The following is a 121,896-nucleotide window of genomic DNA, read 5'->3' on the forward strand; positions in this document are numbered from 1 at the left end:
AGCAGCCCCGTCATTGCATAAGCGGGTTCACCGGAGTTCAGGCAGCGCTGCTCCGGTTAGCTGCTTTACGGCCCCGCTGTATCGTGAGAAATTCCCACGGTACAGCAGTGCCGTAAAGGAGGTCTCCGGAGCTGCGCTGACTAAATGCACTCCGGTGACCTCAGTCAGTGGCTCCCGCTGCCGGGAGCGGACGTGTTCCCGGCAGTGTGAGCTTACAGCAGCCATGCACTGCTGTCACCATCTCCAGATGTGACAGCTGTGCATGGGAGATCAGCGCAGGAACGTGGACAGGTAACTATTTTTTTTTTTTAGTAAACTAAGAATTAAATAAAATGGTGTGTTTTATTTCAAATAAATTATTTTTTTCTGGGTGTAGTGTGTTTTTTCTTTTTAACACTTTGTAGGTTAGTAATGGGGGTGTCTTATAGACGCCCATCATTACTAACCTGGGCTTCATGGCAGCTGGCGCTGACATGAACCCCAGCCCTATTACCCCCTGCCACCACACCAGGGCAGCGTGGAAGAGCGAGGCTAAGTGCCAGAATTGGCGCATCATATGGATGCACCATTTCTGGGGCGGCTGACGGCTGGTGTTTCAAGCCTGGGAGGGGGCCAATATTCATGGCACCCTTCCTGGGCTATTAATATCAGCCCCCAGCTGTCTGCCTAGCCTTTGCTAGCTATTAAAATAGGGGGGACCCCACGTCATTTTTTGGGGGGGTCCCCCATTTTAATAGCTAGTAAAGGCTAGGTATTCAGCTGGGGGCTGATATTAGTAGTCTGGGAAGCTCCGTGGGTATTACCCCCTTCCCAGGCTTCAAACATCTGCCCCAGCCGTCTGCTTAACCTCCGCTAGAGACTAAAATTATGGGGGATCCCACGCAAATTTTTTTTTAAAATAAATCCTTTATTTTAACACTAAATGACATTTGAGGAGTTAATAAAGATGCAGTCCCTAAATTATTATTTATTTTTTAATTAATTTTTCCCAAAAATTTTGACGTGGGCTTTGCCATATTTTTGTATGCCAGCCAGGTACAGCATCCAGCTTCTATGAACGCGCCATTTTCCGGGGTGGCTGCGGACTGCAATTTGCAGCAGGGGGGGGCCCAGAAAGCTTGGGTCTCCCTGCACTGCAAATTCCATCCCCCAGCTGCCTAGTTGTACCTGGCTGGACACAAAAATAGGGAGAAGCCCCACGTATTTTTTTTTTTAATTATTTCATGAAATTCATGAAATAATAAAGAAAAAAAGGGCTTCCCTATATTGTTGTGTCCGGCCAGGTACAAATAGGCATCTGGTGGTTGGGGGCAGCCCGTTCCTGCCTGCTGTACCTGGCTGGACACAAATATAATACGAAGCCCCACATCAATTTTTTTTTAATTATTTCAGGAAATTCATGAAATAATTAAAAAAAAATTGATGTGGGGCTTCGCCCTATATTTGTGTCCAGCCAGGTACAGCAGGCAGGAACGGGCTGCCCCCAACCACCAGCTGCCTATTTGTACCTGGCCGGACACAACAATATAGGGAAGCCCTTTTTTTCTTAATTATTTCATGAATTTCATGAAATAATTTTAAAAAAAAAATACGTGGGGCTTCGCCCTATTTTTGTGTCCAGCCAGGTACAACTAGGCAGCTGGGGGCTGGAATCCGCAGCGCAGGGAGGCCCAAGCTTTCTGGGCCCCACCCGCTGCAAATTGCAGTCCGCAGCCGCCCCGGAAAATGGTGCGTTCATAGAAGCGCCATCTTCTGGCGCTGTACCCAACTCATCCAGGGCCCTGGTGCGGTGGCTCACTGGGTAATAAAGGGGTTAAGGCCAGCTTGGCATTATCAGCTGGCCCTAAGCCCGAAATTCATGGGGTCACGCCAATATTAGACATGACCACCATGAATTTCTAGTAAAGTATTTAAAAAAAACACAACACCCAGAATAAAGTCCTTTAATTGAAATAAAGACACAATTCTTTATTGTTCTAAATTAAACCATACTTACCGTCACGCCCATTCCAGCTGAAGCCAACGATCTCCTGCAATAAAAGTAAAATAATAAAGCAACCTCATCCTTACCTTTCCATGGTTCCCACGATGGCTCCAGCTCTGCTACATCGAGATGACAGGCTGGACCGCAGCAGAACGCTGCCATCCAGCCTGTCATCCCGCGGACACTGAGAAGCACAGGAACGCTTCCGCTCCTCAGCGTCTCTCTGTGACGGCATCCAGATGAGCCGACAATGAACTCGGCTCACCTCATGCACGTCACTGACAGCGTGGGAGAATTCTCACGCTGAAGCGCTGAGTGCAGGAGAATTCTCCCACGCTGTCAGTGACGTGCATGAGGTGAGCCGAGTTCATTGTCGGCTCATCTGGATGCCGTCACAGAAAGACGCTGAGGAGCGGAAGCATTCCTGCGCTTCTCAGTGTCCGCGGGATGACAGGCTGGATGGCAGCGTTCTGCTGCGGTCCAGCCTGTCATCTCGATGTAGCAGAGCTGGAGCCGTCGTGGGAACCATGGAAAGGTAAGGATGAGGTTGCTTTATTATTTTACTTTTATTGCAGGAGATCGTTGGCTTCAGCTGGAATGGGCGTGACGGTAAGTATGGTTTAATTTAGAACAATAAAGAATTGTGTCTTTATTTCAATTAAAGGACTTTTCTGGTCAATCATTCTTCCAAAGGTCCCAAACAGTCAGAAGAGGTCTTTATCAGAGAAACTAACCTTACCCCAGTCCTCTTCAGTCCAAACCTTGTAGTCCTGTAGAATGTCAGTCTGTCCTTGATGTTTTTCTTGCAGAGCAGTAGCTTCTCTGCTGCACTTCTTGGCATCAGGCCAGTTCCCAAAAATCTTTTACCTCGCTGTGCGTGCAGATGCACTGACACCTACTTGCTGCCATTCCTGAGCAAGCTCCGCACTGGTGTTTACCCAATCCCATAGCTGAATCCTCTTTAGGAGACAGTCCTGAGACTTGTTAAATATTCTTGGGTGACCTGAATCCTTCTTCATGGCAATTGAACCTCTTTCTTTGAAGTTCTTAATCATCCGATAAATGGTTGATTTAGGGGCAATCTTAAAATCAGCAATGACCTTGCCTATAAAGCCCTTTTAATGCAAAGGAATGAAGGCTCCACATAATTTTCATGACACGTTATGACTTTGCAAATTTTGCAGTTCATCTCAGCATTCTTTCTAACAATGTTTATAACAATCTAGAGTTAATGCAATTGTCTCTATAAAAACTGAAGCAACGAATTTGAAAACCAATGTGAAAACCAAAATTTATGTCTCAAAGTAATTGTTGATCAGTCCTGCACATCCATTGGCTTAGAGAAATTTTATCCCATTTCTCCCTACAAATCACCTTCAACTCTGTTATGTTGGTGGGTTTTATGCCATGACCTGCTCGATTCAGGTCCTTTCAAAACAAGTCCTAAAGTAGATAAAAAGTACCAAATCAAAAGTGGAGTCAAAAATATGAGACTTGGTAATTTTTTATTGAGGAAAATGATCCAATATAACATGTGGAAAAATGTAAAAAGGATGTAGACCTTTAAAATTAGCAGAAAATTTGAGTTTGGTGTTATTCATCAATGGAACAACAATCAGATGTGAGTGGAGGGTGACCTGTTTTCTTTAAAGAACAAGGAAGTATCAAAGTCTGATCTTTACTACACAGAGATTTCAGCTCTAGATTAAGCCTTTTTCAAGCAGTTACCAAGTGCCCAAATACTTGTACAATCTTAATTAACAATCAAGTATAAAACACAATATAGAATAAAATTCCTCCCCCTCTCTCAGGCAGGGACACCGACGTGCTCACCGCCTCGACCGGCCAGCTATGTCCTCTGATCCAGCTCCCCGCTCCCGAGTCCCAGGACCTGCGCACGCCATGCAGGTCCTCCGACAACGCTCTTAGGGCGCATGTGCGTGCATGTCACCGCCTCTTAAAGGGGTAGCGCACTCCTGTTGTGTTCCCAACAAAAAGCTAAGAGGCACTAAAGTATTTAAGGCACCACTCCCTGTAGGGAGGTGTCTATGCAACATCTGTGTTTAGTTAGTCTGCAACCTGCTAAGCCATTGTCAGGTCCCTGCTCCAGTTTTGTCATTCTGTACCTGCCCAGCCTGAACCTGAAACCGCTTTGTCAGTCACTGAACTTGAAAACACCTTGTCAGTCCCTGAACCTGCACTTAAACCTGAAACTGCTCTGTCTGGACCTGACCCTGAAACCGCTCTGTCGGTCTCAGAACCTGAATCTGAAGTTATCCTGTTGGTTCCTGAACCTGAACTCTTGAACCTGAATCCATACTGTCTGAACCTGAACCTGTTTCTCATGAACCTGAATCCGTCCTGTCTGTTTCTGAACCTGAATAACTGAACCAGAACCCATCTAGTCTGAACCTGCAAAAGTGTCCATCCTGACCAGTGTTTCAGGATCCACACTGTCTGAACCTGCACCAGTTTCCGTCATGTCAAGTGTTCCAGGATCTGCATTGTCTGATCATGCACCAGTGCCCAGTCGGTCAAGTGTTCCAGAATCCGCACTGTCTGAACCAGCATCAGTATCCGGTTCTTCCTTGGACTCTTGAGTCCGTACCTGCATTCCTAACCCCTGGGGTCAGCTGCTGCAGTACCGGGAACGACCCTGGAGTAGTACCTGGCGACTACCTGCAGCTCAAGCCTAACTCCACCATCAAGTGCTCTAGTGAAAACCAGGTAGCCGCCTAGCCACGACCCTCCAGGGTAAGCCCGGTCCTTGGCGCAGTGGGTCCACAACCCACCAGCATGATAATAGTGAAATTACTGTATTGCATATTAATTATGCTGTGGCCTCAGTACACCTAGCTTGAACTTTGTTACTGTAGATAATTGATCAATAATAATGTTTTATGTGATATTTTTGCATATAAGGAATGTAGGTTTTTTTTCACACAATAGATTAATATCACTGTACTAGATGGTGGCCCGATTCTAACGCATCGGGTATTCTAGCATTTGTCTCCCGACCCTCCTTTATAATGCCCCATGTAGGAAGTCACATCCCCCGTATATAATACCCCATGCAGGATGTCACATCCCCCGCATATAATGCCCCATGCAGGAAGTCACATCCCCTGTATATAATACCCCATGCAGGAAGTCACATCCCCCGTATATAATGCCCCATGCAAGATGTCACCTCTCCCCCATATAATGCCCCATGTAGGATGTGACCTCTCCCCCCATATAATGCCCCATGCAGGATGTGACCTCTCCCCCATATAATGTCCCATGCAGGATGTCACCTCTCCCCCATATAATGCCCCATGCAGGATGTGACCTCTCCCCCCATATAATGCCCCATGCAGGATGTCACCTCTCCCCCATATAATGCCCCATGTAGGATGTCAACTCTCCCCCCCATATAATGCCCCATGCAGGAAGTCATATCCCCTGTATATCCATCCCCCCATAGTGCCCCATGCAGGTCCCCTATGGCCCCATACAAAAAAAAAAAAAAATCCAATACTCACCTCCCTTCTCAGCTGCTTCTCTGGACTCCAGCGTAGCCGGCATGTTGACGCTGTGCGCTGTGACCGGTCAGGAGAGAGCGCGGTGTAAAGACGTCACCGCGCCCTCTGACCTGAGACGTCACAGAGCATCAGCGGAAGACTCAGGAGCTGCTGCGGAGGCATGGGGAGGGGTAAGTATGACGCCGGTGCCGGGGTCCTGATCGAGCGGGGGGAGGGATGGGAGGAGAGGGGAGGGACGGGAGGAGAGGAGAGGGGAGGGGAGAGGAGGGGAGGGGTAAGTATGACGCTGGGTGCCAGGGTCCTGATCGAGCGGGGGGAGGGATGGGAGGACAAGGGAGGGGAGAGGAGAGGAGAGGAGGGGAGAGGAGGGGAGGGGTAAGTATGACGCCGGGTGCCGGGGTCCTGATCGAGCGGGGGGAGGGATGGGAGGAGAGGGGAGGGACGGGAGGAGAGGAGAGGGGAGGGGAGAGGAGGGGAGGGGTAAGTATGACGCTGGGTGCCGGGGTCTGGATCGAGCGGGGGGAGGGATGGGAGGAGAGGGGAGAGGAGAGGAGAGGAGGGGAGAGGAGGGGAGGGGCGTCACACTTGTCCTCGGGAGATAAGCGGCCGTAGCCGCTGATCTCCCGATGATAGCCGCATGTAGGTCAGCGGCGACTGCGGTCGGGGGACTTATGCTGCGAGTAGCCAGCTGCATCTCCCGGCTGCATCGCCGCTGACCTCCGTGCCGCACATGAGCCGCTAACGGCCGCCATGTTTTTCTGAAATGCCGCATCGCTGATTGGCCGCGGCCGGACCAATCAGCGACCCGGGATTTCCAGGACAGACAGACAGACAGACAGACAGAAAGACAGACAGACAGATAGACAGACAGACAGACGGGATAAGACAATTATATAGTAGATAGATACTCACATTTGGTCTGTATTTTATGGCATTTGTATTTTTTCTTTTACTTCATATTGTATTTTATACTATACTTCCTAAATAAGATTGCACATGTTTACAACTGTATTTGGGCACATAGTAACTGCTTTAGGAAAGCTCATTGTAGAGCTGAAACTTCACACGCTATGTGGGGCTGGGAATAAATCTTTTTTTTTTATTTATTTATAGTTAAACGCCCTGGTTCTGTAGTCCTTCTGTTTTGTTAGATTTCTTCTCTAGGAGTTGTTCTACCCTTCTAGCAATATGCACAGGGCATTCCGTTTTTTGCTGTGTTAAGAAGAGTGTGGTATTCATTTGATATATAGACTATACAGTTTATACAATATATATGATGGGTCAATTTGATGGACCCAGTCTAGAGGCCATGTCAGGAATCTGTGGTCTCTTGATTGGAGCTTTGAAGACTACTTCCTGCCTATCAGCATCTGCAGCTTTTATTTAATTAGTCAGACTGGCGTAATTTTACATATGTGTCATATCGCGCCAAGCAAGCCAATCCAAAAAGAGCAGTTCTTAGGGCTCTTATCTAGCAGTTACAGATTAATGATGTGACCAATGGACCGATTGGCACCACCTCTAATATACATCATATTATACACAGTGTGCACAATTATTAGGCAATTATTATTTTGACCATATCATCATTTTATGCAATTTTTTTAACTCCAAGTTGTATAACCTTGAATACTTATTGGATGAATCAGATCAGGTGATGTTTGTGTGTCACCCTGGCCTGGATGCCACAAGTGTAATTAAAGCTGTGTCTGAGAGCAAGGGGGAGGTTCTCTAGTCAGGGGAACATTAGCATGCAATGCCTCCTGTCTCAGGCCAGTAGGGGGAGCAGGCTGCCCCTATAAAAGCTGGTACTGGGGGCAGGGTTAGAGAGAACTTGATGGCCTGTCTCAGGACTGAGACTTGTCCCAGAGCAGAGCAGGGACAGACAGTTGCACTGCACCTAAGAGGAAGTGTGGCAGGAGGAGAGCCGCAAGCCAGAGACAAGAGGTGAAGAGAGCCTGTCTTGGCAGATAAGAGACTGACTTTACCAGACTTTGGTGTCTGAGGCTGAGAGGATTCTACATCCTCCAGCAGATAACCAGTTCGCAAGGGACTGTATATTCCTTGGCCTAAGAAGCCTGGAGGCCCTGCCACAACCGAAGGGACCAGTAAAGCCGTACAAGGCTGGGAGCAGAAAGAAACCCACGTCGCAGGCCATACAGGCGAGAATACACGGAAAGCTCGGAAACATGGGCTGTTACTCTATAAGGAGGAGATAGCCAGAAGGAGCACAGAAAGCACGGTAGGCCTACACCCTCACCCTGACCAGGGCCAATTTCCCCGTTGCTCTCAGACATCCAGGTCCCCTCCTAGCTGGGACTGTTTATGGGTCAGTTTACCTGTTTCAGTAAAGACCCTGGACTGCAACCTATTGTCTGTGTGCTCCTTCGCGCCTCCAGCACTACCGGTACTGGGACTCTCACCACCATCACTCCCACCATCCACTACACTGCCCTGGGGCCGCACTCTTCCCGTGGGGAGTCACACCATCCCAGCTGCACATATCATCAGCCCCAGCGGTCTGCCTTGCAGCGGCGGTTCCTAATGACCGCAAATCCACGGGTGGCGTAGTCGGACATTATCAGCAGAACGTAGCAGACTACCATTGGCCTGACCACCCTGAGCCACGGAACCGGGTCGCCACTACTACCCCCATCATCTCCCTATTGCCCGGATCCGAGTGCCCCACGGCCCAGGGGGCGAGTCAGCTTTGGCGTAGTCGGCAGGATCTCGTGCCCGCAACCACCGGGTACTGCGTGCCTGAAAAAGACTTTTGTAACTTACCTGTGGCAAAGTTTCCCGCTGTCCGGAGTCGTTTCCCGTCATCCGGAGCCGATTCCCGCCATCAGACGCCATTTTGGACCGTTTCCCGCCGTCTTCTGCCGTCTTCCCGCCATCCGCAGCTGTTTCCCGCCATCAGACGCCATCTTCAGGACGCCGCGCGGGAAGAAGAGGGGCGTGGACGTCAAAACCGCGCAAGATCTGAAGCTCCGCCCCACGCACCGACGCTGCGCAAGGTCCTGGAAGGGAGAGAGAGCGACGCTGACGTCATCAGGACGCGACGCCAGGTCCTCGTCCATAGCAGCAGCAGCGGAGCCGCGGCCTACAGAAGAGGATCGTCGGAAGGTAGGCCACGCTTGACTAGGGGGGAAGGAAGATGTCGGACACAGAGGCCCCCACTATCACCAGCGCAGCTGCAGCAGCGGTGATGCCCTTTTCCCTGCCCTACATCCCTGGAGCGGCCTGGCTGCCCAAGTACTCAGGGGAGCCCCATGCCCTAACTGACTTTAAGGAAAGGCTGTACAGTTTGTTCCAGGTTTACCCCCTGACAGAGGAACAGAAGGTCAGCATACTAGCAGGGCAGTTAACTGGCGCAGCCCAAAGGGAGGTAAAATCATGGCCCACTGAGGAGAAAAGGACTGTGAAGGGTATTCTGGACCAGCTGCGGGGTACCTTTGACACACGTACCTCCGCTGAGATTAAAATGAGGTTCTATGGATGTAAGCAGCGGGCGCAGGACAGCATCACAGACTATGCCCTAAATCTGCAGGAAGCCTTGAGGGCTATTCAACAAACTGACCCTGGCAGTGTGCAGGAAACGGATTAGCTGCTAACAGAACAATTCATAGAAGGTCTGCTGTCTAGCGCCCACAGGGCCCAACTGCGCCTCAGGTTCTTTCAGAACCCCGACCTGACCTTTGCCCAATTTAAGGATAGGGCCTTAAGGGTGCTCCGTGAATCTGCAACCAGTGGCGCTATAAACCCCCGGCGCCCTGCTCTCACCTACCACCAGGAGGCGGCGCCCTCCTCTATGGACCCCGTGGGGGCTGATGCACAGGCCCTGAACCAAGCCCCGTCGAAAGATCTGCACCACCAAGTCCAGGAGCTGACCAGGAGCGTCGCGGCGTTGACCAGGTCCGTCCAGGCGTTGCAAGTGGACCCGTCAAGACCCATCGAGCTGGCTTCAAGTCCGGAGGATGTCCCGTGGCGTCGACAGAGGAGGATCCCGTCGTTCCGAGGGAGGCCCACAGACCGCTACGCAGAGGATGGGCAGCCCATTTGCCGTCGATGCAACCAGCCCGGACACATTTCCAGGTACTGTAATTTAAACGGGTCCAACCTGGGGCAGAGGGCCAATCCCCAGGCATAAGATCACCGGGCCCTTATAATTGGCGTGATAAGTACGTTGGGGGGCGCCCGGTTTTACCCGTGGTGCTGGACGGTATCCCCATGAGCGCCTTGCTGGATACTGGGTCGCAAGTAACCACTATCCCTTATGTACTTTTTAAGCAGTATTGGACTGATGCTGATATCACACGGTATCTAGACAGTAACTTGAGCATCATCGCCAGTAATGGCTTACCCGTGCCGCAGATGGGGTTCAAGGAGATGACCATTAAAATTGGTAAAGTTGAACTGCCGGCACAGGGAGTAATTATTGTGGACATTGACCGTCGTGAAAGTCACCCTAAAATAACTGTGGGTACTAATGTAATTGAAAATTGTCTTTCAGAGGTAATTGTAATTCTACAACAGGTGGCGGTGAATGCTAGTTCCAGCCAACAGAGAGTCCTCAACAAGGAGATAAAAGCCCTGATGAGACGGCAGCAGGTAGAACTGTCTGGTGGTGAGATCGGTAGCGTAAGACTGAGTGACCCATTCCCCATTTCCATGCCTCCCAAAAGTGAAATGATGATCTGGTGTCGGACTGCAATTGGTTTGAGAGGTAGAGACTACCAAGCCATGGTAGAACCCGTGTACTCAGACAGCAGGCCCACCATTTTTACAGCCCGGGGGGTGGTTGATGTCCGTCATGGGAGGGTGCCCGTCCGCATCCTCAACATTGGGGAGAGGGAAGTACACTTACCCAGGTACGCTACACTCGCCAAACTGTTTGTCGTCGAACACAAAGCTATCAGGGCCATGGAACCCTTGCCTCCATCTCCACAGGTGGAGGGTAATGGCTCCCAGAAACAAAAGGAGGACTGGTGCCAGAAACTCCACGTGGGTGCTGACTCCACTCCCCTGCACCAAAAACAAGGAGTCTACCGGTTGGTACAGGAGTACGAGAGAGTCTTTAGTAAGCACCCGCTAGACTTCGGCAGAGTAAAAGGGATAGAACACCACATCCCCACAGGGAGCCACCCACCAATAAAAGAGAGACACAGACCTGTACCCCCTGCACATTATCAGAACGCCAAGGGCATGCTAAGAGAAATGAAGGAAGCTGGGGTCATTAGAGACAGCTGTAGCCCCTGGGCAGCCCCCTTGGTTCTGGTGAAAAAGAAGGACGGCACCATGAGAATGTGCTTGGACTATAGACAAATCAACCGTATCACCCACAAAGACGCATATCCTCTGCCTAGAATAGAGGAGTCTTTAGCCGCACTAAAATCAGCTAACTTCTTTTCTACTTTGGACCTTACTAGCGGGTACTGGCAGGTTCCTGTGGCAGAGGCTGACAAGGAGAAGACCGCCTTCACCACCCCGGTGGGACTGAGTGAGTTCAACTGTATGCCCTTCGGGCTCTGCAACGCACCAGGGACCTTCCAGAGGCTGATGGAATGCTGTCTAGGGCACCGAAACTTCGAGACGGTCCTCCTTTACCTGGACGACGTGATCGTCTATTCAAAAACCTACGAGGACCATCTAAAGCACCTGGCCGAGGTGTTCGAAGCCCTGGCAGGCTATGGCCTGAAGGTGAAACCATCGAAGTGTCACCTGCTGAAACCAAAGGTCCAGTACCTAGGGCACGTGGTAAGTGCGGAAGGAGTAGCCCCCGACCCTGAAAAGGTCACCGCAATCAAGAGCTGGCCAAGCCCCTCGAACATCAAAGAGGTGAGACAGTTTCTCGGGTTGGTAGGCTACTACCGAAGGTTCATCCCCAGGTTCACTAAGATGGCAGCTCCTATGCAGGACCTCCTGATAGGACAGTCGAAGTCCAGAAGTCAAAAGCCACCCTTCAAGTGGGATAAACCGGAAGAGGAGTCCTTCCGCCAGCTAAAGATGGCCCTCACGGGGGATGAGATCCTGGCCTACCCTGATAATGGCCAGCCTTTCATTCTCCACACAGACGCCAGTAATGTGGGACTGGGAGCCGTACTGTCCCAAAACCAACAGGGCAGAGAGTGGGTGATCGCATACGCCAGTCGGAAGCTGAGGCCCACCGAGAGGAACCCGGAGAATTACAGCTCCTTCAAGCTTGAATTCTTGGCGGTGGTATGGGCCGTGACGGAACGCTTCAAGCATTACCTGGCCTTCGCGAAGTTCACCGTGTACACGGACAACAACCCGTTGACACACCTGGACAATGCAAGACTGGGTGCCCTGGAACAGCGGTAGATGGCCCGTCTCTCCAACTATGACTTCGTGATCAAGTACCGGGCAGGCAAAACCAATGCCAACGCGGACGCCCTATCAAGAATGCCTCACTTACCTGAGGGTGACGAAGACCCAGAAGAGCTGGAGGAGGTAGAACTCCCCGCGTTTCACCGGTATGGAGCCGCTCAACACTCTCACCGCGTGAAGGAGGAGGATCTAACAACTGTGATGATCAATCCCCTACCTCACCACAGCTGGGCCGAGACCCAAGATAGTGACCCTGCAGTCCACCTTGTGAAAGATCTGCTGACCCGGGAAGACGCCCGCCTAGACCCGGATGCCCCAGAGGAAGCCAAGCAGCTATGGAAAGAGAAGAGCAAGCTGTTCCTCTACGAAGGCAAGTTGTGCAGAAGGATTTGTCAGGGTAAAAAAGAATATATATTTCTCTACTTTTATACTTTTATACTTTTATACGCTTTGCTTATGTACTAACCACCATTTTGTGTCTTATAACAATAAGCTTTCCTTGCTACGTGTTACTCAGATCGAAACTTATGCTAAGATGGCGCCGGTATCAGCCAAGCACCTGTTTCAGAGAAATGAAACCAAAACATCAACTGACTGTTGTCTGCCCAGAGACTGAGTTAAGGAGATGTGGACCAATCAGGAGTGGCCAGATACTAGACATTTATGGCTTACCCCGCCCCGAACAATCCATTTATGGCTTACCCCGCCCCGAACAACCCCTTTCCCCTCCCCATTACGTAGTGTATTTAAGTTTGTGCATGCGGAAATAAAGACGGAACATTGCTGAGATCGTGGCTTGCCAGTAGCCTTCTGAGCATGCTCTGAGTTTGAACCAGCTTGTTGTCTGACTCATTCTTTGAATGGTTGACCCATGCTCATAGCCTTAATTTGGAGTGACTGGAGGACGAGTGGAATGTCGCTACGACCCCGACAAATGGCGCCCAACGTGGGGCGTGGCTAGCGGTACGCCGCCCTCCCGGACCCATATTGCTGACTTCCCTGGTGGTGACCGCGGCGGCTGAATTTGAGGCCTGATCAACCTCCATCGAACACGGTAAGTCGAGATGTATTTTATATGTCTCACTTGCCTGTGTGTCAGCCGCAGCGGTTCCTGTGGGATTATCAGTTTGGATCTGGGTGGGTGACCGGTTGAGTGGTGAGACCTCAGGCGTCCCGCGCCACGTCCCGTACCAGCAACTGTGAGACCGAGTGACGTCGCATGCCTGCGCGTGCTCGTGTGAACACCACCTCCTCCTCCCCCGGTCACTGTTCTTTTCTTAGATAGCTGCCTCCCGTGACTGATAGTCGATTCCAAGCCATCCCTAGATTGTAGTGTAAGTGAGAAAGAATCTGTGATGAATTGAGGAGTGCTCTTCGTCTACCACAGAGACTGCTGTAAAGTCAAGGTTAGGAAAGGAGATAGATTGAGGTGTCTCTCTATCTCATCAGTGTATTGAGGAGTGCTCTACACTGACGGGTGGTGACCTGTAATCAGGGTGCCGTGGTGAGTCGCACTGTAAAGTCGCCATTCAAGGTTAGGGAAGGAGATAGATTGAGGTGTCTCTCTATCTCATCAGTGTATTGAGGTGTGCTCTACACTGACGGGTGGCGACCTGTGGACTGCATCAGTGATCTGAGTCGCGACAGATCATTGCATTCTATAAGAAAATGTTGCGTATGTTCAAATTTGAAAGACCTGGCATGTTGCCGGATGGTGCTGTGGGAGTTATCCAGCTACTAGAGTCACGGGAAGGCAAGGAGGCTGTTAAGAATGTTAGGAATCTGTATTAAATGATAAGACTACCCAGTACGGGCAGACTTCAGCCTTCAGTGTAGAAGGAATGCGTTATACAAAATAAGGGAAGTTGAGTGATGAAGGACACCTGCACCAGGCTCAGACACATCTTAGAGTAGATGGTGCAGGGGGGACAGAGAATGCCGAGCCTTTGTTCAGATATATGAAAGCTGCAGAATGTGATTTGTTATGTGACCCTAAATTGGCCGTAACCCCGTTGATGCCTGTCACTACACCGAGCCCTCAGCCACCACCCTATAATGGCGCCGACGCTAAATCATCAGAAGGATGGACGTGTCGTATGTGCGAAGAGCAGAACCCGCCCTGGGCGAAGTTCTGCTGTGTCTGTGGGGCGGGCCGCCCATGGCACGATGCCCAGCCTGCCTCCAAGAACAATCCCACTCCCACTCCAACTCCTCCCTCCAACGGCCATCTTACTACACCTTGTACTTGTTGTGGGAGGCCCGGGAAACCCCAATCCGGCCTATATCCACAACTAGATCCGTCCGGTGCTTATTACCAGCCGCCAGCACGGGTGGAAAAGCCCGCAGTCCCAGAGCACCCATCTGAAACTATTGTGATACCCTCTGCTCCAGTCCACGATGCTGAGGCACTGCCTCTGTTCCCCATGGGGGTCGCCCATAACCCTGGGGATATCCTCCTCAACTCCCCAGAATTTCAGGCCAGACTGCTCTCGCTCCGCCAACATACTGTTACTCAAGACGATACGGAGCCAGATGAGGGATGGGCTCAAGATACTCCAGCGCCCCCCCCTTTACCCCATACGTCTCCTATGGCATCCTCCACCCCACATTCATTACCCATACTCCGGCCCTTGCTCCAAGCAACTGCTGAAAGAGCACCACCCCCCAGCCCCTCAGAAGTCTGGGACCCCTGCCGCTCCCGGAATCTAGTAGACCCATCAGGACGCCCTGTCACTCTGTCAATAGGCTATGGTGACATCCTTACACATCGGGTGGGGGCCATAGTCAACCCTGCAAACATCCGTATGAGCCATGCTGGAGGATTGGCTCGTAAAATTGCCCTTGCTGCTGGTTCTACTCTGGCTGCAGAATGCCAGACTCACTTAGCCAAAAACGGAGAGCTTTCAAAAGGCCATGGATTCCACAAAAGCAGGATCCCTTAGTACGTATGAATCCGGCCTAGAATACATGAAACAGTTAAAAGCCTGGGCTCAGAATCGCTTGTCAGATCAAGCTGGGTCTGTACAAGATGTTCAACAAGACCCTGATGAATCTGTGGAAAGATATGCTGCAAGACTCAGCATGCATTTTGAGGATCTCGGATACAGTCCTCACGTCAAGACCAGGCCGTCCTGTTGGTTCAGGCCCTAGTAGATGGCCTACAAGACGCTCTCAGAGATGAGGTTCTGAGGGTATGCCCCGAGATCCGTTCTTCTTCTTTTAACGACTCGGTGGACATTGTCAAAGCTTTCCAAAAAGCCATGCTAAAAATGGAAAAGGATACTAAGCCAAAGAAGAAAGCCGCTCCTGCCATGGTATATCAAGCTCAAGAAAGCTACCCACCCCCCGGCAACCAACATGGAATCAAGTGGGTAATGGTTAAAGGCACAGGTGATGATACTCCTCCCACATATAGAAAACAAGACAGAAGAAATGACAAGGGGCCACCTAGAGACAAGAGACAATCTCGTGATTCTGAAGGACGCATACTGTGTTGGGAATGTGGTAGCCCTAATCACCTTCTCAGAGACTGTCCAACCCTGCCACTTTGCTTCCACCTTCTAGGGGGGAAGACGAACAGGGTGAAGGTCCATTGGTGGAACCTCATGATTGTATAAAAATTTTGCAGGAAGAGACTTCTGCTCCAGAGAATATGGTGGCACATCCGTTCGCACACCCTGCCTTGCACCTATGGACTGATGGATCCCGTTTCGCAGACCCTCAAGGGAAGTTCCACACGGGATATGCTGTCACAACAGACCTAACAGTCCTCAAGGCTGAAGCTCTACCACCATACATGTCTGCACAAGAAGCTGAACTTGTAGCTCTCACAGAAGCCTGCCACCTGGCAGCTGGAACAACGGCGAACATATATACCGATTCTAGGTATGGACATGGAATTTGCAATGATTTTGGACTCTTGTGGAAGTCTAGAGGATTCATCACAGCTGCAGGTACACCAGTGAAACATGCCTCATGGATTAAGGCCCTAATGAAGGCCCTGGAACTACCCATTCAGGTTGCTGTTATCAAGGTCAAGGCTCATGGAAGACTAGATTCCAGGGAAGCCAGGGGCAACCGCCTAGTTGACCAAGCAGCCAAGACTGCAGCAGTGGAGAATGTGTCATCAAAGTGGCAGGAAAAGGAAGAAGAGATGGGGGAGACCCTGCAAACCGTAGCTGTGGCGCTCACTAGAGCAAGGGCCAAAGAACAGCCGGCGGAAGACCATACAAGTCCAGCGGAGACACGAGTGGAATCCAGGGGGGTCAGGATGCCTGAAGAAAAATTGTGTGAAGAACAAAGGAAGACCCCCACTGAAGAAGTCAAGCAATGGAAAGCGGCGGGAGCCGTGCTGGCAGGTCGCAAAGATTTAAAGGTCGACTCAACTCTTTACCAAGTGGACGGAAAACCTTGCTTGCCTAGGCGCATGTACTCAGCCGTGGCAGCATGGGCTCACGGGCCTACACACAGAGGAAAGAATCAAGCCTTGGCATGTATCAAGAAACTGTACTTTGCACCCGGAATCTCTTCCACTGTGACTGCATACTCAAAATCTTGCTCTGTCTGCGCTACCTGCAACCCAACGTGTGCGGCACGGGTCCCTCTCCAACACCTGGCTAAACCAGACTATCCTTGGCAAAGAATACAAGTCGACCATATCCAAATGCCTAAAGCAGGAAAATATGAGTACGTTTTGGTAGCCGTGGATATGTTCTCAGCCTGGCCCGAGGCCTACCCGCTTGTCAACATGACTGCTAAAGTCACAGCCAAGAAACTGATCACTGAAGTTGCCTGCAGATTTGGAGTTCCCCAAGTCATAGAATCGGATCAAGGACCAGCTTTCACAGCAAATATCTACAAAGAACTTTGGAACATGTTGGGAACAGATTTGAGCCTCCACACTCCATACCATCCTGCCAGTTCAGGCAAAGTGGAAAGGATGAATTCCACACTCGAGACCCAGCTCTTGAAAATGACCCAAGATCATCCCCTCCCCTGGCCCGACCTACTCCCTATAGTATTGTATCATATCAGACACACCCCACAAGCTAAACATGGGCTAACTCCCTATGAAATTTTGTTCGGGACCCCACCTAAAATAGGAGAAATTAGGCCCCAAGAGTTGTCTGAAACACATGATAGAGTAGTAAAATTTGTGATTGCTCTGTCTAAAGAATTGACTAACACCCGCTCTACAGTATCTGCTTCTCTCCCAGAATCCACAGGTGATGCGGTACATGATTTCACCCCAGGCGACCTGGTGTACGTAAAGAAGTTTATCCGGAGAGACTGTCTCCAACCCAGATTTGAGGGCCCCTACACTGTGATCCTGACTACTCCTACAGCTCTGAAGCTTGAGGGCAAGAGCACCTGGATTCACGCCTCCCACTGCAAGAGAGACAAAGCGAGCCTATAAAAGATGACTACCTTCTTCTATATCCTTTCCATATGCTTACTGTCTGTCCAAGGGTGGACAGCTACCACATTTTGGGTAGATACTCACGCAAAAATCCAGACGTATCGATTCGATTACTGTGACATAGTGAATTGCGCAGGAATGACATGGTATGCTGCATAGTCCCCTCATACAGGAAAGCTATAAACAATGCTGTTCCAACCTCCGGGACCTTTTTTGAATCAAGAAACCACATCTCTGTTACATGATGATACCAGTAAGGAAGATATGGAGAAATACACTCCTTTGAACAATGCTGTTCCAACCTCCCCATGACAGAGTTCAATTGAGAGATCTAGTTTAGGGTCAGTTGGGAGAACTCCATGTGTCATTTAGGGTAGGGCTCAATTGTTTGGGGGCGTCCCATAAGGGGGCAGCTTCTAAGATGATTGGGTGAAGAAATCCACCTCCCCTCTCCCCACACATGGACAGTCTCAAAGGCCCCGAAGCAAGGGAAAGCTTAGTGTTTAGGGGGGAATGTCAGGGTAAAAAAGAATATATATTTCTCTACTTTTATACTTTTATACGCTTTGCTTATGTACTAACCACCATTTTGTGTCTTATAACAATAAGCTTTCCTTGCTACGTGTTACTCAGATCGAAACTTATGCTAAGATGGCGCCGGTATCAGCCAAGCACCTGTTTCAGAGAAATGAAACCAAAACATCAACTGACTGTTGTCTGCCCAGAGACTGAGTTAAGGAGATGTGGACCAATCAGGAGTGGCCAGATACTAGACATTTATGGCTTACCCCGCCCCGAACAATCCATTTATGGCTTACCCCGCCCCGAACAACCCCTTTCCCCTCCCCATTACGTAGTGTATTTAAGTTTGTGCATGCGGAAATAAAGACGGAACATTGCTGAGATCGTGGCTTGCCAGTAGCCTTCTGAGCATGCTCTGAGTTTGAACCAGCTTGTTGTCTGACTCATTCTTTGAATGGTTGACCCATGCTCATAGCCTTAATTTGGAGTGACTGGAGGACGAGTGGAATGTCGCTACGACCCTGACAGATTGTCAACCACCGGACGCACGAGCTGACCTGGCAAGTCGTGGTCCCAAGGCGGGATGCAGCTATGGTCCTGGGGGCTTACCATGACAGAGCGGGGCACTTCGGTTGGAAGAAACTGGAGTTCCTGCTAAGAGGAAGGTTCTTTTGGGTCGGCATGAGAGGAGCTGTAGAAAAATGGTGCAGAGACTGTGGCCCTTGTCACCTGAGGAGCCAGAAGACACCCTTGAGGCCCATCGTCACCACGCAACCTCTTGAGCTGGTAGCTCTGGACCATGTCAAATTGGTTCCAAGCCGGTCCGGATACATCTACTCCCTGACAATCGTGGCCACTATTCCCGTTTTCTCGTGGTGGTCCTGGTAAAAGACTTGACAGCCCAAACAGCGGCCAGAGCCTTCCAGCAATATTTCTGCCATCCACACGGGTATCCGGAACAGGTCCTGACAGACCAGGGTCCAGCGTTCGGGCTGAAATCTTCCAGGAGTTCTGCAACCTCTATGGCTGTAAGAAGATTCGTACAACGCCTTACCACCCCCAAACCAACGGGATGTGTGAGAAGATGAACAATATAGTCATTGATCTCCTGAAGACGTTGCCCCTGGAGGAACGCAGCCTGTGGCCAGAAAAACTGCCGGACCTGATAGACCTATACAACAATATCCCGGTGAATGCTACAAACTGCACGCCGGCTTACCTGATGCGAGCTAGACCAGGTAAGCTGCCCGTAGACCTGGAGATGGGAGTCCTAATACCTGAGGACACCTCCCCGGATGTGGACTGGGATACGAAAAGGCAACTGCAGTACAAGAAGGTACAGGAGAGTGTGGAGAAGAGCCTGGCCCAGGTGAGAGAGAGGCAAGAAAAACTCTTCAACCAACACGCCCCTGCTGGTCCCCTAGAACCTGGTGAGCAAGTCCTGAAGCGGAAGAGAAGGCTACATAAGTTGGACGACCAGTGGGAAAGGGAACCCTACACCGTACTGCAGTCTGACCACGACAACCCAAAGGTGTGCGTAATCACCAAGGACGGAGGAGAAACCACTAGTGTCGTCTCCAGAGACCACCTCAAAAGGTGCCCCGAGCAACTCCGTAGTGCAGAAGAGGATCAGAGTGACCTTGAACCCACAGAGGACAAGGAAGAAATGATCAGTACCGTTCTCGAAGAGTTCCCTCAGTCCTGGACTCGCATAAATGATGCCATAGTGGTACCCGTCCTGCATTTCCTGCAACCGGCACAGCAACAACCAACACCAGAGCAGGAAGGTGAAGAGGAGCAAGCGGTTCCAGAAGCAGAAGAGCCTGTACCAGCAGCCCAGGAGAGTCAACCCTCTGCTGACATTGAGCCTGCCATGCCTGCGGTAAGCCAAAGGACCCGCAGACAGCTGCCTGCCCTACCTGTACACCCAGCTGGTAGCTGCACCCCTAACGCTAGTGGGGAAAGCCAAGTCAGTCCACCACCAGACAGTGGGCTACATAGGTCAACCAGGAGCACAAAGGGACAGATACCCGCTCGCTGGAGAATATAGAGTGCACTAAAATTGTAAATAACCCTGTTGCCAAATGTTGAAATGTTTGCCAAGTTACATGCTTGTTTGGTAATTCTGTGTTTCAGTTTCTTGCAGTTACCGTAAGGACTCACAGGTTATGGACTTTTTATAACCGGGACCTTGTATGGACTGCGTTCGGAGCCTAACCAAGGAATGAACTAAGACTGTAAAGGACTTGGGGTAGGACAGACCCCCACCTGGTTAAGGCTCCCCGTTGTGCTGGTGATATGGACACCCGGTCACAGGCCACACTGTGACCTTAAGAACTCAATTTGTGCGTCGTCTGTCTATTAATGTTTTATGGTTATGCATATTGTCTTTGTTTACTGTTTAGTCCCGGAGTACTAAATTTCACTAGGGGGGAATGTGTCACCCTGGCCTGGATGCCACAAGTGTAATTAAAGCTGTGTCTGAGAGCAAGGGGGAGGTTCTCTATTCAGGGGAACATTAGCATGCAATGCCTCCTGTCTCAGGCCAGTAGGGGGAGCAGGCTGCCCCTATAAAAGCTGGTACTGGGGGCAGGGTTAGAGAGAACTTGATGGCCTGTCTCAGGACTGAGACTTGTCCCAGAGCAGAGCAGGGACAGACAGTTGCACTGCACCTAAGAGGAAGTGTGGCAGGAGGAGAGCCGCAAGCCAGAGACAAGAGGCGAAGAGAGCCTGTCTTGGCAGATAAGAGACTGACTTTACCAGACTTTGGTGTCTGAGGCTGAGAGGATTCTACATCCTCCAGCAGATAACCAGTTCGCAAGGGACTGTATATTCCTTGGCCTAAGAAGCCTGGAGGCCCTGCCACAACCGAAGGGACCAGTAAAGCCGTACAAGGCTGGGAGCAGAAAGGAACCCACGTCGCAGGCCATACAGGCGAGAATACACGGAAAGCTCGGAAACGTGGGCTGTTACTCTATAAGGAGGAGATAGCCAGAAGGAGCACAGAAAGCACGGTAGGCCTACACCCTCACCCTGACCAGGGCCAATTTCCCCGTTGCTCTCAGACATCCAGGTCCCCTCCTAGCTGGGACTGTTTATGGGTCAGTTTACCTGTTTCAGTAAAGACCCTGGACTGCAACCTATTGTCTGTGTGCTCCTTCGCGCCTCCAGCACTACCGGTACGGGGACTCTCACCACCATCACTCCCACCATCCACTACACTGCCCTGGGGCCGCACTCTTCCCGTGGGGAGTCACACCATCCCAGCTGCACATATCATCAGCCCCAGTGGTCTGCCTTGCAGCGGCGGTTCCTAATGACCGCAAATCCACGGGTGGCGTAGTCGGACATTATCAGCAGAACGTAGCAGACTACCATTGGCCTGACCACCCTGAGCCACGGAACCGGGTCGCCACTACTACCCCCATCATCTCCCTATTGCCCGGATCCGAGTGCCCCACGGCCCAGGGGGCGAGTCATTTGTGTAATGAGGAGGCTGCGGCCTGAGAATACAACGCACTTTATCAGGGTGTGCAGAATTATGAGGGAGCTCGTTTTCCTCAAGCAAAATGGACCAAAAAGAGAGTTAACTGGCTCTAAAACATAATAACTTATTACAAGCCTTACAGACGGATGCCGCACTCTTAAAATTGCTAAGATGTTAAGGAGTGATCACAGAACCATTAAAAGTTTTGTAGCAAATAATCAACAGGGTCTCAAAAAATGTGTTGAGAAAAAAGGCGCCCATTAACTGTCAAAGATTTGAGAAGAACCAAACATAAAATGACCAGGAAGCCATTATCCTCCAGTACAGTCATATCCCAGAACTTCAACCTCTATGGAGTGTTCAGAAGTAGAAGATGCTCAATGCTCAACGACACGGCCAAGGTAGGGAAAGCTGAAACCCGACCACCACTGAACAAGACACAGAAGTTGAAACATCAAGATTGGTCCAAGAAATATCTGAAGACAGATTTTGCAAAGGTTTTATGGACTGTTTGATAAGAGTAACTCTTGCCGGACCAGATATTTGGACCCGTGGATGTAACAATAATGGGCACAGACCTCCACTTTGACTCAGATGCAGGCACGGCCTGGCAATCTGCCAAGGAAGGCAGATACCTGGTGGGCCGGCGGCTCTGAACTGCAAAGTGGGCTGCTGGCCCTTTAAAACTTTTAAATAAAGCCACTGTGTGCCCGTGCTGGCAAGGGCCGCCTGTGTACACACGGGGCCGGCGCCTGGCTGGGTACTGGGGCCAGTGTCCTGCTGTGAGCGGCTTCCGGTGTGCGCGGCCATGTTCCTGAAGCTGTGATCTACAGGAAAATGGCCGCCAGAGCCGACGCCTGCGCTCTGCCACGCAGGCGGCCATTTTCCTGTAGATGACAGCTCTGGCACCAGGCCACCAGCCCCTCAATGCCAGGCCCCCGGCCCCGCAGCATCTCACCTTTTCTGCTGCAGCCGCCGGGTTCCTGAGGAAGGGAACCGAGGGCCCTGCTTCCTGCTTCACCACCACTGCAACTCCCCGCTGCTGGTGTACCGGCTTCTCGCATCCAGGGTCCACAGCATTCATGCACCTCCGCCAGCTTCCTGAAGGACACTGCCTCCTGTGACCCCTGCTCTACCGCCCTCAGGTAAGATACCTATTCAGATTATAAGATGGACCCCCATCTTATAAAAAAAATTTTTTCCTATTTTCCACCCCAAAATTTGGGGTGTGTCTTATAGTCCAAAAAATACGGTATTCAGCAGTTGCGGTGTCTCCTATATGATATATATGTGAGTCTCCTATGTGCATAATATAGTTTATAGTGTAATGCAGTCTTAATATAATGTATAAGGTAGAGTTGTGTATATATAGTATATATTGTAGAGATGTTTATATAGTATGATTACATGTATATAGTATGGAATCCACACTCTATACACTGCCATATCTCTACACTGTATAGTATATACACCGCTCTACTCTATATTTCTTAACACAGTATATAGTGTGGAGCTGTGTATGTCGTGTATACTTCTGTCCTGTATACATGGTGTAAATGTCAGTATCTGCTCTAATTCCGTGTGTGTGTATGTGTATGTGTGTGTATATGTGTATGTGTATGTGTGTGTGTATGTGTATGTATATATGTATGTATGTATAAGCAGCACTCCGATTAATTGTGGAAACAGTGGAGGACTCTTCTTTATTAGCTCTTGTGGCCACGTTTCGGATCCATAACAGAACATTTCTCTGCTGTAATGGAACCGAAACATGGCTACAAGGAATAATAAAGAGTCCTCCACTTTTCTCTCATTTAATTGGTGTGATACTTCTATTCTTTTTATAAATCCCTTTGTTTTAAGGGTATGTGTCCTGAAAGCATTTCACCCTCTGCTTAAGATTTGGTAGTGCTCAGTTATTACACATCTTAGAGCTGATGTCACCACCCGGCGCACCCGGGCAAGTGCCGGTGCCCTGGACAAATGGGGGGTCCATTAGCCGTCGGGGACTTGGCACACTGTGGGGCTCATGAGTCATACTCCCCCACCCCCCGCGTCATACTTTCAACTGTTTCGGTAAGACGCTGAGGAGACCAGAGCAGCGGTGAATGGGGTGAGGTGAGTATTTTATTTTTTTATTTTTTTTTTATGTATGGAGTATTATATGGGGCCCATTACACTGTATAGAGCAATATATGGTGCCCATTATACTGTATTGAGCACTATGTGGGTCCATTATACCGTATGGAGCATTATGTGGGTCTGTTATACTGTATGGAGGGATATGTGCTGCCCATAATACTGTATGGAGGACTATGTGCTTCCCCTAATACTGAATGGAGGATTATGTGGTGCCCATAATCTTGTATGGAGGACTATGTGGGGCCATTATTCTGTATGGAGGACTATGTGGGGCCCATTATACTGTATGGAGGACTATGTGGGGCCCATTATACTGTATGGAGGACTATGTGGGCACATAATACTGTATGGAGGACTATGTGGGGTCCATAATACTGTATGGAGTACTATGTGGGGCCCATTATACTGTATGGAGGACTATGTGGGGTCCATTATTCTGTATGGAGGACTATGTGGGGCTCATAATACTGTATGGAGGACTATGTGGTGCCCATAATCTTGTATGGAGGACTATGTGGGGCCATTATTCTGCATGGAGGACTATGTGGGGCCCATTATACTGTATGGAGGACTATGTGGGGCCCATTATACTGTATGGAGGACTATGTGAGGCCCATTATACTGTATGGAGGACTATGTGGGGCTCATTATACTGTATGGAGGACTATGTGGGGCCCATAATACTGTATGGAAGACTATGTGGGGCCCATTATACTGTATGGAGGACTATGTGAGGCCCATTATACTGTATGGAGGATTATATGAGGCCCATTATACTGTATGGAGGACTATACTGTCCAGTCCTGAATGATAAGTCTGCAGTCATTCTGTGTGACTGCAGACTTTTGAGCCCCCCCAGGACATACACTGTGTTCTGTGAGGATTCTGAGCTGTTGTAGAATTTACAATAGATATCACTCATGTAATGTAAGAAGAGAGTGAAATCTTTGGCCTTGTATGATACCTAGATTTCTTATCTGTGCATCATATAAAGGTATCTATTATTTTCATCCAGAAAAGTGAGACGATTTTCTTCTCACTTGTCATCCATGTGCAGTCAGTTTTCTTTTTTTCTCAGCAGCTATTAATCTTTTACACGACCATTTACAGTTTCCCACATTACAGAATTGTAATGTATCTGTACATATTGGATGCTATACTGTGGCATCCGTTTTTTTTTCACACCCATAGACTTGAATGGGTGAGTCTCATCCAATTTCAGAGTCAAATCGCAGCAAGATACGATTTTTTTTTCTCACACCGAATCAGTATGAGAAAAAAAAATGTTTCTCTCTCTATGGCCTCATCGCAGAACATCGGTCAGTGTGCGATCTGATAAAACAGTGGATAGCACACGCCTCATTTATACGCTTGTTTGCAAGAGCCCTTGGCGGCATTGGACTTCTGCATTGTCATTATTGGTTTATTATTTTCTACATATAAAAATAAATCATGAAAAACCTGTTTAAATGGGCTATTCCAAGTTTGGAACTTATCCCCTATCTCCGACGATCCTGAGAAACGGAGCTCTGAAGAGCAACATGAAAATGGAGCTGTGGTCGGTCATACGCACTGCGGCGCCATTCACATGTGACTCTTCAAATAAGTCCTTTAATAAAATAGTGAGGGGCACGACAACGTAAAAGCAAAATTCACTGATCAGGGCACGGAGGTGTTATAGTATGTGGGCTGGGTTTGTGTGGCAGGGCTGCTTTTTTGTCTCAGTCTGGCCCTGCTCAGATGCCAGCAAGGTGGAGGTGGGGTACAGCTGGTATTACTAAAGATGAGCTAGTTGAACTTTTTCAGGTTGAAGGTGGACTCGCAAACAACTCTCAAAATTACTGGCAGTTCTTAAAAGACACTTTCTTCAAGCAGTGGTACAGGAAGAAGTCTGCATCCTTCAAGAAAGTCATGATTTTTACGTAGGACAATGCTCCATCACAGCATCAAAGTCTCCACTGCTTAGCTTTCTTTCTCTGTTTTTTTGGTGTTGTTCCAACACACAAAGAAAATAAATGTGTATAACAAAACATGTGTAATTGCAATAATTTTCTAGGAAAAATACTTCATTTTCTGGAGCAATTTCAAGGGTACCAACACTTTCGGCCATGACTGTATATACACAGATGTGTGTGTGTTTTTTATAATTGAATGTGATAATGTACATATTCAAACCTATAGCTATATGTTTGCATTCATACAGTGGTGGCCAAAAGTATTGGCACCCCTGTAATTCTGTCAGATAATACTCAGTTTCTTCTTGAAAATGATTGCAATCACAAATTCTTTGGTATTATTATCTTCATTTAATTTGTCTTCAATGAAAAAACACAAAAAGAATTGTCCTAAAGCCAAATTGGATATAATTCCACAACAAACCTAAAAAAGGGGGTGGACAAAAGTATTGGCACTGTTTGAAAAATCATGTAATGCTTCTCTAATTCGTGTAATTAACAGCGCCTGTAACTTACCTGTGGCACCTAACAGGTGTTGGCAATAACTAAATCACACTTGCAGCCAGTTAACATGGATTAAAGTTGACTCAACCTCTGTCCTGTGTCCTTGTGTGTACCACATTGAGCATGGAGAAAAGAAAGAAGACCAGAGAACTGTCTGAGGACTTGAGAAACCAAATTGTGAGGAAGCATGAGCAATCTCAAGGCTACAAGTCCATCTCCAAAGACCTGAATGTTCCTGTGTCTTCCGTGCGCAGTGTTATCAAGAAGTTTAAAGCCCATGGCACTGTGGCTAACCTCCCTAGATGTGGACGGAAAAGAAAAATTGACGAGAGATTTCAACGCAAGATTGTACGGATGGTGGATAAAGAACCTCGACTAACATCCAAACAAGTTCAAGCAGCCCTGCAGTCCGAGGGTACAACAGTGTCAACCCGTACTATCCGTTGGCGTCTGAATGAAAAGGGACTGTATGGTAGGATAACCAGGAAGACCCCACTTCTTACTCCGAGACATAAAAAAGCCAGGCTGGAGTTTGCCAAAACTTACCTGAGAAAGCCTAAAACGTTTTGGAAGAATGTTCTCTGGTCAGATGAGACAAAAGTAGAGCTTTTTGGGAAAAAGCATCAACATAGAGTGTACAGGAAAAAAAAAAGAGGCATTCAAAGAAAAGAACACGGTCCCTACAGTCAAACATGGCAGAGGTTCCCTGATGTTTTGGGGTTGCTTTGCTGTCTCTGGCACTGGACTGCTTGACTGTGTGCATGGCATTATGAAGTCTGAAGACTACCAACAAATTTTGCAGCATAATGTAGGGCCCAGTGTGAGAAAGCTGGGTCTCCCTCAGAGGTCATGGGTCTTCCAGCTGGGCAATGACCCAAAACACACTTCCAAAAGCACTATAAAATGGTTTGAGAGAAAGCACTGGAGACTTCTAAGGTGGCCAGCAATGAGTCCAGACCTGAATCCCATAGAACACCTGTGGAGAGATCTCAAAATAGCAGTTTGGAGAAGGCACCCTTCAAATATCAGGGACCTGGAGCAGTTTGCCAAAGAAGAATGGTCTACAATTCCAGCAGAGCATTGTAAGAAACTCATTGATGGTGACCGGAAGCGGTTGTTCGCAGTTATTTTGGCTAAAGGTTGTGCAACCAAGTGTTAGGCTGAGGGTGCCAATACTTTTGTCTGGCCCATTTTTGGAGTTTTGTATGAAATGATCAATGATTTGATTTTTGCTTCATTCTCTTTTGTGTTTTTTCCTTGCAAGCAAATTAAATGAAGATAATAAGACCAAAGAATTTGTGATTGCAATCATTTTCAGGAAGAAACTGAGTATTATCTGACAGAATTGCAGGGGTGCCAATACTTTTGGCCACCACTGTATGTATAGAATACATTTGGATTATTTGTAGAAGGAAAAAAAGGAAGAGAAACCTTTACTTTAACATATGAATTTAAGAGGCTATAGTATTATGTGAAAGCTTTTTGAACCACATTATTGGGCTTTTTTATAAAAATACATTTGATCACAGAAAAGAGATGAAATGACTATATTTATAATATTTTGTTTTTTTCCATATGCTACTGTCTTGTCACAGATTTCACTTGTACGATGATGCTGTGTGTGCTGCAACCTAATTATCTGGTCAAAGGGCTATACAAGCTAAGAGATAGAGCAAGTTAACGTTTAACCTGTAAGGATTGTAAAGCAAACCTAGGGCCAATGAACCTTTGGAGTTTGATATGATTAAGGGATAACCAGAGGTACACGTCTCCAATTCGCCATAATCAAGCAAAACCTGCTGGGGGTGATCTCTGAAATTGCTCAGGTAAGGTGGGATATTTTTTACCCTATAAAAATGATTTTACTATAAAATGCTAATATAAAAGTAGTTACAGACAGCACATGTATAAAAAAAAAAACAATGAAAAAATCTACATATCACATATGTTTTATAGCATCCTAATTTGTTTCTAACTAAAAACAAAGATCCAAAACCAGATGCTGGTGTTACATTGTATAAGTCTAGAGAAGTAGAGTGCACAGTAAGTGTATATATCTATAGTTTACATGTGGTATAATGTGGTAGCGCCTCATTAGCGTCTGTCTCACTCTATCTAAAACAGCAGCTGTTAATCATTTATATTTCCAGAAACCAGTTGAGGATTTCTTTCATTTATTTTTAGCACTATGTGAAGAACAGTTTTTTTTGTACATGCATATATTTTCCTGGTATTTTATTATTATTATTATTATTATTATTATTATTATTTGTGGTTATATTATCATTACATAAAGCAAATCACTTTAAAATGTGCTGCTGTTATTATCATTATTATTGTTAATGTTAGTATTATTATCGTTATTCTTTTTTATGTTAGTAGTAATAGTAGTACTTGTGTGGTTAGTACTATATAATGCAAATCACTTTAAAATTAGCTGTTATTTAGTATAAAAGTATATTCAGAATCATGCATCTTCTTTACACACTAATAAAATGCTAAATAATATTTAAGAACAACAATATATTTCATTGTTATCACTTCTATTGCATAGAAGAAATCTGTTATATTGCGGCTTATAAAGAAATACATGGAGCTAATATTATTATTATTGATGATGAAAAATTCATAATAATTTACAAAACAATTCTACATTTTGGATCATTAAGGGATTCTGCTCTTTATATAGTAAGTTCATGTCTCAGATTGTTGCATAAATTTCTGCACTGAAAATCCATTCAATATATCTACAAATTGGGTTGTTTCTGTTGCATTTGCGTGGCTGTTCTCATAGCTTCATTAAGATAAATGGAACAGCCATAATAATAACTTTTATAACAAGTCTGCTATGCACGAACTTACCCTAGAAGGCGACTTCCAGACAGGAAAGATTGATTCAGTATTTTGTGTTTGTATTTTTATGCAAAAGTGCATTAAAAAGAGAAGTATAAACCTTTTCCTTCTACTTTTTCTGAGTTAGGGTATGTTCACACTTGGTGTTTTTGCAGCGTTTTTTTTTTTCTGCAGCCAAAACCTTCACTCTTGGCAGTGAAATGAGTAAAATGTAAAAATGTAACAAATTAATGTATTGCTGCTCCATTTTTCAAGCAGATTACAAGTGCGATTTGTCTACAGTACATGTTAAGAAAGTTATGCACAAAAGTTATGCTGCTGCTTTTTTCGCGCCTTCTCTTTGCCTTCTATGGGTAAAAAATGTTGCAAAAAACGCAACAAAAATTCTGCAGTGCTCAAATTCAATCAGGAAAAAAAAGTTGTGTATGTCAGAGATTTCTGAAATCCAATAGCCTTTGCTGGTACTGTAAAACAACTTCCTTTCTGCAAAAAAAAAAAAAGCTGCAAGAAATGCCACGTGTGAACATAGCCTAATGGTATAACTTCTAGATTCCCTAATGGAAACCTCTGGAATATTCCCCTGACTTATAACATACAGTAACATCCATCATCCATCATCCATAGTCTACCAAGAAAATTGTATTAAAATGTAGAAGTGCGGTATATACTTTTATTACCGGCTGTCTGTGTATGTCATAATGCAGTCTGTTGCACTATTCTATACGCCAAAATATAGTAACCTTGACGTATACTGACCCGACCGAGACTCAGCATGTATGCTATCATTACAGTCACCAGTTAAAAAACACAATTGTTATTTGGGCAAGTATTTATGTGTACTAAAGGCAGTAAAGTGATTAATGTGACAAATGTTTTCCTCCTTTTCTGTAGAACTTTGGGAGCTGTATCAGCTGCTTGTTCAAATACTCTAATTCATGCTGATCGGCCTTTTAGGAGTTAGAGTGTTTGTTATATTTCCTATTATTTTATCAGAAATGAACTATGTGGTATGGTGTAATATTTAACATGTTTTTTAAAAAAAATCAGCTAAGAAATGTCACAATTTTACCTAATAAGATGGGTTTGTAAAACAAAAAAAACAACATGGCTTCTTAATGTAGTTTGAATATTGATGAAATATCGGGATAGAATTATTAAAACTGTCTTTTTAGGCAGCGAAAACTTAGACTAGAACATCTTAAAATGCATTAATTTTTCCACTGTGGTTCATGCTAGTCAAGGCAATGTGGCTGCTACATTGATAACAATTCTTCTCCATTGAGTGTTTTTATATAAATGCTTAATTATTCACAAAATAATTTGTGCGGTGGTTCAGTGGTTAACACTGCAGCCTTGCAGCACTGGGGTCCTGGGCTCAAATCCCACCAAGGACAACATCTGCAAGGAGTTTGTATGTTCTCCCTGTGTTTGTGTGGGTTTCCTCCGGGTTCTCTGGTTTCCTCCCAGACTCCAAAGACATACTGATAGGGAATGTAGATTGTGAGCCCCAATGGGGACAGCGATGATAATGTCTGTAAAGTGCTGCGGAACATGTTAGCACTATATAAAAATAAAGATTATTATTATTATATATTTTTTTATTTTTAAGCAAGGCTGCATTTACAAATTATGGTCAAGTTGCGTTTTACCTTTTTTGACTATTTTCAAAAATTGCATAAAAAACGCAGGATTTTTTTATCATGATAATGGCAAAATAAAAAATGTACTGTGGGGAAAAAGTGTTAATACAGCCTAAGGGCTCAATAAAACGAGCGTATTATATGGACTTGTGCTGTCCGAGTAAAAATCAGCCAGCACACTGACCAATGGGATTGAGTAGAGCTGTTAAGACATGTTATTTTTCACATAGACAGTGTGAAAAAAATCACGGCATGTATTTGTCTGTTTCATACATTGGATGAGACGCGCACATTCAAGTCTATGGGTGGACAAAAAAAATCAGATCTCACACAGAAGATTCACATAGAATCCAGTTTTTACAGATACATTATTTACCATTATTAACCTAGTAAACTTTATTATTGTATATTTTAAAGTGTTGATGCATAAATACGGATGTAAAATACGGATACACAGTTGCCACATGGATATCACACAGATGTGAAATATGAACACACGAATGACACATAGATGACAATATGGATGAAAATTGTCTGAGTTTTTGGGATGAAAATTGAACGATTTTTCATACGCTCATCTGACCCTATCTGACAGCGAGGAAAGCTAAATATACACCACACTGTGCACTGTTGGATATATTCTGAAGAATTCACCTAACATGCACTTTTTAAAAACAACCCTATACAAAATAAAAATGTATACTGTGCAATAAAAAAAATTTATGGCTGTCTGTAGCAGAGAAAACATACCTATATTCCATTCACTTGAGTGAAAAAGAAACAAATGTGTTTCATATTAAAGACAATGTAGCAAGAAATGCACAAAATATGCATGAAAAATGCGTCTTTTTTGCAATCCATTCATTGTGTTTTTTTCTCTTATAAATAACAAGAAATATTTTCCTGTCATTTTTACAGAAAATGGAACAAAATATTCCCCACAAAAACACAAGATGAAAAATACATTTTGCAAATAAAATACAGTGGATATAAATAGTCTACACATCCTTGTTAAAATACCAGGTTTTTATCATGTAAAAAAAAATCACAAGAAGAAGAATCATTACAGATATTTTTCCAGCTTTAATGTCATACATAATCTGTACAATGCAATTGAAGAGCAATCTGAAATCTTTTCAGATGGAAAAATAAAAGACTAAAATCATGTGATTTCATAAATATGCACACCCTTAAACTAATACTTTGTTAAAGCACTCTTTGAATTTATAACTGCATTCAGTCTTTTTGGGTAGGAGTCTATCAATATGGCACATCTATGATTGGCAATTTTTGCCCAATCTTCCTTGCAGTAGTGTTCCAAATCTATGACATTGTGAGGGCATCTCTTGTGTATAGCGCCCTATTAAGGTCAATCCACAGATTTTCAATTGGAATCATATTTGGTCTGTGGCTGGGCCATTCCAAATCTTTGATCCTGCGTCAAAGCCATTACTTTGTTGATTAGGAGGTATCCTTAGGGTTGTTGTTGTTGTGCTGGAAAGTGAAATTCTTCTTCATGTTTAGATTTTTAGCAGAGACCTGAAGGTTTTGAATGAAAATTGACTGACATTTGAAACTTTTTATAATTCCTTCCACCTTGACAAAATCCCCAGTTCCAGCTGCCAAAAACAGCCCCAATGCATAGTACAGCCTCCACTGTGCTTCACTGTGTGTATGAAGTTCTTTTGGTGGTGCGTAGTCTTGGCGTTGCTCCAGAGCCACAAAGTTCAACCTTGATCTCGTTGGACAATATCAAGTTTTCCCATATGTTTTTGGCAGACTTGATTTAGGTATTGGCAAAGCATACGCAGACTTGGATACTTGGAGAAGGCTTTGGTTTTGCCACCCTAACTCACAGGCCAGACATTTGAAGAATACGGAATATTATTGTCGCATACAGTACACAATCAGTAAGGGCCAGAAACTCCTACATCTCCTTTAATGTGGCTGTGGGCCTCAAGACCAAATTTTTTCTTGTCTTTCCATCATTTTTTGATAGACGTCCAGTTCTAGATAATGTTACTGTTGTACCAAATGTAAGCCACATCTTGATGACCGTCTTCACAGTGTTCCATGGTATATCTAGTGGCTTGGAAAAAATGTTGCACCCTTCACAACCACACCCCCAATTGTAAGAGGATGCTTACATTTATGCAACCACGTTATTTGAGTTTTGTTTTATTTTCCCCCTCATTATGATTTCAGTTTGTTTCTCAATGGATTTGTACAGATTACAGGTGACATTGAGCGAGGTCGAAAACAGTCTAGTTAGGTTCTGGTTGGAAGTATGGATAATGCATACTTGCTGTAACGTGCCCGCCATTCTCGGCGCTGACAACGGCAAATCCAGTGCGTGTGCTGGGATGATTCACAAGTCTGCAGTCACATAAAATGACTGCAGACTTGTCAATTTAGATCAGACAACCACTTTACGCTACAAAAACAAAACCATAGGTAGGCTTTACATTTCCTGAGGAGATTCTAGCCCAGGGGTGCAGAACCTGCGGCTTGTGGGCTACTTGCGGCCCACGATACCATTCTGCACGGCTCCCAATCATATGGACAGAAAAATGCTTGACTGACAGGTTAGCTACATGTGATTAGTTCACACAGAAGAGAAGTGGCAGCAGCTGAGAAACAGGGACTGACAAGTACTAATGGTGCTCTGTGTGGACATCTCTGGATGCTTCAGGAGAATGGGGTCTCGTAATCCGTTTGACACTCCAGAAAGGAAATAAAACTAGACAGGTGGTGTTTCATGTCTGTGACTCTCTCCACTGTAGTTTATGGCATTTCTACAACATTAAGATGTAAGCAAAAAAAAACCATGGTCTGTTGTAGGGCCTATTCACACAGTTTATTGTGAGGATTTAGAAGAGGAGTTTACTGCAAATCTATATAAAAATGCTTCAAATACTCTTTAAATAAGCTTTCTATTAGTTTTACTGGGAAATGCTCAAAATAATGTGAAAAAACATCACTGTGTGCACTATAGGAGCTTTCCAATTAAATTCAATCAGAAACTTGTTCAAAGAGGATTTGATGCCGTTTTTTACTCTGAATGAACAATTAGGCTACATTCCCATGATGAGTATTTGGTGAGTTTTTGATATTGCAGATTTTCTGTAGTATTTCTGCACCTATTAGATAAGTTAAGTTGCTTGCATTTTTTTCATTTACTTTTTGAGTGCATTTTTTTACGTGCGTTTTTATCACATTTTTGTCTCTTTTTGATATGTCATTCTTTAAATTAAGCTGCTTTGCTTTTGATACTTCCTAGTATTTGGCTTTGACAAAATGTTATTGATACCATCATGTCCAGTTTCATGTGTTATTTACCTGTGGATTTTCCGCATCTATTGCAATGCTATGGAGGAATTCTGTGCATAAAGCTCAGCAAACCCACAAGAGAAATTGTCATGTTGTGGATTTGAAACACGAACCACAGGCCCGGAAATGTTTATACAGAGGGTTTTTTTAAGCGTTTTGGGAGTGGATCCACTCAAAAATCCTCCTCAAAAACAACTCAAAATGATTAGGTAAACTCTTCCTATTTATTTCTATGGTAAATCCACAGTACCATTCATAGGAGTTGTTTGAGCCTTTTTTTCCTTCCTGAAGAAGTTTTAAAAAGAAAGCCTGGTGGAACAAAAAAAGTTTGAGTCATTTCTATGAAGTAGATCTGGATGGAATCCATTTCAACTAGACAGTTAAATCAGAAGGCTGAAAAAAATACTTCAGGGAAAAAAAGAAAATCCTGAAAGCAACTTGTAAAAAAAGAAGCTCAACTCCCTCAGAAAAGCTTTCCCAGAAAGCTGATTGTTTCAAAAAACTTCATGTGTACATAGCTTAAACATCATGGTCTAGTATCTGGTTCACATGTACCACCTGATGCCCCCCTAACACCAGCTCTGCTCCTGTAGGTTGAATCATTAAGGTTCAACAAGATTTTTATTTTTTTTTATTTTCCTCACTTAAATAGCACCATTAATTCCACAGTGCTTTACAGACATTATCACTGTCCCCATTGGGGTTCACAGTCTACATCCCCTATCAGTATGTCTTTGGAGTGTGGGAAGAAACTGGAGAACCCAGAGGAAACTCACACAAACACAAGGAGAAGATGCAAACTCCTTGCAGATGTTGTCCTTGGTTGGATTTGAACCCAGGACCCAGTGCTGCAAGGCTGCAGGCTAACCACTGAGCCACCGTGCTGCCCAAGAGCATCTTTGTTCACTGCTGGAAGCATCCCCGACTCATTGTTAGACCATGGTCCCACTATCAGTATTAGGTCAGTATTTTGTATTCTTTCTCAGGAGTGGGAGCCAAAACCAGGAGTGGGTGATAAATGTAGAATTGGTGACTTGTTTCTATTATACCTTTTCTCTGATTGCTCCTCTCCTGGTTTTGGCTCCCACTCCTGAGAAAAAATACTGACCGAATACTGATAGTGGGGCCGTGGCCTCAGGGCTTGTTCAGACGACCGTAATATTGGTCCAAGTGAAATCCGACAAAGCATAGGATCACTCTCGGACCAATGTTATTCTATATGGCCGTGCACATGTCCGATTTTTTCCACAGATAGAGTCTGTGAAAAAATCTCTGCATGTCTGAGTTTGATCCGATATTCAGATCGCACTGAAACATGCAAGTCAATGAGTCAGTGGAAAACATTGGACTGCACTCGGATGACATCTGAGTGTGGTCCGATTTCCACTGACTGAGACAGTGGAGAAGATGGAAAAAAATTTTCACTGTGGCAACTTTTCAGTTCAATGTTTTTTTGCCCTTTTTGTTTTTTTTATTGCTTGGTACTGTTACTGTTGCCTTTTTGTATTTTTTGTACTGTATACATATATCCCATACTTATGTGGAGAGTCATCATCCGATATTGATGGATGCAGTCTCTGATGCGATTGATGCTGTCAGCAAACAATCGGTCGTTGGCATATTTTCATCTAATGTGTACAAGGCCCTGAAAAACCTGCAGATTAAAGTACCAGGGGAATGTGTGCCGAAGAAGTAAACTGCTTTGCTGCACCACGTCAAGCAGACAGCTGCACTTATCACCATGAATCCACCTCCACCGGAGTACATTAGTCGCAGGAAAACCAGGCGTCTCACTAACCAGCGTCAGTACCTGGAGAAGGTGGTGTGGAAGGTGTTATAGAAGCACAACTTTCCCTGGTCATTTCAACAGCCTCTAAATGCTGCAAAGCAGAGCCTCCCTGATTATTATCAAATTATAAAGAATCCAGTGGATTTGAGCACAATAAGAAAAAGACTGGAGTATAGTTATTACCCGAAGGCTCTGGACTGCATGAAGGATTTCAATACCATGTTCACAAATTGCTTTATTAATAATAAGCCGGGAGATGATATTGTCCTAATGGCTCAAGAGTTGGAAAAAGTGTTCATGCAGAAAATTGCTGAGTGCCCCATGAAGAAATTGAATTGTCTGTTGTTGGAAACAGAAGTGTTAAAAGGAAGATGCCAACATCATCTGAAGGAGAGTCTAAAGAGGAAAAGGAGCGTACTTCTGTTCCAAAAAAAAAAAGTGATTATTTTTTTTTTTCACATGCAGATTCAGTCAGTGAAAAAAAATGTCAATTTGCACTGCCCCATTGAATAACCTTGGTCCGAGTGTAGTGAGAGTCCTACACTTTTATCTTTTTGTACTTTGTAGCACACCTGTCAAAAATGACCTCCAATGGCATCTCAATGAAAAATTTGTGAAACCATGAGGTCTCCCACAGGAGACATTAAAATATACTATAAAATAATTTTTCCTATGTTTTATTATGGTCTATCAAGATTATTATTATTGTTATTGTTGTTTCAGGATCTTCCTCTTTCTAGGGCTATGTTATATTTATTATATATTTCACTCCTTAAAATGCTTTCTAAGAAACCATCCAACCATCTTATTATGAAACAAGCTAATCTATTTCACAATTGCTAGTCAATAGTATAAAGGCAATAAACAATAAAAAATAATTGAGCACATTTGACTACTGCGACTACTGCTACAATTACAACTCATATTGTGAAAGCACACACTGATGAATTTCAAAAATTTTATACAATACAACTAATAATTTGGGAATAAAAGATGACATAATAAATTGCTAAAAACTTTGCTACAAGAAATACCCAACAATCACAAATACATAGGAAACAGCGAAAGTTGAGTTCTAATCTTGAACATTTCTAAAATATAATCCTGTACTTTGACTCACTGAAGGAGATTTACAAAATCATGCAGAAAGTAGAAGAAAAAGAGAGTTTCAAATGGCAGGGACATGTCAAAGTCCTGGCTTTGTGCATGAATAGAAGTTATGGGAAAGATCAGATGAGAAGTGGAGGTTGGGTAAATGATCATGTACTGTAATCCTGCAAAGGGTAATTATGGGTGTTCCAATTAAGATCCGCTCTTCATATTGCTGTTGCATTGCAATTACTTCACGTATGAAAACCCAATACAAGCTGGAAAGTATGTGGAGCCAATACCATAACCTGAGCACTTTTAGGGGTCACTGGGAGCTTTAATTGATCACTGGTTCCTTTAACCCCTTCACGACATTTGACGTAAGGTTATGTCAAGATCAGGAAGAGGTTCCGGCAAAATGGCGTAAATTTACATAATGGCAATCGTGCGGGCACAAGAACAGTACCCATAGGATCACCACCAGGAGCTCGACTTGAGTGATTGAGTGATAGCCAAACTTCGACTGTCATGGCAAGGAGTGGTGCATGCACCACCCCGGGCCATTTAACCCCCTAAGTTCCGCAATCCATATCGATCTCGACATTTAGGAGGTTAGGAGAGAGAGGGGTTTCCTTCTCTCTTCCGATTGGACCCCATGGTCATCATGATGACCTCCAGATCTGCCAGCTATGGCAAGCCTGTTAGATCATGCCAGGAGCATGGACTATGAGGCTTTTGTCAGTGCAGCACCGACAGATATAATGCATTTCAATGCTAGTGCATTACAATGCAATATACCAGTGATCAGAGTAATAAAAGTTAAAGTCCGATAGAGGGACTAAGTAAAAAAACAAAAAAAAAGTCATAAAATAAATAAACAAAGAAATGAAAAAAATATTAAACAATAAATAGGTATATTTATGTAAAAAAAATGAAATAAACGAAATAAATACACTTATTTGATATCGCCATGTCCGCAACGACCTGTTTTATAAAACTGTCACACTATTTAACCCCTTCAGTCAACACCATAAAAAAATAAAAAGTGCCACAAAAAACTATGCTTTTTCATCATGACGCCAAAAAAGTAGAATAAAACGCTATCAAAAAGTTGAATGTAAATAAAATTGTATAGCTGTAAAACAGCATCTTGTCCCACAAAAAATTAAGCTGCCATACAGAACCATCAGTGAAAAAATAAAAAAGTTATAGCTCTCAGAATAAAGCGATGCAAAAACAATTCTTTTTTCTTTAAAATAGCTTTTATTGTGTAAAAGCGGCAAAATAAAAAAAAATTATATAAATGTAGTATCGTAATCGTACTGACCCAAAGCATAAAGCTACCTTGTCACTTTTACCACACGGTGAACGGCACAAAAGAAAAAAAAAACAATTCCTGAATTACTGGTTTTTGTTCATTTTGCCTCCCAAAAATAGAGAGCGATCAAAAACTGTTATGTGCTCAAAAATGGTACCAATAAAAGTGTCAACTCGTTCCGCATAAAAACAAGCTCTCACATGGCTCTATCAGCAGAAATATAGAAAAATTATAGCTCTCAAAATACAGGGATGCAAAAGTGTCTTTTAGCGTGTGATAGGAGCCAACCATAAAAAAAACTATATAAATCTAATATCGGTATAATTGCACCAAACCAAAGAATAAAGCCGTCTTATCATTTACACCGCACAGTGCATGGCATAAAAAATAAATAAAACCAATTCTTCAGCTGCTGTTGATTTGTTTATTCTGCCTCCCAAAAATCGCAGTAAGGATCAGCTCACATTTATCCTGCGCTCTACGCTGAGCACTTACACCGGGGCTTCTGTGTTCTGCACTTTTGCACTATAATATGGCTCTCCTTCCTTTCTGAGCTTTCCACTGTGCCTGAAAAGTAGTTCCTGAATATGTCGGGTATTGGCACACTCAGGTGAAATTACACAACAAACTGTGAGGTCCATCTTTTTCTATTAGCCCTTATAAAAATTGAAAACTTGGGACTAAAACATTTTAGTGGTAAAAATGTAATTATTCTTTCTTTACCGCCCAGTGGTCTAAAATCCTCTGAGGCACATGTGGTTTCAATATGCCCACTGCACCCCTAGATGAATTTATTAGTGGGTGTAGTTTGTAAAATGGTGTCACTTATAGAGAGTTCTGCTGTTCTGGCACCTCAGGGGCTCTGCCAATGTGACATTGCACCCTCAAACCATTCTAGCAAAATCTGAATTTCAATATGGTGCTTCTTCCCTTCCGAGCTTTGCAGTAGTTTTTGACCACTTATGGGGTATTGGCGTACTCCGGAGAAATTTGCGTAACAAATTGTACCATTCATTTTCTCCTAGTATCCCCTTTGAAAATTAAAAACTTGAGGCCAAAATAACATTTTAACTGAAAAAATTTCCATTTACTCAGTCTAATGTTATACAATTCTGTGAATTGCCTGAAGGTTAAAAATGCTCACTTCACCCCTGATAAATTCATCAAGAGGTGTAGTTTCCAAAATTGGGTCACTTGTGGTTGTTTCTGCTGTTTTGGCATGTCAGGGCTCTTCAAATGTGATATGGCATCCGCAATCTATTCCAGCCAAAATTGTGCTCCAGAATTCAATTGGCGCTCCTTCTTTTCTGATCCCTACCGGTTGCCAAAACAGTAGTTTTCCACCACATATGAGGTATCTCTGTGCTCAGGAGAAATTGCACAACAATTGTATGGTCCATTTTCTCCTGTTACCCTTGTTAAAATTTAAATTTTGGGGCAAAACCAACATTTTTGAATGAAAATGTATTTTTTCATTTTCACAGCTCAACGTTATTAAATTCTGTGCAGCACCTATGGGTCCAAGGTGCTCACCACAACTCTAGATAAGTTTCTTGAGGGGTGTAGTTTCCAAACTGGTGTCACTTGTGGAGGGTTTTCACTGATTAGGCACATCAGGGGCTCTGCAAACATGACATGGCGTCCGCTATTGATTCCAGCCAATTTTGCATTTCAAAAGTTAAATGGTACTCCTTTTGAGCCCTGCCGTGCGCCCAAACAGTAATTTTCTACCACATATGGGTTATCGGCATACTCAGGAGAAATTGCACAACAAATTGTATGATCCATTTTCTCCTGTTAATATTGTGAAAATGCAAAATGTGGGGCTAAAGCAATATGTTTGTGTGAAAAGGTAAAATTTTCATTGTTTCCTTCCACATTGTTTTAATTCGTATGAGGCTCCTGAAGGGTTAATAAACGTATTGACTGGTTTTGAGAGGTACAGTTTTTAGAATGGTGTCACTTTTGGGTATTTTCTGTCATATAGGCCCCTCAAAGTCACTTCAAACGCGGTGTGGCCCCTATAAAAATTGGTTTTGTAAATTTCGTTGAAAAAATGAGAAATCGCTGGTCAACTTTTAATCATTTTAACTTCCTAACCAAAAAAATGAATGTCTCAAAAATTATGCAGATGAAAGTAGACATATGGTAAATGTTATATATTAACTATTTTGTGTGACATAACTCTCTGGTTTAAGGGCATAAAAATTAAAATTTAGAAAATTGCTAAATTTTCAAAATTTTTACCAAATTTCTGATATTTTTCACAAATAAATGCAAAAAATATCATCCTAAATTTACCACTAATGTAAAGGACAATGTGTCATAAAAAAACAGTCTCAGAATCACTGGGATACGTTGAAGCGTTCCAGAGTTATTATCACATAAAGTGACACTGATTAGAATTGCAGCATTTGCTCTGGTCAGGAAAGTGAAAACAGGCTTGGGGGTGAAGGGGTTAAAGGGAATTTTTCACCAGATTTTTGTTACCTAATCTGACAGCAGCATGATGTAGAGGCTGAGACCCTGATTCTAGTTATATGCCACTTAATGGGCTGCTTGGTGTAGTTTTTATAAAATTATTATTTTATCAGCAGATAATTATCATCCATGTCCTTCCCCGCTTCACTACTGATTGGCAGCTTTATGCCTATGCACAGTGTACACAGAAAGCTGCCAATCAGTGGTGTGGACGGGGTTAAACACAGCTCAGCATTCAAAGCTCTGCTATATCTGAAGCAGATAAAACAGGGATTTATCAAAAATGACAATTAGGAGCCCAGAAAGTTACACATCCTTGGAATCAGTGTCTTTACATGCTTTTCATGCTGCTTTCAGATGGGGTATCAAAAGCTGATGACAGATTCCCTGTAAACATAAACTGTATTTTGATTTTACTAAAATGTATAAATGTCTTGAAAGTTGACAAGTTTTTGATTAATTTGAAATTTTGACTTTGCTTGATAAAGAGTGAGAGGGGGCACTATTACATCACAGCCAGCTCTTTGACGCAAAGAGTGGCACAGACAGCTTCAACAATTCAGTCTGACAGTACACATGAGCTTTTTATGCCCCTGGAATTAGCTACGAAGAGCTGACATAAAGCACTTCTCTGCCATCAGAAAAACTGTTGCCTGGAAAATTGCATATACCAAGAATCTCATTTTTCTGAGAATTGCTTCTGAAATAAAGGACAAATAAATTAAGAACATTCTTGTCTGACCTGTGATGTAGTAGGAACTTGCTTCCAGCTGCTTCTACCTATGTCAGCAACATCGAAGCGTTTTCTTAACTAGTGGCAATATATTATATCATGTCTCAGTACATGCTGTAATTTAGGTCACAAGGAGTTTTGGTTGCTACATTCCTGCATCATAAAATACACAATTTTTCTAGTTTTATGTTAACAAAAGTTTAATTATCTGATTAGTATTATGACCATGTATCAAGCTGCTTGAATCACTTTTAAAGCACTTAAGGTGGATATAAATATTTGCATATTGTTTCCATAAAATTCCTATTAAAAGTGGATATGCCACTTTAAACTATGCTAGCCATGTTGGTGAGGTTATGTGCAGACTTACATTGATTTCAGAAATTTTGGGTGTTTTTTTGGCATTTTTGTGATGTGTTTGACAATTTTATTTTGGTGATTTTTTTTGCAGCCAGATGTTACTTCAATGTATTACAAAATGCACCAGATAGAAACCATTTTTTTGGAGTGGGAGTTTTTGGAGTTGCTTTTTTCAATATAGTAGCATGCTATAGTTACTGTGTTTTTCTGACATTTTTATCATGGAAGGAAAAGTAAACTGATAAATATATTTAATGTGAGGGGAAAAGGCACTAAAAATGCTTGAAAAATATTATTGAAGAGAATCTGTCAGCAGGTTTTTGCTACCTAATCTGAGAGCAGCCTAATATAGAGACAGAGACCCTGATTCCAGCGATGTGTCATTTACTGGTCTGCTTAGTGTAGTTTTTATAAAATCACAATTTTATTAGCAGGAGATTATCACTAGAGGACTTCTTGGTCTGCTGCCACGTACCCACAACTGATTGGCAGCTTTCTGCCTATGCACAGAAATGTACATGTAGATGCCAATGAGTGCAGCACAAGGTAAAGTAAGTGACACATTGCTGATATCAGGCTCTGTCTATTCTCCTTCCAAATGGGGTAACAAAAAACCTTGTGACGGATACCTTTTGAAACTTTAAAAATTGCATGTCAAGTAGACAAACATTCAGGGGTGGATTAAGAGTAGCAAGAGCCCCAGGCAGTTTAGAAGGTGTGCCCCCCCCCCCCCCACACACACACACACACACACACACACACACCTACACCTGATGTATCACGTGACATGTCACATGATCCCCTGTGATAGATCATGTGATAGTTCACGTGAAATTAATTTGGCACAATATTAATTATAATGATTTTTTTTAGGTTGTGTGCCCACTACTTGTTTTTTAAGCGTTTCCGCAGCGGCAATTCCACTGCAGAAACGCTTAAAAAACGCTTGGTAGAAGGTCTGCCACGTTCCCCAATGATAATCCGCATGTGCTGTGCACATGCTGCGGAAATTTCCGCTGCGGATTATCATTGCGGAAAAATCCGCAGCACTAACAATTATTTTGCGGAAGCACGGCGCTTTCGCCGCCATTGACTTGCATTGAAACACATGGAATCCGCATCACTGCATCTGTACATGCGGAATCCATGCATTTCAATGTGCGGATGATACCCGGGTTTGGAGAAGAGGAGACTCTCCTCCGGACCCGGGTACCATAGAAACTGTGAAAAAAAGAATAAAATAAAAAATAAATATTATACTTACCTTCTGATGGCCCCCGGTGTCTTTATCCGATGCGTCCTGGCTTGCCTGCAGCTCGCGATGGTCTGAAAAGGACCTGCCGTGACGTCATTTAGTCATGTGACGAGTCACGCGACCGCTGACGTCGGCAGGCCATCAGAAGGTAAGTATATATTTATTTTTTACCATTCTTTTACGGTCACACTATATACAATAAATCCATGCCGCTTACATGGATTTATATAGTGTGACCAAGTTGTCAAGCACTTTCCAGGTGATGCTAAAATCGCTTGGAAAGCGTTTGTCAACCCGCATGCGGAAATGCATGTGAAGAACGCTTCACATCAGCATGTCCCTGTCAGGAAAAACGCATGTACAATTCGCATGTACAATCCGCACATATAATGAGGGCAATCCGGCCATAGACACCCCGGAGCCCCGGGTCCCCTGGATACCCGAGGCCCCGGGCGGTAGCCCGGATTGCCCTCATTATAATCCGCCTATGCAAACATTGAACACAAAACTGATGCAAAAGCCCTACACCTACTTCAACACAAAATGTGACCAAGTTAATGAACGAATCTCCGAAAAGATAATTAAAGTAGACACATAACAGGCCAATATTGATACACATACAGTACAGACCAAAAGTTTGGACACACCTTCTCATTTAAAGATTTTTCTGTATTTTCATGACTATGAAAATTGTACATTCACACTGAAGGCATCAAAACTATGAATTATCACATGTGGAATTATATACTTAACAAAAAAGTATGAAGTAACTGAAAATATATCTTATATTCTAGGTTCTTCAAAATAGCCACCTTTTGCTTTGATGACTGCTTTGCACACTCTTGGCATTCTCTTGATGAGCTTCAAGAGGTAGTCACTGGAAATGGTCTTCCAACAATCTTGAAGGAGTTCCCAGAGATGCTTAGCACTGGTTGGCCCTTTTGCCTTCACTCTGCGGTCCAGCTCACCCCAAACCATCTCGATTGGGTTCAGGTCTGGTGACTGTCGATGCCAGGTCATCTGGCGTAGCACCCCATCACTCTCCTTCTTGGTCAAATAACCCTTGCACAGCCTGGAGGTGTGTTTGGGGTCATTGTCCTGTTGAAAAATAAATGATGGTCCAACTAAACGCAAATCAGATGGAATAGCATGCCGCTGCAAGATGCTGTGGTAGCCATGCTGGTTCAGTATGCCTTCAATTTTGAATAAATCCCCAACAGAGTCACCAGAAAAGCACCCCCACTCCATCACACCTCCTCCTTTTCCGCGTCGCACAAAGACACGGTGGTTGGAACTAAAGATCTCAAATTTGGACTCATCAGACCAAACCACAGATTTATAAATTTTTCTTGCGAGTACACTGAGTTTTATGTGCAGATTTTCCCCATAAAATTGCATTCGTGGCGGAAAATCAGCAGATAGAAAACACATGTTTTTAACGCCTTCCTGCTGCGGAAACGCAATAAAAACCTGTAATCCACACATGACTGCATCAATAAAGTTTTGTCAAAGCCGAAAAGCGGGAAGTATCAAAAACAAAGTAGCTTTATTGAAACTATGACATAGAAAAAAGAGACAAAAACACAATGAAAAAAACACAAGTAGCCAAATTTATCAGAAATACTAAAGAAAATCTGCAATATAAAGAGCCCATCAAACACTCACCATGGGAACTTAATCTAAGAGTAGGACCTATGTCATATCTTGGGAGTCCTGTGCAAAATCAATGAGTTGGTTAGGATCAGAAACAGCAGGTAATATATCCAAGGAATGACTGAGACTTTCAGTAGAATCGTATTTTTCTGATCATCGTTCAAGAATGGAACGTTGTTCACGTGAAGCCATGACACAGAGAAACATTGCTTAGCGGAGCACTCACATAGTACTAGATTTATGGATATCGGCAGAGTAAACAGTGTTCAGAGGGACATGGAGAAGTAATCAGATGGTGACAGCTCGGAGACAGTGCCACATGGAATGTGTGGTGTAATGAGACCAAACCTTTCTGATAGCAGATAAGATAGAATGAAAAATGTAACTGATAGAAGATAAACATAGATTTAATTATGTGGAATCAGCAACACAATAATGGGGGCATTTCTGACCCTGTGTACTGGTAGGACAGTTGGAAATTGTAACAAAATAGATTGATTAATTCATTAAGCTCTCCTAAGTTCTCTCACGTGTGTTCTTCCTGTTCTGTGAGATCTAGTACAGATGGTGTTGTGGTGTACTATACGGCTGTCAATATAGCATTTTAACATACAGTGGTGTGAAAAAGTGTTTGCCCCCTTCCTAATTTCTTATTCTTTTGCATGTTTGTCACACTTAAATATTTCAGATCACAAATTTAAATATTAGACAAAGATAGCACAAATAAACACAAAATGCATAGTTTTTAAATGAAGGTCTTTATTATTAAGGGAAAAAGAAATCCAAACCTCCGTGTGACAAACTTGCAAAAGAATAAGAAATTAGGAAAGGGGCAAACACTTTTTCACACCACTGCAGTTGTCTAAGGCCAGTGACTCGTAACCAGCTGCTCTCAAGGCTCCGACATGGAGAGCTGCAGTCTCACAAAAGTCAGAGAGCCACCAGTTGACGACAAATGTTGCAATGTATTAATCCACAAACATGGTAACTACCATTATAAGTGCTACTATTATCAATGTAACTACTATTATAAGCACTACTATTATTAATATAACTACTATTATAAGCACTACTATTATTAATATAACTACTATTATAAGCACTACTATTATCAATGTAACTACTATTATAAGCACTACTATTATCAATGTAACTACTATTATAACTACTATTATCAATGTAACTACTATTATAAGCACTACTATTATCAATGTAACTACTATTATAACTACTATTATCAATGTAACTACTATTATAACTACTATTAGCAATGTAACTACTATTATAAGCACTACTATTATCAATATAACTACTATTATAAGCACTACTATTATCAATGTAACTACTATTATAAGCACTACTATTATCAATATAACTATTATAAGCACTACTCATCAATATAACTACTATTATCAATATAACTATTATAAGCACTACTCTTATCAATATAACTACTATTATAAGCACTACTATTATCAATATAACTATTATAAGCACTATTATCAATGTAACTACTATTATAAGCACTATTATTATCAATATAACTACTATTATAACTACTATTATCAATATAACTACTATTATCAATTTTACTACTACTATTATAAGCACTATTATTATCAATGTTGCTACTATTATAAGTGCTACTATTATCAATGTAACTACTATTTTAAGCAGTAGTATTATAAATATATTTCTTACTAAATGCAATAAAAAAAATTGTAAGGCTTACTAGAAATTGGTGGATTCTAAGCATACAATGTGCAGTGGTTTACATTTTTTACTGACCTATTAGCATTACCAAATCCACTAAGAATGAAACACTCCATAGATTTGCCAGAACCTATGTTTATATTGTGGTTAGCCCAAAAACGTTTGCCCTCTGTTGATCTATTCATGTACCTAGTTACTGAATACAGATGTAATGAGTGGAGTTCCCCATACAGGGTCCTTTTTGAACATCTGGTGGTCGGGGTTTCAGTGCATTATGCACATTGCGTTTCGGTTTGCACATTCGACTGTGATAACTTCTGCTATTCTGTATCTGCTTTAAACAGGACACTTGATACAAGTTGCATAATTTAAGTAACACCTCAATAGACATGCAACATTTTGGAAGATCTTATATTGTGGCTACATTAAAGGGGTTGTCTTATATCTATAATGCCCTTTATAAATATCTGTCTATAAAACATAATCGCTGTTTTAATTTTATTCCATAAATCAATAGTACACATAAACACATAAAAATAGGTAACTTTGTAATATATCTTATCATAGAAATCTGCTTCTTTCTCTGCCAAAATTGCTCAGTCATTATCAAAATTTTCAACTCGGAGGTAAAATCTGTATTCAGAGAAGACAGACTTTCCTATTACTGAGATAGAGTCTTATCAGTAGCAGCTGCCGTCTCCTATGTAGATAGAAGGGAGAGGAGGAGGGCGGAGCTCAGCCTATAGCTCCTCCCTCTTCCCATCTAAATGGAATCTTCAATAACAGCTGCTGTCTCCTATCTCAGTAATGGGAAAGTCTGTCTTCACAGATTTTACCTCAGAATTGAGAATTTTGATAATGACTGAGCAATTCTGGCAGAGAAAGAAGCAGTTTTCTATGATAAGATATATTACCAAGTTACTTACTTATCTTCATGTGAACTATTGATTTATAGAATAAAAAATATAATGATGGTTATACTTTAAGCCCTAACCACTTTTGTAATTTGTGGTATTATACAATTCTCTACCATTTTCCCTATACAGCCAATCCTTTTATCTGTCATTTTTTTTCTTTGAGGCTATGTGCCCACGATGCAGAAATACTGCATATTTTTTACGCTTCTCCCTGGCAGGAAAAACGCATGCGGATTTTACATGCGGATTGTACATGCGGATTGTACATGCGGATTGTACATGCGGATTTTACATGCGTTTTTCCCGCCAGGTAGAAGCGTTTGTCAAGCGCTCTTCACATGCATTTCTGCATGCGGGTTATCAAGTGCTTTTCCAAGCGATTTTAGCATCACTTGGAAAAGTGCTTGACAACTTGTTCACACTATATAAATCCATGCAACCGGCATGGATTTATATAGTGTGACCAAGTTAGTTAAAAAAAAAAGAATAAGAATGGTAAAAAATAAAAAATAAAGATTATACTTACCTTCCGATGACCCCTGGTCTCCTTCTCTGCTCCGTTTGGTCTCCCCGGTGTCTCGCGGTGGTGTGAAGGACCTGCGATGACGTCACTGAGGCATGTGACAGGTCGACGTCAGCGGTCGCGTGACCTGTCACATGACTAAATGACGTCATGTCAGGTCCTCACACCACCCAACACATCGCACGCATCGCTGAGGAGACCGGGGGCCATCGGGAGGTAAGTATAATCTTTATTTTTTATTTTAAATTTTTTTTTTTACAGGTTCTATGGTACCCGGGTCTGGATGAGGGTCTCCTCTCCTCCAGACCGGGGTACCATCCGCACATTGAACCGTGTGATATCCGCTTGTGTAGATGCAGTGATGTGGATGTCACGCGGTTCAATGCAAGTCAATGGCGGCGATTACGCTGCGTGTCCGCAAAATTAATGGACATGCTGCAGATTGTTCTGCAATGATAATCCGCAGCGTAAATTTCCGCAGCATGTGCACAGCACATGCGGATTATCATTGGGGACCGTGGGGCACGTATTACCAAGCGTTTTTAAGCATTTTCGCCGCGGAAATTCTGTGGCAGAAACGCTTGAAAAACGCATAGTGGGCACGCAGCCTAATTCCTGTAACATTTTGTTTGAGAGGAGCCTCAGACGGGATGTGACAGGAGGATGGCCCTGCACTCACTTCTCTTCAGCGGGCACTTCTCCATCACCCCACTGAAAAAGAACGGCATCAGGAGAAGGCAGTGACAAAGGTATGGTAAGTGTCTGTAGGGCCTTCTCCTGATAAAGTTCTGTCTTGAGGGGGTGATAGAAGCTGCGAGGAAGTGACTGCAGGGCCATTCTATTGTGACGTCCCTTTTGAGACTCCCCTCAAATCAAACGTCACAGAACTTAAAGAAAACATGACAGATATAAGGAATGGGATTAGTTGTATAGGGAGAATGGTAGGGAATGTTATCATAAAGCAAATTACAGAAGTGGTTAGGGCTTACAGATAAATATTTTGAAAGGGCATTATAGGTACCAGACCACTCCTTTAATGGATCAAAAGGATGTCTGAGCCCAAAGCAAGTGGCCAGCCATACAAAGTGACAACTACATTAATTTTCAGCATTGCACGGAGAATAATCCTTCTTACCTTGGCATGCCAGAGCCGGTGTGTCACTCTCCACAAGGAGAAACGTTACCCTTTAGACCTCAGTCCAGAGCCTCTCACCTAGCCAAATCAGATCTCATACTTTGCACTGACGAGGGCCAACAGCCCGAAACACCGTGTCTGCAAATTGAGATTCTGATTTGGCTATTATCCTAAGTCATATTGCACGACTCGTTAAAGGGTCAATTGTGACTTGTAGGATTGCTACTTCCAATAGGTGGAACTATAGAGTTCAAGTCCTCTTCCTCTCTGAAGAGTCAATTTGCATAAAAAATATAAAAAGTGTTATAATACCTTTAAAATTAATAAAATCAGTAGGTACCTCAGAAGGAGGGGCACAACAACAGACCTAAACATGCATCATATAATAAATTATAGGTTTATGCTGACACCCTTATAACTGTCTTAGCTATCATAGATATGCATTAGAGTATAAAAGGTAAGAAAATAGCCTGTAGCAACAGCATAATTACCTATAGTAGAATCACAGTATAGATAGACTTAGTAGCAGGTCCAGTGTCCATTCACACTGGCATGCATTTCGTTGCACTTCCTCAGGGGGCAAGATGAAACATTCTATAGTTGTCTTCTATTATCATGTGTCTTCTTTGTTGTAGTCTAAAAAAACTACAGATATTGTCATCCATACTTTTCTCTTTGATTGACATGTTCCAAGACATGGCACAAAATACTCTGTTGGACATGGTTTATGCTACGTGTGTCTGCATGAGAAAGTATCAAATTTGTATAGAGATTGGAGTCTTTAAGGGGAATGTGTCATTAGAAAATGACCTACGGTTTAAATGGGGTTTTTATGATAAACATATTTTTTTTTACATTTTGGTAACATTTTTCATATCATAATCTGTATCTAAAAAAAATGACATATTGCAATTTTCACACTGGCGACTGGAGCTATTGTACGATTGTACTTCCTGTTCTTTCAGGATATGCACATGTATGTTAGCAACAATAGACTGTAACATAACATTGTGGGTTACAGCTAAATTAGACAAAATATACAATTGGGGGAGAAAGGTTGAACTTGATGGACCTAGATCTTTATTCAACCTATGATACTATGTTGATCATCACTTTTGTAATGAAGCATCTAAGGAGCATGAGCAAAGGTCATTATGAAGGAATTGAAGCAAGAGGAGATGTGACATCATCTAATGTGAAGAATGGATGTTACATCTAGAAATGTTACCTGTAATTCTACCAGTGAGCCTGTGATGATAATGAGACTTCTGAAAAGTCCCATTAAAGGGGTTGTCTAGTATAGATAAAAAAGAGCAGCCCAGCTTGGTGAAAAATAAAGGAATACTCATATTCACCTTACCAATACTATGCCAGAGCTGGATCAGAGACTGACTCTGTACATTTTATTCCTGTCATGCAAACAATTGATCTCTTCAGTCGAGCACATGGAGGGCTGTGTGGCCCTCCAAAGAAATGCCACAGAACACCAGGATTGGCAAAGTCGCCACTGGCGCCCTGTGCTCTTCACAGATGAAAACAGGTTCACACTGAGCACATGTGACAGACATGACAGAGTCTGGAGAGCGATCTGCTGCCTGCAACATCCTTCAGCATGACCAGTTTGGCAGTGGGTCAGTAATGGTGTGGGGTGGCATTTCTTTGGAGAGCCTCACAGTCCTCCATGTGCTCGCCAGAGGTAGCCTGACTGCCATTAGGTACAAAGATGAGATCCTCAGACCCCTTGTGAAACCATATGCTGGTGCGGTTGGCCCTGGGTTCCTCCTAATGCAGGACAATGCCAGACCTCATGTGGCTGGAGTGTGTCAGCAGTTCCCGCAAGATGAAGGCATTGAAGCTATGCACTGGCCCGCCCGTTCCCCAGACCTGAATCCGATTGAGCACATCTGGGACATCATGTCTCGCTCCATCCACCAACGTCACGTTGCACCACAGATTGTCCAGGAGATGGCGGATGCTTTAGTCCAGGTCTGGGAGGAGATCCCACAGGAGACCATCCGCAACCTCATCAGGAGCATGCCCAGGCGTTGTAGGGAGGTCATACAGGCACGTGGAGGCCACACACAATGCTGAGCCTCATTTTGACTTGTTTTAAGGACATTACATCAAAGTTGGATCAGCCTGTAGTGTGTTTTTACACTTTAATTTTGGGGGTGACTCCAAATCCAGGCCTCCATTGGTTAATAAATTGGATTTCCATTGATGATTTTTGTGTGATTTTGTTGTCAGCACATTCAACTTTGTACAGAACAAAGTATTCAATGAGAATATTTCATTCATTCAGATCTAGGATGTGTTATTTGAGTGTTCCCTTTATTTTTTTGAGCTATGTATATATCCATCAGTTCAGCTCCTCCTGCTCTATAACATCCTGCTGGCAGATCAGATGCCATTTTGAACATGGCAGGTTTCCTTTAAATACATTTGTGAAAATGTAATGTGAACACCTCTTTATGTATATAATTTGTGATAATGTGTTGTACAATGTATACTATCTTAATATCTTATGTTAATAATATCTATATCAATAAAGACAGATGGCTGACACCAAATAATTCCCATCTATATGTAGCGTGTCATACAATAATTTTTAAATTATTTGCAACCTTTTTAATTTTCAGAAATATTAATTCATTTAATTTATCTTAAATTTGATTGCAGTGAGCACACCTAATTAACCTGATTTTTTGCTGATAATCACTCACAATGGAATCAAATCAAAAATCCGGGGATGGAATGTCCGCCACACAGAAGGAAGCCTCACTGCGCGCTCTGATTCAGCGTACAGGATATAGTTTGACTCAGGTAGGCGCTTTAGCTTTAGGTTTGACGCATAGTCATCTTTCAATAAATGATATCCGATAGTATGAAATGACGTGTTGCACAATTTTTCTTCATGATGTACAATATCCCTGATAAGACTGAGATCTGCACTGCTAGTATAGACATTAGTGATAATGGAGATTTAAAGTGCAATCCCATGAATATTTTTTTACATTAAATGTGTGTAAATGTATATGGTGTGTAGTGGGAATGTATTAATGTACTCACCTACAGCTGCTCTCTCCAGTGTCTCTTCTCAGTGACGTCACCCCTCTGCAGACTCTCTGGGTCACTCTGTGCTCTGTGTGACCCGGAAATGGCTTTCACAATGTCAGTCTATGAATAATCAGAACAAGGCTCCATTGCCTTACAATGTAAAAAGAGACTTCCGACTCACGCATAGCGCATAGAGTGATCCGGATAGTCTGCAGAGCGGTGACGTCATTGAGAAGAGGAGCAGAACCACGCTGGATCCCAGAGAATGCGGCGGTAGGTGAGTATATTAATACCCTCACACTACATTACATGTATGTATACACACATTTAATGTGAAAAATATTCATGGGAGTGCTTCTTTAAAGGGAATCTGTCAGCAGGTTTTTACTACCTCAGAGCAGCCTGATGTCGGTAAAGAGAAGCTGAATCCAACGATGTATCACTTAGATTACTGGGTGCAGTAGTTGTGCCACAATCAGAGTCCTTAGATGTAGAATTCAGCAGAGCTGATAAAGCTAAGCCCACCCACACCAGGCTCTGTATGTACATAATCTATTGACAGTGAGCTGCTTATGAGAGGAAGGGGCATGGCCGGATAATGTCCTAGTGATAAATCCTTCATTGTAAGAAAACAGCACACAGCCTGATGAGTGACACATCGCTGAATTCAATGTTTTAACCCCTACCTCATGGTGTAATCAGACTACATAGTAAAAACCTGCAGACAGATTCCCTTTAAGGCCCAATCAGATGAATCAATAATCCACTCATTCGTTAATTATCGGATTGTGTAAAAAAAAAAAAAAATCACCTAACAAACGAGCAAAACGCTTGTTCGTCAGGTGAATGGATCTTTTATACTGTCATTAAAATTATCGTTAAAGGCAGGACATCATCATGTCTAAAGAGGGGATGTGCTACCGATAATGATCAACAATCATGTTAATAATCATTCTGTGAGCATAAAATTCTGGTCAATCTGTCCAAACAGAATATTAAAAGGTTGCCAATCACTTTGTATTTAGTTGATTGGAACTCATTTAAAGAGGTTGTCCAGTCCAAATCGATAAGTCTGCAGTCACTCTGTGTGACTGCAGAGTTATGAATCTCCCCAAGCATGCAATGTGAGCTGCAAGGATTCGCCGGTTTCTAACCCGGGACCACAGGGTATGTATGAGTTATGCATACTCCCGGCCAGTGGGCGCCGCCTTGCTTACATACACTTGTATGGAGCGAGGTTGTGCCCTCTAGTCGGCCACGCCCAGTGGATGGCTGCGTCACTAGATGGGGCGTGACCACGCTCCATACAAGTGTATGGAGCGAGGCCACACCCACTAGACGGGCCTTGACTGGGAGTATGCATAACACATACATACCCTCCGATCTCGGCTCAGAAACCGGCAAATCCCCGCAGTGCACAGTGCGTGCGCTGGGGGGATTCATAAGTCTGCAGTCACACATTTGGACCGGAAAAACCCTTTAACAGCAGTCGGCAAGTGTAAATTGGCCATAACTTGAAGGGATTGGTCTTCTTTTTTTCCAGAGCAGTGCCAATCTTATTTTTCGGATGTCTCCAGTATTGCTACTCAATCACAGTACAGACTTAAATATAAAATAGAACCCATGGACAAGAGTGGCACCGTTTTTGCAAAAAATGAGACCATCATTCTTAGCTCAGACAGGTCCTTTAATGAGCGACGGAATAAGCAGATGACCATGGATATCATTAAGGCTATGTCCAGACTTTGTGATTAAATTGAAGGTATAGTGCCCCGCAGACCCAATTTATGCTAAACGAGGGTTCTTTTGTGGCAGTATACCTTTTTTTACTGTATAGGACAGTATAGTAGACAACGATATTCTATGCAAAAATTTACAGTAAAAATGAGTACGCCCTGTGTTATACAGATCTGGATGCTTGCAATTTTCTGACTCCACCTGTCATAAACTAACTATAAGATGCTCTACATCATCTTATACTGCAGTTATTATAAGTATAAATGTATAAAGTAAAACTGAGCTAATTGGTTAGCAGGACCCTTCTCCAGTGGCCTCGTCAGTAGTCCATGGCCGCCATATGTTAGCCCTGAAAATGGCTTCCTACCTACTGGAATTTTCAGTGTCTCCTCTAATTTGTAATCTGTCATAGCATTGTCATTGCGGCATGATGTCATGGAGACCCTACTAGTAAGCAGATGAGCCAAGAATTCCATCACGTAGAGGCGGTTTACAACGCTCCTGTCCAGTGGCCATGGATTACTGCCATTGCCACTAGATGGTCCTGCATATCGATTCACTCATCTCCAATATAAAGTTATTTACTTTCCAAAGTGAGGAGTGCGTTATATTTTTTACAGACATACCCCTGTATAAGGAGATTCTGGGAAATAAATATAAAGTAGACCACTATTTGGATGGATTTTGAGACATCTTCCACCCCTCACACCTCTTGATTCATTATGTTTAAAGATGGTTGTCTAGGACTGAACCATTGATGATAAGGGATGAGCGGACCCCTGGAAGTTCAAGTTCTGGTTCCCTACCTGAACTTTATTCCAAAGTTCGGTTTGGGTACCAGAACTGTACCCGAACTTGAACCCGAATATCTCTCTCTCTCCCTCTATCTCTCTTCCTGTAAACGACTTCCCCTGGAACTCCGAACATTGCAATGAAATTCCAGGGAAAGTCCGTGTTCGGTGTTTAGCACCGGACACTAACTGTTCGGTATGAACGCCGAACTTTTAAAATTGGGTTCTCTCTACTTCTGATCTATCTGCAGCTGTGTTGTGCGCGATATATTGCTTATTTTCTGCTGCTGCCGATGCAGTTTTCAGCTGAGGGTGCCAGGTGTTAGACCACCACCCATCTCATCAAATTGGTGACCTATTTCATGGATTGGTCATCAATAGGTCAGTTCTGGACACTTCACTTAGATCCTTTATCTAAAATAAAAATCATTTACAAGTTCTGAATGGGCTATTTGTAACCATTAGAAAATAGGAGTGTGTAGACAATATGATCTCGATCTACTGTTCCGCATAGCACATTGTGTGCCTGTGTCCTTCCCCTTCCCTTAATGCTTGTATTCTTTAATTCTTTATCTCTTTTCCTCTTATCTCATGTGTCTCCTTTGTTGTCTCTTTGTCAATGCACCCTTATCTCTCTATGTCTGCAGCCTGTTTCATACCTTGCTTATTGCGGTTTCCTTCTTTCTTCTGCATCCTAAAGCCTGATATAGACAATTTATTAATGATCTGAAGAATACTTTTAATTCTCAGCAGTGGTTGTAGTAGTAGTTGTAGTAATTGCTTTGATAGCATTTAAATCTACGGCATAATTTGGCACATCCAGCTATAATAAGCATGGTTACCAAATGTCCTGAATATCATATTATTCCTGGGCTGTAAGGGGGTTGGGTTTATATAAACCCCTAGATGGGCCAGTGGCAATCCCAGGAGGGCCACAGGGCTTCCCAGGAGAAACAAATTTGGGGTGCAAGACTTAAACGTCCCTAGAAATGTTGCCAATGCATAGGTAGGCACAATAGAGGGGTCATGATGACATAGCATTCACAGTGATGAAACAACACTTTAAAAAGATACTTTACCTTAATAATCCTTATCCTTAGTATTATGATCCCTTTACAATAATCAGTCAAACAAGCATTTATAAGAAATCTCATTCCTGTTTGTTGACTTGATAAGCATAACACCGATCAGCCAACAAACAAGGTAAATGTTATTCATCGGCTGATTGGATTGTTATTGTGGTGCATTAAAATCATTGTTTTTGGCAGCACATACATAGGGTGTGTGCTGCCAACAATATGTAAACTTTCTGAGGATCAAACATTCCTACTAACGATATTCGGCTTGCATCTTACAGTTTGTATCAGCCTATATAAATGGATAGTAAATGAACACCGATCCACTAGTTATATCTCACCCTGTAAACTCAGCTTTAAAAGATAGATGCATTCTTTAATATGTGATTTATATACATATACAGGACATATGAAGTCTTAGGCAGCCAAGTCCAGGGCTTAAATAAAGCTGTTGCATTTGGCCCTAAAGGTTTAAAGGGATTGTCAAGAATTCAAAAGGGTCTGCTTTATACCAGAAACAGTGTCATTCTTGGCCATGGATGGACTCTGGTATTGTAACTACAAAACTGGAATAAGACCAGCAAGTAGCCATAACCGAACAGCAAAAAAATTAAAATGATTTGTTTTTGTTTTTTTTTTGCAATTTGTGTATTGCACATGTAGCAGCTTGCTGATCACAATGGGAGCATATTCACTCATATTATGATGTGATGTAACAGCACAGTGAAATTTTGCTTGTACAATATGTTTACTGTGAAAAAGTCACTGGCAAAGTACTGGAGGGGAGATATGTAACACTGAGATTATTAGCTCCAGTAATATAAACATAGGAAAAATGTTCCAGCACACAAAGTGATGAGAGGGGTTAATCAGCCATGTTTAGTGCTAAGGTGATTAAACACCTGTAGAGAGGGAGGAAGTCAGAGGATAAATTCCCAACCTTTTAGAGCATTTGGTGTGGGGGGGGGGGGGGTCTGGAGCTATTTTGTCATGTGATGGAAAAATAAACCTTGGATTATTTGTTCCTGAAGCGAGTGGTTTCCCGTAGCAACAAGGACTGTGCAATACATTATGTTTTGCTTTTCCTGTGAGGCCAGGAAGGCTGTGTTTGTTTTTGCTAACATTGCTGTGGTTTATGCAGTATGTGGTGCCCTGCTACGCACGGGTGCCACAGAACCCAGTAGGGTGCATGGATGGACTTCTTCACCAGAGGCCCTCACAAATTCACACACCTTCACCCTACCACCTCAGACCACCAGAGGGAGCCCGTTAGTGATATATATAGGGAGGGTGGAGCCAGGCAGCTGAGTTTAGAGTCAGACAGGGAGTTGGAGAGCGTGCTGACGCTGAGAGCAGCGAAGACGCAGCTCGTCTGCTGCTGCCGTAGTGAGGGCCCTGAGAGTGGCCGACTGCAAGGAGGAAAGTAGAGAGGAGTTGAAGGGGGCAGAGGAGCGTACCAGGCTCACCCCGAAATATACACCAGACACCGGGTCCACGCCTACAGGGTCATTTACACCCAGTAGGGACTCCCCGGACACCTGCAGGACTACAAGTCCCAGGTCGACCAACGCTGACTACAGTACCAGGGCTAGGAGTCACGGAGGCCCCTACCACCAGGTCAGCAGGTGCAAGAGAGAGAGAGAGGCAGTAATTAATCCAGGCCTAGCTCCAGGCAGGTCAGAAGCTTAGCAAGTGGAAGCAACGGATCAGGAGGCCCTATACCCGCTCACTGGGGAGAGTCCAGAAGTGCACCCTGCCTACCGAGTACCCTGGACCATACCTGAATCTACACCAGTAAAGGTACCGAAGCGAACCCCCGTGTGAGTGTCCATCATTTCTTCCTGAACCGTCCATTGTGCCTCTCCCGTGCACCACCATCCATTACCCCACGCTGCCCTGAGGCCCGCTCCACATGTGGGGAGCCGTTCCATCATAAGCTGCCCTAACATCTGCCTCAGAGGACTGCTCCGCAGCGGCGGCTCCCTTTAGCTGCATTCCACAGGTGGCGTCACGAACACTTTACAAATCCCCTATAAATAATTCCCCTTTCTGTTGACTGCCCTGGGCCACAGACCGGGCCAGCCACCGTGATATCCCCCACCGGCATCCAGAGGCCCAGCTCCCAAGTACCCCACGGCTCTGGGGGCGAGTCAATCTCTGGCGTCACGAACAGGATTCCGTGCCCGTTGTCACCGGGTACTGTGCACCTTAAAAGACCGTAATACTCACTGTGATGAAGTTTTCCCGCCAATTGCCGCTGTTTCCCGCCATTGTCCGCCATTTTTGAGTCACCGCGCAGGAAGGAGAGGGGCGTAACCGCAGGAATCGGAGAGGCGTGACTGCTGGAAGCACGCGAAGCTCAAGCCCCGCCTCGCGCTCTGACGCAGCACCAGGAAGCATCAGGTCCTGGAAGGAGACCGTCGTCTGCGGAGCTGCGGCCTACCAGATTAAAGAAACAGGATGTAGGCTACGGTTTACTAGGGAGGCACAACCATGGCCGACAACCAGCAAGCCGCCGGAGCACCGGTTAACGCTCCTGATGCCCAGCCCGCGCCCGGCGCTGCACAGGCCGGAGCGGCCGCTCCATCAGCAGGGGTCGTGACTCCGTTAATATCCATGGCCCTGCCATATATCCCTGGAGCGAAATGGCTTCCCCAGTATGTTGGCAAACCAGACACCCGGTCTGGGTTCAAGAGGAAAATATGCGGTGTTCTGGACATGTATTCTATGACTGGTAAGCAGAGAGCCGCTGTTGAGCTGGGACAATTGACTGGTGCCGCAGAGCGGGAAGTTGAAACCTGGCCAGCCGCAGACCAGGAATCAGTATCCACTATCTTTAAGAGACTGCAAACTGTGTTTGAAAACCGCACTGAGACAGATCTGCGGATGAGGTTCTATCACTGTACCCAGAAACCTGAGGACAGTATCCGGGACTATGCCTGACACTTACAGGAAGCCCTGCGGGCCCTGAAACAGGTTAGTCCAGCCAGCATACAAGATGAAAATAAAATGCTGACAGAACAGTTCATCCAGGGGTTGAGGTCCCAGGAGGAGAGCAGAACTGTACGGTGGTGGGCCTTAGATCATCCAGATGCCACCTTTGACACCCTGAAGGACATGGCTATTAAAGGTCTGCAGCCCCTGGAACAATCAGATACTGCTATCCAGCGTTACCAGGGTGGGGCCACCCCAGTGCCCGCAGCACCCACTGCTCCTTCATTAACGGCTGAAACAAAGACGCAAACAGTGCTCCCTAGCGAGCTGGACAGCCTGCGCTCCGAAGTGCACCAGCTAAGTAAAACCTTGGCCACTGTCCTGAGCACCCTGCAGCTACAGACGGAGCCTGAGCCGGAAGGAAGGATCCTATTCGCCGACAGTCCTGAGGATGTCCCCTGGATGAGGAGAAGAAGGAGGACAACGCCACCCCGTAGGAGGACAACGCCTCCCCGGAGGAGGACAACACCACCCCGTGGGAGGATCAACGACCAACGTCGCCCTCCAGGAGACTTCGTCTGCTACCGCTGCCACAAGGCAGGCCACACAGTGCGGAACTGTCCTTTAAACGAGCAAACCCTGGGGCCGAGGGCCAACACCCAGGAGTAAAGCAACCAGGCCCATCAAGCTGGTACCACCGGTTCTTAGGAGGAAGGCCTTTCCTGTCCATCGTGCTGGATGGGATAGCAACACCTGCATTACTGGACACCAGCTCGCAGGTAACCATCATACCTGATGTCCTCTACAAAAGGTACTGGTCCATAGATGAACTCCACCCTACAGCCCCGAACCTCTCTGTGTATGCCTCTAACGGCCTTACTCTTAACCTAGTAGGGGTTAAGGACGTGACAGTGAAGGTGGGGAGAGCGGAACTAAAGGATCAAGGACTGATTGTAGTGGAGTCTAACCCTGGTGATACAGACTTGTATATGATACTTGGTACAAATATTGTTGGTAACTGTTTGGGAGAAGTGTTGTTTTTGCTCCAACAGATTGCTGACACTGCCAAACCAGGGAAGAGGAAGGTGCTCCAGAGAGAGATTCGAGCCCTCCTGTACCAGCAATAGGTAAAGCTAACAGGTAGTGAGATGGGTGATGTATGGGTGACAGACCCAATACCCATTGTGATTCCCCCGATGAGTGAAATGCTGATTTGGTGTAGGGCAGCAATAGGACTCAAGGGACAGAACTACCAGGCGGTAGTGGAGCCCATTAGCTCAGAGCACAGATCTACACTCTTAACTGCTAGAGGGGTAGTTGATGTACGCAATGGGAGGGTACCCGTACGTCTCTTAAATTATGGGGAGGGTGATGTTAAATTACCAAGATACGCCACTGTTGCCAGGTTGTATACTGTGAATGATGACGCCATACACGCAGTGGAATCCTTGACCCCACCAGATACAATGGAGGACAATGACTCCGAAGCTCAGCTGGAGGATTGGTGTCAACAGCTCCATGTTGGGACTGACACCACTCCTGTCCATCAAAAACAAGGTGTGCACAGGGTGGTCCAGGAATACGAACAGGTATTCAGGTACGTCAGTTCCTGGGACTGGTCGGGTATTACCGGAGGTTTGTAAAGGACTACACCAAGAAGACAGCGCCTTTGCAAGATCTCCTGGTAGGACAGTCCAACAGAGGCAAACCCCCCCCCCCCCTTCCAGTGGGGTAAAGAGCACGCTGAGTCCTTTGCAGTGATGAAAGAGATCCTGACTGGCAAAGAAATCCTGGCCTACCCTGACTACAGCCAACCTTTCCTGCTGTACACTGATGCCAGCAACGAGGGACTAGGAGCTGTGTTGTGTCAAAAACAGTATGGCAAAGAGAAGGTGATAGCCTATGCCAGCAGGAAGCTTCGTCCTACTGAGAGGAATCCAGAAAACTATAGCTCCTTCAAGTTGGAGTTCCTGGCCTTGGTCTAGGCCATCACTGAATGATTCAAGCACTACCTAGCCTCCACTAAGTTCACGGCCTATACTGACAACAACCCCTTGACACATCTAGAGACAGCCTAGTTGGGAGCCATGGAGCAGCGTTGGATGGCCCGACTGTCAAACTATCAGTTCACCATCAAGTACCGGGCAGGCCACAAGAACGCCAATGCTGATGCCCTATCCAGAATGCCTCACCAGTCGGACACTGAAGAAGAAGTGGATGACCTGGAGGAGGTTGAGCTACCTGCCTTCCACAGAAATGGGATGGTCCACGAGCAGCACACCTCCAGGAGGTATCGTGGTAAGACACTAAACCCTTTACCTCATCACAGTTGGAAGGAGACCCAGGACAGCGACCCGGTTGTCAGCCGTATCAAAGAACTGATAACCCAGGAAGGTTCCTCCCTGGAGAAGGATGCTCCTCCACAAGCCAAGCAACTGTGGAATGAGAGAAGCCGGTTGTTCATCTATAGAGAGAAGCTGTGCTGAAGGTATGTCAACCCTAGGACCCATGAGATGGTATGGCAGATTGTAGTGCCCAGGACAGACATCCAGATAGTGTTGGAGGCCTACCACTATCAAGCAGGGCACTTTGGCTGGAAGAAGCTGGAAACCCTCCTGAAGAGTCGGTTTTATTGGGTTGGAATGCAGAGTTCCATAGAGAGGTGGTGCCGGGATTGTGGACCCTGTAGTCTCAGAAGAAAAGACTACGGCAGCCAGAAAGCACCCTTGCAGTCCATCAAGACAACCCAGCCGCTGGAGATGGTCGCTCTGGATCACATCAAGCTGTCACCCAGCAGGTCAGGCTACTCCTATGCCCTGACCATGGTGGATCACTACTCCCGGTTCCTGGTGGTAGCCCCCATCAAGGATCTGACGGCAGAAACTGCAGCAATGACATTTCAAGCATACTTCTGCAGGCCCCATGGATTCCCGGATAATGTGCTGACGGATCAAGGCCCTGCCTTTGAAGCCGAGCTGTTCAAAGAGTTTTGCCATCTGTACGGGTGTAAGAAGATTCGGACTATGCCGTACCACCCTCAAACCAATGGTCTATGTGAAAAGATGAACAATATCGTCATAGACCTGCTGAAGACCTTACCTCTAGAAGAAAGGAATCAGTGGCCAGACAAACTACCTGACCTGGTAGATTTGTACAATCACATACCTGTGAGTTCCACCAATTGTACTCCAGCGTACCTCATGAGAGCAAGACCCGGAAAGTTGCCCATGGACCTGAAGCTTGGAGTGGTAGAGCCAGAAGCAGATATGTCCACTGAAGACTGGGATACGACTCGACAGGAGCAGTACAATAGAGTACAGTCCTGTGTCGAAGACAGTGTAAATAGGGTGAGAGATAAGCAGGAAGCACAGTACAAAAAGAGTGCACCCGCAGAACCCTTAACACCTGGAGAAGTTGTGCTGAAGTGAAAAAGAAGAAACCGCAAGCTGGACGATCAGTGGGAAAGAGAGCCTTACACTGTGTTGGATTCCAGGTTCGACAATAGAAAAACTTGTCTAATCAGTAAAGATGGAGGAAAAACAACTGCAACAGTCTCAAGAGACCACTTGAAGTTGTGCCCAGGTCTATTGAAGCCACGGGAAGAAGTACCTCTTATAGTGACTGAAGAACCCAAAGAAGATGTACTCCATACTGTCTTAGTAGATTTCCCAGCAGATTGGCCTCAACTGGATGGAGCTGTAATAATACCTGTGATGCACTTCTACCAACAGCCAGAAGACCCTCCACTGCAAGTAAGACCTGTAAGTGCCACAGAAGAGCCTGCTCAGGAAGAATCCCCGAAAGAAGATCACCGGTAGAAGCAGAGCCAGTAGGCCCAGTAACCAGTGTACTTGCCAGTCCCATAGAGAAGTTAAGACAGTTTTACAATTTACCCACACGTAGATCTGACAGAGTAGCAGACAGGGCAAACACAGACATCAACAACACCCCAGTACTACGTAGGTCAACACGCAGTACAAAAGGTCAGATCCCTGCCAGGTATAAGGAATAAGTAGAAATACCTGCAGTGTAAATAGTTACCCAGTTGTGCATTGCTTACTGTATTGTTTATTGTATGGACTGAAATTAAATATATGTGTTTATTTGATTACCCGTCAGGGTATAAAGACTTGTAGGCTGAGGACTGTGAGCAGCCCAAAAACTGTCCTGTACATAGTTGCACTCCCTGGAGTGCCCCTTAAGTGACCATGGAACAAAAACCCGTTTGGCGTGGCTGAAGACGTGGTCCAGCATCTGGATCACCTATGCCCTGTAGCCACCCCCAGGGCCTACATTGAGGGTTTTCAGGCGTGTCCCTCATGTTCTTTCATCGGTGAAATGGACACTAGGTTACGGAACTTACTGTGACTTAATTAATGTTATTATTATTATTATTGCTGTAATTCATAATTGTTATTTGTTAACTTGTTACAAAAATGCTTCCGTCCAGGAGTACTGAATTGTACTAGGGGGGAATGTGGCGCCATGCTACGCACGGGTCCAACAGAACCCAGTAGGGTGCATGGATGGACTTCTCCACCAGAGGCCCTCACACATTCACACACCTCCACCCTACCACCTCAGACCACCAGAGGGAGCCCGTTAGGGATATATATAGGGAGGGTGGAGCCAGGCAGCTGAGTTTAGAGTCAGACAAGGAGTTGGAGAGCGTGCTGACGCTGAGAGCAGCGAAGACGCAGCTCGTCTGCTGCTGCCGTAGTGAGGGCCCTGAGAGTGGCCGACGGCAAGGAGGAAAGTAGAGAGGAGTTGAAGGGGGCAGAGGAGCGTACCAGGCTCACCCCGAAATATACACCGGACACCGGGTCTGCTCCTACAGGGTTATTTACACCCAGTAGGGACCACCGGACACCTGGAGGACTACAAGTCCCAGGTCGACCAATGCTGACTACAGTACCAGGGCTAGGAGTCATGGAGGCCCCAGCGTTCAGGGAGAGTGATCTTCAAGAGAAGGCCCTACCACCAGGTCAGCAGGTGCAAGATAGAGAGAGAGGCAGTAATTAAGCCAGGCTTAGCTCCAGGCAGGTCAGAAGCTTAGCAAGTGGAAGCAACGGATCAGGAGGCCCTATACCCGCTCACTGGGGAGAGTCCAGAAGTGCACCCTGCCTACCGAGTACCCTGGACCATACCTGAATCTACACTAGTAAAGGTACCGAAGCGAACCCACATGTGAGTTTCCGTCATTTCTTCCTGAACCGTCCTGGCCGCCTCTCCCCTGCACCACCATCCATTACCCCACGCTGCCCTGAGGCCCGCTCCACCTGTGGGGAGCCGTTCCATCATAAGCTGCCCTAACATCTGCCTCAGAGGACTGCTCCGCAGCGGCGGCTCCCTTTAGCCACATTCCACAGGTGGCATCATGAACACTTTACAAATCCCTATAAATAATTCCCCTTTTTGTTGACATTCCTGGGCCACGGACCGGGCCAGCCACCGTGATATCCCCCACCGGCATCCAGAGACCCGGCTCCCAAGTACCCCACGGCTCTGGGGGCGAGTCACAGTACTCTTAATAAACCCAGCAGAAGATTTAAAGAGACAGTGTTCCTGTGTCTACCTCTGTATGCAGCTGAGTGAACCGATCTACTACAATACATATCATGTAGAGATGAGCAGTTTGATTTCTGTTGCCCTGATGTGGCATTGAGTCCGGTCCACCATAGCATTCTGTTTTTATTTCTGTGGATGGCACCTTGGATCTGGCATGTCAGGCGCCTTTGGCACTTACTAGGTTCTGTGGTGTGATACTTCATTACTTCACGGTGCAGCACACTTCATGGCATTGGGTAAGACCTAGTGACTAGACATCATCACATGACGCCATGATGTTGTGAAGTATGGTAAGTGCCAGAGGTGCTCTTGGTGCCAGGTACAAAAGTGAAGACCGGCTGTACTTCATAAAATGCTGGTAATTCATAAAAAATAGCAAACAGAAAAGGAAAAAGTTCAAAGCAGTTCTTACAAGTTAAATACAAAGAATTATGACGAGAGATTGTATAATTAAACAATCTTGTGGTTTATTGTTAAAAGCTACGATTACTACGCGTTTCGTGGACGTCCCGTCCACTTCCTCAGGTACATAGCTGATGTAGACCGATTTATCAAACGGTCTTATATACATAAAACTACACGTGGTGAAAAAAAAAAGGAGAAAAGCCCGCTGTTATTCTTGGCGCCAAGACCAACCAACGGTTTACAGAGAGACAGTGAAATTACTTATAAATAGATTAAATAAAATTATTGGTCGACTAATTACACTCTTATGCAGATAAAATGAAAACCATAGAACAAATAATTAAAATGACCTCTGAAATGTAATGATCCAAATGTTTTAAAACATTTATATTAAAGCACATGGGATAAAACATTTGTAGTTGATCGAGGACCGCAGTGTATGCGATCCCAAAGTCTACAGTCACACAGCCATCTCCTCATTCCCCCACTCTTTCCTACAACCTGCCCCCTTCTATTTACACTGCTACTGATAACACACATAATATACCTTTAGCAGACTAGTACGTCCCACGGAGACTAGTTTGCATTTTCTTCTCTTCCTTTAGTTCCCTGTCCTCTGTCAGTCAGCCGACGAGGTGTGAGATCCAGCACAGTGATCTGGAAGATCTTATCTTCAATACATTGTAATATACCAATCGTTCAGGAGTTTACACACTTGCGGTCCTCAGTCATCTCTACATGCCCGTCCTCCCTCCTTCCCCCCCTTTCCTCACTGACAAACACCTCATACCTAATACACCAGTAGCAGGCTTGCACCTTCTGCCATTCCTTCAGCTCTTGGTTTTCTGCCTGTCAGCCGACGAGGTGTGAGGTCTGGCAGAGCGGTCTGGACTCTCTGATCTTTCACACATGATACAATATAGCTAGGACTTTGGGATCGCATACACTGCGGTCCTCGATCAACTACAAATGTTTTATCCCATGTGCTTTAATATAAATGTTTTAAAACATTTGGATCATTACATTTCAGAGGTCATTTTAATTATTTGTTCTATGGTTTTCATTTTATCTGCATAAGAGTGTAATTAGTCGACCAATAATTTTATTTAATCTATTTATAAGTAATTTCACTGTCTCTCTGTAAACCGTTGGTTGGTCTTGGCGCCAAGAATAACAGCGGGCTTTTCTCCTTTTTTTTTTCACCACGTGTAGTTTTATGTATATAAGACCGTTTGATAAATCGGTCTACATCAGCTATGTACCTGAGGAAGTGGACGGGACGTCCACGAAACGCGTAGTAATCGTAGCTTTTAACAATAAACCACAAGATTGTTTAATTATACAATCTCTCGTCATAATTCTTCACTACGGAGGAGCGCGGATTTTTTACCAGCACCTACTTCATCCTACTACAGACTACCTACAAGATCCCTAGGGATTCTGTGCTGGCTGCAGCCCTTCGTCACTAATTCTTACATGAGTTGTGCATTTCACAACTCATTAAGGTGAGCACATTTTCTTTTTACCCACGTGGTTGTTGTTGGATAACAGCGCTATTGCGCCCCTATCTTTTTACTTATTTTAAGTTAAATACAAAGACATTTTAAAGACAGACTTAGGCTATGTGCCCACGATGCAGAAATGCTCCGGATTTTTTCCTGAGCATTTCTGCATCTCCCTGGCAGAAAAAACGCATGCAGATTGTACATGCGAATTGTACATGCCGATTGTACATGCAGATTGTACATGTGGATTGTACATGCGTTTTTCCTGTCAGGGACATGCTGATGTGTAGCGTTCTTCATTTGCATTTCCGCATGCGGGTTGACAAGTGCTTTCTAAGCGATTTTAGCATCACTTGGAAAGTGCTTGACAACTTGGTCACACTATATAAATCCATGCAAACGCATGAATTTATATAGTGTGACCCCAAAGAATGTCAAAAAATAAAAAAAATAAATCTATACTTACCTTCCGATGGCCCCCAGAGTCTTGCTTCGCTCCGTCCTGGCTTGCCGGCAGCTCGCGGTACACTGCACTGAAGGACCTGGCGTCACATGACTAAATGACGTCAGCGCAGGTCCTTCAGTCCACCGCGAGCTGTCGGCAAGCGAAGACAAGGAGACCGGGAGCCATCAGAAGGTAAATATAATATTTATTTTTTATTTTATTCTTTTTTTTACAGGATCTATGGTACCCGGGTCCAGAGGAGAGTCTCCTGTCCTCCACACCTGGGTACCATCCGCACATTGAAACGCATGGATTCCGCATGTACAGATCCAGTGATGCGGATTCCATGCGTTCCAATGCAAGTGAATGGCGGCGAAAACGCAGCGCTTCCGCAAAATAATTGGTAGTGCTGCATTTTTTTCCGCAATGATAATTCGCAGCGGAAATTTCCACAACATGCGCACAGCACATGCGGATTATCATTGGGGAACATGGCAGGGCTTCTACCATGCGTTTTTTAAGCGTTTCTGCAGCTTTTTTTGCCACTGCGGAAACGCTTAAAAAACGCATCGTGGGCACACAGCCTAAAGCTGCATTTACATTGCAAAATAGTCGTGAACGACCATTCTTAAAAACGCTTGTTTCATGACTATCTTGCAGTGTAAACAGGCTGCTGATACCTGATGAACAAGCAAAACACTAATTCATTGGGTGAAATGATCTTTCGTGCTGCTCTAAAGTTCATTGTTTTTGGCAGCACATCGTCCTCTGCTGCAAGCAGGACTCACTGGAGAGAACCATTACAGTCTATGTGCACTGAGCGATTTATTACAGATCATTTACTTTGGTCTGCCTGTGTTAACAGACTATTATACGGCCCCAGATTAATAAATGTTTACCAATTGGAGGTCATATTATGCTGCCAGTCGGTCCATGTAAGCAGACCCTTAAAATACGCTCCCACGTTGAATATATGGTGAGGTTTTGATCTGGGCCTATAAGGTAAATTAGGTTAGTTGTGTTTTTTTCATTGTGTTTTTGAGTGCATTTTTTTACATGCGTTTTTATCACGTTTTTGATGCTGATTTTTTTGCCTCTTTCCAGTATGTCATGTTTTAAATAAAGCTACTTTGTTTTTTATATTTTGTGGTATTTGGCTTTGACAAAACTTTATTGATACAGTCATGTGCGGTTTATATACATTTTTAGTGCATTTCCGCAGCAGAAACGCACTAGAAATGTAAATGCATTTTTTACCTAAAGCTCAGCGTACCTGCAAGAAAAATTGACATGTTGTGGATTTTAAAAACACACCACAGGTCAGTTTACACAATATAAAAAAATCACAGTGGGCAAGGGATTTCTATAAGTCCCATCCACTTTGCTGTAACTCTAATGCATCTCATTATTTGCAAACCGAAAATGCGCAGCGTCAAAAATTCTTTTTTTCTGCAGTAGCCACAGCAGGGGAATGTCTGGCTGGCTGTTGATGATTGCTCCAGAAATACTAATCTTAGAGGGGTTGCCTCTCGTGAGACAATCCCTTTAAAGTATTATTGCTATCTAATAAAGAGATGACGTATTGCTAGGATAGTCCATTACTTTATGATTGGTAGGAGTCTGACTTATGGAATTTCCAGCAACCATGAAACTGAAAGAACATCATCAGAAAATGACGACCTATTGCATAAATCAGGTTTTCATGTCACCAGAACCTGTCAAGGTTCTTGCAATCTGAACCATGGGCTAGCATGAATTAGAGAGTGGCTGGACAATTACAACTGTGCCAGTTGTAGCCAGTCGATGACCATGCATTATGGATGACTAGTGCAAAACACAGGTCCCCAACTGTTATTCCCAGCTCCTGTCCCCTAGACTGACAGGTCTCTCTGTACTCGCGCACATAGGGAAAGACCTGTCAGTCATAAGGAACAGAATGGGGAGAAGACGCAACGGGGGGGGGCTGGCCTCTTGAAATAGTCATCCAAGACACAAAGGGAGCGATTTGGCAAAGCTTTTTTGCCAGATTTCTGTAAAAAAAAACCTTTGAAAACTTGCATTCTTTTTATCCGCAACATGAGGTTGCTCAAAAAATGTGACTTTTGGTGTTTTCACACCATTCTTGCCACATCCCTTGGGGGCATGGTGACCCCCGTTCGTCAAATTCATGACCAACAGCAGCGTTCGCTACACCAAATAAGATTTGTGGCGAGGTGCACACAGAGGTGCACAGCACTGCGTGCCTCACCTGACTCAGAGGCCTGCGCCTCGTAATGAATCAGGAGCATCTGCTCCAACATGTCTCCCAATCAAGACCAGCGAGATAAACTCTGTAGCTTTACAGAGTAAAATATACATCTCTCTAATAACCTTCTAATTTATCTTGTCAGAGGTTCCCTTTAAATGTGTTTTTTTCAAAAATGTTATTTTTTAAATATATATATATTTCTCGTATATATATCACTTTATGTATTAAAAAAAAAGATTGATTCAGACTCTAATGAATTGCTTTGGAGTATTTAAACCTGTCATCGAGATGTTATGTCCCAAGCTATTAGCATTTATGTAAACGCGTTTTCATTCTGATTAATTCCTCATTTTTCTTGTGGAAATCCATTTTGCTGTTTTAGAGAAACCCATAATTGAAATTGTATACTAATGAGTTGCAAGTGCACTGGGTGAACCATGCACTTGCAGCTCTCTCCCTTCTCTGCCTCTTCCCCGACTGTTGCCTGCCTCCTGTTTCTTAGTGATAGGTAACTCATGTTTCAGTGACCAATCTCTAAGAGACAATAGGCAGGCAACAGATGGAGAAACGGCAGAGGAGCGAGAGAGCTGTAAGTGCAGGGTTCACCCTTACAATTTTAACAATGGATTTATCAAAAACAGCAAATTGGATTTCTGCAAGAAACGTAAGAATTTAATCAGCATTAAATTCATGTCATCAGTTTGGAGGATGAGCAAACTGTCATTGTGATTGGCATTGCCTCTCATTATAATCCTTTCTGTGATAATTAGAATGAAGTATAACTCAAGGAAATGGTCTAGTGTTTAATGTTGTTAGATTTCTTTTTTTTATTTATTAATGTAGATAATGATATCAAAAAGTGAAAAAAAATCAAAATGAACAAAAAAAAATATTTTTGAATGACACATTCTCTTTAACCAGACTAAAAGTGTCATCTCCTTAAATCCAAAATTACTGTTTGCTGCTTATAGTCACAAGTACAGTTGAACTTAAAAGTTCGAGGATCGTACTGAGCATTGGTGCTAAACGCCGAACACGGACTTCTCCGGGAGTCTGTTGCAATATTCAGAGTTTCGGTGGAAGTCCGAGAGGAGAGAGAGATTGTTTTAAAAGGGGTTTGGGTTCTGGTACAAGTTCGGGTACACTTCTGGTACTCGATCTGAACTTTGAAATAAAGTTCGGGTCCGGTACCAGAACCCGAACTTCCACAGATCCACTCATCCCTAGTCACAAGCTTCTGTCCAATAGAAAAGCTTCTCTGAAGAACAAACTGCTGCCCTTAATAAAACACTGTACAGACTAAGAAAATAATTTTGGAGCAGTTTTTTTTTAAAGATTCATGTTTACAAAAAATGGTGGAACAAGAATGTCATTGCCTAAATCTGAAAGCTAAACGCAAGCCACTTATCATAAAATAATAAAATACTATTAGAATGTAATCCTTTGAATTGAATGGGTTCACAATCCAAAAACAAAAGGCTGTGATCTGCTTTACACACACAGTACATGTATGCATGAATCTGTGAGAAGTGGACTGTATTTACACACTTCTAAAAGATATGTTATATGTAACTGATTTACTAATGACTCATCAAATGTTCTTGTCACTTCTCGTGTATGTGGTGCCTGGAACCATTCGCCCCATTGTTGAGTATGTTTGAAATAAGTGACCTGATCATTCTTCAGGCGGCTTCTGCTTGGAAGCCACCACTATCTTATATATAAATTTTTTTAAAAAAGACGTTGCGGCAAAGCTGGCGCACAAATGACAAAAAAACTTCAAGGATGACGCTTCAGGAAAAACACAGCCGGCATTTTCCTAAAGCGTCTTCTGCTTCAAAAACTCTATGGATATGCTGGTGTCTAAACAACGTCCTTAGCACATATCCTATGGGTTCGTGCAGGCGACCGTATTTTCTGTCCAAGTGTGATCCAGCAAAACATAGGATCGCACTCTAACCAATATTATTCTATGAGGCCTTGCACATGTCCGATTTTTTCCTCCGACCGAGTCTGTGCAAGGAAGAAAAATCGCAGCATGCATGATTTCCATCCGATATTCAGATTGCACTCAGCCATGCAAGTCTATAAAAAACCTAAAGAGATGAACTGGAATATAAGTTGGTGTGCATGCAGCGTGTAGGCACATGTTCACATAGGCCATTCAACAGTCAATTCTTAAGATAAAAACAAAATGAGCAAATACCCTGCAATAGAAAACAGCAATAGTGCATGAAAATAATATAGGATGCTTAGTTTACATAATTTTGATCGAAAAAACATAAAAGCTGCCCCACCGCGTCAAGGTGACCCTATTTGGAACGGTCCTAACCTCTAGTATTAAAACTTTACCATATGTCAAATGACGTAAATGTGAATAAGGGCTGAGCAGGACCGAGACTCTGACTAATGGACACCCAGCAGTGGGGAGCTATATCAACGTAATGTCCAGCTCAAAATAAAGGTAGGCCACATTTGAAACCTACACCATGTGCAGAAATCTGAAACAAAAAACCTAAAGAGATGAACTGGAATATAAGTTGGTGTGCATGCAGCGTGTAGGCACATGTTCACATAGGCCATTCAACAGTCAATTCTTAAGATAAAAACAAAATGAGCAAATACCCTGCAGTAGAAAACAGCAATAGTGCATGAAAATAATATAGGATGCTTAGTTTACATAATTTTGATCAAAAAAACATAAAAGTTGCCCCACCGCGTCAAGGTGATCCTATTTGGAACGGTCCTAACCTTTAGTATTAAAACTTTACCATATGTCAAATGACGTAAATGTGAATAAGGGCTGAGCAGGACCGAGACTCTGACTAATGGACACCAAGCAGTGGGGAGCTATATCAATGTAATGTCCAGCTCAAAATAAAGGTAGTCCACATTTGAAACCTACACCATGTGCAGAAACCTGAAACAAAAAACCTAAAGAGATGAACTGAAATATAAGCTGGTGTGCATGCAGCGTGTAGGCGTATGTTCACACTGGCCACTAAACAGAAAAACCCAAGATAAAAACAAAATTATCAAATACCCTGCAGTAAATAAATAGCAATAGTGCATGAAAATAGTACAGGGTGATTAGTTAACATAATTTTGATCAAAAAAAGTAAAAGCCATCTCACCACATCAAGGTGACCCTATTCAGGATGGTCAAAACCTCTACTATTAAAAACTTACCATATGTAAATGTGAATAAGGGCCGAGCAGGATCGCACTCAACCATGCAAGTCAATAAGTCCGTGGAAAAATTCTGACTGCAATCGGATGAATTACGAGTACGGTCCAATTTTCACAGACTGACAGAGTGGAGGAGATGGAGAAATTTTTTTCCCATCTTCTCCTAATCCCAAAAAAATTGGATCACATTCTGAGCATACTCTGATCAAACTCTGATCAGAGCGTGATCGGAGTGGGATTACCATAATCGGCCTGATTTTCTCGGATGAGAGAAAATACAGTTGTGTGATCCTAGCCTAACTGTGTAAGGCATGTTGCTGAAAATCAGAAATAATGATTGTGGCTTAGGAGAGGAATTGGTCTTAATTTTTCAGGCAGAAAATCGCATTCTAGCTTTCAAGCAGTCAGAAATGTGTCAAATGTATTAGGAGGTTTGCCTTTTTATAAATCAATTCTACTAAGTTTGGCACCATTCAATACAATTACACTCCAAAGTGTAATGCACAACTATATTGTAATATACTATATCCTAAGTCATTACGTTACTTGTATTATATTGTACTGCATACTGCATGTTATGTATGTTGGTTTCACCTTGCATTATGTAGTAGTGCATATGGATATATGGGCATCTCAATAGTTTAAGGCTATGTGCCCACGATGCAGAAATGCTGCATATTTTTTCCGCTTCTCCCTGGCAGGAAAAACGCATGCGGTTTTTACATGCGTTTTTCCCGCCAGGTAGAAGCATTTGTCAAGCATTTTTGCATGCATTTCTGCATGCAGGTTATCAAGCGCTTTTCCAAGCGATTTTAGCATCACTTGGAAAAGTGCTTGACAACTTGTTCACACTATATAAATCCATGCAACCGGCATGGATTTATAGTAGTGTGACCAAGTTAGTTAAAAAAAAGAATAAGAATGGTGAAAAATAAAAAAAAAAGATTATACTCACCTTCCGATGTCCTCCCGGTGTTTTCTCCGCTGCGTCCGGTGTCTTGGGCGGCTCGCGGTGGTGTGAAGAACCTGCGGTGACGTCATTGAGTCATGTGACAGGTCACATGACTTAATGACGTCATGGCAGGTCCTTCACAACACCGCGACCCATACAGCAGACCAGACGTAAGTATAATCTTTATTTTTTATTTTAAATTCTTTTTTTAACAGGTTCTATGGTACCCAGGTCTGGATGAGAGTCTCCTCTCCTCCAGACCTGGGTACCATCCGCACATTGAACCGTGTGATATCCGCTTGTGCAGATGCGGTAATGCGGATGTCACGCGGTCCAATGCAAGTCAATGGCGGCGATTACGCTTCGTGTCCACAAAATTAATGGACATGCTGCATATTTTTCCGCAGTGATAATCCGCAGCGGAAATTTCCGCAGCAAGTGCACAGCACATGCGGATTATCATTGGGGACAATGGGGCACGTATTACCAAGCGTTTTTTAAGCGTTTTCGCTGCGGAATTTCCGCGGTAAAAATGCTTGAAAAACGCATAGTGGGCACGCAGCCTTAGATTTCCCTTTCTGTCTTCAGTCCTCACCATTCATCAAAAGGTTTTCAACATCTATTGTATGGAAAAACACATGTCAATGTTATCAGTCTAGACATACAGTATGTACAGAAAAATATCATCTGTTGTAATTTGGATCAACATTGTGACCTTGGATGAACATGGTGTTACCTGTAGGAGCCTTCTCATGTCACATAAGATAACACCAGACATAAAACTGTCTCCACAGGAATCCATGGGACCTCTTTTGCTATCAGTTTCTTTCTAGATTTATGGAATATGCCAGAGATAAAAAAATAAAATAAATAAGTCTATGACAACACATGATTAAAAACAGACTAGCTGAATCCTTCTAAGCAACATGTAGAAACAGGACGTCTCTTTTCCCTGCACGAATTATCATTAGAACTACAATTCTACATCACTGCAAAATCCCTGGCAGCCCAGCTCCACCCCCTCTTCAACTCATGACCCAGCTGCTCTGCTCCTCCCCCTGCCAGGGACTTTGCAGTGATGTAGAATTGTAGTTCTAATGATGATTAGTGCAGGGAAAAGAGACGTCCTGTTTCTACATAGAGCTTAGAAGAATTCAGTTTGTCAGTTTTTAATCACATAATGTCATAGACCTAATGGAAATCAAAAGAATTAACTGGATAGAAAGGTAAAATGAACAATTGTAAGAACACAGTGCTATATAATATGATGACTGCAATATATTAAGAGGATATAGATTTTGATGGGAGAAGGAGTGCTTCTTTAAGCTTATCCAGATAATTGAGCTACTGTATGCTGAAGTAGGAATATGTAGAGAAAATGCAATATTATATACTGCTGGTGATTCATTACTTATTTAATTCAACAGGAAAATGGGCAAAGAAGATATGGAGGTCCTCCTCCTGGGTGGGAAGGACCACCTCCTGAACGAGGATGTGAGATTTTTATTGGCAAACTTCCCCGTGATCTTTTTGAAGATGAACTTATACCATTATGTGAAAAGGTAAAGTAATAAGCCATGAACTATGGGCAACCATGTGATCAAAATATCTAGTGCATAGAGAAATGAACGCACTGGCTGATGTTTTGTTTATAAAATGGTTTATAGGTTCAATTCCCATGATATCTGCTTACACTATGAAGTTCTAAGGATTCTAGTCAAGATATGAGATATCCATGAAATATGTGATGAACCAAAGCCTTGTGCTCCAAGGCTACCTATCGTAGCTCAACGCGAATATCTGTATTGGTCATATATGAAGAGAGATCTTCCAAACCCATTAACAACAGAATAGTTTCCTTTATCGGTCCCTTTATATAATGAAAGGTACAATTATTTATAAAGATTTTCAACATATAGGGCTCGATTTATTAAGTATGTCGTATCAAATGCAAGACTAAATGATGGGCGTGCCAGAGTTACAAGTGCCTAATTTATTAAGAAGCGCATGTCACTTAATGAATTAGGCACATCTTATCACTGCCGTCCACCTCGGGGACTGCAGTATGTTTCTGGCATGTAGTGTGCCCGTGCCTCGCGCGACCAATCCTCTGCCCACTTTGGCGGATCTGCTCGGTACTGGTGTGAAAATGCCAAAAGTCACAACATTTTTAAGTTGTGCAAAAGTATTGCGACTTTTTAAAGTGTTTTCACCAGATTCGGAAATACGTTGATGAATCGAGGGCAAAAATTAAAAGTTCAACTGTGAATTATTAAAGAACTCCCATGTATATTTTTTATTAAATGTGTGTATATGCGCATGTAATGTAATGCGAATGTATTTTATAGACTCCCCTTCCGCTGCTCTCTTCAGTTATCCAATGCCGTTCTTCTGCTCCTCTCAGTGATGTCACCTCTCTGCAGACGTCAGAGACATCTCGCTGCATGACTTTGCGCTCTGAGTGACCTGGAAGTGGCTTTTACAATGTAAGTCTATGGAGCATCACAACGAGGCACCATAGACATACATAATAAAGGAGACTTCCGGCTTACACATGGCGCAAAGAGTGAACTGGCTAGTAGCAACTACAGTGCTGTCACTGAGAAGCAGAGCAGAACGGCGCCTCTGCGTGACAGCGCGGCAAATCTGGGATGTTCGTGAGCGGAGCTGATTTTTTGGCACGAACAAGCCGGAACCCCGAACACGAACCCGAATTTGAAATGCCGAACAAATTCACTCAACACTATAGTACTTAGGAGGTGTTTTTTTATTTTGCTTTTTTAGAGAGGTATGTTGACCAAAAAATACGAATGTTTTAATTTCTTTTCTTTATGGTGTTTACCATATGAGTAAATTCATTTTATATTTTAATATACCAAACTTTTATGATATGTTTTTTTACATTTTTGTTGATTTTAAATTGGGGGAAAATGGTGCTACTTCAAATTTTATGTTACTGTATTTAAATTTTCTTTATATTTTTAAAAAACTTTTTTTCAGTTTCATTAATGGACGTGAATTTGTGAGTCTGATCGTTAATTCTATATAGTACAATACCACAGTTTTGCTGTACTTACTGAAAGCATAGATCTCCAATTAAGCTCATCCTGTAGATGAGCTTTAAAGGACAACCAAATGGCAATGACATGAGCCTTTAGAATGCCCCCGTCTGCCATGGTAACCCATTGTTCCCTGTGAACATGTAGTAGCCAACCAATGAGAGCCTGTGCATGCATACCCTGGTAACCATTATATTTAAATGCCACTGTCCATGATTGACAGCAGCATCTAAATGGCTAACAGCAGCGATCAGAGCTGAGCTCCGGCCACTGCTGTTTGAGACAGATGCCGGTTGTGTAACAGCCAGCATCTATTGCATGTTTGGGGGAACTCTGCTCCTGAGCCCCCTACAAACACGGTGAACCCAATGTTTACATGTACAGTATTTAATTTTGCACTAAGGGTTTAAGAATATTAGGAATTTAAGCTGTTTCTTTCCAGTGAAGATGAAATGAATTAATGTTTATTTGTACATGTAATTTTATTTTGGCAGATAGGAAGAATCTATGAAATGAGAATGATGATGGACTTTAATGGAAATAATAGGGGATATGCTTTTGTAACGTTCACTAACAGACAAGATGCCAGAAATGCAATCAAACAGCTCAATAATTATGAAATTCGGTAAGTATATCGCTTTTAAAATAACTTTATAAAAAATATTTTTTTTAAATATGTGAGTTTTTCATGAGGGATTGATGCCTGTTGATTTCTTTACATATACACTGTACATTAAGCCCTTAAAACTGCATGCACATAAAAATGATTTGGCCCCTACCTAAGATCATTACTTGGGACCCAAAGACTATATAGCACATCTGGATCATCTAGGGATTGGGCAGTGTAGCCCCAATTACATTTTTTTTAATAAAATCTATGTAATTTAAACCATTTAATCACTGGAGAGTTTACGCCATTCCTAGACTTACATTGGTAAACTTTTATTTTTGTTTGCATTGACAAATTTAAAGAGCTGTAACTTTTTGGAATCCCGCTATTTTTGAGACATATAACATTTTGATTAACTTGTATTTATGTAATCTGTTATAACTGCTGGCCATCATGTGTTGCACAGGATATACCAGTATAATAAAGGCTACATGACATTAAAACAAGTTTTTTGGGGGCAGTAATGTATTTCTTTGAGTGTCACACATTGACTGAGGTATGACTATAGTAAAATATTTGAAAATTAGTGATATAGAGGAAGACACCAAAAAAGTAATTTATCAATAATTAGAATAATTAGAATAATAATTAGAATATTAGAACTACTTAAAATCGGATGGTTTTTTTTGCAGTAATGGGAGATTGCTTGGGGTCTGTGCCAGTGTGGACAACTGCAGATTATTTGTTGGTGGAATCCCAAAGACCAAAAAGAGAGAAGAAATCTTAGTTGAGATGAAGAAGGTCACAGATGGTGTGCTAGATGTTATTGTCTATCCCAGTGCTGCCGATAAAACTAAAAATCGCGGGTTTGCCTTTGTAGAATATGAAAGTCACCGAGCGGCAGCTATGGCAAGACGGAAATTATTACCAGGTGGGCTAAAGGACCATGTTATTTATAGCAACGACAAAAAATGTATGAGTTTAAACACGTACATGAAAGAGAAACGTAAGATTGGCTATATAATGTATATTACGTTGTATTGTGCTTTATGTGCCGGATACAACAGAAGGAGACTAGATCTGTTCAAAATCGAATCTGTCTACCTTACATTTTAAAGGCTATGGACACTTGACATTGTCCAAGGCAAGGGATGATCCATCTTGGACAATGTCATTGTGTTTGAAGTTCCCCCAATAAAATACTCACAAGTGTCATTTTATGGTGTCACTTTGCAGGACGTATTCAGTTATGGGGTCATCCAATAGCAGTGGATTGGGCAGAGCCAGAAGTTGAAGTTGATGAAGATACAATGTCATCAGTTAAAATTTTATATGTACGAAACCTTATGCTCACAACAACAGAAGAGGCAATTGAAAAGGAATTTAATAACATCAAACCCGGTAATATACCTTATGACAATAATTACTTATAAATGTCCATTAAATTATTATGAATGAGGTTAATTTTTCCATTGCCCTGTGGAACATCCTAATGCACCATTATTTTTCCATACTCCAACTCTTGACACTGACTAGTAATAAAATTACTATAACTTCTGAAGATGGACTGTAAGGTCTGGGTGAAGCTTATAGTATTTCTGCGTAGAATGTACATATTTTGCCAAAGTGAATTCTAGTGATCTTGGCTGACATCTATTATTGAATATCTTAAGAGATTGATGAGGACTAGTGATGTGCGAACGTGCTTGGATAAGGGGTTTTCCAGGCACGCTTGGGTGCTAACCGAGTATCTTCGGTGTGCTCATCAAATAGGTTTGCGTCGCTGCAGCTGCATGTCTTGCAGCTGTTCAGCACCTGCAAAACATGCAGGGATTTGCCTAACAAGCAATCCCTTCATGTGTTCCGGCTGTCGAACCGCTGCGAAACATGCAGCCGTGTTGACTTGAACTTATTTTTCAAGCGCGCCGAAGATACTTGGTTAGCACAGAGCGTGCTCGGGTAACACCTGATCCAAGCACGTTCGCACATCACTAATGAGAACCTATCATGGAAGAGATCCATAAACAGAGAACACATTTAGAGAAATGTCTTGAGTTGTAGGATCCTTTATTACTGACCAACAAGTCGTTCTGCATAAAAACAGCCAAATACTGTTTTAGCATTTAATCTACAGTTCTTAAGTTAAAAATGTTAAAACTTTGAACTGTGAACCCTGAAACTTGATAAATCTGTAGGTAATAAAATGGTTATTGACATGCTTTTCGAATCAACTAAAGAGATAGCGATGAAGTCAAAAGCTTTGTAATTCCTGTCTGACTTCAAAGTCCTGTTCTTGTACTTGGCCAATGAGTTATTTTTACAGCTCTAGAAGAATAAATTCAGCAATAATTTCTAAGCATTTTGACTGAATGAAGCATATCCAACACGTTCAATGTATTTGAGTGACTGGATCACTTTGTTAATGTAATTAATTAGTGTACGTGTAAGGTCTGCTGATGACCCATCAGCTTGGAAAGAGATGTAAGAGGTAGTAGGTAATGGTCTATTGGTCTGATTATATTTTAAGGAAAAGTTTCTAGATAGTAGAAGTGTTGTAATATAAGAGAAGCTCAATCAGAAACCACAGCAATGCAATGACCTGGGTTTCCTTGCTAGGTTTATTGAAGACCTTGTTAAACTGGATTATTAATAACAGGCTATAATTCCATATGCATTTTAGTTACATTTCATATTTAATACAGGGTGATTAGAAAAAGAGAAAGTAGTGTGAGACCCATCAGGGTCCATAGAAAATCAGCTCACCCATGGATAAATGGATCCCTATTGCACTATCTTGTAGTATTGCAAGGTCCCACCATGAAGAAAATTCTTCTTTATTTAAAGTCCATTAAAATACACTAATATTAACCCCTTAACAACATTAGACGTACTAATACGCGTCTGTGCCCTGGGACTTAAGAGCCAGACCCGTATTAGTACGTCATGGCGATCTCGCGCGCACACAGGCTGTGCGGGCGCGATCGCCGCCGGGTGTCAGCTGATTGTCACAGCTGACACCCGGTACTATGTGCAGGGAGCAGTCACGCACTGCTCCCAGCACATTAACCCCCGCGATGCTGCGATTGAAGTCGATCGTAGCATTGCGGTGGCAAGGGGAGGTGATCGCAAATACTCACCTCCTCTTCCGGCTTCCAGCGCTGTCTGCTGTGGCTTCCAGGATGTTGCCATGACGACCCGATGTCGTCATGACAACATCCGGGTCACCAGACAGCAGTAAGATTTTTTGGACATGCGCAGTGCATCTCCAAACAATCTTCTCCCTGTCCAGCGCTGAGAGCCTGCATGACGCAGGGATGGTGCTGCATTCCTGTGCCATGCAGGCGATCAGAGAAAAAAAAGTGAAAGTCCCATAGTGGGACAAAGTAATAAAGTATAAAAACTATCAGAAAGTGAAAAAAAAAAAAAATATTAAAAAAATATTTAAAAAAATTAAAAAAATAATCCACCAAAAATAAAAATATAATGTAACCATCAATAAATATTATTATAAAAAAAAAAAACAATAAAAGTGCACATATTTGGTATCGCCGCGTCCGGAACAACCTGACCTATAAAACTGTCCCACTAGTTAACCCCTTCAGTGAACACGGTAAAAAAAAAAAAAAAAAACGAAGCAAAAAACAATGCTTTATCACCATAACGCCAAACAAAAAATGGAATAACACGCAATCAAAAAGACAAATATAAATAAAAATGGTACCGCTGAAAACGTAATCTCGTCCCGCAAAAACAAGCCATGATACAGCTCCATCAGCCAAAAAATAAAAAAGTTATAGCTCTCAGAATAAAGCTATGCTAAAAAATTATTTTTTCTATAAAATTGCTTTTATTATGTAAAAGTGCAAAATATAGAAAAACTATATAAATGTGGTACCGCTGTAAACATACTGACCCGAAGAATAAAGCTACCTTATTAATTTTACCACACGCGGAACAGTATAAAAAAAATAAAAAAAAAAACAATTCCTGAATTGTTGGTTTTTCTTTATTCTGCCTCCCAAAAATCGGAATAGAAAACGATCAAAAAATGTCACGTGCCTGAAAATGGCACCAATAACAACGTCAACTCATCCTGCAAAAAACGAGCCGTCACATGGCTGTCTGTCAAAATCTGGAAAAGTTATAGCTCTCAAAATATGGCGATGCAAAAACTAGATTTTACAAAAAATGAGTCTTTTAGTGTGTGACAGCTGTCAATCATAAAAACCCCATATGATTCTGGTATCGCTGTAATCGTACCGACCCGAAGAATAAAGTCGTCTAATCACTTATACCGCACGAGGATCGGCGTAAAAAATAAATTCTCGGGTTAGGGTTGGGCTAGGGTTAGGGCTGGGTTTGGGGTTAGGGTTGTGATGGGGTTGGGATTTTTTTCAAAAGTAAGAAAAAAAGATGATGATATGGTGACTAGTGTTGAGCACTAGTGCTCGCTACTTGAGTTTGCATCGGGTGCTCTGGTATGCATTGAGTATCTTGGGTATTTGAGTGACATGCTCGAGTCTCTACCCCATATGCTTCGCGGCCAAAAAAACTTTGCGGGGATTGCCTGCCATGCACGAGCGATCCCCGCATGTTGTTTTTTGGGTGTCTAATAACAGTGAAACATGCGGAGCAGGGACTCGAGCATGTCACTCGAGCACACGCTGTACATGGTGCATACCTGAGTACCCGATGCAAACTCAAGTAGCGAGCACTTGCGCTCAAGACTAATGACAACTTATTCAATATGATGACCTAATGTTATCAAATTCTGTGTCGTACCTCTGGGTTCAAAATGTTCACTATACACCTTAATAAAATCCTTGAGGGGTATAGTTTCCAAAATGGGGTCACTTGTGGGGGAGCTCCACTGTTTAGGCACATCAGGGGCTCTCCAAACGCGACATTGTGTCCGCTAACAAATTGAATGGAAAATCGGCTCAAATTGTTAGCGGACGCCATGTTGTGTTTGGAGAGCCCCTGCGTGCCTAAACATTGGAGCTCCCCCACAAGTGACCCCATTTTGGAAACTAGACCCCCCCAAGGCACCTATCTAGATGCATAGTGAGCACTTGGAACCCCCAGGTGCTTCACAAATTGATTCGTAAAAATGAAAAAGTGAAAAAAAAAAACACTTTTTCATTTTTATGAATCAATTTGTGAAGCACCTGGGGGTTCCAAGTGCTCACTATGCATCTAGATAGGTGCCTTGGGGGGTCTAGTTTCCAAAATGGGGTCACTTGTGGGGGAGCTCTAATGTTTGGGCACACAGGGGCTCTCCAAACGCAACATGGTGTTTGCTAAACATTTGAGCCGACAATTTGTTAGTGGATATCATGTTGCATTTGGAGAGTCCCTGTGTGCCCAAACATTGGAGCTCCCACACAAGTGTCCCCATTTTGGAAACTAGACACCCCAAGGCACCTATCTAGATGCATAGTGAGCACTTGGAACCCCCAGGTGCTTCACAAATTGATTCGTAAAAATGAAAAAGTGAAAAAAAAAACACTTTTTAATTTTTATGAATCAATTTGTGAAGCACCTGGGGCTTCCACGTGCTCACTATGTATCTAGATAGGTGCCTTGGGGGGTCTAGTTTCCAAAATGGGTTCACTTGTGGGGGGGGCTCCAATTTTTGGGCACACAGGGGCTCTCCAAACGCAACATCGTGTCCGCTAACAATTTGAGCCGACAATTTGTTAGCGGATACCATGTTGCATTTGAAGAGTCCCTGTGTGCCCAAACATTGGAGCTCCCCCACAAGTGACCCCATTTTGGAAACTAGACCCCCAAGGCACCTATCTAGATGCATAGTGAGCACTTGGAACCCCCAGGTGCTTCACAAATTGATTCATAAAAATGAAAAATTGTTTTTTTTTTCACTTTTTCATTTTTACGAATCAATTGTGAAGCACCTGGGGGTTCCAAGTGCTCACTATGCATCTAGATAGGTGCCTTGGGGGGTCTAGTTTCCAAAATTGGGTCACTTGTGTGGAAGCTCCAATGTTTAGGCACACAGGGGCTCTCCAAACGCAACATGGTGTCCTCTAATTATTCAAGCAAATTTTACAATCAAAAAGTTAAATGGCGCTCCTTCCCTTCCGAGCCCTGCCGTGCACCCAAACAGTGTTTTTTCCCCACATATGGGGTATCTGCGTGCCCAGGGGAAATTGCACAACAAATTTTGGGGTCCATTTTTTCTTGTTACCCCTGTGAAAATAAAAAAAATTGAGTCTAAAGTAACATTTTTGTGAAAAAAGTTAAATGTTCATTTTTCTCTTCCACATTCAAAAAATTCCTGTGAAGCACCTGAAGGGTTAATAAAGTTCTTGAATGTGGTTTTGAGCACCTTGAGGGGTACAGTTTTTAGAATGGTGTCACTTTTGGGTATTTTCTGTCATAAAGACCTCTCAAAGTGACTTCAAATGTGATGTGGTCCCTAAAAAAATGGTTTTGTAAATTTTGTTGGAAAAATGAGAAATCGCTAGTCAACTTTTAACCCTTATAGCTCCCTAACAAAAAAAAATGTTGGTTCCAAAATTGTGCTGATGTAAAGTAGACATGTGGGAAATGTTATTTATTAACTCTTTTGTGTGACATATCTCTCTGATTTAAGGGCATAAAAATTGAAATTTTGAAAATTGCTAAATTTTCAAAATTTTCGCCAAATTTCCGTTTTTTTCACAAATAAACGCAAGTGATATAGAAGAAATTTTACCACAATCATGAAGTACAATATGTCTTGAAAAAACTGTCTAGAATCAGGGGGATCCGTTGAAGCGTTCCAGAGTAATTACCTCATAAAGTGACAGTGGTCAGAATTGTAAAAATTGGCCTGGTCATTAACGTGCAAACTACCCTCGGGGGTTCAGGGGTTAATAACAACAGACGCCTTTCTGACTGATATCCTTATTCATTGCATACATGTTACTAACTGGGATCCCAAGTTTATAGCATGCATTCTAGTGAAATCACATATTCCACACCCATTGTGCAAATGAGAAGGTTATTTAACCCCTAGCTAGACAAACTTGTTTACATGCAATCAATAAAAAAAAATATTTTTTAAAAAAAATTCCTTTTTTTTTTTTACTAAAAGATGGTACAAAAGATAAAGTAACATCAGTGGTAATGTGACTGAAAATCAAACCAAAACTTGCCTTTAGCAACCAATCACATCACAGCTTTCATTCTTCAAGAGCCAAATTTAAGATGTGCTTACATAGTGTGAGACAAGATGGCGACATCGAAGGGGAAAAAAAGCGTTTTGCATGTTGGACGGGGTCTTTTGTGACAGTGCAGCGAAACTTTCAAAACTAATTTTTCTAAATATTCTCTACATAGAAATTGCATTTTGCGTTGTGTGAAGCAAATCAGGACATGTTAAGGATTGGCTTGTGCCACAGACAGAGGAAGATCTGTCAAATTTAGTCTATCAACAGGATGATGTACCTCAACATTTCCATTTGGATGTTTGCCGATACCTGAATGAAACTCTACTGAATGTTGGATCGGCCACAGCGGAAACGATTCTGCAATGTTGCGCTGGTCTCCACAATCATTAGATCTAACACCCTCTGACTTCTTTCTGTGGGGCTCAATCAAGGTCTCAGTGTATCTGGCCCCCCGCAGCCATAGCATCTGAACGACCTGTGGAACGCATCACTGAAACAGAGGAGTCAACATCTGAGGATATAATGGCAGAACTGGACTACTAACTAGACATCTGCCATGTCACCAAAATAAATCACTTTGACCATTTGTAGTGTATAGATAAAACCTGGATAGATAGTGAGTGTTTTCAAGTTAATTAATTAGTGTTTTTTTCTCTTCATTATGAATACAGGGGGTATAATTTTGCACCATCATTTTTGAATCACCCTGTATAGAGTCAACATAGTCTATTAATGTCATCAATCACACATTAATCCACTTTCAAACAGTCAAAATGTGGCCACAACACCTGGACTTAACATTGTTTGACTGAGTTGAGTTGTGCTCATCTAAGTTTGGTTCAGGTGTACCACAGGATGTCTGGGTGATGCACCTGTAGTATCAACACTATAATGCCTTTCATTATGGTCTAGGATCATATTTATCGTATTTTAGTATGCATATAATTACACTAACCCCTTATTGTTCTCACATTACCTGGTGCTGTAGCTGTAATAATACAGATCATAAATGAGGCCATAACATACCATATTTTTGGAATTTTGGAGGACACCACAGTAACCAGCACAAACAAGGGGAAAACATGCAGAAATGGCGACAGTGGTAGATGCTGAGCTACCATGCTGCACTTTAATAAAACCTAAGGACTTCATAGTTATACTCTTTAATTGTATCCCTATCCTGATAGAATGCATAAGTACGGTAACTTATAATGCTTCACAATGGGTAAGGCAACAAACCATAACATTAAAGTTCCTGACTGACAATAGACAATGATGGCATATTTGACTCCCCAACCACCACTAAAAATAAGTGGCGTTAGTGGTATGACAGCACTGAGACTCTTGCCTCTTGTTGGTTCTCTTCTACTTTTTTCAGGGGGTCACATGTTTGTAAGTGTGAAGTCAAGAAAGACAACTTTTTTCTAATTATCACAGTTGACTTTAGGAACATGCTGCCAATGTCTACTTTGAGACAAATGCTTTAACCCTTTACCAACATATGACATACATTTACGTCATATGCTAGCTCTCTGACTTTGATGCAGGCTCAGTCCCTAAACCTGCATCTTTGCCGGCAGATGATGACTGTGATATTTAGCCATCATCTGCCTCTAATAGCTGCATATGGAGCAGAGCTCGGTCAACTGTTCTTAACCTGTTAAATGCCACTGTCAATCTCTGCCAGTGGCATTTACAGAGCACCAGCAGAGGGGGGCATCACTCTATGCGCCCCATCAATGCAATCGCGGGTCAATGAGTTCCCACGATAGCTAAGGATCTGCTGGAGACCCCCAAGCCTGTCATGCTTCTGGATGGCGTTCATAGTAGGCAGTGATTTTTGCCATATACAGCAATACTATATTATGGTTGTCATCGGATCAGATGATTGCAGGTTGAAGTCCCCTAAGGGGACAAACAAGTACAGTGAAAAGTGGAAAAAATGTTTTTAAAAATATGAAAAAATAAATATATATATATATATATATATATATATATATATATATATATATGTGTATGAGTATATATATATATATATATGTATATATATATATATATTAAAGTTCAAAAACACTTATTTTTACCTATTTAAAAATAAAGAAATGAAAAGAAGCTTAAAAAATGCACATATTGGTATTGGTACGTCAGCAAAAACCCGATCCTTAAAAATATAAAATTAACTAAGTTGATAGGTAAACAGTGTAATAAGAAAAAAAATCTAAACACTAGAATTCCTTTTTTTCAGCTGCCCCAACCCAAAAAATGCAATAGTAGGCGATCAAAACATTGAATCTGTCTCAAATCTTTATCAATAAAAACATCAGCTTGGTGCACAAAAAATAAGCCCTTACACAGCCCCATTGACTAAAAATTGAAAAGGTCTTGGAAAATAGCAACACAAGCAAAATTTTACCACTTAATTAAAAAAAAAAAAGCATATTTGGCATCTATGTAATCGGTTTGACCTGGAGAATCATATTGCAAGGTAATTTTTACCATATAATGAATGCTTTAAACAAAAACACCCATAAAATAATTGTGAAATTGTGCTTTTTGCAATTTTGCCGAATTCGGATTTTTTCCTGCTTTTCAGTACATCACATAATGAAATAAATGAAAAAGTACAACTCGTCCCGCAAAAACAAGCCCCTGTATTGCTATGTCGACGGAAAAATAAAAAAGTTATGGCTCTTGGAAGAGGGAGGGGAAAAAACGGAAACCCAAAAACAGAAAATAGTCATATCGGGAATGGGTTAACCATATTGTTTGACATAGGATCTTTTATGTCATGCAACACTGTGTTTTGTAACTAAAGTATGTTTTTGTTTCCTACTTCTATAGGCGCAGTTGAACGGGTAAAGAAAATTAGAGATTATGCCTTTGTACATTTTAACAATCGTAATGATGCAGTGGAAGCAATGAATATTTTAAATGGCAAGGTATGATGTAAAACACTATGTATAGTATGCATGCTTGTACAGAAGTTGGAATAAATGACATTAATGCTAACGGGTAATAATAAGGGTGCAGGCAATAAAGAAGTAAAAGTTAACTTAGAGCTATGTTCACCTATTTGCACACTACTGTCCTCTTACATTCTCATAGCATGAGTCTCCTACAGCGGCTAAGACAGAAATACTTCAGCTGCATCCCCCTCCTCCTCCATTTAGTGATTACTGTTACAATACATAGATTTTCTTATGGACTGAAGTTAGTAAGTGTTCATAGAGATCTTAAAGAGCTATCCAGGCCTTTTTTTACTATGGGCCTAAAAACTAACAGGCAGGTAGTTGTTAACAGAGGCAACTGGAAAACATTATGGGTATCCAGCCATTTTTTGGTTAAAAAATTGCAAAAAAAATGTATTTGTAGAATTGAATAAAATAGAACATTCCCAGTACTATAGAACAAAAACATACGAGAGCTTTTCCTACATGTTTTGAAATTAATCTCAGTCCTTACTCAAGGAATACCTGCCTGTTGTACCCTGCGACGGCTCAGAGCGGTCACTGATCGCTACACTTCATTAACAGAGCAGCTCTTCGATAGGGTGTGACTGCCGACGTCATGCTGATTGACAGTTGGCTCCCTGCAGTTAGTCAGTGGGGAGCTGGATGTCAATCAGCATGACGTTGGTAGTCACTCCTCGTCAACAGAGCAGTGCGAAAGAGAAGCCGCTGCTCTGTTGAAGTTGCGTCAGTGGAAGCCGCAGAATCGCCGGCAGCAGCGGTCTGTGACAGCTTTGAGCTGGCAGAGATTGGTGACGGGCACAACAGGCAGTTAGTTAAGAGCTACTTGCCTGTTAGTTCTTACAATGCACCTGTGAGTTCTTAGGCGCATTGTAAAACAAAAAAATGGTCCCAAATAACCCCTCTAATTGCAGATCTAGGTTGCTGTAAGGTGAGAAAGATATAACCTTTCCTGAGAAAAAAATATAATATAAATCAAGAATTAATGGATTTATGCCAAGGTTACCTTTACATTGTAGTAGATATGAAAAAAGTCATAATTCATGAGTGCAAGTGTTGCATCCAGTTTGGTTGACCCCTATGTAAGCTCAAGTTAGACAGAGTTTCCCTTCAGTTTGATTGCATCCCTATGCCAATGTGATTCAGATTTACAAACCATATAAACAGTACATATATATGTGCAAATGTCTTATAAGTCTGTGTTTGTAGATCATAGATGGCTCTCCCATAGAAGTAAGCTTGGCTAAACCAGTAGACAAGGACAGTTATGTAAGATATACACGAGGAACTGGAGGAAGAGGTGGATCCGTACAGGGAGAATATGCCTACACAATAGGCCATGTGTATGACCCCACCACAGCCTATCTTGGAGCACCTGTATTCTATGCGCCACCGACCTACACTGCGACTATCCCCAGCTTTCACTTTCCACCTGCCAAAGGCTATGTCAGCAACCGCGGCCTCATCCGACCTCCATCTGTTAGAGGTAACTGCACAGTAACTGAATTCAGTGAATCTATATTAAGTGTAATAAATGCTGGCACTTGTTATTAATTGAGAAGGCAGACCGTGACATGACAATTTAGACATTTAATTAGCTGTTTAGAATCCCACTGCAAGTTAGCTCTATGTAATTTATGTAATTAGAATCCTAATCAGTCACCCTTGTAATATACAGGGAGCAGTTACTAACCTGAAATCCCGCATAATGCGTGTCCGATAATACTTACTTTGTAAATAGATTACAGAGAGTATGAAAAATGACTGCAAATTAATCATTGCTTGTAAAACAGAAGAGAATAAATCGCAACATAGTTTCATATTCTTTATGGAAAATGTGATAATATAGATTGTAATTGCTTTTATTTGGGTTAATTTAAACCAATTTATATAGACCCCTACTGCAGTAATGGAGTCAAACGGCAAAGTGATTGAATTTTGTATAACTAAAAAGCTAAAGAAAAAAAAGCAATAACGCACAATGTTTTCCCCAAAATAGTAATGGCTAACGCAGTTAATTATGACGTCTCATCCTTACATCTAACTCATCTAAAGAACCCAAAATCAACTTTATATTTGCACATCCATATACTTCCATGGTGTATTGTAGGAATATAGATCTTAGGCTAGATCTACAGATGTGGCCTTTCTTAATGGGAATCTGTCAGTAGGATCAACCCTCCTAAGCCGTCTATATGGGTATGTACGTCATGGGAAGCTGAATAAAATGATAGCTTGATATCTGTGATCCGATATCTTTTTCCTGAGAAATCTATTTTTTTCTTAATATGTAACTTAGCCGTTAAGATCTATGGGCCGGACTTAGATCTCCCAGAGAATCTGCCTCCAGGCCTTATTTTAAATGAAAGGGGCATTACCAATGTGAGACATGCAATGATTGACAGTCTGCTCTCCTGATCTACATGTCTCACACTGGTAATGCTCCTTTAAATTTTAAAATAAGCTCTGGAGGCAGATTCTCAGGGAGATCTATGCCCGGCCCATAGATCTTAACAGCTACACATTAAGAAAAATGTAGATTTTTCTGGAATAAGACATCTGACTGCAGATATAAAGGTGACAATTTATTCAACTTTCTATGACCTACATTCCCATATATACATGCCCATATAGACGGCTTAGGAGGGCTGATCAAACATGTTCTCTATGAGAAAGCTACTGCCAAACTCCTCTAGCAGCAGCTTATCTCCAAGAGACCAAAAAAATCAGCTGTTTGACATCTAACAAGTTAGATCTTTCTTCCCCAACATCATGTGTCAGGGAAGAGTTTAGAGGTCCTTATACACAGTAGACTATCAGCTGATCCCGCCGATATCAGCAGGGTTGACCGACTTTAGTCTAATGTTCATGAGGGGCTTTTAATGAAGGAGCTAAGAGCAAAAAAAGCGCAAATAGGGTCTTATCCGAGTATGAATAAAAAATTGAATAAGGTTATGCTAACCTGATAGAGTTGTGTTCACACAAGAATGTCAAGGCATGGAATCACAGATGCTGCAGGTCCACAGGTCTTCTGACTGATAATTCTACGGAATGGAATTAAAATGTGGATTCATCTGATGAAGAGTAAATGTCAATCCATTGTGGAAAAATCCATATTTTAACTCCATTTCATAGGGGTTTTAGGCAGCAGCATGAAGTCAGAGAGCTGTTATTGTAATCAAAAGCAGCTCTCCTATGTAAAAATGACAGGAAAATATTTTTATTAAAAAAAGGCAGGAAAATTTACCATAAAATTACACGAAAAATCATACCTGTCAATAATCCTATAATAATATGTAATTTTAGGCATTAGCTTACATAGTAAGCCAGTCACATGTTGATATACACAATGAACATTTGAACATCCATGTATGGGTTGATATAAGAGAGCACTTTCAGGCTACATGTGTATACAGTCATGAGAAAAACTAAGTACACCTGCTCTGAATTCTATAGTTTTATGTATCAAAAGTCAGACATAATAAAAAAGTTACATATGGTTTTTAGAACATCTTAAAATTAGGTAAAAACAACCTCAGATGAACAACAATACATGACAAAATGCACCGTGTCATTATGTATTTACCAAAAACTAGGCCAAAATGCAGAAACAGTGAGTGAAAAATGAAGTACACCCCACGAATCAATACCTTGTAAAACCACCTTTAGCAGTAATAAACTGAAGTACCGTAATCATTTTTTGTATGACTATCAGTCATACATTTTTCTGGAGAAATTCATTCAGATGGGTTCACAATTGATTACAGTATGTACAGCTTTGGCAAGAACCTAACAGAAGCATTTCAGTTGGGATGAGGACAGGATTGTCGGCCATTACAACATCTTGATTCTTTTCTTTTCCAGCTTTTCTGTTGTAGATTTCCTGTTGTGCTTGTGTGCGACCCCGGCGGGGTTGCTGCAGTAACGGCAGTAGGTCACGGCGGTCCAAGTGCTGGTCTGGTCCAACCGGGGGCGTGCAACAGTCTTTGTCAATTGTGGGGGTTAATAATAAAATAATAAAAAGGTTTGTAACGCCAGTTGGGACATTTGGCTTGGCATGGGCGGGCACTGATGAGGGCCCCTGGGAGTTAAGTGGTGATGAGCAGTGACTGATAATTAACCTTTCCCAACCAGGGATGGCTCCCAGGGGAGTTGGAGCAGGAATGGCTCAGCAGAGAATATTCAGCGTTAGACGGGGTAATAACCAGTTTCTACCTTTTGCTGAAGTTCTGCAAATAGTTCCATAAGCCTCCATACAAATCACATACAGGGTTTTGGTTGGACCTGCACAGTGAGAGCTCAGTTTATTTGATGTGAGGTAATGTAGCGTTTCTGCTGCTAACCATATCTCTAGTAAACCCTTCCTTGAATCCTCAGGGGTCCAAGGTGAACAGTTACTGGATCTGTAATCCCTTCGAGCAAGCAAGCAACGTGAATCCTGTCAGAACACTTATTTCTTCTTGCAACAGTGTTCTTGATTCTATGTGGCTGCTGAGCTCCTGGGCAAAAGTACTCTTCTGCTAGTTATATAAAGACCGAGCAGTCTCTCAGTTTAGCATGGACTCTGGAAGTCTCTGTGCTCTAGGGACTGATACACTGCTTCTTGCAGCTTGTCCTCTGTAGAGAGCACACTTCTTTTCTACACATGGACTTCCATGGTGTTAAATCTTTCTCACACTACAACTTCAGAAGCACCTCCTCCCCCTGAGGGATCATGCACAGCTCCTTGGTTTAGGCAAAAGTGCACGGTCCCTCAGTAAGGGATCGGATACAATGTGTGGATTCAGTAAAACAGCAGAGAAACCAGCCCTCACCATAGCTGGCAATACAAGTAAAAGTACATCACATATGGAGGCATTTTGTGGCACTACAGACACAGGCGCCACACTTGGTATGATAGTTCTGTTGTATGACTCAGTATCAGCCAAACTTTAGCTTCTGTATAGATGGCCTGACTCTAGAATACTTTGCTATATACAGGGCCGGTTTTAGACAAAGTGGGGCCCTGGGCAAAAGTTTAAAGTAGGGCCCTAAATGCTCACATATTGCACCATCACACAGAAACATTTAGCTTGTATTTACATGCGCTGAGTTCAGACAGTTAAATGAAGGCAATCCACAATATTGAAGTCGTTCGACGCTTGTTTCCCGGCCTCTTTACACCGACTAAGGTAGAATGATGGGGACAGAACAATCACTAATAGATCCCCCTACATATCATGGTATCAGCAGCACATCTGCAGTTTATATCTGACGCTGTGCTGCTGAGAACAAGGATTTTTCTTCCGCCATAAACAATCCAATCATCTTTTGAATGAGCAGCATTTTGGTTATTCGTTGGGCGATTGCTGACATTTTTCACATATGAACTCTCATCTGCTCTGCCGGGATTTATAAATGTGAATGCTGCATACACACACAGTATGTGACATATATATTGTATGTTACACACATATGTATACACGCACAAACACACATATGTATTAACACACATAGCACACGCATGTATAAACCAAGCACATACACACATGTATACACAGAGCACATACACAGACACATACACTCACATATACAGTACAGACCAAAAGTTTGGACACACCTTATTTAAATATTTTTCTGCATTTTCATGACTATAAAAATTGTACATTCACACTGAAGGCATCAAAACTATGAATTATCACATGTGGAATTATATACTTAACAAAAAAGTGTGAAACAACTGAAAATATGTCTTATATTCTAGGTTCTTCAAAGTAGCCACCTTTTGCTTTGATGACTGCTTTGCACACTCTTGGCATTCTCTTGATGAGCTTCAAGAGGTAGTCACCGGAAATGGTCTTCACTTCACAGGTGTGCCCTGTCAGGTTTAATAAGTGGGATTTCTTGCCTTATAAATGGGGTTGGGACCATCAGTTGGGTTGTGCAGAAGTCTGGTGGATACACAGCTGATAGTCCTCATGAATAGACTGTTAGAATTTGTATTATGGCAAGAAAAAAGCAGTTAAGTAAAGAAAAACGAGTGGCCATCATTACTTTAAGAAATGAAGGTCAGTCAGTGCGAAAAATTGGGAAAACTTTGAAAGTGTCCTCAAGTGCAGTTGCAAAAACCATCAAGCGCTACGAAGAAACTGGCTCACAGGAGGACCACCCCAGGAAAGGAAGACCAAGAGTCACCTCTGCTTCTGAGGATGAGTTTATCTGAGTCATCAGCCTCAGAAATCGCAGGTTAACAGCAGCTCAGATTAGAGACCAGGTCAATGCCACACAGAGTTCTAGCAGTAGACACATCTCTTCAACACCTGTTAAGAGGAGACTTTGTGCAGCAGGCCTTCATGGTAAAATAGCTGCTAGGAAACCACTGCTAAGGACAGGCAACAAGCAGAAGAGACTTGTTTGGGCTAAAGAACACAAGGAATGGACATTAGACCAGTGGAAATCTGTGCTTTGGTCTGATGAGTCCAAATTTGAGATCTTTGGTTCCAACCACCGTGTCTTTGTGCGACGCAGAAAAGGTGAACAGATGGACTCTACATGCCTCGTACCCACCGTAAAGCATGGAGGAGGAGGTGTGATGGTGTGGGGGTGCTTTGCTGGTGACACTGTTGGGGATTTATTCAAAATTGAAGGCATACTGAACCAGCATGGCTAACGCAGCATCTTGCAGCGGCATGCTATTCCATCCGGTTTGCGTTTAGTTGGACCATCATTTATTTTTCAACAGTACAATGACCCCAAACACACCTCCAGGCTGTGTAAGGGCTATTTGACCAAGAAGCAGAGTGATGGGGTGCTACGCCAGATGACCTGGCCTCCACAGTCACCAGACCTGAACCCAATCGAGATGGTTTGGGGTGAGCTGGACCGCAGAGTGAAAGTAAAAGGGCCAACAAGTGCTAAGCATCTCTGGGAACTCCTTCAAGATTGTTGGAAGACCATTTCCGGTGACTACCTCTTGAAGCTCATCAAGAGAATGCCAAGAGTATGCAAAGCAGTCATCAAAGCAAAAGGTGGCTACTTTGAAGAGCCTAGAATATAAGACATATTTTCAGTTGTTTCACACTTTTTTGTTAACTATATAATTTCCACATGCGTTAATTCATAGTTTTGATGCCTTCAGTGTGAATGTACAATTTTCATAGTCATGAAAGTACAGAAAAATCTTTAAATGAGAAGGTGTGTCTAAACTTTTGGTCTGTACTGTATATGCATGTATACACAGAGCACATACACACATGTACTGAATACAGAGCACATACATACACATATGTCTTCATATAAATATATACCACCAAGAGTCCACATATTCTAGGCTCAACCACACATACAGAGTCACACAGACAGACACACACATGTCAGTTCACATCATTGGACTGTCTGTGTCATACAGGATAGGTTCTCCAGACATAGATGCTATTTGTAACCACTCTGACCAAGAGATGAGGATTCTGAACACAGGACTCATAATATTAATTAAAAATTACCTAAAAATGTTTAATAAAATACAGGTTTCATAAACTGGAGACTGCCGTAAGAAGAATGTTATCAAAATATCATCTAATTAAGTGTAATTTTTAACAAAGGGCTCCTATATACTTCACACTAAAGTCTATTTTACACAAAAAGTTACATTTTAATTATTAAGTACCATCTGGTGTTCTAAAATCCTATGTGTTGGAATATGTTTAGTGCAACAACTCCATACCTGTGAAAAAAAATCCCAGAGGCTCACACACAGAAAAGATCATGTGACTGTGTTCAGTTTCCTGTGTCTGTGCATGAGAGGAGAAGTAGCCTGCTGATGCTGCACAGAGACACTTAAGATATGTATATTCCTGATTCCACAAAGCCTATCATATCTGTACTTGTTTATAGCTAATTAAAGCTTTGTTCTGTTGTCAACACGCTTTGAGAGTATCCTGAATGATCCGCTGCCAACAGGTTATGGGCCCAGCGTGACACAGAACTCCAGCGTAACACAGAAGAGTAACACATCAACAGAAGTCCAAAGTAAAAGAAGCACAGAGCAACAGAGAATATGTCCACAAGCAGGGATCACTGCAAGTTCTCAGTGCAAAGTCTCACCAATCAGAATTATCAATCTTGGAAATTTAAGGTGAAAATGCTGCTCATAAGAGAAGGTACGTGGAAATATACGCAGGAACAAGTGCCTCATCCATTACCAGATGATTGACTAGAGAAGAATCAGAAAGCACAAAGCACTATCTCCCTCAGTGTAGATGATGATCAGATTGTGCATATATGCAAATGTGCCACTGCAAAAGAGATGTGGGATGAATTACAGAAAGTGCATCAAAGGTCAAATCTCAGCAATAAGCTTCATCTCATGAGAAAACTGTATCAGTCTAAGCTAAGTGATGGACAGAATATGCTGGACTATATAAGAAACACTCTAGAGATTGTGAAGCGTCTCAGGGGCATTGGAGAAAAAATTAAAGACTTTTATGTTGCTGTACTACTATTAAGTGGTCTTCCTGAAAATTATGACACACTTGTCACTGCACTAGATGTACGGCCAGATGATGAGCTCACACTAGAATATGTCAAATGCAAGCTTGTAGATGAATTCAAGCGAAAAACACACAATGTAAGCAGCAGTAATGAATCTAGAGCAGAAACAGCATTAAAGACACAGGACTTTCCTAAAAATAAGAGCAATCTAAGGGAAACTCATGAATGTTTTGTCTGTAGAAAGCCCGGCCACCTTAAAGCAGACTGCAGAATTTGGAAAGCAAGAATGAGTCAGCTTAAAAAGCAGAACAGCGATCAAAAGGTGAAAACAGCTGTAGAGGAAAAGTCTGCATGTGTTGAAACTGCATTTAATACCAGTACAGACTCATCTGCAAAGCATGTGTGGTGTATAGACTCTGGTGGTAGCAGCCATATGACGAATAACAAGGATTTCTTCACTGACCTTCATGAAAGCAAGTCAGAAAAGGTCATCTTAGCTAATGGTTAATATATGACTTCAGAAGGAGTAGGAGACGGCTACCTCCACTGTCCAGTTTCCTCAGCACAAAGCAGAAAGATCCCAGTAAAGCATGTTCTTTATGTTCCCAGTCTTGAAAGCAATCTTCTGTCAGTAAAGAAGCTTACACAAAAAGGGAATATAGTTACTTTTAAAGATAACAGCTGCATTATATCAAAGAAGGGTCACACTCTTGCAAGGGGAAAAATCCAAAATGAACTTTATCAGCTAAAATGCAAAGAAAGAGTATACAGTCCTAGACAAGATCTGCATAAGAACTGTATTCATATTTGGCACAGACGTCTTTTGCACAGAGACCCAGAAGCAATAAGGAAGCTAGGTCAACTTGCAAATGGTGTGGAAATCAAGCAACGTAGTCAAATGATGAAGTGCACTAGATGTCTTAAAGGGAAAATGTCCAAAAAATCCTTTCCTAAAGTAAGCACCACTAGATCTGCACAGCCACTGGATTTGATACACACAGATGTTTGCGGTCCAATGAGTGTTCAAACTCCAAGCAAGAAGAGATATTTTCTCACATTTATTGATGTCTACTCCAGATATACAGTCGCCTACCTGCTTCACAGTAAGGTTGAAGTTCCACAGAAACTTAAAGAATATCTTGCCGTAGTATTTAACAAATTTGAAAGAATGCCAAAAGCCCTGCGTGCAGATAATGGGACTGAATATACAAGTGATAAGGTGCAAACCATTTTGAAAAAGAATGGAATCGTGTTCCAGACTACCATCCCATACAACCCAGAGCAGAATGGCATTGCAGAGAGAAAGAACCGCACTCTCTGTGAAAGTGGAAGAAGTATGTTGTTTGATGCGAATCTACCTACAACGCATTGGGGAGAAGTCATCACGACAGCTTGCTATCTTCAAGGTAAACTCCATATAAGCTATGGAACTGTGAGAATCCTAGCCTGAAGCACCTAAGGATATTTGGAAGCAAAACGTTTGTGTATGTTCCCAAAGAAAAACGTTCCAAGTGGGAATCACATGGAAAGCAAGGAGTCCTGGTGGGCTATAGCGAAGCTCAAAAGGGATGCAGAATCTTGCACCCAGAGACCAACACAGTAACAATCAGCAGAGATGTAGTGATTTCAGTTTCACTCAAATTCCATGAAGTTACACCAGTCATTCAAGCCAAGAAACAAGAATCTTAATCACCAAACCCAGACACTGAAAAAGAAAACACTGAAGTCTGGATAAGCTCTGAAGCCAGCAAGAAAGAAACAGAAGAACCAAGTCAACCTCCAGTCAGGAGATCAGAAAGACCAAACAAAGGTATCCGAGCTAGACGCCTTTCTTATATGGTCAGAACACTTCCCGACCCAGAGCCACAGTCATGGCAAAAGATGCAAAAACTGCCTGTCCACGAGAAGCAGAATATGTGTCAGCTGTGAGAAGATTAGTGCAAGGACCAAACACATCGATGACTTAGTAGAACGTGGTGTACTAGAGTTTGTTTATTGCAAGTCTGACAAGATGTTAGCTGATGGTATGACAATACCATTGCTAAGAGCCAAGTTTGAGGACTTCAGAACTGCAATGGGACTAACAGGATAAGTAGTTGTTGAGTGGGGGTGTTGGAATATGTTTAGTGCAACAACTCCATTCCTGTGTATGTAAATGTTCTATTGCTAGGTTTGTGTATTGTCTATAAAGTAAAAAAAAACTCCCAGAGGCTCACACACAGAAAAGACAATGTGACTGTGTTCAGTTTCCTGTGTATGTGCATGAGAGGAGAAGCAGCCTGCTGATGCTGCACAGAGACACTTAAGATATGTATATTCCTGATTCCACAAAGCCTATCATATCTGTACCTGTTTATAGCTATTTATATTGTCAACACGCTATGAGAGTATCCGGAATGATCCGCTGCCAACACTATGACAACACTTCCTGTCTTGTGTTGTTATGGAGTCACTAGGGTGCTCACTAGTGGAAATGTTGAACTTATTGCCTTGCAAGTTCTGCCTGATAACTGTCCACACATTTAGGAATTAAGGAGGTACCCTAACGCTAATTACATTTACTAGATGATTTTTTGTTTGTTAGTAAACCCATCTTGAACATTTGAAGAATGAAGCCTGCAGGGGGCGCTCATGCTGCTATTATATAGCTATTACAAGGATTTTAACCCCTTCACACCCTGATGATTTTCGTTTTTGTTTTTTCCTCCCCTTCTTCCAAGAGCCATAACTTTATGTTCCCATCCACAAAACCGTATCAGGACTTCTTTTTTGCAGGACAAGGTGTACTTTTGAATGTCACCTTTCATGCTACCACATAGTGCACTGGAAAACGGGAAAACAATTCCAGTTGCAATGAAATTGCAAAAAAAGTGCAATTCCACAATAGTTTTTTTATTTACTATGTTCACAATATGGTAAAACTAACATGGCAATATGATTTCCCAGGTCAGGATGACTACGCAGATACCAAACACGTATAGTTTTTTTTTTAAAGTGGTGAAAAGAAAATCAGAAATTTGTAAAAAAAAAAAAAAAAAAAGTGCTTTTGTTGCTATATTCCAGGCCCATAACGTTTTACATTTTTTGGGATATGGGGCAGGGTGAGGACTTATTTTTTGCACCCAGAGCTGATATTTTTATTGATACCGTTTTGGGGTAGATATATTTTCATTGCCTCTTATATCATTTTACTGCACTGTTGCGTTGGCCAAAACAACGTAATTTTTTTTGTTTCGATTTTTTTCTCATTACGCCATTTACCGATCGGATTAATTTACTTTATATTTTGATAGATCAGACTTTTTCAAATGCAGCAATACCAAATTTTTCTTCATTGTTTTCTTTTTAATGTGGTAAAAGGGGTATGATTTGAACTCTGTTTTTTTAAATTTTACTTTTTTTTAAAAAAAAACAACCTTTTTTTTTTTTACTCTATTTAATAATCCCCTTAGAGAGCTTTAAGCTGTGATTGTCTGATCGCTTGTACTATACATAGCACTGCTATGTGTAGAGAAAATGACAATTTCCAATGAATGCCGGCCATGAGCCGGCGTTCACAGGAGAATCATAATGGCAGGCATGGGGGTCATTAGCTGACATTGAACAGCAGCATCTACTTGTACCCACTTACTGACCCACTTGCAGTAAGGGTGTACTTATTTTTGGACAAACTGCTTCTGCTTTTTAGCTTGGTTTTTGACAGCATAATGTAATTTGTCTTATGTTATTGTTCTACTTAGGTTGTGTTTACCTAATTTTGAGACCTTCTAAGGACCAGATGTGTTTTTTTATTATGTCCTGATTAGTGATGAGCGAGTATGTTTTGTTAACCATTTCGCCGAGTATGCTCGGGTGAGCACTAGTCCTGATATGTAAAATCATAGAATGCAAAATGGATGTACTTAGATTTAATCATTACTCTATGTGTACATGTTTATATAATTGAACTGCAATTATTGAGCTCTACACAAGTTCTTAGAACCTTTTCTTTAAGCTATATAAAATGAGATTTTGCAGCCAAGAGTTCCTTGGGTCTAGAGCTTAGGCTAGTCATCCTTATATTGAAATATATGCCATGTCTTGCATTCACGCTATGTCAGGATAAATCTTTTGATGTTTTTTAATTCTTTCCTTAATTAGTAAAAGAGGATCTGTTAGTTTTCCTGACATGTCTGTTTAGTAAATATCTATTTAGTCTGGAAAATATTTTTTGATGTCTCTCATCTGTGTTGTCTCTCTGATATTCCTTTAGGAATTGTATAATTAAATTGTCACTTTCGCACTGACACTCCTCTTATGCAGGGATGTGGCCTGCAGTGTTAGAATATATAAGGACACGCCCCTTTGGCAAAGGAAATTGTAACATAAAGTTGTCAAATTATTCATACATTCCCTAGAGGAATAGCAGAATATCATACAATGCACATTTGTAAAAACAATCATTTCTTTATATGATATTGACCATGAAAAAAAATATTTTTGTATGATTGTATTGAACATATATGACAGGATTTAGATATTCGCCTAAATTACTTATTCAAGGAGCTAAACGCCACTATGGATTCCATAGGTGCCTCGTGATCACAGCTCCAATTTATTATAATGTGATCACCTAAATTTTCTAATTCATCAGGATGAGGAATAATATTGGTGATCTACAGCTCTAATATACTAATGCTGCTTGTGCATAATCTGGACAGTACAATATGTGTTTAAAGCAATTAAAATGCTGTAATTTGTGCAATAATTTCATAGAAAGTTGGAACTAGCGCGTGTTAAACATCTACTGAACAATGGAGGACAAATATCTGAAGAAGGACATTACACCTTTATCATAGAAAACTGGGTTCTTAAAATTTCCAGTTTTTCCACTTAACAGCTTGATACTTAGCTGACATTTTGTCTGGTTAAGAAGAGGAGAAATATACAGTATTTATGGTCATATTGGATTCCTAATAATGTTACTCTGGCCACATGGGGCGCTCTTCCTTTTATCTATAGTAGATAGCATTTTACTGCATGCTGGAAAGTTTTTCCGTATGGCAGCTACTATATTTTAGTTTAAGACTCGCTGACTGTGACTCCATTGTTTCAGGCATGTTCAATGCTCATGGCGCCAGCTTCTTTATTATAGCGTGAATCTGGGTGATTTTCTGCTGATTTGATTCAGTTTAACGCCTTCTTACATTCCTAGAAATTTACATGAGTGTACCTGTAGGGGCTGCGGGCGTTAGAGGACTGGGAGGACGGGGATACCTGGCATATACTGGTCTGGGCCGAGGATGTCTGGGATACCAGATGAAAGGAGACAAGAGAGAAGAGAAACTCTATGATATTTTACCAGGAATGGAGCTCACACCCATGAGTGCTGTGGCTTTAAAACCACAGGGCATCAAACTGGCATCACAGGTAAGATGAATTATTTGTGTCGTTTTTAACCAATTACTGGAACAGATTTAAGGAAAAACACATAATATAATACACTGTGGATCCGACTCATCAAAGTGTTAATGCCAAATTTCATAAAACACTTGGAAAAGTTGCAACATTTTTGCGACTTTGTGTTTTCACAATAGTTTTGGCCAGCTCCAACAGAAAAGGCAGTGGTTAGACGTGCATGGCTCATCTAATTCATGACGAGCAGTGGTATACCTTATACCACAAATCTTACTCCAGTCTGCAACTGGAGTGGGATTTGTGGCAAGGCGCATTGGGGCGCATGCCACTGTTAAGATGTGTCTTATTTATTAAGAGGTCTATTAAATCAGGCGCCTCTAACTCCAAATCGCACCCTCATCAAGTCTGGCGTGAAGAATGCCAATCTTGATGAATTGGGGCCAATGTCTCAAAAGTATTAAGACACACTTCTTAAAGAGGTTATCTGGGACTATTTAATTTTTTTACTACGGTTCTAAGAACTTACAGGCAGTTAGTTGCTAACTATCTGAGTGTTATGCCCGGTGCTGATCTCTGCTGGCAAATAGCGGTCACAGACCACTTCTGCCAGTGATTCCGCGGCTTCCACTGATGTCACGTTGTCGACAGAGCAGCGACTTCTCTTCTCTGTTAACAGGGCATGACTGCCGACATCATGCTGATGGACAGCCGGCTCCCCGCTGTCTAACTGCGGGGAGCCAGCTGTCAATCAGCATGACGTTGGCAGTCACTCTCCATCGACAGAGCAGCCTAGAAGAGGAAGAGATTCTCAGCTGACGTGGACCTACTGAATCACTGGCAGGAACAGTTTATGACCTCTCTGAGCCAGTGCCAGGCAGAAAAGACACGTATAAAGATACTATCCCCGGTATATTGAACCAAAAAAGACATGGGTGGTTGTTATTACCAGAGATGGCGTTTTAGTGATAGTCTATGACTAATACACTTCAATAAGACCCATAGAAACAAAAGGGATAGGAAAACAAACTATATTTATTAAATCATTATAATGCATACAATAAATCACAACGTCGACACTGGTGAAAAAACAGCTGATAACTGAGCAGGAAAAAATGGATGGAAAAAGACCCTGCTCAGGAGACAGTATCTCCCTCCAAATTGTCCCCCATACAAATTCATAATAGGCAATAAACTAGATCATGTACATAAATCCATAGGTGCATATATGCCAAACATATATAGTTAATATACAATCATATACAGTGGTGGCCAAAAGTATTGGCACCCCTGCAATTCTGTCAGATAATACTCAGTTTCTTCCTGAAAATGATTGCAATCACAAATTCTTTGGTCTTATTATCTTTATTTAATTTGCTTGCAAGGAAAAAACACAAAAGAGAATGAAGCAAAAATCAAATCATTGATCATTTCACACAAAACTCCAAAAATGGACCAGACAAAAGTATTGGCACCCTCAGCCTAATACTTGGTTGCACAACCTTTAGCCAAAATAACTGCGAACAACCGCTTCCGGTAACCATCAATGAGTTTCTTACAATGCTACAATGCTCTGCTGGAATTGTAGACCATTCTTCTTTGGCAAACTGCTCCAGGTCCCTGATATTTGAAGGGTGCCTTCTCCAAACTGCCATTTTGAGATCTCTCCACAGGTGTTCTATGGGATTCAGGTTTGGACTCATTGCTGGCCACCTTAGAAGTCTCCAGTGCTTTCTCTCAAACCATTTTATAGTGCTTTTGGAAGTGTGTTTTGGGTCATTGTCCTGCTGGAAGACCCATGACCTCTGAGGGAGACCCAGCTTTCTCACACTGGGCCCTACATTATGCTGCAAAATTTGTTGGTAGTCTTCAGACTTCATAATGCCATGCACACGGTCAAGCAGTCCAGTGCCAGAGGCAGCAAAGCAACCCCAAAACATCAGGGAACCTCCGCCATGTTTGACTGTAGGGTCCGTGTTCTTTTCTTTGAATGCCTCTTTTTTTTTCCTGTACACTCTATGTTGATGCTTTTTCCCAAAAAGCTCTACTTTTGTCTCATCTGACCAGAGAACATTCTTCCAAAACGTTTTAGGCTTTCTCAGGTAAGTTTTGGCAAACTCCAGCCTGGCTTTTTTATGTCTCGGGGTAAGAAGTGGGGTCTTCCTGGGTATCCTACCATACAGTCCCTTTTCATTCAGACGCCGACGGATAGTACGGGTGGACACTGTTGTACCCTCGGACTGCAGGGCAGCTTGAACTTGTTTGGATGTTAGTCGAGGTTCTTTATCCACCATCCGCACAATCTTGCGTTGAAATCTCTCGTCAATTTTTCTTTTCCGTCCACATCTAGGGAGGTTAGCCACAGTGCCATGGGCTTTAAACTTCTTGATGACACTGTGCACGGAAGACACAGGAACATTCAGGTCTTTGGAGATGGACTTGTAGCCTTGAGATTGCTCATGCTTCCTCACAATTTGGTTTCTCAAGTCCTCAGACAGTTCTTTGGTCTTCTTTCTTTTCTCCATGCTCAATGTGGTACACACAAGGACACAGAACAGAGGTTTAGTCAACTTTAATCCATGTTAACTGGCTGCAAGTGTGATTTAGTTATTTCCAACACCTGTTAGGTGCCACAGGTAAGTTACAGGTGCTGTTAATTACACGAATTAGAGAAGCATCACATGATTTTTCAAACAGTGCCAATACTTTTGTCCACCCCCTTTTTTAGGTTTGGTGTGGAATTATATCCAATTTGGCTTTAGGACAATTCTTTTTGTGTTTTTTCATTGAAGACAAATTAAATGAAGATAATAATACCAAAGAATTTGTGATTGCAATCATTTTCAGGAAGAAACTGAGTATTATCTGACAGAATTGCAGGGGTGCCAATACTTTTGGCCACCACTGTATGTAGAAGTAGGCAGGATATCAGTGCACTTAAATACAGGCTATATATACATATATATATACACTGCTCAAAAAAATAAAGGGAACACTCAAATAACACATCCTAGATCTGAATGAATGAAATATTCTCATTGAATACTTTGTTCTGTACAAAGTTGAATGTGCTGACAGCAAAATCACACAAAAATCATCAATGGAAATCTAATTTATTAACCAATGGAGGCCTGGATTTGGAGTCAGCCCCAAAATTAAAGTGGAAAAACACACTACAGGCTGATCCTACTTGTGAGACCATATTTCTGGTGCGGTTGGCCCTGGGTTCCTCCTAATGCAGGACAATGCCAGACCTCATGTGGCTGGAGTGTGTCAGTAGTTCCTGCAAGATGAAGGTAACGCGCCCCCTGGGCCAGTGTTGTTGGGGATACCCGGAGCCGGATCAGATGGGGGTTGTAGTCTCCGAGTGGCTGTGACCCGGTCCGTGCCCAGGGTGTCAAGCTCAGTGTGTGGCAGTCCTTATGATGTTACTAGATGTTCTTTTGTGTCGACTACGCCACCCGTTGATTTGCGGTCAATACGGCCGCCGCTGCAGCAGGGTCCGCTGAGGCTGGTGATGTATGTGCAGCTCGGGTAGTATAACCCCCAACGGGAGGGGTATAGCCTCAGGGGGTCAGTTGCAGAGGATGGGGGTTGTGATGGTGCAGCGAGGATTGAAATGAGACTCAGAGTCGGGCTGTGCAGTTCAGGGTTTGTTTACTTACTGCAGTTGTTCTGGTCACTCCGGCCTTAAGTGACCACCCGAGCCGTGCTGCGTCCACCAGGTCCTGGACTCAGCCAACCCCCAGGTGATTCTGGAGCGTGGTCCTGAGCTCCCTTTCTGTCCTGTCCTCTTCTCTGGCCTTCCCCACCAGGGATCCACCTATGTCCGGCTCCCTCGGGCCTCTTGGTGGTAAACCCTTGTCTCTGGGTTCCCTGACCCTATTCCTGGTCTGCCTTCCGGGTGGATTTAGTGGGTGATCGTGGCAGATCGGTCCTGCCCACGACCTCCGGTTCCTGGCTAAGGTGTGCTGTAGCCTCTGCCAGCTTGGGATCCGGTACCCTGTTGCCAACTCTTCACCCTCTGGTCTAATTTGGGCTCTTGGAGTTCCTTCTTTCTCCCCCTCTGGGTCCTTCTTTCTCCTCTCTCTCTCTGGGCCTTGGAGCTGCTCTTCTCCTCTGCTCTGCTTCTCTGACTCAACTCTGACAGACTGACCTCACTCTGCAAAAGACCCTGTCCTAAGATGGTGCCCACCTTATATACTCCCTCTATGTGTGAGCTCAGGTGACCAGCACCCAATGAGCTCCTAGCACTACCCAGACTGCTCCCCCTATCTGCCCCTACACTACTGGGATGTTCCACCCCCCTCCCACTCCAGCCAGGAACAGACACTGTCGTACCTGCACATTTCTCTAGTGGGAGTACCATCGGTCTGTTCCTCGGAAATGGGATGTGTGTAGTGCATGCAGCCAACTGAGCTCAGTTCCACACTCCATCCTTACCCGGGAGTGGAATACCACACCTCTGGCTTGAGGTGTAATACCCCTGTAGCAGCCGAATCCTCAGGGTGCTACAAAGGCATTGAAGCTATGGACTGGCCCGCCCGTTCCCCAGACCTGAATCCGATTGAGCATATCTGGGACATCATGTCTCGTTCCATCCACCAACGTCACGTTGCACCACAGACTGTCCAGAAGTTGGCGGATGCTTTAGTCCAGGTCTGGGAGGAGATCCCACAGGAGACCATCCGCAACCTCATCAGGAGCATGCCCAGGCGTTGTAGGGAAGTCATAGAGGCACGTGGAGGCCACACACAATACTCAGCCTCATTTTGACTTGTTTTAAGGACATTACATCAAAGTTGGATCAGCCTGTAGTGTGTTTTTACACTTTAATTTTGGGGGTGACTCCAAATCCAGGCCTCCATTGGTTAATAAATTTGATTTCCATTGATGATTTTTGTGTGATTTTGTTGTCAGCACATTCAACTTTATACAGAACAAAGTATTCAATGAGAATATTTCATTCATTCAGATCTAGGATGTGTTATTTGAGTGTTCCCTTTATTTTTTTGAGCAGTGCATATATAATACATCATTAGTATCCCATAGGAGCAGACAGATATCGCCCTCTGTATTTATATTATCAAAGCAGTATTTGGAATACAAAGGTAAATAGCCTAGGCATCAGCACCCATAGTCTGACATAGTCAGCTTGTATAAAGATGGTGGGCTGCAGAGATGAAATTATAAGTTTGTGCAGGGGTCCATAGATCTCAACAACAATAACTGTATGAGGATATAAAGCTTAAATAGCAGTACCTTGAGACATCCTGAACACAGTGTGGGAGACACTGGAGGGAGAGTGGGAGAACCTCAACGCGCGTTTCGCCTGCTTCGCTTCTGATGAAGATCCTGCCAAACACTTAAAACAATGGATTGTCTGCCTGAAAACAAATAAAGTAGATAGTCTAAAGCCCCAATTCATGAAGACCAGCGATGCTCACACCAGTCTTGATGAGGGGGCGTATTGGAGTCAAATGCTCCTGATTCATTAAAAGGCGCATGCCTACAAATCCGGAGCGACAAATGGCGTGAGCAGTGTGGGACTGGGGTGCCAAGAGCCCACCAGTAACCAACTCCAGGGCCCCACTTTTCATCTACATGCAAATGTGACATTATCCTCAATCACAAATTTATTTAACAATGAACTGGGTAGATTGTTATATGAATAAGATGCTGCCTTTGTCTGTACATAGTGATTCCAGTATATTGTGCCAATTGCTGCTCATATTAGAGGCTGGTGGCCCAATCTAGAACAGGGGCCCACTGGAGGATTCTCCTGTGGGCAAGTACAAACCTGGGTGTGAGTCTTGCCACAATCTTACTCCAGTCAGGAACTGAAGTAAGATTTTTCACATAAGGCATATAGCTCTTCATGGACTAGACGAGCTATGATGTCCTGCTCCTGTTGTGTCCCTGTCGGACAAGAAAAAACCAAAACTTCACAGAAAAATCACAAATCTTTGATGAATTGGGGCCTAAATATTTTATTCAGCTTTACATAATCTATTAAGAGAAATGGTAATGTACTCAGTATGTTTTAGAGTATTTTCAAGTGCAGGATTATCACCCTCTTATAAGGCTACCCTTTTTCTTTACATATCTAATATGTACAGTTCTGTACAAAGGTTTAGGTGGTAAATAGTGGAAAAATGCTTCAAAGTAAGGATGTTTTCTAAAATAGAAGTGTTAACAAAGCATTTAACAAAATGCAAAGTGAATGAGCAAAATAAATCAAACAATATTTGGTGTGACCCCCCCCCCATTCTGTTTTAAAATGGCATCAAAGCATCTAAGCTTCTAAGTACACTTACACCACAATTTTTTAAGAACTCGGCAGGAGGTTGTTCCAAACATCTCAGAGAACTGACCACTGATCATCTGTGGATGTTGCTTATGCAAATCCTTCTGTCTCTTCATGTAATCCTAGACAGACTCTATGATGTTGAGATCAGGGCTCAGTGGGGGCCATATCATTACCTCTAGGACTGCTTGTCTTTCTTGACACTGAAGATAGTTTTTAACGATATTGGTGCTGGCACTGCTATTCATAAGGCTATGTGCCCACGATGCTCTGGATTTTTCCTGAGCATTTCTGCATCTCCCTGGCAGAAAAAATGGATGCGGATTGTACATGCGTTTTTTTCAGCCAGGGACAAGCGTTTGTCACGCGTTTTGCACATGCGATTTCGCATGCAGGTTGTCAAGCGCTTTCCAAGCGATTTTAGCATCACTTGGAAAACTGCTTGACTACTTGGTCACACTATGTAAATCCATGCAACCGGCATGGATTTTATATAGTGTGACCAAGTTAGTTAAAAAAAATGTAAAAAAAAATTAAATAAAAAAAATCATTATACTTACCTTCCGCTGGCCCCCGGTCTCCTTCTCTGGTCTCCCCGGTGGCTCGCGGTGGTGTAAAAGGACCTTCCATGTCGTCATTTAGTCATGTGACAGGTCACGCGACCGCCGACGTCAGCAGTCGCGTCACCCGTCACATGACTAAATGACGTAATGGAAGGTCCTTTTAGACCATCGAAAGCTGCTGGGGAGCCAGGACACATCACTAAGGAGACTGGGGGCCATCAGAAGGTAAGTATAATTTTTTTTTTATTTTAAATTCTTTTTTTTTTGCAGGTACTATGGTACCCGGGTCTGGATGAGAGTCTCCTCTTCTCCAAACCCGGGTACCATCCGCACATTGAATCGCTTAATATCCGCATGTGCACATGTAGTCATGAGGATATTAAGCGATTCAATACAAGTCAATGGGGGCAAAAACGCCGCGCTTACGCAAAATAATTGGTAGTGCTGCGGATTTTTCCGCAATGATAATCCGCAGCAGAAATCTCCGCAGCATGTGCACAGCACATGCGGATTATCATTGGGGAACATGGCAGACCTTCTACCAAGCGTTTTTTTAAGCGTTTCTGTGGCGGAATTGCTGCTGTGGAAACGCTTTAAAAACTCATAGTGGGCACACAGCCTAATACTTTAGTATCCGCATGTGTTATAGCAGTGCCTGTGGAAACATACAGAACAGAGCCCTGCATAGTACACTGCTATCATCTGATAGTTGAGCAGATTATGAGCATGATCTCTAAATTGGACTGTGGCTTAATAGGTATATTCAACTTATTAAAGTCCTTAGGGGACATTGTTTGGTAAAATATGACATTACACTAAATAAACATCTAATGATTGGTCCCCTGTGAAATGGGTAATAAGTACTGTGTATATAGGGACATCACATACATTAAGCTATTGAGGATGACTGACTGTGAATAGTGATACAGAACAGGGTGGTTTATATATAGTGAGGAGATCTGATAGCCCCTGATACAAGGTGGATAATATAAGCCAGCAGCGGCTTGCAGTGTAGATAAATGGGGGATTTTGATACCCCTTCATATCTGTTGCTATGGTGAACAGGATGTGTACTGAATACCCTCATATTGGTCTATTCGTCTCCTGCCACATAGGTGACAAAATGCGTTGAGATATAGATACAAAGAATTTAAAGGAAATCGGTCAGCAGGTTTTTGCTATGTAATTTGAGGACAACATGAAGTTGGGGCTGAGACACAGATTTCTTCCATGTGTCACTAATTAGGCTGTGTGTGTTGTTGTTAACCTACAATGAAGGTTTTATGACCAGGAGATTATCACTGCTGGACTACAAGCTCCCATGAGCCCTGGTCCAACCGTGCCCCCTCCTCTGATAAGTAGCTCACTGTCACTATACAATGCACATAGAGAGCCTGATGTGGGCGGGGTTAGCTTCCTCAGCTCTGCTGCATGCTACATCTAAAAACTCTGATTTTGTCACACCTGCTGTACCCAGTAATCTAAGGGACACATCGTTGGAATCAGGGTCTCTTTCCCTACATTATGCTGCTCTCAGATGAGGTAGCAAAAACTTGCTGACAGATTCCCTTAAATTACAAGAGGATATAAACTTTTCAGTGAAAGGTTAAATATTTATTGTATTCATTCATATTGTACACTAGTCAGTTCCACATGATTGTTTTTATGAGATTTTAGGTATTTTATTAATGGTGAATAGTGATATCCTATAAAGATGGAGAGTTGCATATGTGTGTGCACAATATGTTGTCTCATTATTTTGAATATAGTAATAAAGGTTACATTTTATGGATAATTAATCCCTTATTCAGTGAATTTGTGTCTCCATTTATTATTAAGATGCTGTATAGAATCAGCTCCTTCTCCCCCCCTCTTCCACACACAGTTGGTACATCCCAGAGCAGAGAATCTCACCAGATTTTCGGCTCCTGCTCTTTAAATGAAAGTAAAACCTGTTTCCCTGTAATGCTGATGGAAATGATATAATATGTGAATGACATGTATTTGAGAAAAATCTTATCATGTCATCTTCTGTCACTTTTTGTGTTTCTCTCAGAATTGATCGCTCCCCTTTAAATTGATAGTTTTCCTACACTGACTTTTCCTTCTTAGATTGCCTTCCTGAAAGGACACATTGCTGTCAAGTTAACGACATGGAATCCCAACACGTGACATACAGATGCAGGCACACACCAAAACTGGAACCAAACCTACAAATTACATTTCAGCATTACACCCTCGCGCTATAATTTCTATAACTCTCTCTGAAAATCTTTCCTTGGACTGCAAATGGAAATTAAATGTTGTGATCAATCATATCTTGTATATATTTGACCCCGTTATATTGTGATCACATCAGGGCAGCCAGCCGTCCAGCAATTCCAGGACAGTCCGTAAAAAGAGGGCACTTTTTTGCCCTGTTCGTATAAAGAATTTTAGGTGTCTGATTTTTTTGGAGCTGAAAAATCGTATACAGATTATTTTGTCATTTTGTCTCGTATCAGAATTATGGGCTGTAGATATGGATCACTGATAATCATAATGGTTTATTACGGTTTTCCAATGTGTCAGTAAAATATATTGTCTGTCCATGATTTTTTTCATAAGCGGTCCAGAAAAAAATAAAAAGTCAAGTTGGCAATAGTGTTGAGCACAAGAGCTCTTTCGTTACCCAAGTTTGGCTAGGGTGCTCGGGTATGCACTGAGTATGGCGGGTGCTCAAGTGACATGCTCAAGTCCCCGCACCCGCATGTTTCACGGCTGTTAGACAGCCACAAAACATGCGGGGATTGCCCGTGTATGTCAGGCAATCTCTGCTTGTTTTGTGGCTGTGTAACAGCTGCAAAACATGCGGGCGCTGGGACATGAACATGTCACTCGAGCACCCGCCATACTCGGTGCATACCCGAGCACCCTAGCCAAACTCAAGTAGCGAGCACTTGCACCCATCATTAGTTGGCAATCCTACACTCGATTACAAATATTCATTGGTATTTAATGTAATTTCATTTTCTGACTTAAAGACTCATACCCACCTTTCCCTTTAGTCGTTACTATTCCTGATTATATAATATTGTCTGTCATTAGAATAGTAAAAATGATGCTCCTAAAAGACTAATAAAGCATGTTGCTTCCTGAAATGCTTTTGGAGCACATAGTCTAAATGACTTTTATCAAATACAACATTTCCATTATGTAATTTATCCAACCACATCAACCACAACTACATCTGCCGAGAAGCTTTTTACTTTAATTTGCAGATTAGGGAATGGTCCATTAGATAAAGAAAAGAACCTTGTGTTCTGTCTGCTGGAATAAGGCTATAAATTACAGAACCATCAATTCTGTCGTGTAAATGACAGGGAACTAATGTAGATTGAAATCTTCAATGTAACCTGGTATTTTTCTAAACACACCTTAGGCTAAATATCAATATTAATGACAGAAATGAAAGTTTGATTCTTCGGAGGAGTTATTAATCAGGAAAACCTATCTCAGTTGTGAATGCTGCTCCTTCTGCCATTTCCCACCAAAAAAGTCAAGAAAGCAAAACTAATGAGTATTTTATCGAGGCCTGCACAGTTCTGATATCGTATAGGTAAAGGGGATATATCAGCTCTCCTGTTTTTATTCACAATAATATAACAAGCCTAGAACACATTTTCTTCCAAAATAAAGGGGTTCTCCAACAGTAAAGTAATTTTTTTAGGTATGGATTGTTTGATAATAACAAACAAGGGCATACTCACCTTCCAAGGCTTCAACACTCCAGCACAGGCCACTCCAGAGACCTCTAACTGCTGTTAGGAAGTGACAGCACCACAGTGGCCTGTGTTTGGCTGCAGCGGTCAGGTGACTAGAAGACAACCCCTATTGTGTCGTTCTTACAGATGTCTTATAAAAGTAAAAATAGTCCTCGTTTTAACCAAGACAACTCTTTTAATGAAAGAAGTATAGGAAAAAAATTGTTATCAGTACCCAGCTGCCCGGTCGAGAAAAATATCTTGCTTTTTAATATAGGCTTGAAAGAAAGAAACAATCCTCGCTGATTCTAGCTATTTACCATAATCTGTCTTGATGTTCTCTGCTTCTTTTTATCCTACCCATTGTTCTATAGAGGCTAGCTTTTTAGGTTCCCTACTAAAAATATGACTTCCTGTTTGAGCGACTACTATATTGCTATATGTACAGAGCTGGTAATGGACGTTCTATGATCTATTGCATATCAAAAAATACTGCAGCTCTTCGAAAAAGATGCTTGTTTCAGGCTCTTTCCACTCTTTCCAAAAGCCAAAGAAACCATCCAGGATATGAAACACCTGTAAGGAGATGGATATATTGCCCATGTTCCCCTTTGAAGAGTTATATTGTATAATGTGAATTGTGGTATACGTTAATGATGTTGGTAAATGTGTGTTACTCGATGGTAGGGAAAGTTAGAGTTAAAAATTGGGACTAGTGTTATGATCTGCTACAGAGACTAAGGAGAGGCAGGAGATCTGTCCCTACAATAGAACTAAACTAGATCCCTACGATGTAACGGGGAACCTGATCCTGCGATCAAACCCGCTAAAGTCCTCGGCTAGTCTGAACGCAGACCTATAGATGTGGGGAAGGGATCCCTACAAGATCTAGGGACTGAGACAAGTTGGACACCTCCTAGCAGAAATAGTAGCAGTCAAAGACAAACACACAACAAAAAGCATAGAGGTCCGAAGACCTAGCAAAACTAACAGAGAACGGCAATAGAGCAACAAGCTAGCTCAACAGTAGTAAATACAAATGAAGTCCAGCAAAGCCAGGAGGGCGGAGCCGGATTAAATAGGCAAAATGGTCATGTGACCAGCAAACTAAAAAAAACCTAACAGGAGAGTTGTAACAGTACCCCCTCTTCTAAGAGGATCCTCCGGATCCCCTAGGCCCAGGCTTACCAGGAAACCTCCTGTGAAACGCTCGGACAAGTCTGGGGGCAGAAACATCATCCGCCCTCACCCATGAGTTATCCTCAGGTCCGAAACCCTTCCAAGCGACGAGATACTGCAAACTCCCTCTATACCGTCTAGAATTTAGGATGCGGGAAATTTCATATTCCCCGTCCTCCACCACCGGAGGAACAGTGGCAGAGGCGTCACCATCTGACACATCAGCTTTTTTCAACAGAGAAACATGAAACACCGGATTAATCCTCCAGGACGTAGGAACCTCCAGCCTAACAGCAGATTGGTTAACTATCTAAAGTACCTTAAAGGGCCCTACGAACTTGGGACCCAATTTTTTAGAAGGAATCCTCAATCGCAGATTCTTAGAGGACAACCAAACCATGTCACCAACAGCAAACAAAACCTCTTGCCGTTTCCTATCAAAGTACCTCTTAGATTTTTTGTTAGCCTCCTGAAGATTACCACGCACATCCGTCCAAACTCTCTCCAAATCACCGGAAAAACTCTCCTCCTCAGGCACAGCCGAAACCAATTTGGAGAATGACCCAAAAGACGGATGTCTCCCAGAACAACAAAAAAAAGGCGAACACCCAGCAGAAAAGGATGTATGGTTGTTAAGAGCAAATTCAGCAAGTGGCAGAAACTCAGACCACCCCTCTTGATTGTCTGCCACAAAACAACGCAAGAACTGCTCAACATCCTGATTCTTCCTTTCTGTCTGGCCATTGGACTCAGGATGATATCCGGATGAAAACGACAAATGAACTCCCAACCTGTCACAAAAGGCACGCCAAAAACGAGCCACGAACTGAGATCCCCTTTCAGAAACAATGTCAGTAGGAACACCATGTAGTCTGACAATTTCCTTGACAAAGGCCTTGGCGAGTGTCTTATCGCAAGGTAGTTTGATGAAGGGAACCAAGTGACACATCTTGCTAAAACAGTCCACGACCACCCAGATGACCGTGAAACCTTCAGAGGGAGGAAGGTCAGTAATAAAGTCCATAGCCAGATGTGTCCAAGGTGCACTAGGAACCTCCAGAGGGCAAAGCAACCCCGCAGCAGGAGCATGCGAAGACTTGGATCTAGCACACACAGTACATTGGCGCACCCACTTAATGACTTCCTTCTGCCATCCAGGCCACCAAAAACTGCGACCCACAAGTCTCTTGGTCTCAGAAATTCCTGGATGACCTGCCAACCGAGACTCATGACACTCAACAAACAAATCTCTCCTAAAGGTCCTAGGCACAAACAACCTACCATGGGGAGTGTTAGATGGGGCATTCTCCTGTGCTTTAAGAATCTCATCCTCCAAAACGGAGTCCAAAGCAGCAATCACAACACCTTCTTGTAAAATGGTCTCCTCTTCCTCCTCAACACCGACCATGGGAGAAAAGCTGCGAGACAAAGCATCCGCTTTAACATTCTTGGTACCCGGGATGTAAGTAACGGAAAAAATTAAACCGCGAGAAAAAAAGTGCCCACCTAGCCTGACGGGCATTCAAGCGCTTGGCAGCATCAAGATAGATCAGATTTTTATGATCAGTGAAAACCTGAACGGGAAATTCAGCACCTTCCAAGAGATGACGCCAGTGTTCAAATGCGAGTTTAATCGCCAGCAATTCCCGATTACCAATATCGTAATTAAGTTCAGTCTCGGAAAATTTTTTTGAAAAAAAGGCACAGGGATGTACTCCATCCTTGTTTTCCTGAGACAACACCGCACCAACCCCCACCGAAGAAGCATCAACCTCAACCAAAAACGGCTTAGTCACATCATGCTGCATAAGGATGGGAGCAGAGGTGAACCTCTCCTTTAGAAACACAAAAGCTTCAATGGCCTCAGAAGTCCACTGAACAGCATTAGCACCTTTCCTGGTGAGATCGGTCAGCGGTTTGACAATAATAGAAACATTTTTTATGAATTTTCTGTAATAATTGGCGAAACCCAAAAACCTCTGTATCGATTTCAAACCAATAGGCCTAGGCCATTCCTGCACAGCTTGAACTTTAACTGGGTCCATCTCAAAACCTTCACTGGAGATAATGTAGCCCAAAAAACTAATTCTCTGTACAGCAAACTCACATTTCTCCAGCTTAGCAAAAAGCGAGCGAATTGTCCATTAATAACTGTAATACCTCACGTACACTCCGCCAATGAGACTCCAGATCAGGTGAATAAATCAAAATGTCATCCAAATACACCACCACATCTTTGCCGATTAAAGGTCTAAGGATATCATTAATAAGATTCTGAAAAAATGCTGGAGCATTGGTAAGACCAAAAGGCATAACCAGATTCTCAAAATGACCCACAGGAGTGTTAAAAGCAGTCTTCCATTCATCACCCTCCTTCATGCGCAATAAATTGTATGCCCCCCGGAGATCAATTTTAGAGAACCACTTGGCCCCCACTAACTGGTTAAATAAATCGGGAATCAATGGCAGTGGGTAAGGAATGCGTACAGTAATTTTATTAATCTCACGAAAGTCCAGACAAGGACGTAAACCGCCATCTTTTTTTTTCACAAAAAAAAAACCAACAGCCACAGGAGACTTGGAAGGCCTAATGTGACCAGCGGCCAAGCTTGTCTGTATGTATTCCTCCAAAGCCTTTCTCTCAGGAATAGTAAGATTAAATAAACGACTCTTAGGAAGAGTCGCTCCAGGGACAAATTCAATGGTACAATCATAGTCTCTATGGGGAGGCAAAACCTGCGACTCCTCCTCAGAAAAAACTCTCCAAAAATCCTGAATAGGTACAGGCAATTCCCCTCTATCCACAGCAGCAATGCGCCCGTTACAACACTTGTCATAACACTTAGGGCTCCAGGACTTAATTTCATTGGTAGACCAATCCAGTACAGGATTGTGCAATTTTAACCAGGGTAACCCCAATATTACTGGAGAAGGCAAATTATCCAATACCACCAAATCCAACTTTTCTTGGTGAATACCATTAATAGTGAGGGGAAATTCACAGACCTTGTGAGTAACACTCTTCAAGGGAGAGCCATCGACAGAAATCACAGCAATAGGGGATGACAAAGTTTTAGGTTCTAATCTAAGTTTTTCCAAGAATCCCCCATCAATCACATTCAGAGTAGATCCACAATCCACAAATACCCGAAATTCAATTAATTCATCCTGAGCAGCAGTAGTGGCAGATAGGAATACCCCCTTAGAATTTAAACAGGCAATACGAGCATGACTGACCATTTTTTTTTCTTTCTTCTTACGAAGCACACAGCTCTTAATAAAATGACCAGAGCTTCCGCAATAGAAACACAAGCCTTCAGAAAGTCGGCGTTTTTTTTCCTGAGAGCGGGGTGCCATCGCCCCAATTTCCATCGACTCTCCATTGTCAGCACAGACCCTCTCAGGACTCGGAGCTGACATAGCAGAGGATTTGCTCTCATTAACCCTTGCACGCAGTCTCCTGTCCACCCGTATAGCTAATTGCATTGCCTCCTGCAAGTTTCCAGGTGTGGGATAAGCAATCAGTAAATCCTTAACCCTTTCACTTAGCCCTGCCAGAAACAAGCTTTTCAAAGCTGAATCGTTCCACCCTACCTGGGCAGACCACCGACAGAAGTGAGAACAATATTTTTCCACATTACCTGATCCCTGCCTCAAACGTCTTAATTCAGACTCAGCAGATGAGACACGATCAGGATCATCGTACAACAAACCCAAAGCAGAAAAAAAACTATCCACTGAACTAAAGCACGGATCACTAGGTTGGAGAGAGAAGGCCCATCCCTGAGGATCTTTGCGCAAAAGTGACATTATGAACCCTATGCGCTGTGATTCATCACCAGAGGATCCGGGTCTCAAACGAAAATATAATAGACAAGCATTTTTAAAAGAAAAAAAATCTTGTTGTTCGCCAAAAAATAGATCAGGCAGACGTACCTTTGGTTCCACAAAATGCGCTCCAGAACAGCTACTCACGTGTTGTTGGAGCTTGGTCACCTCCAGAGAGAGTCCCTGCAAGTGTTGAGCCAAATCTTGCGCCGAGATCATGATGGAAAACTGGAGGTCTTTCCCCAGAGAAAATCCTTTCCTTTTTATTTTTTTTATTTATTTATTTTTTTTATGGCTGGACTTACTGTTATGATCTGCTACAGAGACTAAGGAGAGGCAGGAGATCTGTCCCTACAATAGAACTAAACTAGATCCCTACGATGTAACGGGGAACCTGATCCTGCGATCAGACCCGCTAAAGTCCTCGGCTAGTCTGAACGCAGACCTATAGATGTGGGGAAGGGATCCCTACAAGATCTAGGGACTGGGACAAGTTGGACACCTCCTAGCAGAAATAGTAGCAGTCAAAGACAAACACACAACAAAAAGCATAGAGGTCCGAAGACCTAGCAAAACTAACAGAGAGCGGCAATAGAGCAACAAGCTAGCTCAACAGTAGTAAATACAAATGAAGTCCAGCAAAGCCAGGAGGGCGGAGCCGGATTAAATAGGCAAAATGGTCATGTGACCAGCAAACTAAAAAAAAACTAACAGGAGAGTTGTAACAACTAGCCCAGAATGGGAGGGACTAAGTTGAAGGGGCAGACACAGTTTCCTGTTAGAACGTCAGATAGCGCCCAGTGTGCGTAGAAAGTAGACCTAAGGTCGGAACTATGCAGTGCCGCATGATGTGGGTGTCTTTAACGTGAGAGGAGACCGTGACAAGGGATAACGAGATCCTAGCAGAAGGAAGGAGAGAGGTGACTGAAAGTCAGAGTGATTGATCAAAGACAGGTCCAGGGGAAGATCGCCTAGCAGTATGGCCCAGAGTTTACATCTCCAAGAGGTAACGGGCCAGAGCATGTGAAATGAAGAGAGTGATCCGGGTGGAAGTTATAGAGCGTCAGTGAGAGAGAAGTACCGTCAATACTGGCAATATAGTTCCCTAGACGGGAAGGAAGACGCGGGTTGAGTAAAGGACTCTTGCTTGCTAGCTGGACTGTAGTACTGAGCTGGGTTGTGGTGAAGTAGTGAGGAAAAATGAAGATAGAGAACAAGTAACGAGAGTAGAGGAAGAGATTGCAACTGTGTGTGAAAAATGCTACTTATTGTGAGGGAAACATTCTTAAAGAGGTGTACCTGCTATCTCCTGTATATATTCCTTACCAAGTTATCATTCAGTAAAAAGTTTATTATTGATTGGTGGTCTCCCTCATTGAACTGTAAAACATCTGGTCCTGGCCAACCAAAGTTATCAGTTACATGTGGCCTGCCGGGGCATAGCGCCCCCATAGTACAAGTCCCACACCCTGCCAGGACCCCCACTTTCATGTAATGTGCGGAGGCGTAAGAGATGAGTACCTCCCCCATGATGACTACCGCCCCGCGTCACGTTACACATCCATACAAGAACAATAGAATTTGGTTTGCTTTATGTGTACGGATATATATGATTAGGGAGTCACCGAATAATTTATATTAGTTTAAAATTAATGTAAAATGAATATGAATAGGTTTTACATCTACCTTTTCATTTTTAAGATTCTGGAAGAAATCTGCCAAAAAAACAGTTGGGGACAACCAGTTTATCAGCTACACTCTGCAATTGGCTCAGACCAAAGACAGCTGTTTCTGTATAAGATTACAATTCCCGTCCTAGCTAGCCAGAACCCTGCAATGTGAGTAGGTCTATTATCTCCGTCTTCTGTTTGCTCTTTAAGCTTTGCCGCTCATATGAGGCCAATAATTCAGGTAAATAGGCACCAAGCTATGAAGTGCTACTTTTAAGGGGTAGAAAATAAAATAAAAAGAAGGTTTTTGTGTTATTATTTTTAAATTTTTAAATATTAGCTACATTTTTTATATCACAATCTGTATTAAAAAAAAAATGGAAAACTTGCAATTTTTCTACCGGCAACTGGAGCTATTTTATACTTCCTAGACTTTTCAGCAGTCTTATTATCATCACAGGATTCAAACACCAGGTAACAACTCTATACACAGCTGATAACACAGGATCCTCCTTAGGTGAAGTCACAATTCCCCCTGCTCCCCTCCCTTCCCATTGACCTTTGCACACTCTCATTAGATGCTTCATTGCGAAACACAGGATATGTTTCAGTCTATTGCTGCTAATGTACATGTAGTTTTCCTAAAAGAACAGGAAGTATGAGTCTAGAATAGCTCTGGTGGCAAGTGTGAAAACTAGATGTTTAATTATGTTTAGTACAAATCGTGATATGAAAAGAATAAAAAATGATAAAAAATGTAAAAAAAAAAATACATTTAATAAAAAAAATTAATTGGATCGCACTGTGCTCACACTTTGATCAGAGTTTGATCAGAGTGTGATTTACATAATGGGTCCGATTCTATCAGGTGAGACAATATACGGTGTCTGCACCTGCCCTTAAAGTGGATCGGTATGAACATCTGGTCTTTTTATATTCATTTTGATCATTATCTTTTTTTGTAGACTCCCATTTACACCTCCTAAACTTTGTATATCAGTGGATGAAGCTAAAAACTATGCAGCAGAGTATACGCTTCAGAGCTTGGGGATTCCAACCGAAACAGCAGATACAACGCCAGCCTTTGCAGGTAACTTTTAGATAAAAGTAAAGAAAACAAAGAAACATCTTGTTATATTCACATGTAAATAAAGTTTACAGAATATGCCAATACCAGACCCCTCTTGCAATCGCCCATTTTCCTTGAGAACTAAGGATCAGACATGTTTAAAACCAACATGCCTAATCCACACATAAGGTTGTCAGGAAATTCCAGCCAAGCTCAGCTGACTTTTGTCTGATTTATTACTGTAGGATATGCCATAGCCAGCTCACCGGCAGCAGTGGCCGCCACACAACTAAAACAAGCTGTAGCCTTGGGACAAGACCTTGCAGCCTACGCGGCTTATGAAGCCTATCCCGCTTTTGCTGTGGCGGCTCGAGGAGATGCATATGGAACATTCTAAACAAAACATCCTGTGCGCGGTGAATGTGAATGAGTGATCGGGATTTTATTTTTATTTTATTGTATTTTATTCCATTTCATTGTCATTTAGTTTTCCTTCATGAAGAAGGTAATGAGTTATTTAGGCCATAGTTTTTTGTAGCAGTTTTTTTATCTCGGATTTGGAGGTCCTCTTTCTCAATGTTGATATTATTGACACTTCTTGAATATATTCTGAAGGCCAAGCCTCAAAGGCTATGGAGGACTTTAAGCATTTGTCAAAAGTCAATTATAAAGACATATCTCTAGAATTATTAGATTCAATAGCCAATAGAGTAGACTTCATTGTAGGAAGGTAATAGATTAAAAATGAACTCCCATCAAAAGTTTTATCCTCTTAATATATTGCAATCATCATATTATATAGCACTGTGTACTTACAATTTCTCATTTTGCCCTCTTACACTGTTAATTCTTCTCTTTTCCAATACATCTATGACATCAAGTGATTAAAAGGAGACTAGCTGAATCCTTCTAAGCTCTATGTAGAAACAGGAAGTCTTTTTTCCCTCATGAGTCATCATTAGAACTGCAATTCTACATCACTGCAAAGTCCCTGGCAGCCCAGATGCACCTCCTCTTCAACTCCTTACACTGGTGCTCCACTCCTCTCCACTGCCAGGGAATTAGCAGTGATGTAGGATAGTGATGAGCGAGTATGTTTTGTTAACCCTTTCGCTGAGTATGCTCGGGCGAGCACCGAGTAGTTACAGCTGCTCGGTGATATGTTTGAATCGCTCCCGTGTGCATGATTTTCAACTGTTTGACAGCTTTAATATATGTGAGGAATGTGTAAGAAATAGACATTCCTCACATGTATTAAAGCTGTCAAACAGTCGCAAATCATGCACACGGGAGTGATTCAAACATATCACCGAGCAGCTGTAACTACTCGGTGCTCGCCCGAGCATACTCAGCGAAAGGGTTAACAAAACATACTCGCTCATCACTAATGTAGGATTGTAGTTCTAATGATGACTCATGCAAAAAAAAAAAAACATTTCCTGTTTCAAGATAGAGCCTAGATGGATTCAGCTAGTCTGTTTTTAATCACATGATGTCATAGCCTGACTAATTAACTGAGTAGAAAGGCAAAATGAGAAATTGTAAGTACACAGTGCTATATAATATGATGATTGCAAAATATTAAGAGGATAAAAACTTTGATGAGAGTGTTTCTTTAAGGTTTACCTACTTTTTAAAAAAAAAAGATCTACTCTTGTTTCTGCATATCTTGCAGGTAACATGGACCAAAAATCAATGTGAATAGTGTGAACTATTAGAGGCCTTAGGGCACTGTGGTGTAATGTAACCTACTGTATAATGGGCTCTACTGTAACACTATATGCCCGCAATTTCTTGCCATAACATGGACATATTCTTCCATTAAAGCATTGCTTCTAGGGCAAAAATTTCTTTTAAAAACTATGGACATCCTCAATATAGAAAAGTAATATTAACATATTTTAGTTGTTACCTTTAGTTAATAAAATTGCGCTAAGTTTCAGTTTTCCATCTTCATTCCTTTGTTCATTTTCAGAACCCCTAATATGCAGTTTGTACTGGGGTCAAAGTTTCACATTTTTCTCTTATGGGAGTGGCTTTCCCAGTAAGATAGGCTGGATGAGATCTTTGTATATTTTCAGAGTGCTGTTGTCTTCACTTGCGTTTATGTATAAACACAGCTTCCATACTATATTTATTCCCACTCTGTGTACATTCCTCCCTGTTTATAGTCTGTTTTCTGTACCATCCCTCACATAGTCTCTCCCCTCTCCACTGCAGAGCTGTGTACAAAAGCCTCTCCCTCCCTCCAGCTATGTCAAACACTGAAAGAAGGGAGGGGGAGCAGAGAGCTGTTGGGAGCAGAAGTCATAGTTCTGAGGAATTTGTATCAGTTTTACAAAAGTACTCATCTAAATAAAAGAGTTTTAGACACTGTGCAGCAGCAAAATAGTAGAAAATGATAAGTGAAAACTGTTTAGAAAGTTGCTTAACTCCGCATTTAGGAAGCATTACCGTTTGGGGTGCACATAGCCTTTAACATAGAGCACATCTGCAGCTCCATAATACAGAACCACAGTGAACTCTGTGACAATTTCTATTTTCCTGCACACATTACTGCCATGTGCCTAATATTGTATATTGGCCTCTCTAAAAGTTTGGCACACCTGTAGAGAAACGAAAAACACTACAAAATCTTGAAAAGAAGTGTATAAAATAGGTAAATATATATATTGATTTTTCTTATTGTAATGTTTTTATCGACCTGCCCTGTTTCTGGCTCGGGAGATATGTTGAGCAATAAATATGAACTTGACCAGACAATGAGCAGCCAAAGTTTAAGGTTTAAGCAAAGGTAAAAAAAAAAAAAAAATCGATTGATTTTTAAGGCGTAACATTGTTATTGGTTGATTTTTCTTTTTGCATTTGGAAAATAACAGCAAAGGCAGCAGTATTATAGCGTGCATGAAGCACTTATGTTTGTATAGCTATTTGTAAAGAACTGTCATACTGTGAATAAAAGGTTCTATCATCAAATGAAAAAGATTCTGTAGTTATCATCAAGATACAGTCCTGGAAAGGAAATCTATCATAAAGTGATCAATAATGTAGCATTATGGCTTTATTCACACAGAGCGGTCACAATGTGGATGAAAACTGCAATCACTTTATCTTGCAGAGAGGTCTTTAATATGGGGTAAAATGCAAATGTACTTGTTTTTACACGCACTTTGTAATTTAACTTATTTAAGGATTTTAGACAATCCCTTTAACAGCAGATAGGAATGGGTAACATCAGATATAAGTTTATTTGAAAAAAGTGTCTTGATGATAGCTTACA

At 42.5% G+C, this 121,896-nt stretch overlaps 1 protein-coding gene across 3 annotated transcripts; it reads left to right on the forward strand.

Annotated features, from left to right (window-relative positions):
• The first annotated feature begins 27,599 nt into the window (after nucleotides 1-27,599).
• Nucleotides 27,600-119,406, forward strand: A1CF (APOBEC1 complementation factor). Of its 3 annotated transcripts, none has more exons than XM_073685494.1 (12): nucleotides 27,600-27,711; nucleotides 51,354-51,497; nucleotides 74,009-74,143; nucleotides 76,135-76,265; nucleotides 76,943-77,181; nucleotides 77,487-77,651; nucleotides 86,267-86,364; nucleotides 87,604-87,880; nucleotides 100,058-100,272; nucleotides 117,579-117,715; nucleotides 118,513-118,637; nucleotides 118,862-119,404. In XM_073685494.1, exons 2-12 carry the CDS (start codon nucleotides 51,399-51,401, stop codon nucleotides 119,011-119,013), a joined length of 1,773 nt encoding a protein of 590 aa, XP_073541595.1. In that variant the 5' UTR covers nucleotides 27,600-27,711; nucleotides 51,354-51,398; the 3' UTR covers nucleotides 119,014-119,404. The 3 variants fall into 3 exon arrangements, with proteins under 3 accessions (XP_073541595.1, XP_073541596.1, XP_073541597.1); XM_073685495.1 differs by having other exon boundaries at nucleotides 100,082-100,272; XM_073685496.1 differs by lacking the exon at nucleotides 51,354-51,497 and having other exon boundaries at nucleotides 27,613-27,711; nucleotides 118,862-119,406.
• The last annotated feature ends 2,490 nt before the right edge of the window (nucleotides 119,407-121,896 follow it).

Source organism: Phyllobates terribilis, unplaced genomic scaffold, assembly GCF_046119375.1.
Source record: "Phyllobates terribilis strain yellow unplaced genomic scaffold, ASM4611937v1 Scaffold_5__5_contigs__length_657084704, whole genome shotgun sequence".
NCBI classification, from domain to species: Eukaryota; Metazoa; Chordata; class Amphibia; order Anura; family Dendrobatidae; genus Phyllobates; species Phyllobates terribilis.

Excerpts from the sequence above, each read along its gene's own strand:
- A1CF (XM_073685494.1), top strand. The coding sequence starts at position 51,399 with ATGGAATCAAATCAAAAATCCGGGGATGGAATGTCCGCCACACAGAAG. Across the intron at positions 77,182-77,486 it reads AAGACGGAAATTATTACCAG|GACGTATTCAGTTATGGGGT; the intron begins GTGGGCTAAAGG and ends GTCACTTTGCAG. Across the intron at positions 87,881-100,057 it reads CCGACCTCCATCTGTTAGAG|AAATTTACATGAGTGTACCT; the intron begins GTAACTGCACAG and ends TTACATTCCTAG.